Raw genomic sequence first — 140,764 nt, 5'->3', positions numbered from 1 at the left:
AGCAGGGGAGGGGCAGAGAGAGAAGGAGACACAGAACCAGAAGCAGGCTCCAGGCTCTGAGCTAGCTGTCAGCACAGAGCCTGACGCCAGGCTCGAACCCACAAACGTGAGATCTGACCTGAGCCGAAGTCGGAGGCTTAGCCGACAGAGCCACCCAGGCACCCCCCTTTTTGTTTTTTTAAGTTTATTTATTTATTTTGGGGGGCAGGGGAGGAGGCCAGGGTGGGGCAGAGAGAGAGGGAGAGAGAATACCAAGCAAGCTCCATGCTGTCAGCATAGAGCCTGATATAGGGCTCGATTCCATGAACCTCAAGATCATGACCTAAGCCGAAATCAAGAGTCAGATGCTTAACTGACTGAGCCACTCAGGTGCCCCTAGAAATGTTGAGAAACTTTCAAGTGTAGTGGTGGTAGCTTTGCCAGATCCCAAAAGCAGGATGATGTAATCCTATGGATTACAGGATTATCATTCAAAAATTTTAGTGAGGTGAATGAACAAACAAAATACAGTATGTATGAATATATGTGTATATACACACATATATACTATGGACTGTTATTTAAGTCTAAAAAGGAAATAAATTCAGGCATAGGCTATAACATGAATAAACCTTGAGGACATTATGGTAAGTGAAATAAACTGGTGAAAAATGAACAAATACTGTATGATTCCACTTTTGTGAAGTACCTAGAGAAACCAAATTCTTAGAGACAGAAAGTAAAATCATGTTTTCCAGGGCCTGGGAGTAGGGGAGAATGGAGAGTTATTGTTTGATGGATACAGGCTTTAGCTTGGGAAGACAAAATGGGTTCTCAGGATGGCTGGTGGTGATGGTTGCACAAGAATGAGAATGCACTTAATACCACTAAGCTGTACACTTAAACATGGTTCATGGTAAATTCTACTTGAGTATTTTACCACAATTAAAAATAAAAGTAAAAATTTTAGTCAATACCATTTGCATATGAGTCTTTGTATAACACTGTGGAATGACATAGGTGAAGTCAGTCACTGTTTTTTTGAAGATTTACTCTTTTCAGATTGATGGGCAAAGAGAAGACAGATTTGTTTGTCTCACATGGAACTTCCCCTCATTATTTGGGAAGTGAGCTCCAGTCATTTAATGTGGGAATTCAAGAAAGAGAAGACTCAGAAAGTTGAGAGAACTTGATCATTCTGTATAAAAGTAAAAAAAAGAGGAAGAGGAAAGAGAGAAGAGGAAGGAGGAAAAATAAGAGGAAGAGAAAATTCTTAACCTTGGCGCTCTTCTTTTATTCAGATCTGTTCTCACAAGTTTCTTCTGATACACACTTACATACCCAGCCTTGGATCCAAGATACAGATGCAACTGGATTGAGTCTGAATTTCCAATCTAATTTCCCACAGTTCCTTCAGTCCCTTCAGTCTACAAATTCCTGTCTTCTACCCTCAGTCACAGACTCTCAGAACTGGAGACTTCAGAGGACGTCTAGTCCAACCTCTGCCCAGATGCTTGAGTCCTCTCTAGGCGGTTGTCCCAAACGTTGGGCTTGCATCTGATTTAGTTGATTTTTCACTCATTTTTTTCCAGCTGGGCCCATAGAATTAAAAAAAAAAAAACTATTCTCAAGAAAAAGAGAAAAAAGAAAAAAATAAGCAGATTCTAATTTAAAATAAAAGTTATGGGGATACCTGGGATGGCTCAGTCAGTTAAGCATCTGACTCTTGGTTTCTGCTCAGACTGTGATCTCACAGTTTGTGGGTTCCAGTCCCTCAGTAGGCTCTGTGCTGACAACGCAGAGCCTGCTTAAGATTCCTCTTTTTTCTCTGTCTCTCTCTCTCTAAATAAATAAATAAACTTTAAAAAAAGATTAGTTTATAGAAGAAAAGTTAGGGGCTCCTGACTGAGCATACAACTCTTGGTTTTGGCTTAGGTCATGATCCCAGTGTTATGGGATCAGGCCCCACATCAGGCTCTGTGCGGAGTGTGAAACCTGCTTAGGATTCTCTTTCTTTCTCCCTCTGCTCTTCTCCCCCATTTAGACTCTCTTGCTCTCTCTAAAACAAAAAAATAAATTTAAAAAAATGTTAAAGTTATTCTGAATTATTGATTATATTTTAAAATAGTATTTAAATCATTGCAGAATATTAAGTCTGCAGGGATCCCATTTTGGTCCCCTCCTAAGTGCGCATGTGTGTGTTTGTGTGTGTGTGTGTGTGTGTGGGTGGGTGGGTGGCTGTGTACAAGAGAAAGAGCTCTACATAAATATAATAAAGTTCCTTTGCAAGTACAGTCATCTATTTTCTACCTTTGTTTATTTGTATTTTCTAATTTTTATTCAATTAAGGGTTATGATTTCTTCAATAAATGAAGAAAGTATAAAGTGTGTTTATTTACATATACAGACAGAATTGAGGTGGAGATTAGTCATCAAATAACACAAAGCTTGCAACAGAAGAAAAAACATGAATTAATTTTGAAATTAATTTCAAAGGAATTTGGGGAATTGTGTTTCATCAAACAAATGGAGTGAAGAAATTGATCCTGATCTCATGTTCCCAAGAAAAGAGAGATTATCATTAATAGGATCAAAGTGAAACCATAATACATAAACTTGATGTTGAAGATACAGAACACAAAAGGCTGGGTACAGTCCAAAACAATTGGCCCTTTTTCTCTCTGCTTGAGCCATTGATTCAACACATGCAGAACCCTAGGGTTTATTGTATGCCAAGGATAGTGCTAAACCTTAAGTAGGAATTCAAAGATGACTAAAACATGACCCTTGCCCTTAAGGCACTCATGCTTTTACTATTTGGCTAAAAACGTAATCTGGTAGACAACTTGATGCTTCCCTTAAAGGATAGTTTCAAAAATACTTTAATGGGATGGCTGGGTGGCCATCCCACCTCCTCTCCCGGACAACTGTAACAGCCTCCTTACATGACTCCCCACATCCTCTCTTAACCCACCATAACTTATTCTCTGAACAAACTCCACAGAGATCTTTTAAAAACATAACTTAAATCATGATAGCTCCTGCTTAAAAACCAATAGCTTCTAGATAAGCATCTGATTCTTGATCTCAGGTCAGGTCTTGATCTCAGGGTCGTGAGTTCAGGCCCAGCATTGGACTCCATGTTGGGTGTGAAGCTGACTTAAAAAAAAAAAAAAAAAAAGGAAAGGAAAGAGAAGAAAAACCAATAGTATCTTACCACTTGTAGACTAAACTCTGTACTCCTGAAATGGCTTACACACAATACTGGCCATGACCTGCTTTTCCTTCTCATTAGCTCCATCTCCTTCATCTGTTTCTGTTACTGAAGAACAGACCAAGTTCATTCTTGCTTCATAATTTTATTCCAGTCTTCTCATCTGTCTGATAAGCTTGGCCACTGATCTTTTCAGGGCTGTCTCCTTCACATTATTCTGATCTAAGCTTAAATATTGCCTTGTCAGAGAGATCTTTCCTGATCTTCTTTTCTAGTAGCTACCCAGTCTTTCTCGATCGTATCTTCCCACAGTGAGGCTCTGCAATGCATTTATCATTATCTGATAATATTTATTTGTTGCTTTATTATCTGTGACTGCCACTAGAAGATAATCCCATGAAATCATGAACTTTTTATGTCCTATTCAGGCTAAGTTGGGATTGATGGCTAAAGGCATGAAAAAAATAACTGATAAATAAATTTGCTATATGTGTAAAAGAAGATGGTTGTTACTCCAGAATTGGTGAACTTAATCTTGTGTTTATGACACAGGCTCGTTTTTGCAATCACTTGCTCAAAAATTTTTATTGAATTTCTATTATAGACCAGGTACTATTTTGGAAACAAACACTAATATAACTAAATCCTTACCCTCCTGATACATTGGTTTCCTCTGCTCCAGAGTGGGGAATACAGCCAACAGAAGATTTATAATATGATCCACTGAATGTTACATTAGAGATGTGCAGAGGATCTCCCAACAATAAATAGTCACTGAATCCCCATAAGGAAGGGAGAGAAAGAATAAGACAGAAGACATATGTGAGGAGTTAGTGGTCAAGAATTTTCAAAGGAGCTTCCAAGTTGGTGAATACACGGAGGTGCAGGGAGAGTACCTCACCTGAGGAGGGCACGGAAACTCCATGCAGCTTCCCGCACATTTGCCCTATGCGTCTCTTCCAGCTGGCTATTCCTGAGTTATCGTGCTATATAATAATCCACTAATCTAATTACACTGACAATAATTGGTTATGGAGACAAAACTCTAACTTGGTTGGAAAGATTGTTTTCTGAGGGCTTTGCACTCCTTGGCATTTCTTTTTTTGCAGTCTTGGCTCAGATTTTGCATTAAAGTGCAAGAATAGCACCTGGAGAAAAGCTGTCAGCCTCATTAAAAGCTATGTTTTCCAATCTGTGAATGCAGAAGTTATTCCTGTATTTCTTGTATCCATTTAGACACCAAGTCCTGTCTACATGTGGAACCAATAATACATCTTACACATATCTAGACCACTTGCTCTCAGGAGACTGTTGTCATGAATAAAGGTCAAATTTATTTAAAATCCTTTAAAATTTTTCTAATATTAATAAAAAAAACAGATCCAAGAAAGTCAATAAAACTTAACAGTATAAACACAAAACGACACCTAAGAACATTACAGTCCAATTGCTGAAAACTAAAAATAAGAAAATCGAAAAAACAAACTAAAAAAGACATATACACATGGAAATTAAAATGTGAATTATGAAGCTCAAGCTAAAAGCTAAGGAAAATGATATCAGATGAAGTCCTGGATCTCCAGGATAGAATATAGAGGACCAGAAACAGCAAATATTTAGATAACTATGAGATATCATTTTACATTAAACATATTGTTATCATGCTTGCTATAAATCATATCTATAAACCATCATACATTCTTATTCTTTTTTCTTTAAATATACTTCATGGGCATTTAAATAAATTTAAAACAAAAATGTAGCAGCATATTGTAGAAGTAACATGACAAGAGCACAAAAGGCAGGGAGAGTAAATAGAAGTACACAGTTGTAGAGTCTTACATTGTTAAATAGCATAATATTACTTGAAGTTAGTGATAAAGATGAATGTTGCAATTGCTAGAGCAAGTGCAAAAAATAACACTAAAGAGTGTAGCTAAAATGGTAATAGATGAGATAGAATGAAATTTTAACATATTTTCTTTGATCTATTTACTTTAAAAGAGAGTGTGTACATATACATGAGTTGGGGAGGTACGAGAGAGACAAGGGAGAGAATCTCCATGCTGTCATCACAGATCCTGAGATGGGGCTTGAACTCACCCAAGATGGTGACCTGAGCTGAAATCAAGAGTCAGGTGCTTAACCAAGTGAGCCACCCGGGAGGACTCGTAGAATAGAATTTTAAATAGTGAATGATCTTGCCCCCCTAAAACAATGCAGGAAAAAAGAAGCATAAAAGAACAAGTGCAACAACAACAACAACAACAACAACAACGAAAAACCATGGGGTGCCTGGGTGGCTCAGTCGGTTGAGCCTCCGACTTCGGCTCAGGTCAGATCTCACGTTCGTGGGTTCGAGCCCCGCATCAGGCTCTGTGCTGACAGCTAGCTCAGAGCCTGGAGCCTGCTTCAGATTCTGTGTCTCCTTCTCTCTCTGCCCCTCCCCATCTCATGCTCTGTCTCTCTCCGTATCAAAAATAAATAAAACATTAAAAAATTAAAAAAAAAACAGATGATGAAATGATAGAATTAAACCCAACCAACTAATAATTATAAGTTCAAATGGACTGAACACTCCAATTAAAAGGTAAAGATTGTCAGACTAGGCATGGTGGAGAGGAAAGACCAACTACATGTTATTTTCAGGAAACACATTTTAAATAAAACAGGTTCCAAAAAAAAGACCACATAAATGTTGATAGAAGTCTTATTTTTATAGTAGCCAAAAAATTGGAAGCAACCTAAAGGTCTATTTCAATAGTTATCTGCTGCTGCATTAAAAAAATACCCAAAACCTTAATGGATTAAAAACAACATTTATTATCTCATAGTATCTATGGGTCAAGAATCTCAGCAAAAAGAAGTAGTCTCATCTTTCACAAGGCTTCAGTGAAGCTGTTGATTGGGGCTGCAGGCATCTCAATGCTCAACTTGGGGGAGAGTCTATTTCTAAGCTTACACCCATGGTTGTTGGCAAGATTCAGTTCCTCACAGGATGCTGGAATGATGTCCTGAGTTACTCACTAGCTGTTGGTCTCCCCCAGATCTTTGTCATGTGGACCTCTCCATAGGGTGGTAGCTCCCAACATGGCAGCTTGCCTCATAAAAGCAAGCAAGCAAGAACCGGAAAGAAAGAAAAAGAGAGAAGAAGAGATGGAAGTCGGGTCTTCTATATCCAAACCTTGGAATCAACATTCCATCATATTTGCCATATTTTATTCATTAAAAGAAAGTCATGAGGTCCAACTCATGCTCAAAGGGAGGGGATTCCTTAAGGGTATGACTAGAAAGATGTGGTGAGGATCACTGGGAAGCATGACAGGAGCTGCCTACCATAATTATCTGCTGGAAAAATAGATTTTAAAAGTAGTATATTCAAACAATGGAATATTACTCAGTAATTCTAAAAAATATATAAACCATGAATACACAGAAAAACATAGATGAATCTCAGGTAGTTTTACTGAATTATAATGAGCTAAGGAAAGAAATATAATAACGACATTCTGAACTCTTTTAGTCAATGTTAAATAAAACATATTAGTCTAACATCATCTTCTTCCAACCCAAGAATCTAGACATCCTAAAGAAATAAATGAGAAAGATGTTGAATCACCAGAGAAAAGCTGTATTTTAAAATGCAACAATCTGCATGATATCATGTCTGACTAAAATGTAATGTAAGAAATCATTCCATTTTTCACTAGTAATAAAAAAATAAACCTAAGATTAGTCAACTACCAAGTGGAGCATAATATTATTTTTCATATTAAAAAATTAATATTATATGATACATAATGATACATAGAAGATCTTTTTTGAAAGGGTTCCAAAAGCAGAATAAGAATTTTTCCACTCTAAATCTTTAAAAAATGAATGCTTTGTTTTAATGAAATATAAAATTTCTCAAGGCACCTGGCTTGCTCAGTTGATAGAGCGTAACTCTTGATATTAGGGTTGTGAGTTCAAGTTTCCCATTGGGTATAGAGATTACATAAAAGTAAAAAAATCTGGTAGCACCCGGGCAGCTTAATTGGTTAAACATTTGAATCGGTTAAGTGTTTGACTCATGATTTCAGCTCAGCTCATAATCCTCGGGTCATGAGATGGAGTCCCACGTCAGGCTCCATGCTGGGCATGGATTCTGCTTAAGATTCTCTCTCTCCCTCTGCCCCTGTCCCCCATTCATGATCTCTCTCTCTTTCAAAAAAAAGTTAAAATTAAAATTAAGATTTAATTTAATTTAAAAATCTTTTAAAAAAGAAATATTAAATGACTCAAAGGAAAAGGTTATTCTTCATAAGTTCTTTTTCCCTTTTTCCTTTCTTTTTCACCCTTCCTCTTTATGACTATTCTCATATTCTTGACTTCCTTAAGAAAATATTGTTTATTATGTAAGATACAGGTTTAGTGGCAGTAACCCAATCAAACAAACACAAAGCAGTAAGAAAAATTTGTACAAAATAGACATTAAAGTTAATTTCTCTCCAACATCATTTTCCAAGCATAAGGATGTGACAGTACCACAGTGTCAAGGATTCGGATTTTCTATCTTGCTGCTCTGCCCTCTCTAGTGTTCATTTTTCATCCACATTGTCCATGACTATGGTCCAGGTAGCAGAATTAGCATTAATCAATTCTTTATGTTCCATTGGCCAGAAATTAGTGGAGAACAATTAGCAGACTGTGGCACAGATGTCTTCTAACCCCCTAAGAATATAGGTACTTGATTATTGGAAGCAATCAATCACCATTTATATTTACTATATTAGAATACAAAAATGTAAATATGAAAAAGTAAAACACCAGTATACCACTGGTGTTACCCAAAACTTCACTGAAATGACAGTAAGAAAAAATTATTTTTTTTTAAAAACCTTAAAAATCCACAGGCAAAGGAGAGTCAATAATATCAGGCAAGGGATGTCACCACAACAGACAGGACAACTTATTTAGCAGACTAGAGAAAAGTGAAATGAAATGTCTGCAGTAGGGGTGAGGAGGATGCCAAGAAGCAAGCTGATTAGGTTGCCAAACCCTGAAAAACCCAGAAATTAGAGTCACAAGCTGTCTCAGAATGCAGGAAGCAGATGAGACTGAAAACAAAAGGACTGATTGATGACTGGCATAGAGGCATTTCAAGCACCAGATCTCATGGCACCTGCACAGCCAGGTAACTGATGCTCCCTCCTTGGGGAGGGCTTGGGGAGGGATGTCTCCAAGCAAATTTGGATAGTTTAGTTAATATGCTTACCTATAGTGAAAGCAATTTTGGAATTCTGTGGGAAGTTTAGAGCTGAAATAGCAATGCATAGAGAAAACGAAGCAAATTTTTGAAAAGGCATTTACTATCTTCAGAGAAAAACAAAAAGACTTTACAAGAATGGATATTGGGGCACCTGGGTGGTTTAGTCAGTTACGTGTTCAACTTTTAATTTTGGCTAAGGTCCTGATCTCACAGTCATGGGATTGAGCCTCAAGTCAGGCTCTGTCCTGAGCACGGAGCCTGCTTCAGATTCTCTCTCCCTCTCCCTCTCTCTGCTCCTCTCCCTTGCTCATGTGCGCTCTCTCTCATAATGAATACATAAATATTTTTAAATGGATATTTAACCATAGCAAATTACCTGGTTCAACAAAGAAGAGTATTTACATAGTGGTAAGAATATAAGAACTCAAATATTTGTCTCCATTTCTGATATTACTGGCTTAAGAGGATGGAGATAGGGAAGTTTTAAGTGGTAGGAAGGAAATCGGAGAGCTAAATCCTTACCTTTCTTGGTAGAAAGTCAACCCATAATAACTAAATGTGAGCAAACTAAGAAATAGCAGTATAAGCCTATTATAATAGAAATACAGAGGCAAATACCTAAAGAAATTACTGAAAGAATCTAAAATCTTGACTCTGGAAGTAGGAATTGGAGAGGGCAACAGAGCATTTTTTTAAAAATATAGTTTATTGTCAAGTAGGTTTCCATACAACACCCAATGCTCATCCCAACAAGTGCCCTCCTCCATCACCCATTTTCCCCTCTCCCCCACTGCCCATCAACCCTCAGTATGTTCTCAGTATTTAAGAGTCTCTTATGGTTTACCTCCCTCCTTCTACTTAACTATTTTTTCCTCTTCTTTTCCCCCATGGTCCTCTGTTTAGTTTCTCCTGTTCCACATACGAGTGAAAACATACAGTATCTGTCCTTCTCTGCCTGACTTACTTCACTTAGCATCACACCCTCGAGGTCCATCCATGTTGCTACAAATGGCCATATTTCATTCTTTCTCATTGCCATGTAGTATTCCATTGTATGGATAAACCACATCTTCTTGATTCTTTCATCAATTGATGGACATTTAGTCTGTTTCCATGATTTGGCTACTGTTGACAGTGCTGCTATGAACATTGGGGTACATGTGCTCCTATGCATCAGCACTCTTGTATCAGGACTCAGGTAACCATTACTACAATTAATTTTAAAACACTTTCATCACCTCAAAAAAAATACCCCAAACCCCTGAGCTATTCCCTTATTTCCCCAACACTCCAATCCTAAACAAACAACCAGTAATGTAATTTCTGTCTTTATACATTTGCCCTTTCTGAACATTTCATATAAATGTAATCATATAGTATGTAGTTTCTGTGACTGGCTTCTTTCACTGAGCATGATGTTTTCAAGGTTCATTCATGTTCTAACATATATCAGTACTCTGTTTCTTTTTATGGCTGAAAAATATTCCATTATATAGATATACCACATTTTGTGATCCATTCATCAGTTGGTAGACATTTGGGTTGCTTCTACTTTTTGCCATTTTGCGTAATGCTGCTATGAATATTCATGTACAAGTTGTGTTTGGGCATCTTAGGAATATTTGAACTATAACTGCTGGGACATATGGTACCATATTTAAATTTTTGAGAAACTTCCAGACTATTTTCCAAAGTGGCTGTACCATTTGACATTCCTACCAGCTGTGTATGGAGGTTTTGATTTCTCCACATCCTTATCAACACTAGTTATTACTTGAATTTTTGTTTCTGGCCATTCTGGTGGATGTGAAGTGATATCTCATTGTAGTTTGGGTTTGTATTTCCCTGTTAACTAACGATACTGAGCATCTTTCCATGTGCTTATTGGCCACTTGTGTATCTTCTTTGGAAAAATGTCTATTTACATCCTTTTCTCAGTTTTTAAATTGGGGTGTCTTTTTATTGATGAGTTGTAGGAATTCTGTATATTTTTTGGACACTAGACCCTTAACAAATACATGATTTGCAAATATTTTCTCCTATTCTGAGGATTGTCTTTTGCATGTTTAGTTTTATAAGAAGCTATCATTCTGCGTACCATTTTATATGCCTACTATTAATGTATAAGTGTTCCAGTTTATCTGCATTCTCATGAGCATCTGGTGTTGTCTTATTTTTAATTGTAGACCCTCTGATAGTTGTACAGTGATATCTCATTGTATGGTTTTAATTTTGCATTCTCTAATGGCTAAGGATGCCTAGTATCTTTTTGATGTTCTTGTTTGCCAACTGTGTACTTTGTTCAGTGAGTTATGCATTCTGTTTATGTATTTTCCCCATGTTCTAGCTGGATTATTTGTTTTTTTACTGTTGAGTTTTGAGACTTTCTTATGTATTCTAGATATTAGTCCTTTGTCAGATCTATGGATTTCAAAGTTTTCTTCTAGTTTTTCATCCTATAAACAGAATCTTTTTTTAGAAAGAGTGGGTGAGAGAAGCAGAAGGAGAGAGAGAGAGAGAGAGAGAGAGAGAGGAAGAGAAAATCCCAAGCAGGTTCCACGTTCATCAGGGAGCCTGACACAGGGCCTGATCCCTGGGATCATGACCTAAGCTGGAATAGAGACCCAACTGAATGAGCCCAGGTGCCCCAAAACAGAATTTTTCAAAAAGCACAGGCTTTTGGTTTTTTTTCATTTTGGTGATGTCCAATTTATTAAACAGGCAATTTCACAACAAAGACATGAGGAAAGATGTTCAAATGCTCTCGTAAGCATAGAAGTACCAATTAAAGTCATAGGAAACTTCTGGGGGGCATGATCATTCATATCAAACATGTATAGTCATTAACCAACAATTCTACTTCTGGGAATTGTTTATCATACAGGATATTTAAATGCATATAGAAATATATAATATAGGATGTTCATATTAGCATTATTTAAAATAAAGAAAAATCCAACCTATTTTCATAAATGTGGGAAACACCAAGTTAATTGTGTTTAACACCATATTATATAATACCATGTAATCTTTAAAAAAGATGAAGGAGATCTATATGTGTTAACATGAAAAGATCTCTAATACTGGATAAACAAAAAAAAAGCTTGTCACAGAGGAAAATGTATAATGCTACAAATATATACAAATGCAGATCTATAAATGTGCATAGAGATATGTAGGAACAAAAAGTCATTGCTAGGTTGGGAAGAACACATACATCTGTTAACAGAGGTTATGTACAGGGAAGGAATGGCATGGGGGACAGATTGAGGAGGGTAAGGTGTAGGAAAGAAGCCTTATAGGCCTCAGTTTATATTTATTTATTTATTTACATTATTTTAGAGAAAGCACGAGTGGAGGAGTGGGAGAGAGAGAGAGAGAAAGAGAGAGAGAGAGAGAGAGAGAGAGAGAGAGAGAGAATATTAAGCAGGCTCCACTCAGTGCAGAGGCCAATGCAGCATTTGATCCCAAGACCTTGGGAGATCATGACCTGAGCAAAACCAAGATTTGGACACTCAACCCATTGAGCCACCCAAGCACCCTTCACTTTATATTTCTGCATTATTTGAAATTATTTTATAATAAGCATGTTTCAGACATCTTCTGTAGTATTTATGATATTTTAAGATATGTTTTGTGTGTGTGTTAGATCACTAAACCCATCACATAACTCCTACCATTAGTGAAATCAAACCTATAGATTTATCTGATTATATAGACATGATATAATATTGATGGCCTGAAAATCTACTTAATTTCCAACCTAATTTATTACTCTCTTTTAGATTTGTGGTGTTGTTTTCAGGGATTGCTCCCAAATATTACTAAACTACTTTCTTAGCATTTTAGACAAAGACAAATCTGGTGCTCATTAGTGAGTCATTCCCTTTGGCTCTGATTAAACAAACATGGGATTTAAGAGACACAGAAGTAAGCATTGACATACTCTTAAACTATAAGCAGCAGAGATTGTAAAATCTCCACCATTGTTTTCATTGAGAAAGGATACCGGTAATCCATTCCTAAAGGGGCAAGCATTTTAAATTTATTTTCTGAAGAACTGTTGAATTTGTATCTATACATTCTAGCTGCCCACCCTCCTGTTGCACTTGCAAATTGCCTTCCTATGTTTGCTGTGTTTATCAGTCAGGGCTTTTGTTTGCAAGCAGCTGAAACATCACTGGCTATCCTTAAGCAAAAAAGCAATTTATTAGAAGGACATCAGGGCTGGCTGAATTGATGAGAGGCCAGATGGCCAGGCTTGGGAAGTGGGAATAACCTCAGGGAGGACTGTATGACCAGGTTGAGCAACAGAACCCCAGCAACAGGCACCCAAGACAACAAGGCCTCTGCCTCTATGATAAATCTGGCTACATCTGTTCCTACAACTTTCATGACAAAGTACAGGACAGAGTGTCCAATAGGAGGGTCCAAAGTCATATGCTTTCTGAATCTGTCAAGGTCAAGTTGGCTACTACTTCCCACTGGAAATGAACGTATTAAGAGATTATTCAATGAGTAAATGAGAATGTTAAAACAAAATGCCAATTTCCTTGGTGGCCATGACCAAGGGCAAAATTATCTAGCCCAGCTATGGACCCATTATTAACTTGCTAATACGGTGCTTGAATAGCAGTATCATAGCACAATTTTTGAGTTACCTCTGATTTTTCACAATATTACTCATGTCCCTCGAAGAATAATATATCTTACCGATCTCAACAATTATGTAACGGTCTTGTTTCACTAGCAATCAACAAGAAGCCGAATATAGGGGAAGGGGGTGCTCTAGTGTATAGAGAAGTATATAAGAAATGAACAAACAAACAAAAATAAAAACAGATTCATAACAAAGAACAAGCTGGTGGTTGCTGTGAGGAGGAGGGGTTGGGCAAAATAGATGAAGGGAATTAAGAGATACAAATCACCAGTTTTAAAATAAGACAGTAAAGGGCATGTGAGTGGCTCAGTCCATTAAGTGTCCGAATTTGTCTCAGGTCATGATCTCACCATTCATGGGTTTGAGCCCTACATTGGGCTCTCTCCTGTCAGCGCAGATCCTGCTTTAGCTCCTCTGTCTGCCTCTCTCTCTCTCTCTCTGCCCCTCCCTTGCTCCTGCTCTCTCTCTCTCTTTCAAAAATAAACATCAAACTTTTAAAATTTAAAATAAGGCAGTTACACAAAAAAACATAAAACAAAATCAAATAACTCAGTCTTGAGGATGAAAAATACAGCATAGGGAATATTATCAATACTATTGTAATAACTTTGTATGGTGATAGATGGTAATTACACTTATCAAGGAGAGCATTTTGTAATGTATAGAACTGCCAAATCACTATGTTGTACACCTAAAACTAACAGAATACTGTATGTTAACTAAATTTCAATGAAAAATTTAAAAAAAATTTTGCAAATAAATAATGTATATAGAAGGCAAAGAACAGGCTATTTTAAGATCTCTTTTCTTCAGCCAGAAGAAGTTATAATTTAAGAATAGGTAAAGTTGGCAGATTTAACAAACACTTTAATATTATGTCTCTCCTAAAATTTCTCTAAAAGAACATTATATGATATATTTTAGAAGATCTTCAGTGAACCCTGGATGGCTCAGTCAGTTAAGCATCCAACTCCTGATTTCCACTCAGGTCATGATCTCAGGTTCATGAGACTGAGCCCCATGTTGGGCTCTACACTAACCATGCAGAACCCACTCAAGACTCTCTTTCCCTTTCTCTGCCCCTCCCAGGGTGCACAGACTCTCTCTCTCTCGCTCTCTCTCTCTGCCCTCCCCTCTCAAAATAAGTAAGCTTAAAAAGAAGATCTTTATCTAATATGAAAATTTTGGAAGCAAGAAAACAGATGTGAAAGTAGCAGCTCCCTTAGCAGCACAAAAAAGCTAAATCCGGGGCGCTCAGGTAGTTACGCGTTGGACTTTGGCTCAGGTCATGATCTCGGAGTTCACAAGTTTGAGTCCTGCGTTGGGCTCTGTCCTGACAGCTCAGAGCCTAGAGCCTGCTTCGAATTCTCTGTCTCCCTCTCTCTCTGTCCCGCCCTGCTCATGTTCTCTCTCTTTCTCAAAAATAAATAAAAATAATTAAGAAAGTAAGAAAGAAAGCTAAATCCCATCCTCGTAGTGAAGGAATCTGAGAAGTAAAATTACATTGTAGAGAAAAAAGAAAAAAACTCAGTAATTGATAGCACCATACGTATACTTGTAAAAGTGGTAAAAATGTGAGGATGGATGAAAGTGTGTTGAGGAATCATCATAACTCCCAGATCCACATCCTAATCCTGATCAATTTGGCTACTGCTCTTCCCCTCCCCGCTATAGAAGACTGGAATGTGTTTTTTATTTATTTGTCTGTTTGTTTTCTATCAAGGGGGCAGAATAGAGGATCACTGGACAGGACAAAATCAGTTATAATGGAGAGTGGAAGCAATGTACTGAAGACAGGGGATTAAGTGGATACTTCCATAATGAATGATGAGGCCTTGTCTTCTTTCCCCACGCAGCCTCCAGATATGGCAGCCAGGCTATTCCTTCCAGACAAGTCACTGGAAGATCCTTATAGGAAAACAGGACCAATCTAAGAGCTCAGGCCTAAAGACACTGACATTGATGGGTTTCCCAATAATATACCAAACCGGATCATGACCTACAAGACTCACACATGCACTGGGGCTTCCATTCATGTTTTTACTTCCAGTTTTTAAATAGAACAAACATTCAAGGGTTGCCAGAAACTGAGGAAGCATTTGCTATGAACAAGAATGATGAAAACAAATAACAAAAGGAACTTGGAAGAAATAGAGACCAAGCAGGGAAAAGAAAACTTCAAAATCAAACATAACTATGTACTATCCTCATACAGTTTAAAGGAGCTATTATATCCATGAAATATAAATACTAATTTTTAAAATGGTTTATTCCAGGAGAAAAAAAATGACCTTGGAAATTAAAAAAAAAAAAGATTGATGGTAGAAATGAAAAGCTCAGTAGAAGTGCCGAAAGGTAAAGTGAGGTAGATCTCTCAGAAAGTAAACAAAAAAGACAAAGAAATGTACGAGACAAGAAAAAAAAATCAGGAAATCTAGAGGTTAAAACAGGAAGTTCCAACATCTAATCCACAGTAATATCAATGCTAGAAAGAGAGAACTTGGGAAACACAGAGGAGAAAATCAGAAATAAAATAATCAAGAAAAATTCCCAGGGCACTTGGGTGACTCATCCAGTTGAGCATCTGACTCTTGGTTTCAGCTCAAGTCATGATCTCACAGCCCCCCATTGGGTTCTGCACTGATGGTGGCATGAAGCCTGCTTGGGATTCTCTCTCTCCCTCTCTCTCAGCCCCTTCCCCACTCATGCTTTCTCTTTCTCTCTCTCTCAAAATGAATAAACTTAAAAAAAAGAAAAAGAAAAATTCTGTACACAAGACCATAAACCTCCAGATTCTTAGAACCCCTTGTCCAATATCATGGTGGAAAAAGTTTCTCATGAAAGACACAGGTATGCCTGGCTGGTTCAGTTGGTAGAGTGTGTAACTCTTGATATTGGGGTCATGAGTTCAAGCCCCACATTGGGTGTGGAGACTACTTTAAAAAATAAATTAAATAAATTAAATAAAACAAAAAATGTTTAATAAATAATTTCTTTTTTTAATGTTTATTTTTCAGAGAGACAGAGTGTGTGTAAGCACATGCATATGTGCATGAGTGGGGGAGGCGCAAAGAGAGAGAGGGAGATAGAGGACTCAAGCAAGCTCCATGCTGTTAGCACAGAGCCTGATGTGGGCTCAAATTTGAGAACCATGAGATCATGACCTGAGCCTAAGTCAGACGCTTAACCAACTGAGCCATCCAGGTGCCCCAACAACAAAAAAATTTTTTTTCTAAATAAAAAAGAAAGACAACTTTGTATAATTTCTCAATACCAGGGACAAAGAGAAGATTTAATAAGATCCCGGGTTGGAAAGATAGAAATTCAGGGATCAAAATATTATCAGAGTTCTCAACAACACTAGAAGCTTGAAGCAATGAAGAGATGGCATTAAGATTCTGAGGAGGATTCTTTCTGAGAATTCTATAAATTATCAATCAAATGTATCAACCAGGATCCTGGCAGGAAAGAGATGGTGAACCCCAGGAGGATAATGGTGGAGGTTTAACAAAAGGACTGGCTATAAAGGTTTGGGGAGAGCACCAATATCACGAGAGACACACAGTGGGGAACAAGTTACCAACACCCAGAGCGTAGCTGCATGCAGAGCGCCACAGGACAAGGGCACATCCTTTAGTAGAGGAAACAGACAACTGCCCCAAACTGGCAGGAAGGCGGCCAGGAAATATATGCCCCAACCTCTCTCCTCCTGCCTCCCTCCAATCTCCTGCTCATTCTTCCCACTGGCCAGACACCCAGAAGGCCAGATGGCAAGTGACTGCAATAATGTTGTATATAAACCTCAGCCTTCCGGAAACTGAGTGGGGTGGAGACAAGTAGGGTAAGTAATAAAGACTAAATCTGTTAAAATGTGTAAAACCTGTAGAATAATGCTCATCACCTTTTAAACACTCAATATATCTTAGCTATACTGGTATTGTTAGTTTGATCATCATTATTGCCATTAAGAGGGCACTATTACAATTCACATGAAATCAAACATTGAAAAACTCCCTAACAAGCCATTTCTTAAATCCTTTTCCTCTTTCCTTGATAAGATTCTTCAACACAAATATACAAAATGTATTATAAAATTTTACTAGCATAAGAAAAACAATTTTCCACTGACTCCCAGGGACTTTTCAAATTTTCTCCAGATTTATTAGTGATAGGTCATCTGGAATAAATTTTTATTGGACTTACTGGTAGTGATGTGTAATTCAGAAGTAGTGTGACTGACTGGGCAGAGATAACTATGAAGAACTGATTCAGCGCTACCATTTTCCAGGGAAATGTTATGGCTTTAATAGTATCTTCCCATGAAGTAATTTCATCAGATTACCATAGTGCAATGTTTTGCGAAATAAGCATCATAATCCCCAGAAGTGCTGAAAAGGATGGGGTAGGAGGTTTGGGATGGGTGGTGCACATCATAATAAAATAACAGAATTGGATCAACTTTAAAATAGGATTAGTTCAAAACACAAACAGCCATTACTATATAAAACATATGACTCAATGTATCATCTCAAAAGTAATCAATGTGGTGTAAATTTAAATGATAAGGAGATGCCAATTCTGCTCTACTCAGTTAGCAAAAATTTAAAAAATTGTGCTATCCAGTGTTTGTTGGAATAGAGGTGACATGAAACTCATACTGAAGACGGTTTATACATTAGCGCAGACCTGCCTAGAGGACTAGCTGGTATTACATGTTAAAAGCCCTTAAATCATTCATACCCATCACGGTCTACATGGAGGAGAAAGATAAGCACAAGGATATCATAATGTGTCCCATGTGCTGTGGCAACAGAGAGGCAGAAATGATTCAAGTGATTAATTGTTCAAGAGAAGTAAAGATCACATCATAAAAGATAGCACTTTGAAGTCATAAAACTTCACATGACAATGTGTAATGCCAGGAATAGTCACTCATCTTCTGAATTATACATCACTACACAAACATAAAGAGACATGAAAAAGCAAGGCTTTTTCATTAACAGTGAAACTTCTGATGTACATGGGGAGGGAAGACAAACTCTCATCGTTTGAAAACCAATGGACAACACGAAGAGAAAATCATCTGCTTTTTAGTTAGATGAATATTGCTTTTAAAGCCATAATGTAGAGAGAGGGTAAGCAATTGCCTCTCACCAGCCACCGAAAAACCCTAGTCCGGCACAAAAAAAAAAAAAAGGTAAAACAACAAGACTGACATAGAGACAAATAATTATGAAAATAAAGTGGAACTCATCCCATGCAAAAGGACAACCAAGGTAGCAAGGAGTGGAAGGATGGGCCTGAGGTGTTCATTATATTTCCTTTATAGTAACTACATTGACTATTTTGAGAAAAGTTCAATTTTAATAAAGGAGTAATGTTTGCCACTTTTACAAATGAACTTCTATAACCATTCATTCACAAGCACACCAGGAAGAGGACAGAAATGAGAATTTGGCATTTTAAAAAATGGCAAGATGTGAATGCAGCAGGCAGCAGCTGGCAGTAAGCGGTGTTCACTAAGGAAAAGGAACAGCCATGTCTGCAGGCTTTCTGAGCCTCCTCGCCTCCTCTCCCAGGTCACACGGGTTTTCTCTCTCCTCCTTCAAAAGCTTCTTCTTCGATCCGCCCATCTCTTCTTATTTGGAGAATCTCTGACAAAGAAGGGGACCAGCCAGTGGTCCGAGTAGAGTGCCCTTCAGGACACCCCCACCGCTCACATCCTGCCATGCACATTTCTGACTTGCTAGGAAGGATAAAAACTGAGAAGGGAAAGAGAGGAAAGTCCACTTGGAGAGTCCCTAAACGTATTACTGTCTCTTGGAATAGCTTCCCTCTCTATTTCCTCAAGCAGTGTGTGTGTGTGTGTGTGTGTGTGTGTGTGTGTGCATGTCTGTGTCTGTGTGTGTGTCTATGTGTGTGTATCTGTGTGTGAATATATGAGGAGACAGAGAGAGAAAGAGAACAAGCAGAAGAGAAGAAGGGGAGGCCAAGGAAGAGGGGAAAGGGGGAAGCAGGGAGAGTAGGAGAGCAGGACGTGGGAACAAGGGAGGGAGAAGGAATTTGAAGTTACTCAGTTGCCAAGTTTGCAATCTTGCTGCCACCTTCTCCCTGCTCTTTTGGGGAGGGGGAGAGATGTAAGCATAATGACAACTTAAATGGAAGACCTTTTAAACTATGGATTCACGTTTTATTCTAATTCACAAATAAAATCTTCAGGGGCTAGTTGTTGTAGACCCTAACTAATTTCCCAAAATTAAGAATGTTATCTGGATTGTGATACCCCAGTGTAATCCTTGATGATAACTTCTTTGAAAAATGTGCCATTAAGCGTCAAGGGAATTAGCATCACGGGGTATGGGTTGTGTACCTGATACTGGAAGGCATTCTTATATGTCAGCACACTCACAAGAATCCTTCAAAGAGCATATGTACCCACATTTTCAGACAAGAGGACTGAAGTTTGGTGAGAGAAGGCAACATGCTCAGGGTCACTAAGCTAATTTATCTGACTTGGAATCGGTTTTCTCCCCAGTACCATACTTTCTCTCACACAAATTATCATTATTATGATCATTGTTATGCTTCGCAGGTTAAAGGTTCTCTTTTTCAAGCCACACCTATGAATTTAATGGAATCGCAATTATGTTTGTGGCAGAACTTTTGCAGAACAGGGTTGTTTTCAAACAAGACTTAACATGTGTCAATGATATGCTGTGAATTCATTTTTGATTCAGAAAATGTTGTTATCAAAAGGATGAACTCTTGAAAAAAAAAGTCTAAGAGAAAGAAAGAGTTTTTTTAAGTTCGTTCGTTCGTTAATTTTGAGAGAGAGCATGAACTTGAGCAGGGGAGAGAAAGAATCCCAAGCAGGCTCTGCAGTTTCAGCACAGAGCGTGGTGTAGGGCTTGAACTTACGAACCCTGTGAAACATACATCATTGTGATACTTGAAATCTCTTGTATGATCATGAGATGAATTCCTGAGTGTTGATATTTCTGACCTTAATTTCCTTCTCCCCAAGCCAAAAAGGGATAAAAGGCTCATGAACTGGGATATCCTATTCTGAGGAATTCCACATTCTTACAGGTAGCCCAGATTGTTAAATCTTGGGCATGCTTCCATAGCCATAAGGAGCACCAGAAAGAAGCAAGTCTGCAACGCTGTGTCCTTAACCTTGGGGAGAGGTAACCTCAACCAAGTCTCAGTTACCCTTCTTGTCAATCCTTAAAACTTGACCAGCTCTAGTGGGTCAGCCTAGCATAAAGAAAGGAGTTCCAGAACTAGAAACACAAATGACCAATAAGCACACGAGAACATATTCAACTTCATTGTTTTAGGATCTACCTAGGTAAGTGTGGAAGCTATAGAGCTATATATAAATCATGCCTCAATGTTTCTCATACTTTTCATATTTCTGTCCTTTTGCATTGGGCTCTGAGATAATTTCTCTTTTCAACTCTCTAACGTTTATTCTGTCAATTCTTCTATTCAGCTCACCTATTGAGTTTTCATTTCAATGATCATTCTTATTACCGTCATCATTCACTGGTTCTCTTCCATAATATTCTGTTCTTGTTTGATGGTTGTTAAACAAGTCTGTACCAGTTATTGCTGGGAAGGGGTAGAATCCAATATCTATTGAGATGTTACATAGCTTATCTTCTGTAAATACCAGTTCCTCTTCCCTTCTGAGGGTAAAAAGTTACCCAGGGCCCAAGTGCCAGCCTCCACTGCTCTAGGGAGGCAGGAATAGTCCTGCTGCCTTCCTCTGGTCAGAACAGAGTTGGCTTAGTTGAGAATTCTGGATGCTTCCCCAGTCACACTAATGATTGCTGGAGGGACCTTTTCTATTTGTTACAGACATTGCTATGCATTCAGAGCAATCCTGGAACTAATCCCACCTTTGTAGAAATACTTTCCTTTTAATGCATTTTCCTCTACTTAGCTAACCACATCTGTTTCTATTCAGAATTTTTTTAAATTTCTGCTTGATGATGGCTTTTTTTCCTGGTTTTAGTCCTTCTATGAATATACTATTTTTGAATTTTTTGTTTTGTAGCAGCTGTGGAATTTCTATATAAGAGAGATTTAAGGACTATAATCTATTTCTAGGAGGAGACTTAAAATTAATGGTATGCATTGGATACCCATGTGCTTTTAAAGCATGGGTAAACAATTATTTTTATTTTTTAATTTTTTTTAATGTTTTATTTATTTTTGATACAGAGAGAGACAGAGCATGAGAGGGGGAGGGGCAGAGAGAGAAGGAGACACAGAACTGGAAGCAGGCCCCAGGCTCTGCGCTAGCTGTCAGCACAGAGCCTGACGTGGGGCTTGAACCCGCGACCGTGAGATCTGACCTGAGCCAAAGTTGGAGGCTTAACCGACTGAGCCACCCAGGCGCCCCTATTTTTTAATTTTTAAAGATATTTATTTTGAGAGGGATAGAGAGAGAACAAGAAGGGGAGGGGCAGAGGAGAGAGAGACAGAAAGAATTCCAAGCATGGGGCTCGATCTCAGAAACCATGAGATCATAACCTGAGTCAAAATGAAGTGTCTGACACTTAACCAACTGAGCCACCCAGGTGTCCCATCAATTATTCTTAAAATATGTACTTGGGGATGCCTGGGTGGCTTAGTCGGTTAAGCACCAGGCTCTTGATTTTGGCTCAGGTCATGATCTCACATTTCTTGAGACTGAGCAAGCTCTGTGCTGATGTCACAAAGCCTGCTTGGAATTCTCTCTCTACCTCTCTCTCTCTGCCCCTCCTCCGCTCATGTTCTCTCTCTCTCTCTCTCTCTCTCTCTCTCTCTCTCTCTCTCTCTCTCACCCTCACTCTCTCTCTCTGTCTCCTCTCAAAATAAACATTATAAACAAATAAAAATATGTATAAGTTTCTGTGTATGTGTGTATTTATTTTAATTTATCTATTCTCCCAATAACACCTGATGGCAAGGTACAGCAAATATATGGTAATACAGACACACACACACTTTGCCATTAGATTAAAAGGTCCCTTTCTTTAAAACAAATTGTTGTCCTTAAATCTCTCAGATAAATGCACTTAACTGGTCTGGGAAGCCATAGAAGTTTATAAACAAGGGGTCTCCTGAAAAGATTCTTGCAGGTTGAAGTAATTACAGAAAGAAACATGTTGTAGGCAGTTTCCTGGCCCTTAACAACTGTCCTCTACTTCCTGAAGAGCATTCAAACTCTTCAGGATTGCAGAGACTTGGCTTGTTCTCCCCCTCTGGCCTCCTCTTGACCACTTCCCTGTCCTCCTACGCTCCCTTCCCCAGCTATGCTAAAGAACTTGCTGTTCTCCAGAGGAATTGGCTGTTTCAGTTTCTGAACTTCCATGTGTATGCTTCTCTTTGCTTGGAACATTTTGGCCCTAGGAACATTCTCTCATCCAAATACTAACAGTGTTTAAAGATAGTTCTTTATTTAAAGAATCCAACTGGTAGTGAGTTTATTGTGATTAGCTACCATGTTTCAGCCCCATTATAGGTAATATTATCTTCCTTTTCAAGCATGATATATGTGCCAGACTCCCCTTGATCCTAAGGCCATCAATATCTCAGAGCAGTGACAGCATATTAGATCGGTATAAAGAAAGGGAAAAAAATTCCCACACATCAACTTTATTAACAATGTGTGAACAAGAATCAACAGACTTGGGTCTTAGTCCAGATTCTGATAAATATGACCTTGATAAGCCAAGTCAGTTTAATGTCCCTGGGCCTGTGTTTCTGCATTGAGGATGTACCCTGTACCTAAGAGTGTTAGAAAGAGTTTCCCCGAGCTCTCTGCCAGGTATCAAACTAGATAACAGATCCAATAAATTTTGTTTTTTTTAACATTTCTATATTAATTTAATTTTAATTACTCAATGACTACATTATCATGTAAGTACTCCAATAGTACTGATTTTTTTTAAAATGTCCCTCTTGAATCTTGGAGTTCTTCCTTCTCATCCTTTGCACTGCTTCCCAGTATCCCATGATATGGCCACACCGCTAGTTATTTAATCATTTCTTTGTCTATTGACATGATGCTTGTTGCTAATTTGTCTCCTTACATACAGTGTTAGAAGGAACATCCTGGTAAAGTGTTGCACATTTTCTAAGATATCTCTACTTTACATACAGCAAAACATCTGTGCTTTGGACTTTGTCCCCATCACAAATTGGCTAAGAATTAAAACAAAGTCTCCAGTGTATGCAGAAAAAGTCCCCTTGAGATGGGACCTAGAGAGTAGTGACAGTGTTTTCAGTTGAATGTCATAAAAAACCTGACAGCTACAATCTAAAAGTAAATGAGCATCACTGTGGACAGTGGTCCATCATTAAAGGATGTCCTGATTGGTAGGGGCCTGACTCCCTTGAGGTCTGGGCTATGGTGAAGCACTAACTGGGGCTTGGAGAGGGGAGCCAATCCTCATGAGAACCCCAGAACCTCACAGCAAGGTGAGCTGCTCACTTTGCTGGGTCACTGGAGCCATAGACACAGGAGACAAAAGACAATTCCTTATTTTGCTCCGTATATAGTACAGGTCCTGTGAAAGACACATGTGCAATCACTGGCAAGAATTAAAAGAAACCTGGAAGTTTCTCTCTCCTGATAGTATGGAGGCTGCTGAGGGAGGTCAGTGACCACCCTGACCTGAAGACTTTACAGTAGTGACCGGGAGGCCCTGCACCAGTGGAGGGTGACACTTTGAAGAAAATAGCAAAAGGAAAAATAAAACCAGTCCTATTGAAAAGGCTAACGAAGACTGGTGAACTGACTTCAAATGTAACAGGAAATCTATACACTGAACACTACGGGATGCCAGCATGGAGCTATGGGCTTTCAGAGTCCACACCATCTGTGGTCCTCACCACTAATCTCAGAGGGGGTATTACATACCCTAGGGGACAAATAAACACATAGAGACTCTAAGAGCGTCTTCCTTCTCTCCTGCTTCTTCCCTCCCTTCCTTCCTTCCTTCCACAAATATTTAATTTTTTTTCAGAGTCTACGACATCTCGGTGACTATTGTTGGCACTGTAGATACAAAGGTAAACCAGGAGGTAAGGCCCCTGCTTTCATGGACCTATATTCTGGCAGAACATAACAAATAACAGAACAAATGAGTGAAATTATAAATTAATATATAAACAAGAAAGAATATTAGATTGCAATACATTTAATGCAGAGACTTAAAATAGGATTATATGGAGGGAAATTTTGGGCGTGAAGAAAGTGCTCTACATCTTAATTATGGTGGTTATACAGTTGTACGCATTTGTCAGAATCCATAGAGTATATATCTTATATAAAGTGACTTTCCACATGTAAATTATATCTCAATAAACCTGGCCGTTAAAAAATAGGATCCTACCCCAAAAAAGTGACAAGAGACTACTGTAGATTGAGAAACAAAGACCTCATTAAGACACTAGTAATGAAGTTGAGATTTGAGGGGTGCCTGAGTGGCTCAGTCAGTTATGCATCCAACTTCTTCTCAGGTCATGATCTCACAGTTCGTGGGTTCAAGCCCCGAGTCGGGCTCTGTGCTTATGGCTAGCTCAGAGCCTGGAGACTGTCTTCAGATTCTGTGTCTCCCTCTCTCTCTGACTCTCCCCTGCTCACGCTGTCTCTCTCTCCTTCTCTCTCTCAAAAAAAAAAAAAACGTTAAAAAAAATAAGTTAGATTTGAGTATAAGAAAGAAGATGAAGTGAAAGAACATTTCAGAGAAAGGGTAACTGAAAAATCCCTATGCTGGGAATGAGCTTGACTTGGTCAAGTTACAGCAGGGTGGGGGAGGTTGCAGATATGAAAGAGAACCAGAGAGGGATCGGGTTAGAAACCAACATCAGCAGACTGATATTATTTGCAGTGCCACTGGAAATAGGTTTTTAAGCAGAGAGGTTACAAGTTCGGATTGATATATGGTTTCAAAAGATCACTCAGACTGCTTCACAGAGAATGACCTGTAGGGAGCAAGAGTAGAAGGACAGAACTAGGACAGCAGTAGTCCCTGAAAAAGATTACAGGGTCACGGACCAGGGTGGAAGCATGCAGATAGAAGGAGGCAGATCTCGGGGCACCTGAGTGGCTCAGTCAGTTGAGGGTCAGACTCTTGATTTCGGTCCAGGTTATGATCTCCACAGCTTCATGAGATTGAGTCCTGTCCTTGGGCTCTAACAATGCAGAGCCTGATTGGGATTCTTTCTCTCCCTCTCTCTCTCTCTCTGCCCCTCTCACCATCTCTATATCTCAACATAAGTAAATAAACATAAAAAACAATTTTTAAAAAAAGCAGGCAGATCTAATACAATTTGATGGTAGTGTATTAGTTAGGATAACAAGTAAATCCTGATCTCTGTGGCTTAACACAGTAGAACTTTGGTAGGTATTCCTGACTGGTATCTGGTCACACAGAGAATGAGTCTCCTTCCACCTTTTGACTATAATTTCCTCTAGGGCCACAAAAGTTCCCATTTAGTCATCAGATGAAAAAGAGTGACTACTAGTTGGAGATTTCTATGGCTCTATTCCGAAAGTGGGTAAATTAACCCACACTCTGTTAACTAGAACCTAGCAACATACTGCCTGCACCTGTCAAAGGGGCGGAGAAATGTAGTCTATGATTGTGTCCAGATAGAAAAGGAACCCAGTTTAGTATTCATCTAACAACCTCTGCCACCATTTTGTTTTGGAAGTAGAGACCACAGGGCATGGAAACGGATTCGGTGAAATTGGTGAGAGAAAGAGAAGACTTCTCTCACTAGTGATGCTTGGTAACCGTGGAGAATAAAGATCTGGGAGATATGCTTGATTCCTCTCTTTCAGACAGCCCTACCTGTTGTACTAGAAGAAGGGATGCTGAGTGGAAGGAGACACAAAGATCTTGCTCATAGCAACTGAGCAAAACATAAGGCAGAGAAGGAGGAAATTATTTCCTCTTACAAAAGTGAAGCTGTTTCTGATGGTATAGAGCATTTTTTAAAGAAGGATGTACTCACCTAACTAATTATCCCTAATACTTCATGAGCAAAGTTATCCGCTCTTGGTGGCAAGAGGCAGAAGCTGCCTTTGTCAGTGTTACCAGTGCTAAAGATGCTAAGACCAGTTGTCTTCCTGGTACATTCTCCCTTCACCTTGTCAGAGGGCATGGAAACACAATGGGCGTAGTGTACTCGTAACTGAAGTCTTTTCAAAAAGTTCCAGGTAAAGAATCAAACCCACTTGATAATTGTCCAAGTAGGAAATTACGAACTCTTTGAGATCATGTTTTATATACCCACCTAGTATACAGCATAAAACTTAACATAAAGTATATCCTCTGTAAACATTTGTGAAGAATTTAATATTTACGTGGAGGTTAAGGTCAAGATTGATAATATACAGCAAGTGCCCTGGAGAATTATCCAAAAGCAACCATGTATGCCAGGCAACTTCAGCATAAATTTATGAACTATGGTTTGGCTTTGACTTTGATCACATTATGACTAATTTCATTTTCCTTAGAAAGACTGTTAATCTTATGTCTCATTTTCCTAGTAAGATAAACAATACTCAACTTTCTTAGGTACATGTAAAATCCTGTTTTACTATTCTGTTCTAGTTATGAATTGTTCTGGTATTTAACAGTCTCATTGTCCTGTCAATCAAATTAATGTCTTTAAACATGTGTTTATGAATCATAACTTTTTTCATTCATTCCACAAACAATATGTATTTATTGGGGAAAATGTATAAGATACAAAACAAAAAACTAAAAGAAGAAATTAGGAAGTACCCATAATTCCACCATGCCCAGATATTTGACATCCTTCTGGACTTTTCATTCATGTATATTTATAACATATACTTCCTTTATCAAGTTAGGATCACTCTGAACTTAATATTTTGAACCTATTTGAAAAAAATATTTAAAAAGCAAATTTTAAGTGAGGATATTTCAAAGTTGTTTTCAAATATGTGTACTCGTTTCTTTGTTCCAGCTTTACAGATCATGGTCCTTTTCCTGAAAGCAGGTGTAGTTAAGGCCTATTCTGTGGGCCTCAATAACAAAAATGAGTCAAAGTTTAACTCAAGGTTTTTGGGTCAACAGAAGAAGGGCAGCATAGCAGGGATTCACAACACAAGTAAAATTCAAAGCAGGTGATCTCTAAGTTTCCAACTTAGAGAATCGCAACTTTGCAATCCCAAAATCACAACTTTCTGTGATTGTCTCACTAAGAGTCAGGGGAGAGAAATAGGTAGGGAAGGAGGCAGAGTTTCCAAGACTTACCTGACGTGTGGGAACAGTTTGATTGGAATAAATGCATATGCGGGAGTACCAGTAAATAAACTTGGAAGGCAGAGCAGAGGCAGGTTTGGGGAACTGTGTTTTGTAAGGAGGAGGGATGGGAGAGAAGGAGGATATTAAGTACATTAACCATTACCTCCATCTCCTGTTCTCTATTCCTCTTCCTCTTTCTCCTTCTTGCCTTAACTTTTGCATCTGAATGTCCTTATGTCCCCAACCTTCTGAAGTCATCCTTTGCTTTAATACCCATATAAGACCGCTTCTTCTTTCTATAAATCAGGAAAGATCAAGTTACACTAACAGTAATGAATAACCTTGAAATCTCAATGACTTAAAACAAGAAAGGTTGATATTTTTTTTAATTTTTGTTAACATTTATTTTTTTAACGTCTTTTATTTATTTTTGAGAGACAGAGAGAGCGCAAGCAGGGGAGAATCAGAGAGAGAGGGGGAGACACAGAACCTGAAGCAGGCTCCAGGCTCTGAACTAGCTGTCAGCACAGAGCCCTATGCGGGGCTCGAACCCACAAACCGTGAGATCATGACCTGAGCCAAAACCGGCCACTCAACCAACTGAGCCACCCAGGCGCCCCAACATTTATTTATTTTTTAGAGATAGAGAGATAGAGCTTGAATAGGAGAGAAGCAGAGAGAGAGGGAGACACAGAATCCAAAGCAGGATCCAGGCTCTGAGCTGTCAGCACAGAGCCAATAAGGGGCTTGAACTCATGAACTGTGAGATCATGATCTGAGCCGAAGTCGGCCACATAACCAGTTGAGCCACCCAAGTGCCCCAAAATCTCAAAGACTTAAAACAATAAAGGTTTATATTTTGTTTGTGCTACATAACATCAGGAATCAATCAAAAATCCAGGTGATGGAGCAGCCACCATCTCAAACATTTTCCTTCGTCCAGAGGGAAAGAGTTCCGGAGCATCAGCAATCAAATACTTGGCTCTGAGATTACAGATAATTTCTGTTCACACCGTATTGGCTGAAAATAATCACATGACCCCACCAAACCCCAGAAAACCATAGAATGCAATGCTACCATGCTGCCAGAAGGTGGAGAACCAGAAATACTTAGTAGGCAGTAGTAATGACTATCACCGCCGCCGTGTACCTATGGGAAATCCTATGTCAGTTTCAGGTCTCTTTCAGTGCCACATTCAGTTTCTAAAAGCTTTTTGATACAAAACAATTACATCTTTCATTTTTCCATATATTTCCCATAGTTCCACAATGGCCCCAACCTGCTCATTGGCCCTGTAAAAGTTGGCAGCACTCCACTGGAAGATTCGTAAGCATTTATTGAATGAATGAGTAGAATGTCACGTATTTTATTTCTTTAACTTTGGTCTATGGCATGCCTCAGAATTTCTCTCCAATTGTTTTAAATTACGCCAAAGAGATTGACCTCAGGTTCCGTTATTGCCTTTATTTCCATGCAAGTCCATATGGAGATCTTAGGGTGGGTGAGGACTTCCTGTAGTATAATTTCATGGTCTTACTGGAAGTGTTCCTAAAGATGTCTTCTATTGGCATATTTTGTAATTCACTGAACTCCACCCTTTTCTTTTCCTCTTGCTTTTTCCTTCTCTTTCCTAAATTGCAAAATATAATCAATAAATGATATAATTTATGTTTTAGTTTTTATACTGTGGCCAAAGAATCGCGTTTTCCTACAATGCCTTGCTATTCAAATCCAGTCTTTTTAAAGTATAATCAGATATGTATGTGATGTCTTAGCATTTGGTTCTCTTCCCTCCTAAACTTTTCTCCCCTCTGTCTATATTCACCTGACATTTCTCCATACTTTTTCCTCTCAGCCGAGACTGAGCCTATTAAAAAAAATTTAATATGCCTCCTCTCATCCTCTGACAGATATTTGAAATTCTACTTCAGAGTCTTTTTCTTTTAATTTCTGTAATAGTGACCTCACTGAACGACTGTGCCAGCTCAGGAGGGCTCAAGCTTGGTCAGTGCAGTCTCAGCCCAGAGCAGGTGTGGAGTTCTCTCCACCACGTTTTTAGGGTATCGAGTAACTACTCAGGTATATGAGCAGTGGGACATTGTCAAAACGCCCCAAAACAGGGGCTGCTGCTACCAAGAAAGAAAGTGTCACTGGATTTTCAGCCAGTAACTGACAGGAGCAAAAGGAGCCACTGCACACCTTTATGGACAGATCGAGAGATTGGGGGCAGAAAGGTGCAGCCTGGCATCCATCCAAGAAGATACAGCAATTTGACTGGCAGTCTATGGAGCCCTTGAAAGGAACTTTTCTAAGTGTGCCTTCTCTCAGCTCCCCACACACATCCGGGGTAGTATGCACTGAGACTTGGGCAGGGGATGTCTCCTTACCTGAGGCACCAAGGTGAATTCATAGGCTACACTCCCTTTGCTACTCCTCGTCTCCCACTTGTCTTCCCCTTGATCCTCACCCATACCCACTGCATCTTTTCCATATAAAAACTTCATCTTCCTCTTTTCTCCCACAATAAAACTGAACACCCTCTCAAAACCAGACACCATATCCATCTAGGCACTGTTTTCTATTTGCTTGATGAAAGGGAGGACAGAATTTCCAAACACTGTACAGAGGTGAGGGGAAATATTTATACTTTGCGGAGTTGGGAGAGAGGAAAAGAAATCCTCTACCCAGGATTGGGTTAATCCCTCAAAGCCATCATTGCATTTTTATGTTAAAACAAACTGAACAATTCATACCTTTCCATACTTGGAGTTTCATTAAAAGGCAAATAAACAAAGATGGGTATCTGTTGTTAGTTATTTGACCTAAGTAAAGACTCATTTCCAACCCTTTCCTGAGAGTAATGTTTGATAAATGAGAGCCAGGAGAAATTGGGTGTTTCAAAGAAATACAGAAAGGGCACAGCCAAAGAAATATACCCAGACAAAGAATGGGGAAGGCCAGGATGGTTTTGCTGTAGCCTTGCACAAGTTAAGTTATATTTACTTCCTAAACCACAAACTTAAAATACTCATATAATTCTACTTTCCAGAGCAATATCATGGTTTGTTCCCTCTAACTCTCTATTCATCCTGTTCTCTCTGACCATGGCTGTGGTCTTCCCAGTTACACCCACCTGGTCTAGACTGTATCCTCTTTTCCGTCAACTGAAACTCTCTAACCCTAACAGTGAGCTGTGATACAATTCCCTTACTTTTCATTTGCTGCAGGCCCAAAATAGAGATTTGGAACCCTAATAACTTTATGCCTATCTCAGTGAGCATCCAGTAAATTCTGTACCCTCAGCCTGTATCCCCACAACTGCTCTTTCAGAAAGAGATAAGAGGGGACCAAGCCTTCAGTGTTCAGTGCAGAGATGCCTAAAGGAGTCCAGGCTCACTTCAGACCAGTCGTGTCCAGAAAGTTGGCATTTCCTAAGGATTCCAATATCATTGGAGGACCTAAGGAAGCATAAGAGAAATGAGTATGAAATCAAACAGAAAGCAATTTGTCAGCAAGAGTAGAAACACTAAATAGCAAAGAATAATGTATACAAAAGAGAGGCAAACACTGCCCAAAAATGGCTCTCTATCAATAGGAAATGCCCCTAGTATTAGGGCAGTGGGGATATTACTAGACCCATGGACTCTACACAAAAGGAGTGGAAAGCTTGGATTATATTAAAGCATGGTGACTTTACTACTAATAATTATTACCTATCATTTAGATCATCATCACAGAGTGCTTTGGGGAAGCTAGGGCCATATTTTTATTAACTTTGACTATATACCCACCCACCTTCCTCCCACAACTTCAAGGATTTGTGGCCTGGGGAAATTTGTGTTATTAAATAATAAGATACCCCAAAGCTGCTGGAATGTCCTAAAGCTCTGAAACAGTTACTTTTCTGGAAGTTGATGTTATTTACCTACTGACCACACTAAGCCAAGGACTGCAATCCACCCCAGATCCACCCCAGGACAAATACAGAGGGTAAAGAAATCCCACATCACTGGAGATGGTTTAGGGTTTACCAAACTATGCCCACCTTTGTTTTAAATTTCTATACAAGCTTGGCAATGTTTAGAAAAGATTACGGTAAACTTACTATCCTCAAGTTCAAGGTTAGCGTTTAACCCCCAAACCCACCCTCCATAATTGACTTACTGCAATTAAGACATTCAAGGCTTCTCTTAAAATTCCTACTGAAGTTTTTTGGTTTTGTTTTAATCACTAATGAATCTGCACCAAGTTACACAAACTTCCTAATAGAAAAGCATTTGTGACAGGCAGAATAAATGAACCACTTACTGGGTAAATGAATTTTAAAATGTCGATGATCATTCATTCTATATCCTTTGGTTGCCAATGCAAATGAGTCAGAGGATTTGCTCCAGACACTGAGTTAATTGTGTAACTCTACAGCAAAAAACGCCATTGGAGAGTACTTGCTGACCTCACCGTTGAAAAAAACATTTAAAAGATGTGGAAACCAGATGTTTCAGTCACATTTCAGCCTCTGCCCTGAGAACTTATCCTGAGCAGCCCCAAACAGGCTATAACTTCCCTACAACTGAGATATGATCATCTTAATTTACTTATTTGTCTTGCTGTGGGAAGAGGCTCACGGATGGGGATTCAAGAACGGAATTTTTCATAACTCCATATGGCTTGGTAAGAAACTTCACTCATGAGCTCCTTATTGGGGGTGTTACTTCTTTGAATTCATGGAGAAATGAATCAAAGCAGTAAATTTTTTTGTTCTGTTCAAGGCTGATGTTTTCAAAGAAAATGCTGAGCAAAAACAGCTATTGGAATGCATATGCCTCTTTTTAAAAAAAAAAAAAGCTGTTCTTGCCTTCTAAATTAAAAATAGTTTTTTTATAAAGTGAACTATTATGTAGAATATAGAGGTTAATATTTATATTCCATGTGAAAATTTTAACATTTTCAAAGCAGATGTGATGGTAATAGTAGGGAAAATTTAGCAAAATAAAAACACTGTATTTTTTTTAATTTCAATTCATTTGCATTCAGATTTCATAACAGGTAATTATATCAGAAGCATTACAGGTAAATTGAATATACAATAATTTTATAAACCTTTGCCCATGTACTCTGATCTGTAAGGTATACCTTGCTATTTCCAAACATCTTTTGACTAGTTGGATGCAAAGCCAGCTTTAATACAAAAAAATTGAAAAAGGCTTGTATTTCTGAATGTAGTCTCATCACTCTGATTTTTGTGCGAACTATCCATGTAAGTACTTTTCTACCCTTTTGTTAGACAAGGAAAGCTTCTTTTGTTGTGTTGTTTTGTTAAATGTAAGGAATGGCATGGGCCTAACTGTGCATATAAATAGACAAAAAAAGACCAGATAGAGAAAACTTAAAATACTCTGTATAGTAGTCTAAACAATGCTTTCTCATGACACAAATTAATATGGCTTTATGTTCATCACGGTGTTTCATAGTGAAAAAATTTTGAATTACTTGAGAAGAAAATTGACAAATTCTTATATAAAAAAAGAGAAATAAAGAGAAAGTAAAATTAACCTAGATCTTGTCTTTATGCTTGCTAAGCGGCACATGGACATGGAATATTCTCCCTTTCAGCATGTTTCTCTGTGGTAATAACTGCAGCCATGCGGATTTCATTAAAAAGCTCAATTTGCAATGCACAGCCTTGCCCCCTCTTTCTTCAGCTTGAGCCGGTGAACTAGTTTCATGCTGAACGGTGCAATCCATTTGGCCAAAATGGTGTTTGGGACTTTCTCGATGAGTGAGCAAGTCTCTTTGTTTATTTTCCTTGCACATCATCAAACTCAGGAAATATACACGCATTTGTTAGAAATGGAAAAAACTGCCATAAAGCTAGTAAGAATTAAATTCATATGCAAAAATCTTCAAACACTGTCAAATTCTCTAATGATCAAGTAATTTGGAGCTGTTGTTTTTTTAAGTGATGCTGTATATTACAAAAATGTGAACCTGGACAATAGAAGTTCTGTCCTAGAGGTAGAGAGGAGTATACCCAAATGTTAATAGTATGCTGCAAATCTGAGGCTTGGGGTAATTGGAGATTGCTTCAATCTGGGACAAATTATTGACCAGTCAGCCTAACACAAATTGTTTACAGTTGGTTAGGTCAGTATGGTATTAGAAACTATTTAGAGAGGAAAGAGAGTTGGGCAGGAAGGCAGGAATCTGCTAGCAACTAACGCGAACAAGGCATTTTAAACTCTTGGTCTCAGTTTCACACTAGTCAAACGAGAAGGTTGAAGTAGGGGATCCCTAAGATTCGTTTGTAACTCTGATATCTTCCAGTTCCTTAAAGAATAATTAATATTCCTTAAATAGTATATTTTTAATAGTAAGGACAAGACATTTCAACTAGTTTACATAGATTATGAAAGTCAAAATTGCGCAGATGAGCGATTCTTTTCAGCCATTGTATTGAATGTGAAAAAGAATAAGTAACATTATCATGAACTCCTACTAGGATGCAGAAGTTATGTTTGTGGGTTTTAATGGTCTATTCCAAAATTAGCTATAAATGTTCCCATTTGATAGATGGGGAAACTGAGGCTTAGGCAGTCATACACCACTTGTCCACTGAAGAATCAGTAGGAGAAACCAAAGCCAACAGGCTACTGTTGCTCCTTTGTAACCAAAAAACATATTGGTTTAAATAGATATTCAATTTTAATGAATGACTATGGATGATAAAAATTAATAAATTATTATTTCTTCTGAAAAGTAAAACTGTTAAAATTAGGTCTCGGGGTGACTCAGTTGGTTGAGCGTCTGACTTCAGCTCAAGTCATGATCTCACAGTTTGTGATTTCGAGCCCCACGTCATTAGGCTCACTACCCTCAGCATGGAGCTCGCTTCAGATCCTCTGTCCCCTTCTCTTTGTGCCCTTCCCCTGCTAGTGCACGCAGGTTCTCTCTCAAACATGAATAAAAACATATACAAAGAAAAGAAAATTAGGACTCATTGTACAAAGAACCATCTTAGTAGTTTAAAATTCTGAATTGAGGAATACTTCCAAATGTCTGCTTAAAATTGTCAAATATTACAAGAGTTCTCAACCTGTTTATAAAGCAAAATAATAAAAGTTTGTTTCTCTTTCAGGAAAAATATATGATACTAATATTATTTAATGAATTTAAAATGATAGCATATCTAAGTTATTATTACTAATAAGTTTCAGTACCAAAAAAATTTTTTTAATTACTGGGAGGAAAACTTTAAATTATTTTTCAAAAACCTCTGTTCATTAATTTTTTTCCCTACAAACATAGTCTTTTGATTAAGGAGTAAAATACCAAGGAAATCTTAGTTTGAGAAATGTTTGCATGCATTTAAATAATTCCTACTAATAAAGATCTCATAGTCTATATTCTCAAAGAATAGATAAAATTTTGACATTTTTGATAACCTCTGTTATGATATAGAAGTAAATTCAAAATGTCCCCCTTCTCTACTAAAAGCCCTAGTACTTTTGTACTTCAAAATAAAGGTACTTCCATTACCCACTAGTGTCCAAGTAGCCTGAGAACAGGACTTGATCCACAGCACTTAGCAAAACTCACAGTATGTTCTCAAACTGGAAACTAGAGAAAGTGTAGTTAATTAGGCTTTGCCATATGAAGGACACTTGGGCAGCAGGTGACTTTCAAGCAGAAAGACAACTTTGTTGTTTCTTGTGTTCACTGCCCTAAGATCCTCACATTGACTAAGTGTAAGTGATGGGAATTTACCATAAAATATGTAAGAGCAGGATTCCCCTGTAGTCCAGGGAAAACAGGACAAGTGCCAAGCCGCATCTCCTATTGAACTATGGGAGTGTCAGCTTCAGCTTGGGGAAGAGAGCAAGCAATGACATTTCTAACACTAGGTTAGTGTTCATTTGTGTCTTGCTGCCTGCCAAGCAATATGTGTTTTCACTGGACATGACCCTTACTTTTTTTTAAGTTTTTTTTTTTTTTAATTTTTATGTTTGAAAGAGAGAGAAAACATGCATCGGTGAGGGGCAGGGAGAGTGGGAGGTTCCCAAGCAGGCTCTGCGCTGTCAGTGCAGAGGCTGATGCTGGGCTCAATCTCACAAACTGTAAGATCATGACCTCAGCCTAAGTCAAGAGTCAGACACTTAACGGATTGAGCCACCCAGTGCCCCCCTCCATGGAAATGATCTTAATGGTGGCTGATTATACATTTCAAGGTACAAAGACTTAACTATAATTTGATAGTCTACACAGAACTATTAGAGCTAATGTTATGATTATTGTCCTGGAAATATTTTCACATTGTTTCTATGGCAAAATGCACTCCAAACTCAAAACAATTTAAACAGTGATCTACTGGAAGACAATTCATTTATGACTTACTCCCTAAAATATGTTGGGAACAACATGTGAACTAAAAAAGACAAACCGGATAAAAGAACATACCAACTGGTTGTTTGGTGTGCCCAGTTTTTCCTCTGCTGTGTTTGAATCTATTTTTTTCCTTAATGCAATATTTATTTCCTTTGGACTCCTTCAAACCTCTCCTCAGTTTTTGATTTGTTTACTAAATTCTCAATTATATTGCATTAGTCATTTCTCTCAAATAGATATTTTGGATTATTCTCCTCCATCATTGTGACCCTACATAATGAATCAATTTTTTTTTTTTGCCTTCATCTCCTTTCCCCTATATTGTTTGCCTTTACGGCTTTTTATTTGACTTAAAACAAAGCTTGAAAAAGTCAAACCTTCGTCACCTTTTGCTAGTATAGAAATACAATGTTGCATTACAGTTTTCTTTCAGGCTATCAGTTCAGAAACATAATTTTGCCTCAAGTTTCTGTTTCTGTCCCCAAATTTCCCTAAAATTCCCCTCATTCAAATATTTTTTCCCCAAAGCTTTCTAACAATGAAAACTTAGCCACCCAAGTCCACTGACCCAGGAAACTCTTTGGCAGGAACAATAGCTGATGTAATCTTCCAGATGAGACCACAAAGTTTCCTTTGTTTCACAAGAATGGATCATAGCACATTCACGGCCTTTTGTGAATTCACAGAGCAAGCAGCAGGTGTGTACCACAGAGAAGCGAGGTCCGGCAAATATAAGCTCACCTACGCAGAAGCCAAGGCGGTGTGTGAATATGAAGGTGGCCGTCTCGCAACCTACAAGCAGCTGGAGGCAGCCAGGAAAATTGGTAAATGATCTGACAACGATTTTTCTTCTTTTTCACCTTTGGGGGAGAAATCCCACTTTACTGGAACTCTTTCATCAGATTGCTCTCTCCAGTCCTTCCTTCCAAAGGTTTCTCTAGGGCCCTATGACATCTCTGCTGTCTGGCTTCTCCAGCTTGTCTCCCTAGAGCCAGTGGAAAGTTAGTTACTAGCAGCTTATTTGGGGTCACAAGCCATCGAGAACTAATATAATAAAAGTCAAAGGAAAACAAAGATATCATTATGTCAACATCATTTCAATTCCTCATTAATTTTAATGCCACTTCTATTTGTTTTTAATACTATCTCTCTCATCTTAAAGTCCAAGTATGGGTTTCCTCAGCTATTAAACGTTATCATGTTGAGTTTCACAAAGAAATTTGCTTGGTAGAGGAAATATTGAATTTAGTGGCTTTTTGCTTAATTTTTAAAAGTTAAGTGGGAGAATACATTTGTACTTTAGGATCAAAAGGAAGAGAAGGAGATTATAAGATGGCAGGAAAAAGAAACTGAGAAGATGATGTCAGGACTCGGTGTAAACCTAGTGATTAACTAATGCTAGTTGCTTCTTTAAAAAGAATGCACTATGGCCATCTCTCCTGGACTTATAGGAAAATCCAAAAGGCCACCCGCATTCTGAGCTTTCTTCTCCATTGAAGAAATCCCTTTGCTGGAAGAAAAATACCTGGCAAGGCTTATGCTATTATTACATACTACTGAGGATAAAAATAAAGGTGTTCTCTAAAGCCCCCAAAGTCTTGCCAGCAGATTGCTCAGTCTAGACCCATAGGGCTGTGTGTGACGCAGCAACAGAAAAATAGATACAAAGAGGGAGACTTTACTGGCCCTGCACCTGTAGTAAAACTGCTCTTGGATGGCAGTGGCAAATATTTAAACAGCCTCCAAAGCTAGTCAAGGAAAACAGGGCTGTGGCTTTGTTCGAAACTTATGAGCATTTTTTCCCTATACGGATTTGTAAAAATATTAGCAAATGTTAATTGATCCTAAAATAGAAATTAATTAAATCAGGGGCACCTGGGCGGCTTATTTGGTTGAGCGTCCAACTTTGGCTCAGGTCATGATCTCATGGTTCACGGGTTCAAGCCCCACCTGGGGCTCTGTGCTGCCAGCTCAGTCTGGAGCCTGCTTCGAATTCTGTGCCTCCCTCTCTCTCTGCCCCTCCTCTGCTCATGCTCTGTTTCTCTCTGTCTCAATGACAAATAAACATTAAAAAATTAAAAAATATATATTGATTAAATCATTATTTGAAAAAAAAAAATGTTTTCCAGGATTGATGGGTAATTTCAGAAATGACTTCATGCCACTAGATAGGTTATTATGAAAAGAAGCCAGCTCTGAATGTGGATTGTTTTCATAGTCATGGTATTATGATTTCCAGTCCACCTGCATCTTTTTTCCTTTAATTTTTGTAAAGTTTATTTATTTTGAGAGAGAGACAGAGAGCAATCAGGCAAGGAGCAGAAAGAGAGGAAGAAACAGAATCCCAAGCAGGCTCTGCCTTGTAAGCGTGAAGCCCAATGTGGGGCTCAAATTCACGAACCATGAGATCATGACCTGAGCTGAAACCAAGAGTTAGACACTTAACCAACTGAGCCACCCAGTCTCATTTTTTCAAATAAGATGTCATTTTCTACTACATGTCAGATATTATATTTTATATGTATTTAAACTATATTTTACTTTTTAAGAAAACAGAAAGAAAGGAAGGAAGGGAGGGAGGAAGGAAGGCAGAGAGGAAGGAAGGAAACAGTTTTTCTCCTTTTCCATAACTAGATTTAGGCCGTTCAAAAAGGGCCATTTTTGTTAAGCTGACCTTCACTCAGCTGAGGGACTTTACTATTTAGGCCTATAACCTTTTCCTTCTCTTCCAGGATTTCATGTCTGTGCTGCTGGGTGGATGGCCAAGGGCAGAGTTGGATACCCCATTGTGAAACCAGGGCCCAACTGTGGATTTGGAAAAACTGGTATAATCGATTATGGAGTCCGTCTTAATAGGAGTGAAAGATGGGATGCCTATTGCTACAACCCACATGGTATGTTAAAAATAATAATTTCATACTTTGCCAAACCAGTTGACATGTTAACAACAAGAGAGATTATTTTTTTAAAAATCGCTCCTTCTCCCAGAGATAAATCAACTTAGTGGTGATAATTATTAATAATAACCACCATTCAGGGAGCCTGGGTGGCTTGTCGGCTATGCTCCACCCTCAGCTCAGGTCATGATCCACATTGGGCTGTCTGCCGGCAGTGCAGAGTCTGCTTAGGGTCCTGTCTCCCCTCTCTCTGCCCCTCCCCCATTTGCACTCTCTCTTTCTCAAAAATAAACATTTAAGAAAATAATAATAACAACAAGCATTCACAGAATGATTATGCCATGCCAGACACCGACTCGTGCTCCTTCCTCATAAATGTCACAGAACGCAACAGTTCTGCAGGAAGCTACTGTTATACCCATTTTAGAAATCAGGAAATTGAAAGTCTAATAACTTACCCTGATTCAGACATCTAATAATTAACAGGCGGGTAGGATCACAGATTCAGGCCTTTTCTATGCTACATGTTTTTCTATTCTCAACCACAAAGAGGGGGAAGGGCAAATCATATTAATTGGCTAACACAACAAAGTGATACTACAAATGTTACCTGTTCAAAATTAACTCTTGGATAGAATGGGAAGAAAAAGGCAAAATAAACTCTACCCATAATTTCTTCTTGTGCATAGATTCTTAAACTACCAAACTAAGCAACTCTCTCTGTTTTTACAATTATGTTCTGGATATACTAGTTGTTATTATATAGTAATTTTTATTCATATTTTTTCCCATGGTTGACTGTGGCTAGGAAAATTTTAAAGAGAAAATTAATTCAACATAATTACTCTAAAGAGCTATTCTTTATTCATGTTCTTGGAGAAAAAAGTAGATTATTCTTTTTGGATATATTTTCCCCAGGATGATACAACAAAGAATTATAATGTTACCAAGTCTTTCTCACATTTATGATCAAAAACACCCTCAGGTGTTGCCTTATTTGATCTGCCTTATAAGAAAGTCCCTATAGTGAAGTTATAGCGAGTTATAGTGAAGTTCTAACATATTATTATAGAATTTATTATTTGATGATATTACCCATTGGAAAACAGTTTCTCATATTTTTAAGTAATCTTTATCTCAAAATAATGTGTATTCTAAGTAGAAAAGAATTTTGCCTAGAGCCATCATCCATTCCCACTCAAGACAAAATATGAATAAAGACTTATAGTGCATTTCTGTAGGACTATAATTTTTAAATAGCTTTTTCATACATTAAACCTATGTAATATTTAGTTCAATATTTAGACATTATTCATAGTTCATATATTTTCTTTTCCTCCCTGTTCCTCTCTTCCGTTTTCTTTAATATATTTACATAAGCAACTTTATGCTTACTTGTAAGAGTGACTTCTATTTCCAAGTATATTCCCTGATTTCTCCTTTGCTTGATAAACTTTAGGATATCTGAGCATCTATTCAATCATTTCCATAGGTCAAGATCTATGGGAGATAAAGAAGTGCTAATGGGAAGGTTCTTATAGTTTTCCTTTGCCTTTTATAAGAAGGCCACCTTAACTTACAAATTTTTAAATTGTTTTTGTTTCTTTTAGACTCTGGGAATATTTGTACAGAATCCTGAGAGACTTGTTTTTATTCAGTTCTCAACTTATTTTTTTTTATTTTTCATGTTTTTATTTATTTTTGAGAGAGAGATTGTGAGTGGGAGAAGGGCAAAGAGAGAGAGAGAGGGAGACACAGAATTGGAAGGAGGCTCCAGGTTCAGAGCTGTCAGCACAGAGCCCAGTGCTGGCCTTGAACTCACGCGCTGTGAAATCATGACCTGAGCCAAAGCCGGATGCTTAACTGACTGAGCCAGCAAGGTGGCCCTCTCAGCTTATTTTTGGATTCAGTGACTTGCTGGTTTTTTAGGATGCGGTGAGCCTGAAGGGAACTGGGGACCACCTGAACTAACACTGGGAGAAGTACGGTTCACTGAAAAAATCATAACAGAGTCATAAAAATAAGGCAATGATTATCAATTAATCAATATAGAGCTGAATAGAGCTAAATAGACAAATTGTTCAATATTTGAACTGTTTCCTAATCTAATGGTAGAGACAACAAAATAGGATGATATGGGACAGAGTAAATCACTCTAAAAGCTGGCATGGTACATGCTTATGTACACATATGAACTACGTATTATATAATATTTAATAATACAATAGGAACAGCTTACATTTTACATATACCCTTAAGTTACCCTCCATGTTACTATCCTAAGAATAATCCTGGGAGGTAGGTAATAGGAGAGGCATGATTATATTTACTTTACCATTGAAGAAACTAAAGTATCCAGTGGTAACAGAGCTCAGACTGGATCTCTGACCTTTCTTTTGTTATTCTGTCTTTCTAAGATTCTATTGGGCCCTTGGGGAAATAAGCTTCCTTAACTTTTATAGTATTAAGAATTCTAACCCAATTTTTTTTTAAATAATTGTTTTAAAGGATAACATTCTTGGAAAAAGCCTCTAAGTGACATAATGAAAGGTGTCTTCGAAATACCACCACTCCTGGTATTTTTGAGTTTCCAGATTGTGCTTTTTTCAGGACACAAAACACTTATTGGATCTGAAATTAAAATTAACCAGGGTCTTTCCATACTATAAAATCACTGGTCACACTATAAAATCACTGGCAGAGGTTGTTGGTTTGTTTGTTTGTTCTCATACCAAGTTATAAGGCATGACAGAAATCTAGAAAATGATAAATGACTTGAAAAAAACCCAAACATGAATATCTCCATCAAATCCTCAAATATTAGGATTGAGGTGTTAGTTTAAAACCAGTTAAAGGAGTATAGAATGATTATAAATGATTCTTTTTAACTGAATTGCAGTGACCCTCAAGGTCCCTTGTGATCCTGAAATTCTATAATGATTTTCCAGACAGAATTTATTAGACCTATTATTCTAAATGTTCAAGAGCCTTGAAGACACAGTGTTGACACCATAAGACAAATCCCGGCCATCTTGATTTGGCTGTTGGTAAAATGGAGATATGTATTCATCAAAATACATACACATGAGACTTGTACACTCTAAGCTGTAAAGGTAAAAAGGGAAAAAAGTAAACAGGAGCACAATCAATTAAATTGCTGTTTTTTCTTGTTGTTTTACTTTTTTAAGAAAATTCAGTGTATATTCATTTGAGAAAATTTAGCAATGAATATAGAAAAAATTCAGTTATTCTTTAGTTACAAGTATATATATTTAATATTTAATTAAAGTGATAAATAGGCACCAAGAAATAAGTACATATCAGTTTAAAATAGGGATATTTTTTCTAATGCTAACTTTCTTTTCTTTCTTTTTTTTATCCATTTCAGCAAAAGAGTGTGGTGGTGTCTTTACAGATCCAAAGCGAATTTTTAAATCTCCAGGCTTCCCAAATGAGTACGATGATAACCAGGTCTGCTACTGGCACATCAGACTCAAGTATGGTCAGCGTATTCACCTGAGCTTTTTGGATTTTGACCTTGAAGATGACACAGCTTGCTTGGCTGACTATGTTGAAATATATGACAGTTATGATGATGTCCATGGCTTTGTGGGAAGGTACGTGTTTCCCCATACAAAAAGTTAAAAATGCATCCAATATTTTGTTTGAAGGTTCTTTAATTTTCTTTACCTGTCCCCACAGTTATTGATTCGCCAGTATTTATACTCTTCTGCAATACCATATCCTTTAAAAAAAATTGAGCTTAATTTTTTTTAAGTTTATATGTCTTGAGAGAGAGACACAGAGAGAGAGAGAGAGAGGGAGAGAATGGGAAACACACATGTGGGCTTGGAAGAGCCAGGGAGGGGGAGAGAGAGAGAGAGAGAGAGAGAGAGAGAGAGAGAGAATCCCAAGCAGGCTCCACAGAGCCAGATGAGGGGCTCGAACTCACAAATCATGAGACCATGACCTGAGCCAAAATCCAGAGTCAAACGCTTAACTGACTGAGCCACCCAGGCACCTCAACATCATAACCTTTTTTAGCAAAGATTTTTCTTAGCATGTTATGCCAGTCAGCTGCTACATGTTCATATTTTTAAAATAGGAATAGCTGCCTTTTGATTACTGTTGGATAAGAATTAAATAGTCTATCTAAAAAGACCTCAAGATTTAATTAACAACAGGTGGAAGAAGACACATGTGAATTGAAAACGTTTTGAAGTATTCTAATTTCTATCAACCTCCTAAAAATAATGACAAATTCAGTAATTATTGCCTTTCATTTGTGTACAGAGCAGTGTGCTAAGCATTATGAATGTAAGAATAAGCAAAGTATAGCCCCTTCTCTCATAAAATTCACCTAAATGTACAATGGAGATCTTTAAAATATCTTTCTTTGCCATAAAACTCATGCCCCTTTCCTCAGTATTTCTCCCGTGGTTTTTCACGGGAAACTATTTGCTGGGACACAGTATTTCTGTGTGCCTATCCTAAATCTTCAATATAGTTTAAACTTTGAACGTCCTTCAAAATATTACAAATCAAGAAGTGTGTAAGTATGTGTTTTATAGCCCCCTACTTAATAATGTGTATCTTACTATCCATTATCAATAGACTATCCATTATCAATTTTCTATTATCCATGACAGTAATTTAATGAAAGAAAATGGTAGCAAGGACAATTAAAAATGACAGACTCAGTAATTTGCTGTGACTATGAAATGTGTAACGTAAAGGTAAAGAAAAACCAAGCATTTCTTGCATAAATGAACAACAATTTTTGGAGGAAATTATTTTTTGTTTTGTTTTGTTCTGTTCTGTTCTTTGGCTGACAGAGTACTGTAATAGAAAAAAATACAAATAGTTTTTAAAAAATAGGTTGGAGAAGATATGAAGCAGGATTGGAGAAATTAAGAGCTAAGTATTTATTGAAAGAATGGACATCCTATCTTGGGAATCAAGATGATATTTTTATTGTAAACCTAGTTTCAGAAACCAATGACAGCTCTAGATGCAATCACATACTATTTTTAAAGGGTTTTCAATAAACTAATTTGTTACTTATTGATTTGTATTATGCAATAAATCCTTCCCTTTTATATAATGTGCAAAGGAGTTCCTTTCAAGTCATGATTCAGATAAAAATCAATCCCTCTTACAAGGTCCAACATAATTTTCCACATTTAAATCAGTCTACTCTAGAATTCAGAATACTAATACTATCAGCCATCTACCTACTCCTCTTGAACTGAGAAGAAAGCTTTATGGGATTAATCAGAAACAAATTAAGCATTTTTCCAAATACGTTCAAGTTGTCGACTATACAAATAGTTTCACAAGTACACAGAGTAGAAATGCCACATGTTCTTTTTTAAGAATCTTATTAACGCTGTGAGGTTATTTCAAACATCAAACTTTGTTTTTACGCTTCTTCTCTCTTATAAATTCAAGTTAAAAAAAAAACAAAACAATAAAAATCATAAAATAATAGGAAAATGAGCCATTATTTAGGGAAATAAAGCACTCTAATTATAGGTGAGAGCCACTTGCAATAGCTGTGTAAGATTGTTTCGTGTGACTTCTCTTTCTTAAAAATTCCCTTTCAGATATTGTGGAGATGAGCTTCCAGAAGACATCATTAGTACAGGTAATGGCTCTAACCTGAGGTGTAGGACTGTTTTCCCACAGTGTCATAGATTGTGAAGAATTCCATAGTTACTACTATTTTCTTTTTAAAGTTGAAAGAACGATTGGGGCAGAAGGAGCCTGCTAGCTTGTAAAATGCAGAATTTATTTCTTCTTAAAGATGTATGCCATCTCCTTACACTAAAAATATGTAGACTCGTCCTGTGCAGAAACACAGTCTGAGATAGTCTTGGATTTGCAAATCCCTGAATACTGCTGTAGGTTATGACTTCCATAAAATGTGGTAATAAAAGACCAAAATTTTTCATCAATAAAGGACGGAAAATTATTCTCAAAAGCATTAAAGCTGTTAAAAATGCCTTCTGTCAGTGAAAAAAATTTTGTCACACTTACTGCATTTTTATCTTAGTACAGCATTCTCCAGAATGTTGTAAAGAACACAGTTGTAGTAAACATTTTTAATAGGTGTCGCATGAGAAAAGAACTCTAACGTCAAGTAAATTTGGGAAACATTGGGTTAAACAATGTTAAACAAGTCTCTTTAATGGAAGACTTCAGAGAGCTTTTAATATGCTAATTATGCAAAGTAAATGTCAAAAGGCGAGCTCTGGTAGACAATGTGTTCCACATCTTTTTAACTCCTGCAAGTGATTTTGTGACTTTGTTCCAAGCAATGTACCTGAAGCAATGAGCTTGTAGTCTTATATATTTAGTTCAATAAGCAAATTCCACTGCCATTGCCCCAAACTGCTATTTTCTAACTAAGAACTTTTACGTTCTTATGTTTATTTTCTTATTTCCATCCCCAGCACTAGTAGTTGGCATTTTTATTGCTTTATTTTTCCTCCAAGTTATAAAATTATCTCAATGTTTCCACAACTAAAAACAACAAAATACACTGAATTACAATTTCTAAGTAGTCCTTAAGCTCAGACACCACTAGCTAAATTACTCCCAGACCCTAGCCTTGAGGTGCATGAAATTCTCACTTTTGCGTCATTATTACAAAAGATGGAACTTCTTATTCAATTCCTGAATGATTAATGCTTAAATGTTATTCATTCATTGTCGGCATTACAATTTCCCTAATAAGGGCAACCTGTTAAATTATGTATCTCATTCTTTTCTTGAGATAGTATTTTATGTTAACAGAAAGTTAAAAGAAGACATGATCTGTAGAAGGAAATTGGGGGATAAGAATCCTATTGAAGATGAAAAAAAAAAGAAACAGGGAGAGTCAAATGCTTGAAACTTGACATTGTTCTTGTTTTGTCTAAAACAGGCTAAATTTACTGCAAATGTAAACAAATCAGTGTTGTTCTAGCATAACTGTAAGAAACTGAAAAACAACAACACACAATTTATGATTCAAAGAGAAACAAATGAACACAGAGAAGAGAACAGTGTTTTATTTAACAGCCGAAGATTTAGCAAAACAGCAAGAGGAGGGAAATTGATATCAAGTAATAGGAAAAAATTTAAAATACATTTGAAGTATAATCCTATATCAGTCAAGTATAATGCTGTTAACATTTGATCTAGTTTTCTTTTATTTAAAAAAAATTTTTTTAATCTTTATTTATTTTTGAGAGAGACAGAGTGCAAGCAGGGGAGGGGCAGAGAGAGGAGGAGACAAAGAATCTGAAGCAGGCTCCTGGCTCAGAGCCCAATGGAGGGTTTGAACTCACAAACCGTGAGATCATGGCCTGAGCTGAAGTCGAACACTTAACTGATTGAGCCACCCAGGCACCTCTGATCTAGTTTCCTTCTCAAATATGTCCTCATTCACTCCAGAATATTTATATTTTAAAAATAAGAGCTAGGAACTAGCCATAAACTATATTCCTTTAATAAGAGGTATATAAAGAATACACCCACTCTTCTCATCTGTCCCCACCCAAGAAAGGCATTGGATAACTGTGTGGTGGCCATTCTTCCAAGTGTTTTCCTGTATCATATAAACACATACACACACACCACCGAAGTATTTCCAAGTCAGCATATAACATGTAGATCGTTCAAATTCATTTTAATGACGGCCTAGAAGGTCACTGTATGGATGTATCATATACCATTTGTCATGTGCCAATATTTAACATCCTACAGATGGTTTTCTTTTTTTTTTCTTACACTATTTAGCATTTCACTGGATATTTTTAAACCTCTACTTTGTGGTGCTTTTTTTTTTTTTTAAAGAGAGAGTCCTAGAAGTGAAAATTTGGGGTCACAAGTGATTTCGTTTAAACTGGCAGTAGTTGCCAGTTTGTATATCAACTAGTTGAGTAACTTGTAAAATGTGTTTTGTTTGTTTGTTTTTAATTTAGGCAATTCTTCCAAGTCTGAGAAAAGTGTAGTGGATCAGAGCATGAACTGACAAAAGCAGAGACCGCCTGGCTTCAAACCGGGCTCTGCCACGTTAGCTTTGTAGCTTTGGGCAACACGGGCTCTCTCTGCCTTGATTTCACCTGTAACATAAGAATTTTAATATCCACCTTATAATGTGGTGGGGAATAAATGAGTTAATAGGTGAAAGGCCCTTAAAGCTGTTCTTGGCAAACATTAGAATTCAATTTAGGTGGGTATTTTTGGAATGAATTCTGGATTTGTGATGTGGATGAAGAAGGCCTTTACCTCCCGAAAAAGGAAAATATACCTATGTTTTATTTTAAGTAATAAATTTTCCCTTTTAACACATTTTGATCTTTAATACAGGCAAAATGTATTTAGGTACTCTATGTAAAGTAGGGAGTTAGCATTGTGGCTTTGTTTCTTACAATGGAAAGCTTGTTGCCCTAACATCATTTATAAATAATCCATCCACTGGTTTAAACGGTCTGCCATTCTCCCGTGATTCAGGTGATGTTCCTTCTAAACAGAATACTTTTTAAAACAGAATAAACAAAACTTCCTGTAGGACAGATTGAAGGGCCAGAGGCGCCAGTAGGGAAGTCACCCACCCTGCTATCCTTGACAATGGAAGGAAGCACAGATTCCATGGCTTCAGAATCCAGCTCTGAATCCTGGGAGTCTGGTTCATGAATTTTTATATTCTCCTATAAGAATGATGAGTCCTTGGACTGTCAGCCAAATCAGAGTAACATCTTTGTTCTTCTGCACTCCCCCACCTCTCTAGGAAATGTCATGACCTTGAAGTTTCTAAGTGACGCTTCAGTGACAGCAGGAGGTTTCCAAATCAAGTACGTTGCTGTCGATCCTTTATCCAAATCCAGTCAAGGAAAAAACACAAGTACTACTTCTACTGGAAATAAAAACCTTTTAGCTGGAAGATTTAGCCATTTATAAAACCAATAAGGACACTCAAGTGTTGATGTTAGTATCTTTTGGAACCCCTTTGATCTCACTTTTACATTATTAGTAGTAGCATTTATTTATTATTTTTCTAAATGTGAAAGGCAATACCTGCTAATTTGGGGGAAAATTGGAAAACAGACAACTTTAAATGAAAAAATAAAATATCTTATAATCCCACTGCATAAAAATACAAGTATTAACATTTGCATATTTTAATTTTAGTTATTTTTCAATTTGTGGTATATGTATATATGTATCTATATGTATTTGTAATTGAAATTTTGGAATCCTGCTCAATGTACAGTTTTTATATCTTAGTTTTTTTTAACCTTGAACTTTATAGCTTAGGCATTTTCTCATATCATTGATTATTCTGCAATAACATAATTTTGAACAGCTGTAAAATAATCCATAGTATGATTATTTCATACTTTAAGCATGTCTCCTTTGTGAGAATTTTAAGTTGCTTTCATAAATATTGCTGCAATAAATTTCCTTGAACATGTTTATTTATACAGCTCTCTAATTATTGGGGATAGGGTACTAGAAGTAGAATTACGGGCTCAGATATTAATTAAAATATAATTTTCTTCAGGTTCCTCAGTTGGTAAAGCTTATGACTCATGCTCTCGGGGTTGTGAGTTTGAGCCCCATGCTGAGGGTGGAGTTTACTTTAAAAAAACAAATTAAATCAATGTACAGGTTTTAAAAAATAGAATTTTCTTTTTTATGGGCAAAAGTGACATAACATTAAGGTTTGAATTTGCAGTGAGACTGATAGTTGGTTTATATATTTTTTGATCAATTTTATTTCTTTTTTGAATTTTTCATATCTTTCCTCCATTGTTTTATTTACACAATCTTTTATTGATTTATAAGAAATCATTATATATCATATATAATTCCATGTCTCTCCTATATGTTGCAATTTAATTTTGTGTGAAGTTTGGTTTATATAATATGTTTTAATGTATTAAAGTTTAAATTTTATTTGTTACCATACTGATCTTGCTGTAGTCTCTTGTCTTTATGTTTAGAATGAATATTCCTACTACAAGTTTATATATTTACTCATTAATATTATATTCCTATTGCTTTATGGCTTTGCTGTTTTAGAAGGAAAAATCATAGCTGTTACCCTTTATACAAGAGATAACGGTTACCATCCAATTAAACTCAACAGAAATATATGTACCTGGCATTGTTCTGGACACTTGCAAAATACTCAAGAACCAAATGAACAAAAAATCCCCAGGTTTGGGGAGCTTATGGTCTAGTGGGAGGAGAGAGACAATAATTAAATGTGATAAATTAGTAGGAGTGTTACAGCAAATACTCGGTGCCCAAAAAGAACCGAGCCACATGCACACAGGGAGTCAAGAAAAAACTATTTGTTGCCCACTGATGCTGGCCCAGCAGAGTCCCACCAAAGGCGGAGACCCAAACTTTGGTATTGGCCTTCTTTTATGTTTGGGAGGGTAGGGGGTTGAGAGACAAAAGAAACAGGGGAGGGGACACTTATCAGCGGTGATATCCAGGCAGTTGGTGGACACAGGAGGAAAGCAAGATTACAGAAGCCAAAAGCATGCAAGGTGAGTATCCAGCCTCAGACATCTGGCTGGCCCTTTTTATCTTGTTTTTACTAGCTTTTCTTCGCAGGGGTACCTGGGTGGCTCAGTTGTTTGGGTGTCTTACTCCTGATTTTTGGCTCAGTTCATGATCTCGAGGTTCATGAGTTTGAGCCCTGGGTTGGGCTCCATGCTAACTGTGTTGGGCCTGCTTGGTATTCTCTCACTCCCCCTCTCTCTGCCCCTCCCCTGCTCTCTCATGTGAGTGCACTCACATGTGCATGCTCTCTCTCTCAAAATAAATAAACTTAAAAAACAAACAAAGAACGTAATAAATTAGTAAACTACATGTTAGAAAAAAGAGAGTGTTGGTGCACCTGGATGGCTCAGTCAGTTAACTGACTTGATTTCAGCTCAGGTCATGATCTTGTGGTTCATAGGCTCGAGACCCATATCCGGGGCTCAGCATCTCTCTCTCCCTTTCTCTCTGTTCCTCTCCCAATCTCTCTCTCTCTCTCTCTCTCTCTCTCTCTCTCTCTCTCTCTCTCTCTCTCCAAATAAACAAATAAGAAACTTAAAAAAATTAGAGAATGTTGCTTATGAAATTACTAATGTAATGAGTATCGATTTTAAAAAAAGGCTTGAGCCCTGTAAGAGGAAGATCAGCAGAAAAGACTGAGAAGGAGAGAAGGGTGAATTAGAAGGAAAATCCCTTGGGGTCCTAGAAACATAGTGAAAAACACATCAAGGAGGAGGCAGTGAGCATCTGTGTTAAATGCTACCAGCAGATTTACAAAGATGAGTGCTGAGAATAACCATTGGGTTTAGCAACCTGAAGACTGTTGGTGACCTTGAGGAGCAGTCTCAGCAGGATGGAGGCAAAGCCCCCTGGAGTGTCCTGTTGAGTGATGTACAGAAGACCACTGGAGACAATGAGTCTGGCTATCAAGGAAATGATGGAGTCAGGGTTGAACTAGTTTGAAAGAAGGCTTTCTTGATGATAATAAACTTAAGAGAATGGAGAGATGCTGGGGGCATTTTTCTGAGTCTGGGAGCAGTCGGGGTCCTTGTCCTGGGAAACTGAAGAGATTATCACAGGGGTGTGGGCTGATTGCAGGAAATTCTCAGGGGATTGTGGATCATTAGATGCCCACCACAGAAGAAGGACACCCTTGCCCTCCCCCCAAGAGAAAAATCAGGGGCAGTTATATGAATCCAGAGAGAGAGCTTCCTTGATAGGAAATGATTGCCCAAACAAAGCTGAAACAGAGCTTTTGCCAACCCAAGACTCTGGGAAGGGATTGCAGTAAATACCCCAACTTCCTCCTCTCAGCTCAGGTCATGCTCTCACAGTTGGTGACTTTGAGCCCCACAAGGGGCTTGCTGCTATCAGCCTGTCAGTGCAGAGCCTGCTTTGGATCCTGGGTCCCCCTCATGTTTTCCTCTAGACATTTTCAGCTACACAAAGACAAAGACAGATTGAGGGAGAGCTGGCAGACTCGATGAAGGGAGGGTCCCATAAAGACTCAAAGGACTGTAGAGTCAGAGGATTAGAGGGGATGTAGCGGAGAGACAGGAGGTAGTGGTCAGAGAATAGGACTTTAAATATAAACTTTTGTGGTAGCCAGAATAGCCCCTCTTCCCCAAGATGTTCTGTCCTAATCCCCAGGATTTACGAGTATGTTTCCTTATGTGGTAAAGGGGACTTTGCCCATAGGATTAAGTTAATGTCCTTAAAATGGGAAATTATACTAGATTATCCAGGTTGGCCAGAGGTAATCACAAAGATTTTTAAAAGTGGATGACAGAGGCATAAGAAAAAGAGAATCAGAGAAAGAGATATGACAAGAGAGAGGTACAATACTGCTGGTCTTAAAGATGGAAGAAAGGAGCCATAGACCAAGGAATGTGAATGGATTCTGGAAGCTGGAAAAAGCAAGGAGATTCTTCCCTGGAGCTTCCAGAATAAATGCATCCCTGCTGACACCTTGATTTTGACCCCAAAAACCCATGTTGAACTTCTGAACTACAGATCTGTAAAACAGTACATTTGTGTTGTTTTAAGTCACTAAGTGTGTTATAATTTTTTTATGGCAGTGATAGAAAGTTAATACACCTCCTAATCAGTTTCACGCAGGCTTAGACTTTGAGAAATTAAAGTATAATTCAAGATGACAAAGCATAAACAAGAAGAAGCAGTAAACAGAAGATAGCTATTTTTCTAGAGAAATTAACTTAGTTAAATACTATTTAAGACCAATATAACACTTATGTTTGTATGTTTTCCTGCCTATTTCTTTACTTCCTTGCTCATGAAATTTCTTTCACTCTCCTCTTTCATCCTTTCCTTATTACTCTTTCTTTCTCTCATTCTCTTTTTCTTTCTTTCCTTCTTCTTTCTTTCTTTTCTTTCTTTCTTTCTTTCTTTCTTTCTTTCTTTCTTTCTCTTTCTTTTCCTCACCTCCATAAGTTTATTGGTCTTTATATGAATCCCCATTTTTTAAGTTTATTTGTTTCCTTTGGAAGTCTCAATAAATGAAATTTAATAGGAAATTGAAGACTATGAGTAAATTTGAAAAGTATAATGTACTCTAGTATACATTATTATTTATGATGATGATAATGATGACTAATGGGAATTCTCTAAGACTTATCCTGAAATTAATATTCAGATGTTGAAATACTTAGAATGCTATTAAATGCCACCTATTACCACTGACCTAGATTCACCTGTATCTCAATAGTTCAGTGAAAGGATACACAAGGTCAGAGAGGTTATAATGACTTCTGGAGATCTGGCTGAATCATTTATAAACCTTTCTGAGGTAGGATACATTAGAGTTATATTCTGAGATCTACAAAAATAATTGGACAGGAAGAGCTACAGCATGTATACATGATTTTTTCTTTTTTCTTTTTTTTTTTTTTTTTAGTAAATTGCTGAGTGACTTTGTAAAACATTTTTTAAAACTTAATTTTCTTGGGACACCTGGGTGGCTCAGTCAGTTAAGTTTCAACTTCGACTCAGGTCATGATCTCATGGTTTGTAAGTTTGAGCCCCATGCTGGGCTCCGTGCAGATAGCTCAGAGCCCGGAGTCTGCTTTGGATTCAGTGTCTCCCTCTTTTTCTGCCCTTCCCCTGCTAACACTGTGTCTTTCTCTCAAACATAAATAAATATTAAAAGAAAAAAAAACAATTTGATTTTCTTTAATCAATTTTGCACCTTTTGCATGTCTAATTCAGTATTTTTTATGTTTTAGTAATCCTATTTTATGAGAACATTTTCAATTTAATACCTGCTTAGGTGTATTTGCAGTCTCCAGGCTCTGAGCTGTCAGCACAGAGCCCACCTTGGTTGGGTTTTGAGCCCCACAGATGGAGAGATCACAACTGAGCCGGAAGTTAGACATCAACCAACTGGGCCACCCAGGTGCCCCTATTTATTTGCTTATTTATTTAAATGTTTATTTATTTTTGAGAAAGGGAGAGCACAAGCAGGGGAGGGACAGAGAGAGCTGGAGACAGAGGATCCAAAGCAGGTGCTGTGCTGATAGCAGCAAGCCAGACATGGGGCCCAAACTCACAAACAGCAAGATCATGACCTGAGCCGAAGTTGGACGCTTAACTGACTGAGCCACCCAGGCGCCCCAAATACCAAGTATTTTGTAATCAATATTCTGCAAGCACAAACAAGAACTCTTAAAATAATGGTATATTGATGGATGTTGAGAGCCTCCCATCTCAGAAGAAAAGTCCTATGACCTAGGAGACCCATCATGATCTGGCCCCCTCTTCTAACTTCTAACTTCTAACTTCTCCTGAAAGGACACAGGTCTGAACCAAACTGACTCCATGACAGGCTTTAAGTTTCCCCTCTGTCCTTGAAGGCCTAAGTTTTGGTTTCCCAGAATCATTGGACAATAACAGGGAAGGGCACATATCGTTCAACAAGCGACCACCTTCGTGGAACCCAATCAGAAGCAGCCAGCTAAAATGCTTAACATTCCTAAGGACAGGCCTATAGATGGAAACCATAGATAGTTACCTGTTGTTTAATACTAGATTAGCCAGTTACTCACCCCACGTGGGGGTCCTTAGCCCACCCTATAATTGGTTATTTTCAAAAAAGCACTAAAGGTCATGATTGGGTCCCGCCAAAAGTAACGAACGCTCTAAACAAAACGTATGGTAAAGTTGTTGCCAATGCTGTTATACAATAATGATTGGATCCCTGTACCTGTGTCACCATTTCTTGTAACTCCCCCTTCCCTAATCCCATAAAAACCCTGCTCAGCCGTTGTTCGGGACTCTTCAGCACGGATGCACTGCGTTGGTGAAATCTCGGAGCCCAACCTTAAGCCCGAATAAAGCGCCCTTTGCTTTTGCATGCGTGACTCAGTCTCCTTGGTGGTCTCTGGTCTTTGGGGATATTGCGATCTGGGCATAACACTCCCAGCTCACCTCTTATTTCTCCCCCCTCACTCCCTCCTCCACCATTTTCTGTACCCTAGCCACACTGGTGTCCTAATTATACTTTGCCACTTTAGGCTACACCTGCCTCAGGAGTATATTTCCATGGGTTGGTTGTTGTTGCTTCTTCTTTAAGAGCAAAGACTTAGCTTCCTTTCATCCTCCTGGCCATCCCGTGAGCCCAGTGACTTTTAAAGTTCCAGGCTTTAAGCCCTGCTGATTGCAAGAACTTGCAAAATTCAGTCCTTCTGTTTTTCAAAGCCAAATGCTGTTCCCTCTGCCTGGAATACTCTTCCCAGAGAGCCACATGGCTCACTCAATCACTGCCTCCAGATCTTCACCCAAAAATCACAATTTCAATAAAGTCTTCCTGGGCCTTTCAGTTAACTTTTCCCTAAAATTTCATATCCCCATCTTTACTTTATTTTTATCCTTAGAACTTATCACTATTTAGCATACTACATAGTTTGTTTACTTGGATTTGATCGCCTACTAGAATGTAAGCTCCATGAGAACAGTGATTTTTGCTGGATTTTTGTTTTCCACTATTGTATCTATAAGCCTTTGTAACAGAGACTGACATGGAAGATCCTTAATTAAGTGAAGGAATGAATTAGTATTAGTCTTTCATTTAGAATGAAATATGATATATGAAATATAATTAGCTTAAAAATCCAAAGCCAGGGAGAGAACATTAATATGAGGGCTATCATATACAACCTTACTATACGCCAAGAGTTAAGTGATAGAAAATGTATGTTTTATATTTATATCAGTTAGAGTTCAGTCAGGAGACAGAAAACATAAAGAAGTCTGAACGGGGAAACTGTAATACAAAGAATTATAGGGATGTCTGGGTGGCTCAGTAGGCTGAGCGTCTGACTTAATTTTGGCTCAGGTCATGATCCCAGGGTCGTGGGATGGAGCCCTGTGTTGGCTTGGTGCTGAGTGTGGAGCCTGCTTGAGACTCTTTCTAGGGGCACCTGGGTGGCTCAATTGTTATGTATCCTACTCTTGATTTTACCTCAGGTCATGATCTCAGGGTTCCTGAGTTCGTGTCTCACATTGGGTTCTGCACTGATAGCGTGGAGCCCTCTTGGGATTCTAGTCCTTCTCCCTCTTTCTCTGTCCCTACCTGCTTATGCTTTCTCTCTTTCATATAAATAAAAATAAATTTCTCTCTCTAAAAAATAAAAACAAAGCAAAACAAAAAAAAGCTTCTCTCTCTCTCTCTGTCTCTCTCTGCTCTCTCTCTCACTTATGAGTGCACACATACTCTCTCTAAAATAAATTAATAAGTATATACATATATAAAGACCCATAACAAAGAATTATTAACTATAACACAGGAGTAGAGCAACAAGGGATTGACCAGTGGAAAGTAAATACACGAGGAGATATAAGCAGATAACATGAAGCTGCCACAATCCTTATGGCTGAGATAGAGGACCTAAGGAAAAGCCCCCGGAAACCAGACCTTGCTGGAGAGAAAGATTCCTATGTTGCTGGGTGTCAGAGAAGTCACTGTGGTGCAATGCTGGTGGAATTTTCTAGAAAGCACCCTGCTTAGGGAACCTGTTCAAAAAGCGGTGTCTCATGGAAGACCCTCCATTGCAAAATCGTCCGTAGTTGTCAGGAAAAGCCGGAGCTGCTGACCCATTGCACAAGCTGGATGCTGCAAAGCCTTGTGCAATGCAGGAACCTGCTGAGCACGCACACTGCAACCAGAATGGAAAGCTCCTTCCTCCCATCTCTCCAGTGCCCTCTGCTGACAAAGCTTAACAATCAGTAACTATGCATAAAGGACACATTTTAAAGAACTAATTTTCAGAGACAAATAAGGCAATATTTGGAGCTGAGAAGCAATAAACAGAACACTGGCCCATTTTCTATCTTCAAGAGTTATCATGGGGAACTCGCCTGGCTGGCTCAGTTGGTTGAGCATCTAATTCTTGATTTTGGCTCAGGTCATGATCCCAGGGTCATGGGATAATAGAACCCTGTGTTGGGCTCTGTGCTGAGTGTGGAGGGTGCTTAAAATTCTCTCTCTCAAAAAGAAAAAAGTTATTATGGGGACTTCTGGGAATATGGAGGAGTAGCAGGACCCTAAGCTCAATTCATGCTATGGATACAACTAGATAACACATTAGTGAAAATAACCTAGAAAACAACCCAAAGACTAGTAGAATAGACAATTCACAGTTAAATATAGAGAAGAAGCCACATTGAAGAGAGCAGGAAGGGCAAAGATGGGGTGGGGAGCTAAATGGACCTGTGGGACTGTCTTTGGGGAAGAGTGAGCAGTGGTGCAAAGAGGGAAGGAAACAGACTCTCACACTGGGGGCCCCACACAGAGAACTCCATAATATGAGCTATGAATCCCCATAACATTTGGCTTTGAAAACCAGAGGGGTTGAATTTCATAAGTTCTTACTGTCTAGAGGGCTAAAAAGCTGGAAGTTTAAAAATCACCGTGAGAGCACCTGCATGGCTTAGTCAGTTAAGTGTCCGGCTCAAGTTATGATCTCACTCACACAGTTGTGGATCAAGTCTGCATCAGGCTCAGCGCTGACAACATGGAGCTTGCTTAGGATCCTCTCTCTCCCTCTCTCTCTGCCCCTGCCCCATTCATGCTGTCTCAAATAAATAAATAAACATTAAATTTTTTTTTAATTACTGGGCACATGGGAGAGCCAGCAGTATGAAAGGAAGCTGAGTCTTTGTCTTAAAGAGAGAGCACAACAACCAGCCCATGGAGACACAGCATAGAAACAGCACTTTGAAAAACTGCCTGGATATACAGGAAGAAGATGTATTTACTAATCTTAGAACCTGTGCTGGATGGGCAGGAATCATTGGAAAACTTCTCCAGAAACAAAAGAGCCAGCAGGTGCCATTTGCCTTCCCTCCCTACCTCCCTGCCTCTCCCCCCACCCCATAAACACATGGATACCTGCAGGAACCAGTGTGATTCCAGCACTCCCTACCAAACTTGCTAACAGTGAGCCCTACACTCTGCATTTTACTATGGACCCTCCAAACTGGTCTACCTCTATCCCTGGCAGCTGCAGGTTCCCTCCCACTGGAACCTATGGTGCTGAAACCACACACCCTGCGCTTATATTCAACTGTAGTCCAGGGCTACTATATCTATGGCAAATGCCTAGTCTGACTCAACTTAAGTCCAAGGTGACCCCAGAATGGCCCACTAAAAACACAGGCAAAGAGAGCCACTACAGGACCTCTTCTTCATAAGTCCGGTGCTTTCAAGAGCAGGAGATGTAGCTGAGTTTCCTAACACATAGAAACAGACTCATGGAATTAGATAAAATGAGGAGACAGAGGACTATGTCCCAAATGAAAGAGCATACACAAAAATAAACTCAAAATGGCTGAAGGACCTGAATGTGAGACAGGAAACCATCAAAGTTTTGTTTTATGGTTTTTCAGGCCATATCTGAAAAACCCACAGCATACATCATACTCAATGGGGAAAAACTGAGAGCTTTTCCCCTAATGTCAGGAACAAGACAAGAATTTGGAAGATTTTGTTTGTTGGGAGTTTTTAAATTACTGATTGAATTTCATTACTTGTAGTTGGTCAGTTCAAATTTTCTATTTCTTCCTGATTTAGTTCTGGGAGATTATGTTTCTAGGAATGTATTCATTTCTTCTAGATTATCCAATTTGTGGCATATAACTTTTAATAAGATTCTCTTATAACCCTTGGTATTTATGTAGTATTAGTTGTTATTTCTCCTCCTTCATATCTGATTTTGTTTTTTTGGGTCCTCTCTCTCACTCTCTCTTTTTTATTTTTTTTAATGAGCATGGCTAAAGTTCTATCAGTTTTGTTGACCTTTTCTTTGCTTTTTTTTTTTACATACAGTATAAACACTTTATTAACAATTGTAGATCATCCCTGTGAGCCAAGTGGTCAACCCAGACATCCAGGATCTAGCCACAGGTTTAGCACAACATGGGAGCTTCTTGCTTTGACTCCAAAAGGGTGAGCATGTTGCCCTCATGCTTGGGGCCTTTCAAGTTGTAGAAGATGGAGTGATTTGTGTAGTCCATGAACTCCACATGCACCTGTGTGCTCTTCTATGAAGCTTCCTCAAAAAATTAGTCACTCAGAGAAAGACAAATATGTGACTTCACTCATATGAGAACTTTAAGATACAAAACAGATGAACATAGGGAAGGGATGCAAAAAATTAAAAATAGAATTACCATAGGATCCAGTAATTCCACTACTGGGTATTTACCCAAAGAATACAAAAACACTAATTCAAAAAGATATATGCAAACCTATGTTTATTGCAGCATTATTTATAATAATCAAATTATGGAAGCAATCCAAGTATCCATCAATAGATGAATGGATAAAGAAGTGGTATATATCTGTATAGATATATATGAATATTACTCAGCCATATAAAAGAATGAAATCTTGCCATTTACAACATGGATGGAGAGTGTAATGCCAAATGAGTTAAGTCTGAGAAAGACCAACATCATGTAATTTTGCTCATATGTGAAAGTTAAAAACAAAGCAAAAAAAAAGAAGAGAGAGAGAGAGAAACCAAATAACAGACTCTGAACTATAGAGAAAAAACTGTTGATTATGGGGAGACAGGAATGGGTGAAATAGGTGAAGGGCACCGAGTAACGTACAGAATTATTGAAACACTATATTGTACATCTGAAACTAATGTAACGCTGTATATTAACTATTCTAGAGTTAATTTTTTTAAAAAGTTATCATAATATCATACCTATAAATTCAGAGAATAATCTGTTGGTTGCCAGAGAGTGGGGGGTTGGGAAATAGGCAAAATGCATGAAGGGGAGTAGGAGATACAGGCTTTCAGTTATGGATGAATAAGTCATGGGAATAAAAGGCACAGCATGGGGACTACAGTCAAGGACATTATAATAGCATTGTATGGTGACAGATGGTAGGTAGCTATACTTGTCATAGACATAGCATAACATAGAGATGTCGAATCACTATGTTGTACACTTGAAACTAATGTAACATTGTGTGTCAACTATGCTCAAAAATTTTTCTAAATAAACATTACAGTAAAGAGAACTTAAAAAATCACAATAAATACTGCATTATGTTATATGCCCTTGAATATTTGGAAAAATGTATAATTCCTAATCTACACCTGTATTCTTAGAGGACTCTATGGCATATGTCAATACTTTATTCCATATGGGTATGATCTGAAACATGTAGGCATGCAGCATATTGGACTTCCTAAAATGAAAATGCTATTTTTGCTCAGAGTCCACTGGACAAATTCATTCAATGTTATAAGTGGTAGCTACATTAATAAATTAATGAGCCGTTTAGGAATGGTAAGTCAAGGGTAAAAGAAAATAAAAGCATAAAAGGAAGACTGTTTAAAGCCAGAAACATTTACTGTTAATTGCAGTAATTCCAAGCATGTCTTGGGGCGCCTGGGTAGCTCAGTCAGTTAAGCATCTGACTACAGGTCAGGTCATGATCTCATGGTCAGTGAGTTCAAGCACTGCATCTGGTTCTGTGCTGACAGCTGAAGGTCTGGAGCCTGCTTTGGATTCTGTGTCTCCCTCTCTCTGCTTCTCCCCTGTTTGTGCTCTGTCTCTCAAGAGTAAACAAATGTTTAAAAACACTTTAAGTATGTCTTATGTTGTCATTTTAATGGGAAGTATCTATATTTGAATTATAGTAATATAGATTTGTTTAAAATATTAAATGGTACACTATGTTTTTATTTTTATTTATTTTTTATTTTTAAAAAGCGAGCATGAAAGGGGAAACGGGGCAATTCTAAGAAATCTTGGGTCCATTAAAATAATGTTAGCATAAAAAATCCACGCCTTCTCCTAACTTAAATTTTTGTTTGCTTTGTTTTTTTTTGTTTTTTAAACTTTTTTTTTAATGTTTTATTTATTTTGATACAACGAGAGACAGAGCATGAGAGGGAGAGGGGCAGAGAGAGAGAAGGAAACACAGAACCAGAAGCAAGCTCCAGGCTCTGAGCTAGCTGTCAGCACAGAGCCTGATGCGGGGCTCTAACCCACAAATGTGAGATCTGACCTGAGCCGAAGTCGGAGGCTTAATCGACTGAGCCACCCAGGCGCCCCTGCTTTGTTTTTTTTTAATCCAAAGTGAAAAGAATGTTCTTGGACAAAGCTGATAATCATTCTCTTTCAAGGACTGGCAATCAAAGCATACTTAACTTACATTTCCCAATAGAATCCCACAGTTTTGCCTTTATAAGAGTTTATTCAAGATATATAAGACAGAGGTCCTGCCCCAAGGTCAGTCTGTAAACAGAGACAGAGCAAGGATTTTAAAAGTTACAGAGAATCAGATGCTAGGTGCACAGGCAAGAGTGCTTGAGAAAACCTAGAAGGCTGGGTTTATAGAGTTGGTTGTATTTGACGTCAACATTTTCCACATTACTAATGTATTTATATACTAGATAGGCATATCTCATGGGCAATTCATTCACATGTTGCAAGCATATGTAGGGAAAGTTGCTCCAGTACATGAATCCTTTCTTACAAAACCAGAAAGAACAAGGTTAGAAGGGAAAATTGATTAGCATTGTGGTAAGTTTTTTTTTAATGTCAAAGTTATAGATGGTCAAGTGTAAAAGTGCTGTATTAAAATAATGCAGTGCTAGACAAATACCAGCACTCCAGCTCAAGTTTTTAATTTTTTTAATGTTTTTTATTTATTTTTGAGAGACAGAGAGAGGCAGTTCGAGCAGGGGAGGGTCAGAGAGAGAGGGAGACACAGAATCCGAAGCAGGCTCCAGGCTCTGAGCTGTCAGCACAGAGCCCAACGCAGGGCTCAAACCCACGGACCGTGAGATCATGACCTGAGCCGAAGCCAGACGCTTAACCAACTGAGCCACTCAGGTGCTCCTCTAGCTCAAGTTTTAATCCTATGGGGGAAAGACTACATGTATAGCAGCATCTTTTAGCATAGCTGAGCATCTACCTATATAGCCCTTCATCTAATCAACTAAGATTTTGCTTTTTATTTTTTCGCTTTCAATTTAATTAATTGTTGGCTAGTTTATTTGCTTATCTTTATAAAACTTAGAATGTACAGATGATATATTATGAATATTCTTCCTCTTATCCCAATTGTCCATCTATCCATTTCTACTACTCAGGAGCTATTATTTCAAATGTCTTATACATCCTTCTAACAACAGTCTACATAAATGCATATACATGTATTCTGTTTCTCTTTTCCCCAATCCACTTCTTTTGTAGCAGACTATACACACTTCTCTCTATATTAATTAATGTTATTTATGCTTATTAGCTGTATTATGACCTATTGTACATCAAATACAAGTCATCAAGTTTATGTGTATAATTCAACAAGCTTTGATAAGTGTATATATTCATATAACCACCAACATAAACATGATTATAAGATATTTGTATCTCCTGGGGTACCTGGGTGGCTCAGTTGGTTAAACATCTGTCTTCAGCTCAGGTCATGATCTCATGGTTCATGGGCTCAAGTCCCACATCAGGCTCTGTGTGCACAGAGCCTGGAGCCTGCTTCAGATTCTGTATCTCCCTCTCCCTCTGACCCTCTACTGCTCACACTTCTCTCTCTCTCCCTCTCTCTCTCTTTCTCTCTCTCTCTCACTCTCTCTCAAAAAATGAATAAACGTGGAAAAAAATACTTACATCTCCTCCCATTGTGACATTGTACCTCTCTGCAGTCAATTTTCTCCAACTATCCCTTGGCCACTGACAATAACTGAGCTTTTTCTTTTTATCACTATAGTTTGTTCTTTTCTAGAATTTCATAAGTAGACTATGCAGTCTTTTGTATCTGTTTTTTTCATTTAACACAATTCTTTGGAAATTTGTTATTTGTATCATTCCTTTTTATCAGTGAGTAGTAATCCATTGCATACCACAATTTGTTAGTATTCTTTGGTTATTGGATATGTGCTTTTTTCCAGTTTTTTACTATTATGGATAAACCTGTTATGAGCACTCATGTACAAGTCTTTGTGTGGACATTTTCATTTCTCTTAAGTAAATAATACTGAAATGACAAGATTTTATGGCAAATTTATATTTAACTTTTTGAGAATCTAACCTGCCTACTGTTTTCTAAAATGTTTACTATTCTGCGTTCCAACCAGTAATGAATAAAAATCTAACTGGTCACATCCTCATCAAAACTTGGTGTGGTAATGCTCACTTTGGCAGCACATATACTAAAATTGGAACAATACAGGGAAGATTAGCATGGCTTCTATGTGAGGATGATACATAAGTTTGTGATGTATTCCATATTAAAAAAAAGAACAGGGGCACCAGAGTGCTTCAGTTGGTTAAGCATCTGACTCTCAGGTTTGGCTTAGGTCATGATCTCACAGTTGCATGAGTTTGAGCCCCACCCTGGACTCTGCACTGATGGTGAGGAGCCTGCTTAAGATTCTCTCTCCCTATCTCTCTGCCTCTCCCTTGCTCTCACTGTCTCTGTCTTCCTCAAAATAAATAAATAAACAAACTTTAGGGAAAAAAACTTGGTGTGGTAGGTTGTTTTTTAATTTTAACCATTCTAGATAATATCTAGTGGTATTAATTTGTATTTCCCTAATGGCTAATGATGTTGAACATCTTTTCATATGCTTATTTGCCATCTATATATCTTTTTGCTCATTAAAATGTTATTGTTGGGGCATCTGGGTGGCTCAGGCTGTTGAGCATCCAATTCTTGATTTCAGCTCACATCATGATTCAAGGATTGTGGAATTGAGACCTATACTCAGTTTAGTGCAGAGTGTGGAGCCTGCTTAAGATTCTTTCACTCCCTCTGCCCCTCTCCCCTGCTTGCTCTCTGTTTCTCTCAAAAGAAAAAATTATTATTTGTCTATTTATTATTGAATTGTAAGAGTTTTTTATTATGGATACAATTATTTGGTGGACCTATGTTTTGCAAATATTTCCACCAGTCTGTTTTTTGTTCTTTTTTTTTTTAAGTTTTTATTTATTCAATCTCTACTTTCAACATGGGACTCGAACTTACAACCCTGAGATCAAGAGTCATATATTCTTATTGAGCCAGCCAGGGGCCTGTATTCATTCATTAATTTAACAGTTTTTTGAAGAGCAGAATCTTTAAATTTTGGTGAAGGATAATTTATCATTTTTGTTTTAAAGTCCAAGTATCATTTTGTTTTAAAGTTTTATAAAGTCCTATTTAAGAAATATTTACCAAAGTTACTAAGATTTTCTTCGATGTTTTCCTCCAGCCATTTCAGAGGTTTTATTTTGACTTTTAGGCCTGTTAATGTGAATTAATATTCTATATGGTGTTAGGTAACAGGCAAGTTTCTCTCTTTCTTTGTTCCTTCTTTTCTTTTTCTTTTTTTTTCCATATAGGAATCTAACTCTTCTAGCACCACTTTTTTAAAAAAGTATTCTTTTCCCAGTTTAGACTGGAATCTAAAACACCAAGCAAAAAACAAACAAAAAGAATAAACAGACCCATGAATGCAAAGAACTGATGGCTGCCAGAGGGAAGGGGTGGGGGATGGACAAAATGGGGAAAGGGAAGTGGGAGATACAGGCTGTCAGTTATGGAATGAATAAGTCATGGGATAAAAGGTACAGCATAAGGAATATAGTGAATGGTATTATTGTAGAGTTGTAGGGTGACAGATGACAGCTACACTTATGGTGAGCATAGTATAATGTATAGACTTATGGAATCACTGTGTTGTACAGCTGAAACAGATGTAACATTGTGTGTCAACTATATTTAAATAAATACATAAATAAATAAATAAAACAAAAGAAAAAGAAAAAAGTATCCTTTCCCCCACTGAATTAGGTATCTTTGTGGAGATTCAGTTGACCGCACGTATGTGAGTCTATTTCTGGACTGTATTTTGCCCCGTTGATCTACAGATCTCTCATTATACCAATAACACATTTCTCTTAATTCCTGGAGCTTTATTATAAGTTTTGAAATCAGAAAGTTGTGGGGCACCTGGCTGGCTTAGTCATTGTAGCATGTGATTCTTGATCTCGGGTTGCAAATTCAAGTCCTACGGTTGGCATAGATATTACTTAAAAATAAAATTAAAAATATCTGGGGGTGCCTGGGGTGGTTTAGTTGGTGAAGTGTCCACCTCTTGATTTTGGCTCAGGTCATGATCTCACGATTTGTGAGATCTAGCCCTGAACTGACAGCATGGAGCCTGCTTGGGATTCTCTCTCTTTCCCTCTCTCTCTCTCTCTGACCCTCCCCTGGTCTCTCACAAGCACACTCTCAAAATTAATAAACTTTATTTAAAAATAAAAATCTTAAAAAGTAAAATCAGACAGTCTTGCAAGATTGATTTCCAGTATCTTTGGGGCACCTGAGTGGTGCAGTCGGTTAATCATTCAACTCTTGATCTAGGCTCAGGTCATGATCTCACAGTTTGTAAGTTTAAGCCCCACAACAGGCTCTGCAATGATGGCACAGAGTCTGCTTGGGATTCTGTTTCTCCTTCTCTCTGTCCCTCCCCCACTTGTGCATGCTCTCTCGCTCTCTCGCTCTCTCTCTCTCTCTCTCTCAAGATGAATAATAAAAATAAACTTAAAATTTTGTTTTGAAAAGATTGTTTTGTCTATTCTCTGGTTTTTACTGTTGTTCCTTTGATTTGGCCATGTTTCTCTATTTCTTTGTATGCCTTGTTCTCATTTGTTGAGATTTGGGCATTTGAGAAACCAATTACTTGGCTAGAGATCCTAGGGAGTACTTAAACCTTTTTGGGGGGATGTGTGTTCTCTGGGCTGGTGCATGTAATATTTCTCAATTAAAGAAGTTTGCCCCTATTTCTTCTCAGTAACCCACAATCTCCTTCTCCCCCTAGTGTCTGTCTGCAGTACTACAGTCTCTTTGGTGCTATAAAAGCTGTGGTGCTGACCATTGTTCTCTGCCTTTCCCCAACCCGCCATCCAAAGTGTACCTCTGTTTCTTTCCCATCATCATCTGAGTCAGGCAAGATGAAACTGAACCCCTCGTTCTGAAAAGCCAGAACGCTGGATGCACATTCTTCTCTTTTCCTCCCAAGGAGTTGTCTTCCAACAGTGATAGCATGCTGGGGGGGAAATGGTAATAGGACAGGCACAAGGGAAGAACTTTTCTACTTGCTTCTATGTGTTTCTTTTTGGCTTTACACTCATCTGACCTGCTGCAACCTCTTAAAAAAGTATTTAAGATAAAAGTACTTAAGAAACAGCGTGATATAGGGGCATCTGGGTGGCTCAGTTGATTAAGTGTCCGACTTTGGCCCAGGTCATGGTCTCATGGTTCACGTGTTCAAGCCCTGCATCTGATTATGTGCTCAGACTCAGAGCATAGAGTCTGCTTCTGATTCTGTGTCTCCCTCTCTGTCTGCCTCTTCCCTGTTCATTGTCTGTCTCTGTCTCTGTCTCTGACTCTGTCTCTCTCTCTCTCTCTCAAAAATAAACATTAAAAAAAAATAGTGTGATATATAGAAGAACATTGTTCCAGTGGTCTTGGACAGACATGTTCTACAGTGTGTAGTTATCAGCTTGTTCTAAAGATCTTGAATCAGCAGTTCACGTTCAGGAACTATCAATTTCTGGAGGTTCTTAGAGTATCTCAGCTTAGGATCTCTAATAGATATAACTTTTTGGTTATATTGAGGTCCTTTATATTTTTCTAGATGATTGGCAGTGTCATAGACAATAAGGTTTTAGAGTGAAGAGCAAAAACAATGTGTAACTAAAATTCACAAAAAAACTTCCAGTTAGATGTGTCCCTACGTTATTGGAGAAAGAAGACAAAATATTCTACATAGGAAACTCAATATCTAATAGTCTTCTACTCTGTGAGTGTCATGGTTTTCAACAGGAAAATGTTTTAGCCTATCCAGAAAATGAAGGTACTGTTACTAGTATTTATTCATAAACCATAGAGGGAAGCAGTTAAAAACATTTACTTGGGGATGCTCAAAGCATCTTTTTGGGCATGATCCTAGTCTATACCCTTCCTTTACAATTTTTCCAGGTTAATTTTGTTCCAAGTGGGGCGCAGACTGGTCAAGTCCTCTATTCCTAGAAGCTTTCCTAGAAGAGTTTGATTTTGGTTCCAGTTTATCACTATTGTGGATGGACTGTTTCATTAAAGATTTTCACAAGTATTCATTTAGGGTTTTACAGAGTGCTACCTGGTGGCCATTCTGAATTTGCCCAATTTTGTCCTTATGAATCTTTTTTTTTTAATGTCTTATTTATTTTTGATACAGAGAGAGGGGGAGGGGCAGAGAGAGAAGGAGACACAGAACCGGAAGCAGGCTCCGGGCTCTGAGCTAGCTGTCAGCACAGAGCCTGACGCGGGGCTCGAACCAACAAACTGAGATCATCATGACCTGAGTTGAAGTCGGATGCTTAACTGACTGAGCCACCCAGGCACCCCTTTTTTTATGTTTATTTATTTGTTTTTGAGAGAAAGAGAGAACTAAAGTGACCCAGGGCTTGATCCCAGGAACTATGAGATCATGACCTGAACTGAAATCAAAAGTTGGGACGCTCAACCGACTGAGCCACCCAGGTCCCTCCAGCTTGTTTTTAAAGCTATCTCAAAATATTGAGCCACAGATTATTTTCTAACCTGGCAATCTCATACATTCAAAATAACTTATTTTTTATTAAGTCCTCTAAATTAGGTGTGAGCCTGTTTATAAAAATAGAAGACAAGCCTCCTTTCACTTCAGATACTGAATCTAATCCAGAGTACTGTTTGAAGGTTTCTTGAAGTCTATTTTGTATTTTTACTTAACTTACAATTTTGAATCTTTGTCTAGTCTACCCTTACAAGAAAGGCTTCTATAATTGCTTTATGTAGTGTATTTTTTAAAGTTTATTTATTTTGAAAGAGAAAAAGAGAAAGTGTATACATGAGCATAAGTTGGGGAAGGGCAGAGAGAGAGGAGAAAGAGAATTCCAAGCAGGCTCCACATGCTGTCAGTGCAAAGCCTGACATGAGGCTTGAACCCATGAACCTGGAGACCACATCCTGAGCCAAAATCAAGAGTTGGGTGCTCAACCAATTTAGCCACCCAGACACTTCATATTTTTTGGTATTATTTTTATTTTATTTTATTTTTAATTTTTTTGAGAGAAAGTGTACATGTGCATGTAGTGTATTTTTTTTTTGTTATATTTGAAAGTTTTTCACAGCTACATTTTTAAAATCAACTCTTTCATGCCTTGCTGATGTTAGACATTTTCCCCTTTAAATTAGTTGGGACAGACCTATATTCCCAAATAATAAGTATCTATAAAGTGTCCTAGATTCTAGGACACTTTTGTATATCTCTGAAGAATAGGGAGTTCTTTAATTATAACTTTTAATTTGGCTTTGGACCAGGATTTTAATTTAATTTCAAATATCCACCAACTTATAAATAGATAAACAAAAAGTGGTATATCCATTCAATGGAATATTATTTAGCAATGAGAAGGAATGAAGTACTGATACATACTCTAACATGGGTAAACTTAGAAAACAAATTGCTAAGTACCGGAAGCCAGTCACAAGAGGTCACACATGATGATTCCATTTATATAAAATGTCCAGAACAGGCAAATCTATAGAGACAGAAAGTAGATTAGTGGTTACTTGGGGATGGGATGGGGTAGTACTAGGTAGAGAAGGAGGTGACAGTTACAAAGTAAAAAGATTTTTTTTTGAAGTGATGAAAATGATCTAAAATGTATTTTAGTGATGGTTGTACAACTCATGTGAATATACTGAAAACCACTTAAATGTACACTTCAAATGGGTAAATTGTATAGAATGTGAATTACCTCAATAGAACTGTTAGAAAAAAGAAAAAAGAAAATGCATACCATCTACTTCACATAAGAGACTAAATATAAAGGGTTGCTCAAATTCATTATCAGAAAAGTATAGATCAAGGCCACAGTGAGATATTAGTATTAGAAAAAATGTGGATCAATGAAATCTTTTATAAAATTGCTTTGTGGGATTATAAATTGAGAACACCACTTTAGAAAACAAGTTGCCATAGCCTTATAAAGTTAAATGTTCTCATATACAGAAATTCGACTACTAAATATGTACTAATACAAAGACCTTTCTGATGATACTGGAAGTGGTATTAACAAATGTGATATTTGGTAATATATAATGAAATTGATCAAGATTTGGAAGAGCCATAGAACTCAATGACTTAATACTTTTCAAATGACCAATGCATACTTGATACAAAGTCATGCATGAGCAACAGGCTGGTTCAAAACTCAAGAGAGACCAATGTATTTTAATGTAATAGCATATACACAGTTCATTGATATGATTTCAGATTCCATATCGCAATTAATCTTTTTTAAAATTTAGGTTTCACACCCAATGTGGTACCCAATGCAGGGTCCAATGTGGGGCCCAACATGGAGCCTGAACTCACAACCTGAATTAAGATCTGGAGTCAGATACTTAACTGATTGAGCCACCCAGAAGCCCTAATGCAATTAATCTTTAAGAACCTATAGCTTGTGGGGGTGCCTGGGTGGCTCAGTCAGTTAAGCGTCCAACTTCGGCTCAGGTCATGATCTCACGGTTCATGGGTTTGAGCCCCATGTTAGGCTCTGTGCTGACAGCTAGCTCAGAGCCTGGAGCCTGTCTTCAGATTCTGTGTCTCCCTCTCTCTCTGATCCTCCCTTGTTCATGCTGTCTCTCTCTCTCTCTAAAATAAATAAAAATAGTAAAAAAAAAAAAAAAAAAAGAAAGAAAGAAAAAGAAAAAAGAAACTATCGCTTGTCAAGTTCCAGTGTTACATCAAAGAATATCCACAATTGTCTGTGAAAGATATTAAAATCCTGCTCCCTCTTCTAACTGCAAACTAGTGACAAGATGAGATTTCTTCTTATTCTTCAAAAAAGCAACATAGCACAATAAATTAAAGGCAGAAACCTTTATGAGAACTCAGCTGTCTTCTATTTAGTCCTACAAAAAAGTAAAACATGCCATTTCTATTTTTTCCATAAAATATTATTTATCATTATATATGTTTATGTTAACATACAATGATTCACCATTGCATGTATACATATGTGTGCATGTGTATATACATATATGTATTTGTTATTAAATATATTTTTATTATTTATGCCTTCTCTATTATTTATTACTATTTATTATTTATTCCTTCTCTAATATATTTATTTATTTATTTATTTATTTATGCCTTTATTTCTTTATCTATTTTAGCATCACTAGGGGCTCATAGATCCTTTTTTATCTAATGGTTTACAACCTATTGTTCCAGATTCAGTCATGGGAAGCCCTTCAAGTTGTCTCTGGAGTCTTTTAACATGTTTTTTAAGCATTTGTTTACTTCTGACACAGAAAGATGTTCCAGGCTCTGATACATTTTTCAGCCCCAGACCTAGAATTAGCCATTTATCTATGAAGGTCTGGTTCCTTTTAGTGAAACTTTTTTTCCATTAAATATATTTTGGAAAGCACTATATATTAGTACATAGAGAGTTGCATAGTATTTTACAGTATAGATGTATCATATATTTAGCATGCCCTCATTGGTAGTTTCTAATTTTTTTTTAAAAACAATTCTGCAATGAACAAAAGCCTCCAGAGTTTATTTTACACATGAGTGAGTACACTTGTAGGATAATCATTTAGAAGTGGAATTTCTGCATCAAAACTTTGAGAACTTAAATTTTTGATTAATACCACAAATTGTCCTTTCTAGAGGTTGTATCCAATTTGTATTTCCACTAGTGTCATATAAGAGCAGATAGCCAAGCTTACAAATTTAGGTCAAAATTCTGTTTTATCCATACTATACTTAGGGAATTTTAAATTGTCAATTATATTAGTTTAATAGACTAGACAGTTTAAGAAAAACTTCCTTAACCCAGTGATCAAGAAATATAGATCCTTTAATCCTGCATTGAGTGTTTCTAGTGATGAATTGAAAATGGATTAATTTTCTAAATTTGTGATTATGTTCTTTGTCCAGAAAGGCCTGAAGCATAACAATGAGTCATTTTCCCTTTTGGCTCCTCAAAGCCATCAGTTTCAATTATTTTTATAGTTCTTGAGCTTATAAAAGACTTTTGTTTTTTCTCCATGAATGTTTTCAGGTATAGGCAAAGGATTTCTGCTATAAAAGTTAAAGAGAATTTGTGCCTTTTACCCAGTATGAATCTCAGATTTGGTGCGAAAAAGAATCATTTGGGGTACATATTAAAAATGCAGATTATAGGGCTTCTCCTGGAACTTCTGGCTCAGTAGGTCTCAGAGGGATGGTCCAGCTTATTTGCATTTAAAGAAGCTTCCCAGGGGATTCTGATGCACTGACTTTGGAATCACACTTTAAGATATACAACATTAAGCTATTGCTGATACTGTAGTCTCATATTTTAATGTGGACTAGGAAACCAATTTAAATGAAAATAGTGTTTGGGTTTTGGGGTTTTCTTTTTGGAAGCATTTGTGGTGTTATAAATGTTGTCTTACTTGAACCTGAGAAACTAATGACTTTCTGGCTAACATTTTCTGAATACTTATAACATGTACACAGTCATTGTTTAGGCAATTTCCGTCTATGAACTCAGAAACCTATAAGGTTAAGTGCAATCAGTCCCATTTTACAGATAATGAACTTGAGGCACAAGAGGTTGAGTAACTTGCCAATGCCACATAGCTAAGAAAGATTCAAACCTTAACAATAGGACTCCAGGTTTAGCCCTTATACCATGTTGCCTCCCTTCATTGGAACTCAAAGGGGGTCCATTTTTCCAGCTAAAAAAATAGTTGGAGGGCACCTGGGTGGCTCAGTCAGTTAAGTGTCCAGCTTTGGCTCAGGTCATGATCTCACAGTTTGTGGGTTCAAGCCCCACGTTGGGCTCTGTGCTGACAGCTCAGAGCCTGGAGCCTGCTTTGTATTCTGTGTCTCCCTCTCTCTCTGACCCTCCCCTGTTTGCACTGTCTCTCTCTGTCCATCAAAAATAAATAAAAAACAAAAAAAATTTTTAAATATACTTGGTTTGGTCACAAATGGTAGAAAGTCTTTGCCCAGTTCAGTGGAAAGATTACCACTAAGTATCTTTTGGTTATTACGATTTGATAACATTGTGGGATAGGTTGGAATGTAAGGGGAATAGATTCATGCTAGCCACTGGTCACTGGGCATTATTAGATATGTATGAACTAGTATATGAGATAAAATAATCTTTAAAAAGCTTTTGTTTTCATGCATTACATGTTGCAAAGTCCATCAGGAGACTGTTTAACAACATGGAACTTATAAAAACCTCAAAGTGGAGCTTTCTTTAAATAAATCCTATAAAATAGTTACCATGTTGGGTAACATTTCAAATGTCTCCCAGAACCCTTATATTCCACAATTTTTATTTGTATTTATTTTTTTAAGTTTATTTATTTCATTTATTTTGAAAGAGAGAGCACAAGCAGGGAAGTGGCAGAGAGAGAGAAAGAGAGAATCCCAAGTAGGCTCCACGTTGTCAGCACAGAGCCCAATGTGTGGCTTGAACTCATAATCATGACTTGAGCCTAAATCAAGAGTTGGATACTCAACTGATGGAACCATCCAGGTGCCTCAAGTCCACAATTTTTAGATGATGAAAATTAGACTAATTAATACATTTCAGAAAAAATATTTGCAAAAATATCAATGAATATAATTTATTCATGTAATAAGTACTTACTAAACACTATGTGCTAACATTTAGTATGGTAACTGGGCAATAATAGTTACCATTTGCTGAACTTTGATGTTGGTATTTTTCTTCTCATTTTGTTGAAGACATGGTGAAGTTAAGTGCTGATTGAGATTAGGCTAGACCACGTTACACAGTGGCAGTGTCAATATTTGAATCTTCATCTATTTGGTTCCAAAGCTGGCCCATTGCATTAACCCTAGTAATTTGGATTACAGTTGGATACTTTACTAAATGAATTACTGTAGGGGTCCTGTAAATAGTGAGCATCCATAGGACTCTTTACTTTGAATTCTTACCATGTTCAAGAATAAATCTACTATGAAAACCATACCACCACAGTGGTTTATGCAGGGAAGATCTCATCAAATGTTGGTGAATGAATGTAACTTAAATAGGTTAGCTCTAGAGTTACTACGACTACACTACTACACTAAAGTTCTCTATTTTACTCTGTAAGCGTCACATTTCTTATTTGTAAATACAGGCAAAGTACTTTGACTTAAAACCACTGTGAAGAATAAAGGAAATACTGTACATGTAACACCTAGCATTCAATAAAAAACAGTTAAAAAGCATGCTATAATCTTGAAATGATTATGTTAAGACCATGAATTGAGACTCTAGGTAGATATTAGGGGAACAGGTCTAACAATTAGTAGATAGAAAAAATCATGAGGACTACCGGGAGCAAGTAGGATAAAGGAGTCACTGAGATTATAAGGTTGATATCTGCTGCTTAATGGTGTGGTTAAAGACAGAAATTGTGAAGTCAGAAGCAATACTGGATTGTGCAAGGTGCAAAGTACCAGGTTTTTCATGATCTTCTGAGGAGAAGAGATGCAGGATTTGAATAGGCAAAGAAGATAGAATTGTATATTAGTTGACTGATTAGATGAAAAGATGGATGAATTAGCACATAAAAAATTAATTCAAAATGTACTTATTGGGTGCCACGTACTAGCAAGAGAAGATCCATGGTGGTAGTTTCAGAATTTCTATAAAAGAGAAGCTTGGGAATAGTAATCTCAGTTGGAAGGGTGTGGAGAGGGGTATGGGTGGGGAAGGAGATTTGCCTTAATGACTGTAATCTCTTAGCACTTTAGCTGGCCTCTGAGAAAATACCAAAAAAGAGGGAGGGGCACTGATTGAGATTAGGCTAGACCAAATTGTCCTCAGGCTAACCCTCAACTCTGTCACTGCAGACATAGAAGGTAGACATGTATAACTAAACAATAATAAGTTACCAAGATACTTATCTTAACAAGTCTCCAAACAAAGAGCTGTGTGGGCATGGAGGTGCAAGCATTTACTTTTCCTTGGGGGAAGAGTAGATAAGAGAAGGATTTAATAAAAAGTTGTTATTTTAATATACCATTATTTCTCAGACTTGAAAAGGGGAATTAAGGTTCTAAACACAAGGAACAACACAGATCTTCAAAGACAGAACAGAGACCCTGCAGACTGTTTCGAACTTGGCTGAAGTGGAGGTAAGGCTGGAGATGAAGTGTTAGCAGTAGCCCAATCATCATAGGTCTACATGTTTTGAAAGTTCTGAAATTCATCCTATTGTTTAAAAAAAACTTTTAATGTTTATTTATTTTTAAGAGAGAGAGAGAGAGGGAGGGAGAGGGAGAGGGTGTGCACGCAAGAGCAAGGGAGGGGCAGAGAGGGAAGACACAAAATCTGAAGCCAGCTCCAGGCTCTGAGCTGTCAGCACAGAGACCAACTACGGACTCAAACTTACAAACTGAGATCATGACCTGAGCTAAAGTCAGATACTTAACTGAATGAGCCACCCAGGTGCCCCTGAAATTTATCCTATGATTGATGGGAATCAATGAAGGATTTTGGTCAAGGGCAGCGAAGATGTTAGAATGCTACCAAACATTTTAGGAAGATCAAAGGACTATGCATTTGAAAGAGATACAAGCAACATGACCACCCCCAACCTCTTCTTTGTGGTCCCTATACTCGAGGAATTTACATACTCATGGGGAGAGATAGACAATAAAAAATACACTTATGATACTGTATCAGGTAGTGAAGAATAAAACAGAAGAAGGCATAGAAGGATTGGGCAGAGGTACTTGTCTTAAGGCAAACTCAATGTTCTTTTCACTAATCTCATCTCAAAGCCGCCATTAAAAATTGATTTCAAGATCCTCTTTCACTTTCCAACACATCTCTATTATTCTGAAATCTTAATGATGTGAACCTATGCATATATTTCATTTCTTGTCTAATAACCCCTTTATTTTCTTCAATATCCATGTTGTCTTGCCAAAGCCCAGAAAATGAGGAGCAAATTTCCCTCTGAAGTTTATAGAACTCATTAGCAGGCTGCACTGAAAACATTTCTCTACCATATCTTCTACAGTGTCTCTGCATTTCATCCAGACACAAGTCTTCACGATTTTTAAGTCCTCAATTTCTGTAGTTTGGCTCATAAGATCTGTATACCTCCTTCCTTTTTGTCTTCTTTTTCTAATTCTTCTTCTTCTTTTTTTTTTTTTTTTTTTTTTTTTTTTTTTTTTTTTTTTTTTTTTTTTTTTTTTTTTTTTTTTTTTGCTTAAGAAACATGTTCTGTAGTGAGTGCTTAGTTTGGCAGACACTTGGCTAGGAGCAGAGAAGGGCAAAAGGCAGTCCTGACCTCTGGAGCTGATAGCTGTGCTCAGTGTTAAGTGGAGGCTTGGGGGGTAGGGGTTCTGAAACCTGTAAGGCTAAATGAATGAACCACTTGCTGCTGGGCCTTAGATGGCTGGCTTGAAGTTAATAGGATGCTGCGTGATGTCAACAGTGCTCAGAGGCCTATGAGAAGGGGAGCAGCCTATTAATTGTTCTTGAAGGGTTTCCAGTCCTTTCTCCGAGTGTAAAGTCCCGGCCAACCTCCCCACCCTTCAACACCTGGGGCCTAAATAAAGGAATGCAGATTTTCAGGAGCTACCTAAATTTACTGAATCACAAGGTCTTAAGGGCGGGGCCCAGAAATCTGCACTTTAATCAAGAATAACCCCAGGCCATTGTTATGTATACTTAAAATTTGAAAACCCTAGGCTTCTCCTACCTTTTATCACTTCACGTTCACCTCGAGTAGTTACTAGTATCATCGCTATTTTCCGGAGAAGGAAATTGAGGCGAGGCAAGGTCGCTTAATTTGCTAACGATACACAGAGCTAGGGTTTGAAGCTACAATATCTAGATGCAGCTTCTAGTCTTAAACATTATAATATGGTCATCTCCTCTCACTAAATGATTTGTTGCTAGTATTTCAAGAAGCACAGGGACTGAGTTTGAAGAGTCTGAAGGCCCACTAAATTTAGTCTGGTGAACTCGGCGATTCACTCACATTTTTAATTTCAAGTGCCTCGCGGGTTAAATTTAGGCCCAAACACCCCCACCTGCAAGATGCCCTGAAGGGAAAGGCGAAGCAGCCAACAGGGCCGGGAGGCGATCGATGATTTAGGCGCGCCGCTACCTGTTGGATTGGCTCGACGCTCTCCCGCCAGGCCTGCCCTGCTCCCGCGCGCTCCTGGGCCCGCCTCCGCCGCCATCTTGGCCTAGGAGGGAGCGGGCCGCACGCGAGAGTAAACAGTCCCAGCCGGGAAAGTCCGGTTCTGGCTGCGTCGGGGTGCAGCGGGGCAGCGGCGGAGAGGTAGCAGACCTGATCTTCCAACGCGGGGTAAATATCTGGGCTCGCGGTGGTAGGCCGCAGGGAACCCTTAACGAGGCTCACCCTCCGCCCCCTCGCGGCCAGATGCCTAGCTCCCCGGGCTTCTCCCGCCCCCGCGCGTCTCCTCCCACTGTTGAAAGCTGCCCGGGAAAGTGGTGGCGGGAGCGGGCACGGGCCCGAGCGCAGCGTGGACCCGGCTGCGTGTTGCGAGGCGCAGGAGGAGTTTAGGGCCTTGGATCTGGGGGCCAGGGGCCAGGCATGTAGACGCGGTGCGGCGGTGCAGCCGAGGGCGGGCGCTTGGGTCTGGGGCCCGGACTCGGACCGAGCCACTGCGGGGCTGTTTTTGTTGGTCACTGGGTTTTCTCCTTTTCCGATTCGTGCCTCAGGGTGGCCGACATGACGGCCCCGGGTGAGAGCCCCCTGGTGCCGCTGTTGGAGACTTTGGAAGACCCTTCCGCCCCCCTGGGGGAGCAGACTGACGCTTACCTGACTCTGACCAGGTAAAGCCTGCTGGGGTTGGGGGGGGAGGGGGGAGATTGCTGCGGTGGGGCACGCGAAACGAGGTTGTGAATTCTGGAGCTCCGGCGGCTGTGAGGACGCCGGGGTCGCGGGCAAGATGGGGGTGGCTGTGCGTGCTGAGTGACGTTCCCCCGGGTTGCCGCAGCGCTCGGGGCGTGTGTTTGGAATGAGGAAGCCGGCACGTGTGTCTCACAGGCGAAGTATTTTTTTTAAGTTTGGTTAGAAGGGGGTGTGCTGGCGGGATGGTTTTAAGTGTAAGCTGCCCATGTATTGGGACAACATGGCACCCCAGAATTGTTTTTTTGATAGGGAGCAATAACCCGGGTTTCATCTTTATTTTTATTTTATTTTATTTTTTAATAGCTTATTGTCAAATTGGTTTGCATACAACACCCAGTGTGCTCTTCCCCACAAGTGCCCTCCTCCATCACCACCACCTCTTTTTTCCCCCTCCTCCTTCAACCCTCAGTTCGTTTTCAGTATTCAGTAGTCTCTCAGGTTTTGCATCCCTCTCTCTCCCCAACTCTCTTTCCCTCTTCCCCTCCCCCTGGTCCTCCATTAGGTCTCTCTTGTTTTCCTGCTAGACCTATGAGTGCAAACATATGGTTTCTGTCCTTCTCTGCCTGACTTAGTTCGCCTAGCATGACACCCTCAAGTTCCATCCACTTTCCTACAAATGGCCAGATTTCATTCTTTCTCATTGCCATGTAGTACTCCATCGTGTATATATACCACACCTTCTTGATCCACTCATCAGGTGATGGGCATTTAGGCAGGTTTCGTTTTTAAAACTGTAAATGCCTCACAGTATTTTCGCCTTTGCAAGTCATATTTTGCTGAATTATCTGTAGATATTTGGAAATGCTAGGGAAGGTTAACAATTGGTACAAAACTATAGAGATTTAGTAAGTTCTAGTAAATTGGTAATTTGGGCTAGGTTTTCATGTTTCCTTTTCACATAGTGATAATGTCCATATGTGTACACTTTGGATGCAAAAGTTACTCTTAGGAGTTCTTTTTGAGTTAATTTCGGATATATATTGCATGATAAATTGTGTATATAGGTACTAAGTATTTTAAGCACTGGACCAATCAAATTGGTAGAGTTATAACAAATTTTAAAAGTATAGAAGCGGGTATTTTAGGGAACAATTTTAATTTCTTTTGTGTGCAATTTGCAAAACCTTGTGTTCTTTTTGCTTTTAAGTCGCATGACTGGAGAAGATGGAAAAGAAGTCATTATGGAAATTGAGAGAAAACTTTCTCGGCTATTCAGAGTTTTAAAAGTATGTATGTGTTTATTGAATAGTTAAAACTTTGTGGGGGGGGGAATTTTACCAGCTAACACATAAGAACATTTTTTTTTAATATTTATTTTTTTAGTGCAAGATCACAACAGCACGAGTGGGGAAGGGGCAGAGAGAGAGACAGACAGAGACAGAGACAGAATCCTAAGTCGGCTCTCGGCTCTGAGCACAGTATAGATCCTGTGTGGAACCCACCAACGGCAAGATCATGACCTGAGCGAAGTCAGATGCTCAACTGACTGAGTCACCCAGGCGCCCCACTCAGAAGAACTTTGAAATTAGGGGCACCTGGGTAGGTCAGTTGGTGAAGCCTTTGATTTCTTGATTTTTGCCCAGGTCATGATCTCATAGTTCCTGAGTTCAAGTGGGCTCAAAGCTAACAGCTCAGAGCCTGCTATCTTTTTTGCTTATTTGTAGGGAGGTGTTTAACATCAGACTAAGGATTTCTGTTCTTATCCTCACTTGAGTACACAGTGGCTTTGTGACTGCCCCTAACACCCAACTTCTAAATTCCTTGTTCTTTAGAATGAGAAGGTTGGACTAAATCTCCAGAGTTCTTATTTTTATGACTCTGTTTTTGTGCTTTTATTTTTTTTATTTTGCTTTATTTAAAAATTTTTTTATGTCTTTATTTTGAGACACAGAGTGAGCGAAGGAAGGACAGAGAGAGGGAAACCCAGAATCTGAAGCAGGCTCCAGGTTCTGAGCTAGCTGTCAGAACAGAGCCCAACATGGGGCTGAGATCATGACCTGAGCCAAAGTCGGATGCCTAACCGACTGAGCCACCCAGGCGCCCCTGTTTTTGTGCTTTTAAAAAGGTATTCTAGGAGCGCCTGGGTGGCTCAGCCGGTTAAGCATCGGCTTCAGCTCAGGTCATGATCTAACGGTTTGTGGGTTCGAGCCCCATGTCGGGCTGTGTGCTGACAGCTAGCTCAGAGCCTGGAGCCTGTTTTCAGATTCTGTATCTCCCTCTCTCTCTGACCCTCCCCTTCTTGCGTTGTCTCTGTCTCTCAAAAATAAATTTTTAAAAAAGGTGCCTAAATGTTGAGGCATTTAAGGTACTGCTTACCCTTAAGTTTATCTCTTAAAATCCTCAGTGCTTTTTGTTCATGTAGGCAGGAGCTTTTTTATGTAGTGGTTCAAGACTTACTAATAATAATATTGTTAAACAATGTTAATCATATTTTCTCATTTTTTTCTTCATTATCATTTAACACATTCCAGCAGTATTTTGAATGTAATGAAAACATCCAGTTTTATAAATTTGGTATTTGAGAACATGTAAGAGCAGGAACTCAATGGCATGCACTGTTTGTTAATAGAATTTGTAACTTAAAGGCCTGATGAATAATTATTTGGAAGCTTGGTGGTGGTTAATGATAGGAAAATCAACAGAAGCTTGACAATCAACAAAAGCTTTCTGGGTGAATTATTAAGCATGGCAAAGATAATTAAAATCCTTTAGAACAAGAACCAGACTAGTTGAAATACAACGTGTTTCTGTATTGTTTAGAATTCTCTTAGTATTGAATCGAGTAACCCATTTTTTTTTTTTAATGTTTGTTTATTTTTGAGAGAGAAAGAGAGAGCGTGAATGGGGGAAACGCAGAGACAGGCAGACACACAGATACAGAGTCCAAAGCAGGCTCCAGGCTCCGAGCTGTCAGTACAGACAGAGCCTGACACAGGGTTTGAGCTTACAAACCTGGAGAACATGACCTGAGCTGAAAATCAGAGTCTTTTTTTTTTTTTTTAAAGCTTTAATGTTTGTTTACTTTTTAGAGAGAAGGAGAAAAGACAGAGTGCAAGTGGGGGAGGGGCAGAGGTAGATGGAGACCCAGAATTGGAAGTAGGCTCCAGGCTCTGAGCTGTCAACACAGAGCCAGATGAGGGCTTGACCCCAAGACCCATGAGATCATGACCTGACCTGAAGTCAGGCACTCAACTGACTGAGTCACCCAGGCGTCTCTGAAGTCAGAGTCTTAACCCACTGAGCCACCTAGACACCCCCCACCACACACCGTTCTTGACCACACTGTTAAGGAATACTTCCAGGCAATAATATATTTACTAAAAGTTGACCATAGATATTCTTCTGGAGATATAGTAGCAGCTCTTAAAATCTTAGGTGTTTAAGACTGTCTTTTTGTGGTTCTGTGAACTGGTTCTATTATCTCTTATGCTCCAGGCTTTGGTCTTTTTGAATTGTTTGATTAATTATAAAAGGCAGGTTTGTCCCATGGAAGTGTCTGTTCATATACTTGACTATTTTTCCTGCTCAAGAGCAGCAAAGAGCTAAGAATTCCTTGGATATATGATTGAGTAGTGGGAGTATTTTGAAGATAAATCCCTTCGGAATAGGAAATGGTACCAAGAAAAACAGAGGGTTACAAATAATTGTAGGTTTGGGGAATATAGCATGGTTGCCTTTGACAGGTTTGGGATTTTAGAGCTTCCACATACATAATATGGATTGCGTTTTGAATTCCAGATGGACCTTCAAATTCTCCAGTCTGCAAAGTAGGGATTTCTTTTAAAAGATTGAGATAATGCTTAAAGCTTCTGTCACTTTAGAAACTCAGTAAATGCTACATTCCAACCCCTTACTGTCTTAGGGGTGTCACTCCACTCTGAAGTTAGGATATCAGCTTTGAGTCTTTGCCTACCTTTTGTGGAAGTGTCTTCAGCATTTGCCATTTGTTGGCTTTTTTACTGCCTTCAGGCCTGTGGAGATGGAGATGTTTTTTGTCTCTTTTAAGAGAACCCTTTTTTTAGGTGATGTCTAACTAGTGCCATTCTTCCTTTCTTGGCCAAGCTATGTACATGACCTCCTGGTCTTATTCCTTTTTCATTCACTCAAACATTTGATTTGATTAAAATAATTTTGTTTTCAGATCCACTTTTGTTCCCGAAGAATTTATTTATAATTGTAATTGTTTGTAACAAAGGTGCTTTTTGTTTTTATAGATTCACATTACCAGTCAAAACTCAGACCTCAGTAGTGCTGCTCTGCAGGCCTTGGGGTTTTGCTTGTATAATCCCAAAATTACCTCAGGATTATCAGGTAGTTAAATTTATTATGACTTAAGATTTTTTAGACCTTATAAATATAGTTTGATATGTTAAAAATACTGTTACCTCTCTATTAGTTTTGTGACTTGTAGTCTAGGTTTTGCTTTTGACGAAGAAATGATGTTTTATTATCATCAGAGAAGATCTCGCCTATTTAAAAATGATTGCAATGAAAATTGAACCTTCTCCCGTATAAAGAATATGTGCTTTGGAAGTTAATAATTTAGATGTTTATTGTATAAGACAAGCATATGCACTAAGGAACACGCTGAATTGAAAATTTTTTATGTAGTGATAATGGGATAATTTGGAACTAAAAGTAGCTACATTTTCAGGTAATCTTATTTATTGCTCTGTAGTTTGCCATTTTATTGCTTTTTTAAAGTTTTACTTGAGAGAGCAAGGGAGAGCCAGGTAGAGGAAGAGAGAGTCCCAAACAGGCTCTGTGCGGCCAGGCCCACAAACCATGAGATCCTAACCTGAGCCAAAACCGAGTCTGACTCTCAACCTACCTTGCCACCCAGGCGCTTCTGTAGTTTGCCATTTTAATGCAAACCTGGGTGGTGATGTTTACAGAGGGGGAAATCAGGGATAGGAAATAAGGATGCCTTAAAGTTACTACCATCTTTCTTAAGGTAAAGTTTCTGCCCTTTCATTTTTTATATGTGGAAATGTTCCCAATCTAAAGTAGAAGTTGTTCATTTTAGAGCATACATAGGATTTATAACATCTTGCCAAAAATTCTTATATGTTCAAGGCTATTAATGATACCTATACAGTTTTTTCAGTTGCAGAGAATTAAGTCTACTGCTTGTTTTCTCTGATCAAAGTTTTGTGTTTTGGGAAGAAGTTTGATATCGGCATCGGTTCACTGATTCTTCTCTCTGGATTTGCATTTAATTTTTTGACAATGTAGAATATGTTTTTCTCTATTTCTGTATTTGAGATTTTAAAGGATATAAACTGTTCTACATAATTAGAGCTGCTTGTTTTTCAGACACAGATATTGAAGAACTGCTTTTAAAATTGAATGATAGTGTTAAGAATTCAGACAAAAATGTACGTACTAGGGCACTTTGGGTGATATCCAAGCAGACATTTCCCACTGAAGTCATTGGCAAAGTAGTGAGTATGGTTTTTGTATATGTTTTCTTAACTACATGCCACTTAAAAAAATTCAGGTTTACTTGATTTGTATTTATTTGGTTCTGTCTTTTAGGTATCCAGTTTAATTGATTCATTAGAAATAGTATTTAATAGAGGAGAGATGCATTCTGCTGTTGTTGATTATGAAGCATTAAATGTCATCATAAGGTATGAGTTTCCTGTTTTGGAAGAATAATTGCAGTAAATTTATAATTTACTTCAAAGAGTAGACTTTGGGAACTTAAATATGAGTTAGACATTGAAAGAACAAAAATGTCTTCTAAAAGTCTCGAGGAGAAAAGGAAACAGGAAAAAGAAGGAATTAGATGAGTTTATTTTATTTTATTTTAATTAAAAATTTTTTTTTAATGTTTTATTTTTGATACAGAGAGAGACAGAGCATGAGATGGGGAGGGGCAGAGAGAGAAGGAGACACAGAACTGGAAGCAGGCTCCAGGCTCTGAGCTAGCTGTCGGCACAGAGCTTGACGCGGGGCTCGAACCCACGAAACGTGAGATCTGACCTGAGCCGAAGTCGGAGGCTTAACCGACTGAGCCACCCAGGCGCCCCTAGATGAGTTTAAATTAGTAGGTTTCCTTGTTTATTTTTACTGAGTCATAAAAATTCTTGGTTGAGGTGCTTGGCTGGTTCATTTGGTAACGCATGCAACTCATCTTGGGATCATGAGTTGAAGCCCCATGTTGGGCATAGAGCATACATAAAAAATTGAAAAAAAGTCTTGGTTATGCTGATGCTGGTAAATGGTAATTTCCATTAAAACTTTTGCAAGGGTTTAAAGAATAATAGGCTTTCAAGTAAACTCGGGATATGTCGAAGGCATTAACAATGACTACAGGAAAATCCTCTAACTTCTTCCTATCCATCCCTGCTCTTTAAAGGACATACTAAAAGCACATAAACTTTATTGGTATGACTTGTCTTACCTTGTTTTTCCATTCTTTAAAGTTTTCTTTAATCGAGCTATTTGCCTTAACTACTTAGTGTTCTGATGCCCTGAGTGATGCTCACATGTTACCATTTTCTGGCTGTCTTCTAAAAGAATGTTGAGAGGCGCCTGGGTGGCTCAGTCGGTCAAGCCTCCGGCTTCGGCTCAGGTCAGATCTCACGTTAATGAGTTCAAGCCCCGAGTCGGGCTCTGCTGACAGCTCAGAGCCTGGAGCCTGCTTCCGGTTCTGTGTCTCCTTCTCTCTCTGCCCCTCCCCCTCTCATGTTCTGTCTCTATATCAATAATACATAATCAAACAAAACATTAAAAAAACTTAAAAAATAAATAAAAGAATGTTGAATTTAATTGTATAAAAACATTGATACTATGGGTGGCTCAGTCATTTAAGTACCCGACTCTTGATTTTGGCTCAGGTTGTGATCTCACAGTTTGTGAGATTGAGCCCCCGGTTGGGCTCTGCACTGACAGTGAGAAACCTGCTTACAGTTCTTCCACTCCTTCCCCTCCCCACCCCATCCCCCTTTACCCACTTGCATGGGTGTGCTCTCTTGCTAAATAACTAAACATTAAAAAAATATAATGGAAATCTACAAATTAGCAAGTAAAAATTCACTCTGTGTTTGTGTGTGTGCATATATGTATATATTCTAAAACAAATGGATCATACTATATGTATTTCTTTGTGCTGCTTATTTTCCTAGTAGTTTAGGCATAAAAGGTGAGGTCAAGCTCATTTATTCATTGCTTTTTCTATTATAGGCTAATTGAACAAGCCCCAATTCAAATGGGGGAAGAGTCAATTAGGTGGGCAAAACTGGTCATACCTTTAGTGGTTCATTCGGCCCAAAAGGTACATTTGCGGGGAGCAACTGCTCTAGAGATGGGAATGCCGTTGTTGCTTCAAAAACAGCAAGAAATAGCAATTATCACAGAGCAGCTTATGACTACTGTAAGTATTACCTTATGTGAGGATTTTTTGGATACTGTGTTTTAAGTTTCTGGCTGAAACTTAGAGCTCATAGTTGTATAATTTCATTATGATATAGGAAGTTCCTCTTCGAATAAAACAGGTAATCGCTTAAGGTAGTGTAGGCGCACCGCTCCTAGATTAACTTTTCAGTGTTTGTACAATCTAGGCATTTTACTTCATCACCAATGAATAGTGATTGAAAAGGATTGCATTTCTTTTCTTTTTAAAAAAATTTTTTTAAATGTTTGTTTATGCTCAGACAGAGCATGAGCAGGGGAGGGGCAGAGAGAGAGATACACAGCCTGCTTAGAAGCAGGCTCCAGGCTGTCAGCAGAGAGCCCAACGCAGGGCTCGAACTCACAAACTGAGATCATGACCTGAGCCAAAGTCAGACACTCAACTGACAGAATTACCCAGGTGCCCCAAAAGAGATTGCATTTCTTGAAAAGGGAGAGCATTAACTCATTTGAATGCTTTTTGGATTGTTTTAACACAATCCCAATAGGTATAAATTTAAAGCAAGAAAGTGCATGTAATGTATACAGTTTCCTAATAACTTTTTCTAGTAAACTTTTCTGCCTTTATTCTTGTAACATATTTATTTGGCACCTGTTATATGCTGGGCATTGTTTTAGACATTGAATAGAGCAGGGAACAAAGGGGGCTTGTGGAACCTATTGTCTAGTGGAAGAGGCAATAAAAAATACAGTATATTCAGTAAAGAATATGATGGAGGACAGACTAGATAAAGAGTGCCATTGTAGAGGAAGGGTGAGGCAGTCAGGGAAGGAAAAGGAATAGGATATTTGGACAGTGATTTGAAAGTAGTACAGGAATTCGCTACTTAGGTAATACAGAGTAAGTTCATTCCAGGCAGGAGAAACTGAGAGAGCAAAGGGCCCTGTTCTGAGGGTTGTGTGTTGGTTGGTGTTCAGTGAACACTGGGCGACATCAGTATGATAGAGTGAATGAAGGTGAGAGGATAGGAGATGATGTCAGAGGAACAGAGGGCCAAATCACATAGGACCTTGGGGATAGTGTAAGGAATTTTTTGCTTTCTTCTATGGGAAGTCTTATTTGAAGGTTTTGAGTATTGAGCGATATGTACTAACTTGGGCATTAAAGGGATTGCTGTGCTTGTGTTGAGAAGAGACTCTAGAGAGGTTGAGTAGAGGAAGGGAAGGTATAGTACAGAGGTAACTTCAATAATCCAGATGTAGTGAGGGGCCTTTCCAGATTTTAAAATCTGAAATTTTGTTTACTTTTTAAAATTCATTAGGCCCCATGGTAATGTTTGGAGCCTAATAAAGTACCTCCAATGTCTTTGCCAAGTTTTTTAATTTTGATAAATTTATTTCCTAAGAGTATATTTAAAATTCTTCATAAATTTGAACTAAAATGTTCTCAGGTACCTGTCACCCATGAAGCTATGAATGTAGTTTTAAAAGTGAAAAGTCAAAACATTATCATTTGAACTCTTATGATATACATGCTGAAGTTTTCAGGGAAACGTATATTGGTAGAAAAATATTAAGCTCAATTGATAGATGGAAGAATGGCCAGATTTGTGATAAGACAGTTATCGTAAGATATTAGTGGTATGTATTTATATTTATAAATTCACTGTAAAACTCCAGGTTTGCTATATACATGGAAATTTTTCTCATAAAACATTGGGAAAAGCTGTTCAACTGAGATAGTCTGATACTGCATTTTGTGTTTTCACAAGAGTCTTTTGGTAAATATTTTTGCATTTGTTTGCAGAAATTACTTTCAGAACTCCAGAAGCTGTTTATGAGTAAGAATGAGACTTACGTGTTAAAATTGTGGCCTTTGTTTGTCAAACTTCTTGGAAAGGTAAGTCCACAGATCATGAATATAGTTCACAGTTTATACATGTGAGTCCCTTTCATTTCTTAACTTTGCATAGTGGAGTTGATTCTCATTTCATTTATGCCATAGATGTAAATTCGGCTGCTTAATAAAATTTGTTTGCAAACCCACTGTAAGTACTTCTGCTTTTCCAGTCAATTGCAAATCTGTAAAGTGGCAAACATTTGAAGTCTCACCCCCCACCCCAGCGTGTAGGTTCCCAGCTGAGGTAGAGCAAGGTAATGCTGTTCCTATTTATTTGACCTCTCAGTATTTGTTTTTAAACAGATGTCCTTTTAATAATCCACTTAGTGACATATTTTCCACATTTTGTTCTTTTTCTTGGTGAATTTAGTTTTAAATGACCCTTAGGCTTAGTGCCAAAGTGTTGTCCATGGTTCCTAAGCACAGGAAGATTGTGTGATGTGCCCTGGGGAGAAATTACATATATTATTAAAAAAATTTTTTTTTAATGTTTTTATTTATTTTTGAGAAAGAGCATGAGTGGGGAATGAGCAGAGAGAGAGAGGGACCCAGAATCTGAAGTAGGCTGCAGGCTCTGAGCTGCCAGCACAGAGCTTGACCTGGGGCTTGAACCCACCGACCACAGATCATGACCTGAGATGAAGTTGGATGCTTAACCAACAGAGCCACCCAGGCTCTGGGTGAGATTACATGTATTAGATAAGCTCTGTTTGGGCATGAGTTACAGTGCTGTTGTCTGTGAATGCAGTGTTCTTGAAACAAGGATACATATGGTATCTTTTAAACAGAAATAAATTGTTTTGATGTTGATTGGTTGACAGAAAAGGTTCTCATAGGAACCTAACCCTGCATCTTTTCTAGGAACAATAACTCAGTACTGCTAACACAGGTTTGCAATGGACGTTATAGAACTTTGGTGAATAATGAGGATCGACTGCATGTTCTGTTTTCTTTAAGCCAGGTTTTGTGTGTGTGTGTGTGTGTGTGTGTGTGTGTGTGTGTGTGTGTGTATGTGTGTTTTGAGGGGAGGGAGAGGTGTTTTTCTTTTTGTGATGAATAAATATAACCTTCGTAAGTACATTTCAGTGTCGTTAAGTATATACTCAAGTTTTGTAAACATCACTGCTATCTATACCCAAGAGTTTTTAATCTCCAGCAACTTTGTGTTAAGCAAGCAATCTGCTCTCTCAGCTCCTGGTAACTGCTGTTCTACTTCGCTAATTCTAGGCATCCCACATAAATGGAATCCTGCACTATTTGTCTTTCTATATATGGCTTATTACACTAGACATAATTTTTTTCAAGTTTTATTCATGTTGTAGCACCTCACTAAATTCTTACGGCTGAATATTTCATGGTGTATAACTCCGTTTGTTTGCTCATTTGACAGTTGTTTTCACCTTTCATCTATTGTGAATAATTGCCATAAACATAAGTGTACAAATATCTGTTGTATTCTCTACTTTTCAGTCCCTTGGATATATGTTTAAGAGTGGAATTGCTGGTTCCAAACTGTTTTCCACAGTGGCTGCACTGTTTTACATTCCTACCAGTAATGCACCAGGGCTCCAATTTTCCCACATTCTTGCCAAACTTGTTATTTTTTTTTTAGGTGCTAGCCATTCCAGAACATTTTGTTTTGTAAAACTGGGCCATTTTAATGTTTTTGACAATACAGTAAATATTTCTTTTGATGATTGCAGACATACAAGGCTGTTGACATACAGGAAACAATCATAGTAATGGTGGGTTTTCCTGATTGGTATGCAGTCTTCAGTAATTGTAAGGAGTTACTTGTATGTAACTGCTGTCAAGCCAGTAAGACTGCATCTCTGCGTCCATCATTTTCAGGATTGTTAGTAATTTGGGTATGTTTCTCCCAAATAACCTTACCTGTTTGTGTCACAAGACCCAGCTTGCTCTGACAGCTTTGTCCATGAAAGTACCCATGGACCACTGTCAATACCCGTGTAGTAATACCTGAAGTTGTATATAGTGGGGCTAAAGGGTTTTTCTTCACACTACAGATTGAGGTAAAAGGTGACTTTCAGGCAGAGATGTATTGTGTCAGCTTTCTTGAAACAAAAGTCCATTGGCCTAATTAATCTTTCACATTTAGGTGATTTTCATAGAAAGCCATTTTCAGTGGAGCAGACTGTAGTTAAAGCAACCAGCCTCTTCTTTCCCTTTCTCTTCTAATAACTTAAGAATTGTTTCTTCCTGGGCATTAACCTTGGACAGAGGGCCTTCCCATTTTCCCGTTTTCCCATTTTGGTTTTAACCATATTTGAAAGTACTGTAGCTTAGGGCTGTCCCTCTGTGTCGAATAGGTAGCAGGTACTGTTCCCTGTGAATCTTTTAATCACTTTTACGTTTGGTGTTTTCCTTTTCTTTCATGCATTTTTTTAATCATTTTTAATTTGTATTTTCTTAGCATGGTACTGTTTATGATAGTGCTTAGCCTTCACACCAGTTTGAAATTTCGAGAGCTTCTTTCCTTCTTTTGTTTTTTCTCTCATGGTAATTCAAGCGATATCCATGGTAGTTACAGTGTAACTCAGTAAGTTTTGTTGCTGGTGGTTTTTTATTTTATAGAGAGCAAAAGCACTGTGGGGAGGGGTTGGGCCAGAGGGAGAGAGAATCTTCAGCACCCTGAACACACAGCACGGAGCCCAATATGGGGCTTGATCCCACAGCTCCACCATGAGATTATGCATGACCTGATCTGAAATTAAGACTTCGATATTTAACCGACTTAGCCATTCAGGCACTCCTGCCCACATTTTATTTGGGTGGTTTGTATTTATTGTTTTTGTTTCTTTTTTTGGTTTATTTTTGAGACAGAGAGACAGCACAAGCAGGGGAGGGGCAGAGAGAGGGAGACACAGAATCTGAAATAGGCCCTAGGCTCTGAGATGTCAGTACAGAACCCGACGTGGGGCTTAAACCCATGGACCATGAGATTATGACCTGAGCCAGTCAGACACTTAGCCGACTGAGCTTCCCAGGTGCCCCTTGTATTTATTCTTGATTTGTAGGAGTTCTTTACTTTATAGAGTTGTTAATCCCTTATCAGATACAGGATTTTTGAATATTTTCCCCCATTTTATATATTGTCTTTTCAATTGATAATATCCTTTGCTACACAGGAGTTTTTAGTTTGTTAGTTCGTTTTAAGATTATTTTGAGAGAGAGAGAATGAGTAAGGGGAAGGGCAGCGGGTGGGGAGAGAGGATCCCAAGATGTGGGCTTGAACTCACGAACAGAGACATCATGACCCAAGCTGAATCCAAGCATTGGATGCTAAACCAGCTGAGTCACCCAGGTGCCCAGGAGTTTTAGTTTCAGCGAAGTCCCTTAAAAATTAGATTTTCTTTATTGCCTGTGCTTTTGGTGTCATAGACATGAAATTGTTGCCAAGTCCAGTGTCATGAGTCTGCATGCATTTTTGTAGGATTTTTATAGTTTTAGTTCTCATATATTTGATTGATTTTGAGTTTATTTTTATATATAGTATAAGGCAGGGATCCACTTTTAATTCTTTTGCATGTGGATATTCAATTTTGCAGCACCATTTGTTGAAAAGACTGATCTTTGTATATAGAATGGTCTGTTGGCACCCTTGTTGAAGTCAGTTGACAGCGTATGTGAGGCTTTATCTCGGGGCTCTCTATTTCATTGGTCTGTATGTTTGTACTTATGCCATTACTGTAGGTCTTAATTACTTCAGTTGTGTAGAAAGTTTGGAAGGCAGGAAGTGTGAGTTCTCCAACTTCATTCTTTTTCAAACTTGGTTTGGCTGTTTGGGGCTCTTTGCAATTCCATATTGAACTTGAAGATTGGCTGTGAAAAAGCTGCTGGACTTTCAATAAAGATTGTGTTGATTCTGTAGATTGCTTTGTGTAATAACTGACATTTTAATGGTATTTAAAAAATCTTTGTATACATGAACATGGGATAGTTTTCCATTTAGGTCTTTTTAAATGTTTTTCAGTAATACTTGGTAGCTTTTAGTGTATAGGTCATTCATCTCCTTGGTTAGATTTATTTATACATTTTAATTCTTTTGGCTGCTATTGTAAATGGAAATACCTGATTTTCTTTTCAGATTGATTGTGTCTGTTGTGTAGAAATGTAGCTGATTTCTATGTGTCGATCTTGTATACTGAATTTATTAGCTCTGGCAGCTTTTTTTTTTAATGCATTTGCTAAGCAAGTTATTTTTTGTTATGTATGTTCTGTTCAGTTTATATGTGATCTACAGCTGGTTGAGATTGTTGTTTCATTTATCATGCATTTATCCTTGTTACTCATTATTTACTTATCTGTCCATTTTCCCCTTAACTTTTTGTCTTTTTCAGTATATTTGAAAAAGCTTTTTTTATTAGTTTCAGGGTTCAACATTTCTAAATTTTTTAAATTACTGATATTTTTTCTTATGCATACTGTTGGTAAAATTTGGGATTTATCTTACACCTTCCTCATTTTCCCTAATATTTTAGAAATGCTCTGTGTTATGCATTATGTGCTTTATGGAGCCTTATATTTTGTGATCTTGAGTTTTGAATGTACATACAGAATTCAGTACATTTTAAACTTTTAAGTTTTTAAGACTTTTCCAGAGTAAACATTGAATGAATTTTAGATAAATGGATAATAATATTGTTTTATGTAAGTAAATAACTTTGAAATGATTTTTCATTTTTAGACCTTGCATCGAAGTGGGAGTTTCATTAATTCTCTATTACAGCTGGAAGAATTAGGATTTCGTAGTGGAGCACCCATGATTAAAAAAATAGCATTTATTGCTTGGAAGAGTTTAATAGATAATTTTGCTTTGAATCCAGGTAAGTCATATTTAAAAATTTTGTTTCACTCAAGCAAGATGAAGAGAACAAAGCTTTTCTGATTTATTGGGCATTATATTGAAATAACCTATTAAATATATTTTAAGGGAATAAACTCATGGCTAAAAATAGAATTTAAAAGGCTAGGCATTTTTGAAATTTACGGATAAAATGTTTGTTTCAACTTTATTTAAAAAATTTTTTTTTTAAGTTTTTTATTTTATTTTTGAGAGAGAGAGACAGAATGAGCAGGGGAGGTTAGAGGGAGACACAGAATCAGAAGCAGGCTCCAGGCTATGAGCTTTCAGCACAGAGCCCAACGTGGGGCTCAAACTCATGAACTGTGAGATCATGACCTGAGCCAAAGTTGGACACTTAACTGACTGAGCCACCCAAGCGCTCCTGTTTTAAACTATTTCAAACGCTCAACAAAATTGACAGCTACCGCTTCTGGCTTTATTGGTATGTTCCAACATTTAGTTGAGCACTTTGGGAACCTCTCTCTACTCATCACAACAGACCTGAGATACTAAGTTTTTTCACTATATAGAGAGATTAAGTAATTTACCTAATGTCACAGAGCCAGCAGATGGTAGGAAATATTATGATTGCCATGAAACAAAAGTATCAGTGACTTTTTTCTTTCAGGACCTTTAGAACAGCACCTAATAGTGGGTTATTACCATTAATATTAGAGAGTAGAGTCCTTTTGACTTAACTTTATCTTCCTGTTGCCTAGCAGAAGTGATGGATCCATAGTTGACTCTTGAACAGGGTGGTAGTTAGGGGTACCAACACCCCACCACAATTGAAAATCTGTGTATAACTTTTGACTCACCTGAAATTTAACTCCAACTAGCCGCCTGTTGACCAGAAACCTTACCAACAACATAAATAGTTGATCAACCTGTATTTTGTATGTGTATTATAAACTTTAGTCTTACAATAAAGTAAGCTAGAAAAAAGAATTGTTACGAAAATCAGAAGAGAAAATACATTTATAGCAATATACTGTAAAAAAGATCTGTGTATAGTGGGCCTATGCAATTCAAACCTATGTTGTTCATGGGTCAGCTGTAAATAGAAGAAGGTACATAGGCCAAAAGTAGGTCAGTATGAGTACTTACTTAACTGGATAGTTAATCTTAAATAACCAATATTGGATGTTTACAAGATCTAAGTAATTTTTATTTCATGCTATAGTTTTCTCTGGCAAAGATCATTAATAATCCCTTTTTTCCCTTTTAAGTGTGTTTTATAAAGTGATTATTTTTATTACCTGTAGCTTATTGAAAATATTGGTAAAAGTGCATTGCCAGGCACAAATTGTAATTGTAAATGTTACCTTTTTATTAATGAACTGGTAATGTAAGTTAATGTTCTGGACCCAATCTGTTGGATTGTGTAAAAGGTTGAATGTTAAAGCATAAAATAGACATAACTTAAAGAAGGTAAACAAAATGCTATCTCGATTTGAAATCAAGTCCAGAGTTAAAAAGTCTGTCCCTGGTATAATGGATCCAAGAAGTCTTAAGGAATCAGATGCCTGTCTTTCTCTTCGGTCATCTTTAGTATGTCTTTTTATAGACTGTAGGAAGAGGGAAAGGCAGAAGATCAAAAATGAATTTCTTCCTAGCTGAGCCATCTATCTCTAGAGCTTTCCAGAGATTCTACATACACTTCCCTTTAGGTCTCACTGGGTAGAATGGCTAAATGGGAGACTGAGTAAAGAAATAAAATATTGGGTATCCATCACTGTCCTGAGTGAAAGAGGTCCTTTGACTAAAAAGGTGATTCCTGTTGGAGGGATAGTATTGTGGCATTCCTCTCATCAGTGTAGTAGGAGTTCAGAAAGGATTAGAGTATTTGTTCCCACAGTGGTTTGACTTTATTTTCTTTATAGAAATGTTAATTGTGAAAGCTGAATGGCAAAATAGCTGTCAGAAATATTAATACCATTCCACCAAATAACACAGCTGGGCAGATGTTTCAAAATCCTTGTTAAGTCTTTGATAATTTACCTGAGCACAGAGGTCTTTTTGTGTATCCCCAGTGCTTAACACTCACATGAAATATTAGACTGGATAATGTGTTGGGGAGAACTGTCCCACGTGTTGAGTGACGTTTAGCAGTACCCCTGGGGGCATCCCACTAGATGCCAGTAGCATTCTTGGTACCTCCTGCCTCTTAGATCTAAAAACCAGAGACAGCATAGACAATGCCAAATGTCTCTTGGTGGGGAAAATTGTCCCTGGCACACCAACAATATGTAATAAACATTATTATGTTTATTTTATTTTTTGCCATATTAAGTATAGTCTAGTACTGGTGTTTGTCAGAGGGAAAATTTGAGGTGTAACAATAGTTGGTGGTTTAAAAAATTTTTTTTAAGTATTTTTTTATTTTTGAGAGAGAGAGAGAGAGAGAGAGAGGCAAAGCATAAGCAGGGGAGGGGCAGAGAGAGAGAGAGGTAGACACAGAATCTGAAGCAGGATCCAGGCTCTGAACTGTGAGCCCAGAGCCTCACGTGGGGCTTGAGCCCATGAACTGTGACACTATGTATGGCCTGAGCGAAGTTGGACATTTAACAGACTGAACCACCCAGGCACCCCTAAAAAAAATTATTTTTCATCTATTCTCTTGTGGTAATAAAAGGAGACCTACATACTTAGCCTTAAAATTTAGTTTTTAGGAAAACCACAAAGTTTAATTTTAACCTCCTACATGTTTTTACCCACATGCTTATTTTCTTTTAAGAAATACTTTGCAGTGCAAAAAGACTGAAGTTGTTAATGCAGCCTTTGAGTTCCATCCATGTGAGAACAGAAACTCTAGCATTAACAAAACTAGAAGTCTGGTGGTATTTACTAATGAGACTTGGACCTCATCTTCCTGCTAATTTTGAACAGGTAATACAAGTTTTGGCTATAACTGGAGTTTTTTTAATGTGTTCTTAACATGTTAATTTTTTTTAACATGATTTTCTGTCAGATTGTCAAATTGGTTTCCAAACAACACCCAGTGTTCATCCCAACGCATTCTTAAATTCTTAATAGTCTACTCTTTTCAATGTTACATTTGCTGTTAGGAGACCACAATATATAAAAAATCCTTTTTTACTAACGCAGAATTTTTTTATTTCCCTTAAAAGATTCTCCACTTGTGTGAAATGGAGCCTCTAAAGCTTTCTCAACCAGCACTCCTCAATTCTCTTTTTTACTCTCAAGTTAAAAGGAAATTTGATAACATTTAGAATGTAATGGAGAGTAAAATCAACCCTACTGAAATAGAAATCAAGTGCTATACTGGGTTGATAAAAAGTTGGATCAGTTCTTATTTTTTGTAACTTTCTAGGCCACATAATGGTAACAAATCATCTATTTTATCCGAGGACCATAGGCTCTGGCCCTCTTCCTCCTTGCTGGTCAGCTCCCTGGTGGCCGCTGGGGCAGACCCGCTGGGGCCTAGCAGCAGCTGCCTCACCCCTACCGGCGCCATCTGCCCTTGCTGGCGTTTAGACATAAGGTGTAATCTCTTTTATACATTATTTTTGCAGTGAATCCCATCTTTGGTTTCTGAATATTTGTGCCATAAGTAAAAATGGATAGCTCTGATAATTTCTTTTATGTTTTTCATTTCTTTATTTGGGTTTTTGAGTACATTTTACTTTTAAACCTGCAGTCTTATTGTCTGTATACATAATTGCACAGCAGTGAGTATATTCTGTATAATATACTGGAATTTTTAGCAAGCTCATAAAATTTTAATTAATGTATTAAAGATTTTAAACTTAGTAGCATGAATCAATTAGAATTGGGCATTAAAGGCAATATGTAACTGAGGTCATCACTTTTCCAGATTCTACCATTCTGAGGTCCGAGTAGATTTGTCTTACCCAGTTGTCCCACTCGTTCATTGGTTGAACTTAGGCATTGACTAGATTTGATTGGTACTGGAATGATCTTAGAAATAAGCTTGAGGTTGTCTTGGTTCATATTTCCTTAGGGGGCATTTTTTAAAAGCCTCAAGTCTATACCAATAGCACTGAAACTCAGGCAGTATTTATGGGTATAATTTCCTATTTGGAATTTAGTAGTGAAACTTACAGGTAGTACATGTTTACAGCAAATATAGTTGTAATAAAAATTTTTACTTTTCCAATTTTAGTATTTAGCCAGTGCATCCAAACAGCCAGTAGGATTCAACATACCAAAAGAATTTAGATTGCTTCTTTTAAATTTAACTGTATTATGTAAGACTTTAAAAAAATTATGGCATTGAGGTAGTTTAGCAATGGTTTCCCTTTCTTTTTGTTTTTAACCCCAATAGGTGTGTGTGCCTCTGATTCAAAGTACAATAAGCATCGATTCTAATGCTTCACCTCAAGGCAGTTCATCTCGGGTAGCTGCTTCTCCAGGTTTAAATCCTATGACTCCTATACACAAAGGTAAAGTAGACCCAGCTTGGTTCTTCTTCTGTTTTTAAGAAGGACTTGGATGAAGCCTTTGCTCAGTGTTATTCATATAAAATGAAGCACTTCATAATTTTGGCTCTCTTGTCACAAAATCAATTCTATACTCTTGATTTCCGTATGTGTTACTATTGTAATTGCATTTGCATTGTTGGAGTTGGAAGAAGATCCCCGTTTTTCTGCTGTATCTGTGAGATGTATTACAAATGACTCTTGAGTTTGTTTCAGAATCAGAGCCGTAGTTAAAAACGACAGATAGATGATTTTTAAAAAGTGGCTTAATATATATACTAAAAGTGGCTTAGTATATATACTGAAAGAAAATGATTTGCTGAAGAAAAAAAAAAAGAAAGTGATTTGCTGTATGTTATGTTATTGTCAGATTTTTGTGTTTAAATGTTAGAAATGTCTGCATATTCGTATTTCAAAGTTTGGCTTGATAATTATCTTCATTTAAATAGTCTTTGACATGGGTGCCTGGTTGGCTCAGTCGATTAAGCATCCCAACTTCGGCTCAGGTCATGATCTCACGGTTTGTGAGTTTGAGGCCCACATTGGACTCTGATAGCTCCGACCCTGGAGCCTGCTTCAGATTTTGTGTCTCCCTCTCTTTCTGCCCCTCCCCTGCTCATGCTCCATCTGTCTCTTTCTCTCAAAAATAAATAATAAAACATTTTAAAAAATGGAATGTGACCGCAATCTTGTTCTTAACCTATTAATTAATTAGGAACTCTTGTGGGTTTTAGACAAAAACTCAACCTTTATTTGAGAAACAAAGTATTTACTTTTAAAAATAAATTTCATTGAAATGAAGTAAACAAAGTATGTTCATTTGGTTAGTTAATTTAGCTTAGGTACTTACCTTTTTTTTTTTTTTCTCTACAGGCACTTCCCCATATGGAACTCCTGTAACTCCCCGGATCAACCTAAGTTCAAATTTTGGTGGAATGGCCACAATCCCCTCTATTCAACTTTTGGGACTTGAAATGCTGCTTCATTTTTTGTTAGGTCCAGAAGTCGTGAGTTTTGCTAAGCAAAACAAACTCATACTGAGCTTAGGTATTTACCTTTTAAAAATTATTCAGAGCACAGTGCATTGGGGTGAGAAGACATGGTTTTTTCCCACGGCCAGAATATTCTGTAATTATGTATGATATAAGCATAAATCTTTTTAATAGAAAACACATGTCAGGCCACCTAAAACTTTACATTGATATATTTACTTCATAAAGCTATTGTTTGGCATAATTGTCTTTTTTTCCCTCTTTTTTAGAGCCTCTCGAACATCCATTAATCAGCAGCTCTTCTTTTTTTTCCAAACATGCAAGTACACTTATCACTGCTGTTCATGATAGCTTTGTTGCAGTTGGAAAAGATGCTTCTGGTAAATATTTAAGAGAAGTTTTTTAACTTTTAAACCTGTGTTTAAAAGAATAAAGTAAGGTAATATTTATATGTTGCCATGTTTTGGCCAAGATTGTGCTGCAGGAGCTTTACATACAATCATTTAATCCTCGGAGTAACCTTCTTTGTTAGTCCATATTTCAGATGAGGAAATTACATTGTACAGAGAGGTAAATAACCTGTGCAAAGTCACATAAGTAAGTGGTGGAGCTGTGGCTCTGTGGCTCCAGCATCTACACTCAAAACTGCTGTGTTTCATAGCCTATAAGATATTGTGAAGAAATTTCAAAAATGAAATCATTAGCTATTTAACTGGCTGGGAACATTTTTTTAGTGGTTTTCAGGTGTCCTTTTGAACCTTTTTTCCTTCTGTCAGAAGCAAAAGGTGTTCAGTAAAGAATACAGGTACTAGAAAAGAGAAAATAATTACTCTTAAGTTACTGACCCAGTGTTAAAGTTTGAAAAAACATTTCTTTAAACAGTGTTGTGATAGTGTATCATAAACTGATGACAAGGTTGAGTATTACAAGAATTCTGTTTTAAACTAAGAATTGCTTAACTTTTTAGCATCATGATAAAAGGGTGAGCCTTTATAGTGTTATCTGCTTCATTCTCAAGTTTTGTTTTGTTCGGCAGAGGCAGTTGTCAATGCTATTTGGAAGGAACTAATTAGCTTGATGAAAACAGTCATTGAATCAGGTAACTACTGTAACACTGATCAAATAATTTTTATAGACCTCAGTGAATTGTTTGGCTTTATAAATAAAATTAATTTAGAGTCAATGTTTGACATATATACAGACTTTAATTTTCTTTTACACAAGGCAGTTTATTGATTTATTTTAGAAATTAGTTTTTCTTAGCTAAGTATATGTTTTATCCCTAAAAATACTATATTTTCACCCCTAAAAATACTTGAGTGTTTAGAACAAAATTCTTCCTTTTGCTTTTTGATAGGTAACAAAAAAGAGAGACCAGGTTCTGAAGTTTTGACCCTCTTACTAAAATCTTTAGAAAGCATAGTAAAGTCAGAAGTATTTCCTGTATCAAAAACACTGGTAAGTAAAATAATACTGTGCTGGAATTTAAAAATCATATTCTGAAATTGAGGTATTTTTTTTTAATTTAACATTTATTTATTTTTGAGAGACAGAGACAGATCATGACCAGGGGAGGGGCAGAGAGAGAGGTACACACAGAATCGGAAGCAGGCTCCAGGCTCTGAGCTAGCTGTCAGCACAGACCCCAACTTGGGGCTCAAACCCATCAACTGTGAGATGACCTGGGCTGAAGTCGGACACTCAACTGACTGAGCCATCCAGGTGCCCCCGAAGTTGAAGTTTTTATTGGAGATATACAGACAATGTTTTGATAAGACATTTTATATCATGTTCTTATCAGCAGTTAAGCTCTGTAATAAATGTTATTCCATTGATTCAGTCATTTGAAACCTCAATAAAGTGAATGACTATACCAGCAATACAGAAATATTCCACTGTCATAGGAATGAGCCATACAGAGAAAATTGGGATAAAGAGCATGAAACATGAACTGAAGAAACTCAGCTAAATGTTAATTTTATAAGATTGCCAAGCTCCACTAATTGTTAGTTTGTACATTTAAGGAATATCTGGTGGTGATCTTGTGGAATTTTTGCAGTTTAAATTAATTCTCTTTAACCAGGATAATGATTTTGCTATTAAACACCCTTTTTATCCAATTACATAGTAGAGAAGGAAAAAACCAGTTAGATATACTTTTTTTTTTAATGTTTTATTTATTTTTGATACAGAGAGAGACAGAGCATGAGAGGGGGAGGGGCAGAGAGAGGAGGAGACACAGAATCTGAAGCAGGCTCCAGACTCTGAGCTGGCTGTCAGCTCAGAGCCCGATGCGGGGCTTGAACCCATGAACGTGAGATCTGACCTGAGCCGAAGTCGGAGGCTCAACCGACTGAGCCACCCAGACGCCCCAGATATACTTTTTATAATAGTGCGTCTCCCAAAATAAACTGCAGATGAAGTCTGTGTGCTGGGACAGTGATACCTACTACGGCAGTAGATCATGGTGGTTAATATAATAGCAAGGGCTCTGGAGCAGACTAGGTTGAATTGCAGCCCAATTATATATTAGCTGAGTGAACATGGGCAGCTTACTCCCTAACTTTTGGAAGGGGAATATAGTAGTAGTATAACTAATAATCTAAAGAGCATGGTGAGTCAGAAAATAAATGAGTCCACAAATGCTATTTATCATCATCATTATTATTGTCTGATTCAAATGAGAATGTAAAAGCATATTTTCACTAATACAACCTTTTGTAGATTTCTTTTTAAAGTATTTTTGTTGAGAAAGGGAGGAAGAGAGCAGATTGCACACAGGAGGGGCAAAGAGAAAGATAGAAAGAGAATCCCAAGCAGGCCCCACACTGTCAGCACACAGCCCAATTTGGGGCTTGACTCTTAAACCCCAAGATCATGACTTGCACTGAAACTAAGAGTCGTATGCTTATCCATCAGCACCCAAGTCCCCTAAATTTTTGTGTTATATCATTATATCACTTAAGTTATGTTGTTCAAGTTAATAACAGTATAATATTTTTGGATGGCAGTTTGATAGGCTCTGTCACATTTGAGAGAATTTATTTTTTAATTTACATACAAGTTAGTTAGCATATAGTGCTATAATTTCAGGAGTAGATTCCAGAGATTCATCCCCTATGTATAATACCCATTGCTCATCCCAACAAGTGTCTTCCCCCAATGCACCTTTAGCCTATTCCCACCCCCCACCTACAGCCCCTCCAGCAACCCTCAGTTCTGTATATATATTTAAGAGTCTGTTATGTTTTGTCCTTTTCCTTGTTTTTATATTATTTTTGCTTCCCTTCCCTTATGTTCATCTGTTCTGTATCCTAAAGTCCTCATATGAGTGAAATCATATGAGATTTGTTTTTCTCTGACTGGCTGATTTTGGTTAAACGTAATATGTTCCAGTTCCATCCATGTATTTGGAAATGGCAAAGTTTCATTCTTTTTGTGTGCTAAGTAATACTCTGTTTTGTGTGTGTGTGTGTGTGTGTGTGTTTGTATTTTCATTATCCATTCATCTGTCAGTGGACATTTGGGCTCTTTCTGTACTTTGGCTGTTATCGATAGCACTGCTGTAAACATTCGGGTGCATGTGCCCCTTTGAAACAGCATGCGTGTACCCTTGTTTAAATACCTAGTAGAGCAATTGCTGGGATGTAGGGTAGTTCTATTTTTAATATTTTGAGGAACCTCCATACTGTTTGCAGAGTGGTTGCACCAGTTTGCATTCCTCTTTTCTGCATCCTCACCAACATCTATTGTTGCCTGAGTTGTTTTTTTAGCCATTCTAACTGGTGTGAGGTGGTATCTCATTGTGGTTTTACTTTGTATTTCCCTGATGATGAGTAGTGTTGAGCATTTTTTCATGTATCTGTTACCCCATCTGGATGTCTTCTTTGGAGGAGTGTCTGTTCATGTCTTGCCTGTTTCTTCACTGGATTATTTGTGGATGTTGAGTTTGATAAATTCTTTATAGATTTTAGATACTAACCCTTTATCTGATTTGTCACTTGTAAATATCTTCTCTCATTCCATCAGTTGCCTTTTAGTTTAGCTGATTGTTTCCTTTGCAGTGGAGAACCTTTTTATTTTGATGAGGTCCCAGTAGTTCATTTTTGCTTTTGTTTCCCTTGCCTCCGGAGTAAGAAGTTGCTGTGGCTAAGGTCAAAGAGTTTTTGCCTCCTTTCTTGTGTAAGTTTTTTTGTTTGGTTGTTTTTTTTGTGTGTTTTGTTTTGTTTGTTTGTTTTTGGTCAAATTGGCTAAGATACAGGTTGTAAAGTGTGCTCTTGGTTTTTGGGGTAGATTCCTGTGATTCATTGATTACATACAACGCCTAGTGCTCATCCCAACAAGTGCCCTGTGCCCATTAACCATTTTGCCCTCCCCCATCCCCAATCAACCCTCAGTTTTTTCTCTGTGTTTAAGAGTCTCTTATAGTTTGCCTCCCTGCCTCTCTGTAACTTTTTCCCCCCTTCCCTTTCCCCATGGTCTTCTGTTAAGTTTCTCAAGATCCACATATGAGTGAAAACATAGATCTGTCTTTCTCAGGCTGACTTATTTCACTCAGCATACTACCTTCCAGTTTTATCCATGTTGCTGCACATGGCCAGATCTCATTCTTCCTCATTGCCATGTAGTATTCCATTGTATATATAAAACACATCTTTACTCACCAGTTGATGGACATTTAGGCTCTTTCCATAATTTGGCTATGGTTGAAAGCGCTGCTATAAATATTGGGGTACCTGTGCCCTATGAATCAGCACTCATGTATCCTTTGGATAAATTCCCAGTAGTGTTATTGCTGGGTCATAGGGTAGTTCTATTTTTTATTTTTTGAGGAACCTCCACACTGTTTTCCAGAGCAGCTGCACCAGTTTGAAATCCCACCAGCAGCGCAAGAGGGTTCCCATTTCTCCACATCCTCACTAGCATCTGTTGTTTCCCAAGTTGTTAATTTTAGCCACTCTGACCAGTGTAAGGTGGTATCTCAGTGTGGTTTTGATTTGTATTTCCCTGATGATGAGTGATGTTGAACATGTTTTCATGTGTCTGTTGGCCATGTCTGTTCATGTCTTCCTGTTTCTTCGCTGGATTATTTGTTTTTTTCACTGGGTTATTTGTTCTTTATAGATTTTGGATACTAGCCCTTTATCCAATAGGTCCTTTTCCCATTCTGTCAGTTGCCTTTTAGTTTTGTTGATTGCTTCCTTTGCAGTGCAGAAGCTTTTTATCTTGATGAGATAGATCTGCTGTTACCCTTATGTCTACCTTTGTAGGGTAAGGCCTGTTTGTTCCTAGCTGCTTTCAGAATTCTCTATCTTTGTATTTTGCCAGTTTCACTATCACTGTGATATGTCCTACACATGGTGATTCAAATTAAGTCTGAAGGGAGTTCTTTGTGCCTCCTAAATTTCAATGTCTGTCTCATTCCCCAGTTTGGGGAAGTTCTCAGCTATGATTTATCCAAGTGTACGTTCTGCCCTTTTTCTTCTGGAACTCCTATGATACAGATATTATTATGTTTCATTGAATCACTTATTTCTCTAATTCTCCCCTCGTGGTCCAGAATTTTTTTTTTTATCTCTTTCTCCTCTTCATCTTTTCCCTAATTTTATCTTCTATTTCACTTATTCTCACCTCTGTCTCTTCAATCCTTGCTGCCACCACCTCTAGTTTATTTTGCACCTTATTTACAGCATTTTTAAATTCATCATAACTATTTTTTAGTTCCTTGATCAGCAGTAGATTCTCTGCTGTCTTCTATGCTTTATTCAAGCCCAGCAATTAATCTTATGACTGTTATTCTGAATACTTGTTCAATTATATTGCTCACATCTATTTTGATCAATTCCTTTGCTGTCATTTCTTCCTGGAATTTCTCTTGTGGAGAATTCTTCTGTTTTGGCTAGTTTTGTGTCCTTTATGTGTTTTAAAAGCTTGTTATGTTTCTTGCACCTGTAAGCACTATTATATTAAAGAGGAGTCATACACTGTCCAGGACATGGCCCTTCAGGAGGTTTTTTTGGAGTTTGTTATTTGCTCTTGTTGTCGTGACTCTGGTTGCTTTTTCTCCCTACTCATAGTGATGTTTTGGACGGTCCACCAGGTGTGCTTTAATTTGTTCATTGAAGTAGCTTTTAGAGACTGAGGAGAAGGAAGAGAAGTATCAGTTCATGTATAGAATATCCCACAGATGACAGTAATGACTTAGCTGCCCAGCCATGGAACCTGCTGCTTTCCTGCTGCCTCTCCAGGTGGGGAGTCCCTCTCAGGATCTTAGCCTTGCAGTTCCCTTCATGAGCTTTCCCACTTCACATGAGCATTTCTGTTTCCAGGCTGGTTCTGGTAACTGCTGGGGTTAGTCATGGTTCAGTCTGACTTTCTCCTGTAGTATTTTGATGTCTTCTGTCTTATGTTTAGGTCTTTTCTCCATTTTGAGTTTATTTTTGTGTATGGTGTAAGAAACTGGTCCAGGTTCATTTTTCTGCATGTTGCTGTCCAGTTTTCTTAGCATCATTTGCTGAAGAGACTGTCTTTGTCAAAGATTAGTTGGCCATACGTTTGGATTGATTTCTGGATTATGGATTCCTTTCCATTGTTCTATGTGTCTGTTTTTGTGACAGTACCATATGGTCTTCATGATTATTGCTTTGTAATACATCTTGAAGTCTGGGATTGTGATGCCTCCAGCTTTGGTTTTCTTTTTCAGGATTGTTTTGGCTATTCAGAGTCTTTTGTGGTTCCATACAAATTTCAGGATGGGTTGTTCTAAACTCTCTATTTTTTTTTAATGTTTTTATTTATTTTTGAGACAGAGAGATAGTGTGAGGAGGGGAGGGTCAGAGAGAGAGGGAGTCACAGAATCTGAAGACAGGCTCCAGGCTCTTAGCTAGCTGTCAGCACAGAGCCAGGTGCGGGGCTCAAACCCACCGCGAAATCATGACCTGAGTTAAAGTCGGACCCTTGACCGACTGAGCCACCCAGGCACCCCTAGAATGGATTGTTCTAACTCTGTGAAGCTCTCGTGTTGTTTTAGTAGAGATTGTGAGAGGTGTGTCTTCAGACCCTGTTTTTAGTTAGTCCTTTGAAATACTTTTTGGCACTAGCCAATACATAACTGATTACAGAATATTTTTTTGTGGTATGAAAAAATATCCTCAAGGGCCATTAATAGAAAAATGTTTGAATAAACTATACGTGTTCCTATCTTAATTAAGAATGTCTACATAGGGGGCGTCTGGATTATTTAGTCAGAAGAGCATACAACTCTTTTTTTTTTTCTTTAAGACTGTGAGAGGCTGTCAGTCGGGGAGGATAGAGTGGGGGAAAAAGAATTCCAAGCATGTTCTATACTGTGACGTGGAGTTTGATGTGGCACTAAGCTCAACCGTGAGAACAAGATCATGACCTGAGTTGAAATCAAGAGTTGGACACTTAGTAATTCAGCCACTCAGATGCCCCAGAAGAGCAGACGACTTTTGATCTCAGAGTTTGAGCCCCACATTGAGGATAGAGGTTACTTAAATGAATAAACTTAAAGTGTCTACATATATTGATCTGAAAACTCCATAACATAATCAGATGAAGGTCAGTTTCAGAATGTCTCATGGTATAATCATTAATGGTATAAAGTATATATATATTTGACAGCTAGCCCAGGAAGTTAGTTTCTCTGTGTACTAAAATACATGGGAATTTAGAAGGTCTAGAAAAATAAACTCCAAACTGATACTGTTGAGTTTTTGCTGGAGATAAAAAGACTGTATTGTTTTATATTTCTGTGTTTGAACTTTTAAAAATAACAAATATATTCACATTTAATATGTAAACTTTAGTGTATTTGAATCTTGAACTAGGAATGTATTTACATTAATGAATGAGCATTACTTAACAATAAATTGTGAAATTAAAAATATGGACTACCTAACGCCACTAGATTTTTACTAAGTAGCTTAGCTTGTTATTGCTAATTTACAGCAAAACTTTTTATCTTTCTTAGGTCCTCATGGAAATTACAATTAAAGGACTTCCCCAGAAAGTATTAGGTTCACCAGCATATCAGGTTGCTAATATGGATATTCTTAATGCAAGTATCTTAAATGTAATGATATGATTAAAATTTGCTGAAAAAAAAAAAAAGTTCCATGACAGTTGTTTTCCTTAATATAGTGAAACATAGATTGTGAAATTTTGAGAGAATTAAGATTTGGATATGCTGATTATGTGGAAGGGAAAAATTGCTATAAATAATAGGTTAATGTGGAGAAATATGGCACAACTAATGGAACTATTTTTCTGAATTACATAAGTTCTATAAGGAAAGTTTTCTATTTGCTTATACATAGTAATAGTGGTGGTTACTTTTTAAAAACTTGGAAGCATAGTAACAGTTGCTTGATTAGGGTGAAATAAATTTAACTGCAAGATGTAGGTATTTGATAGTCCAGGAAGTTTTAACTTAATGTTCTTTTTATGTTTGGAATATTCCATTCCTCAGTTGCTCATGTGGATGGAATAGCTGTCATTAAAATATAAAGAGCTTGATTTTTGTGTGTGACTTATAGAAATATATTTGCTGATACTGTGTCATATCCTAAGTAATACTTAAAGTTAATTTATTTTAGCTTAAAAGGATCCTATTTTACATAATTGTAGAAAACATGTGTAACAAGAAGATTATACTCCTTGTAACAAGAAGATTGACTGCAATCTCCCATCTTTCTTCAGGGGACTCCTGCTTTGTTCTTAATTCAGTTAATTTTCAACAATAATCTCTTGGAATATGGTGTAGAAGAGGAAAGGTAATTTAAACTGAAACTAGTCTTTTTTATTTTCTGAGAGACAGAGCACTAGTTGGGGAGGGGCAGAGAGAGGGAGACAGAGAATCTGAAGCAGGCTTCAGGATCTGAGCTGTCAGCACAGAGTTTGATGTGGGGCTCAAACCCAAGAATCATGAGATCATGACCTGAGCTGAAGTGGGACACTCAGTCAATGGAGCCACCAAGGCGTCCCTGAAACTAGTGTTTTTATAAACTTGGAAAGGTGCTTATTTGATGAATGAGTCATAAGTTATATATACTGTATCACTTTTTAAAATTAAAAATATCAAAATAAGACTTGGGATTTACCATTCCTTGTTTCTTTGTCAGTTTTTAGAATTTTATTATAGTGTAACTATTATATTTTGGTTAAATGTGCTCTGTTTAATGCACGGCTCAAATTTTTTTTTTCCTTCAGGTTTTTTCTTAATCTGGAAACACTTGTAGGCTGTGTCCTTTCAGGTCCAACTTCACCACTAGCTTTCAGTGACTCTGTTTTAAATGTTATTAATCAAAATGCAAAGCTGTTGGAAAACAAGGAGCATCTCTGGAGACTATGGAGTATTATAGTCACCCCATTAACTGAATTGATTAATCAGGTATGACATATATGCTGCATATTTCCCGTAAAACTTAAAAAGTTTGAATAGAAGATGTTAAAAATTTTCTCCTATGGGATCAATTTCCTGTTCTTTATATTAGTTGATTTCTTTTCATTACATTTCTGCCTTTTTCAATAAGCCCCATTGATTCCAGTGGTGATTATAAAACCAGGAGGCTCAGGTCTGTCACATAAACTTTCCAGATTTATATTCCAGCTTCTTTCATTATTTGTACTAGAAGGAATAATGGCCATCTTACTAGATGTCCAAGATTACCGTGGACAAGCCATGTAGTAGTAGTTCCTGAACCAGTAATCTGCTGAGACAGATTCTGAAATAAAATGAAGACTCAACATTCATTAATAATACAATAGCCATTATTTTTACTACCCAATTCCACGCATCATTTAACATTCTTCTGGAAGAAAAAAGTTTACATTCCTAAATAGTTTTCTATTATTTGAAAATAATACGTTCTTGCTTGAATCCTATCTTCTATGTATAGTAAAAGATTTTGGACTTAACACTGGAAGGTTTTTTTTTGTTTGTTTGTTGGTTTGTTTTTTAGGACTTACACAGGGCATGTTTCTCAGGATTGCTGTAACACATTACCACAAGCTGGTGGCTTAAAACGACAGAGGTTTAGTCTTGTAACTCTGGAACCCAGAAGTCCAAAATCAGTGTGTTAGCAGCCTTGGTTTCTTCTGGAGCTCTGTGGAGACTTGTTCTATTGTTAGTTAGCTACCTTTGGTTACTAGCAATTCTTGATCGTTCTAGTGTTATAGACACATCACTCTAATCTCTCCCTCCATCTTCACATGGCATTCTTACTTCAGTCTTTTTTGTCTGTCCAAATTCCTCTTATCTTATAAAATACCAAATATTGGATTAGGACACATCCTAATCAAGCATGCATTCATTTTAACTTGATTACACCTGCAAAGTCTTTATTTCCAAATGAGGTCATATTTGCTATTAGAGGGCATAAGAGTTTACCACCCAGGAATATGTCTCGGCACTGGGGGACATATTCTTACCTCGCTACAAATAATAAGATGATCCTACATAGACTAGAAGTAGATGGTAATTTGTCTAACTTCTTCATTATTTTTCTTGTTACAGACCAATGAAGTGAATCAAGGTGATGCCTTAGAACATAATTTTAGTGCCATATATGGTGCTTTGACTTTACCAATAAACCATATTTTCTCAGTCCAGACATTTCCAATGGTAAGACAATGTCAAATTTCTTACTTGAAGAATTTACATTTTCCCTCAAATGTTATTTCACCCTTTATAGAATTCCTTTAGTAATTTTTCCTGAAATGAGATTTCCTTATGATTTTTAATTAGCTTAGAGTAAAAGGAAAATGGTGAAGGAAGAGAGACATTTCTCTTGATCTCTGATAATTGCTGCATTATCACAGTTCTTCGAATAGAATTCTGTGGGGGTGGCAAACTTAACTCCTGTAAGCTCCTGTCTTCTATGACACCTTAAATGTGAACAGTGGTGTTTTAAGATCTATTAGGTGTTTTATACGTAGATAGACATTTAAATTTTTTCTTTCTTATGTTAATTTTAGGGCATCATGAAGACCTTGCTTAGAACGTGGTCAGAATTATATAGAGCCTTTGCCCGCTGTGCTGCTTTGGTGGCAACTGCAGAAGAGAACTTGTGCTGTGAGGAACTTTCTTCCAAGATCATGTCCAGTTTAGAAGATGCAGGCTTTTCAGTGAGTTTATCCTATACTGATCTTGGTTGTATTTAAAGACTACTTTTCAAATAAATTGAGATGATATGTGGAAACTTATCATCTATTAATGCTTTTAGTTGATAAGTGACTAATATATAAAATAAGTAACAGCATGCAAAACAATTTTGTGTCTTTAGTCTACAAGACTCAAAGGTCTGTGTTTCAAGACCATTAACATAAATGCACTTTTAGGACTTTATTATATAGGCCTGTGCCATTCTAGAATAACAACACAAGGACCTTGTCCTGGAGCTAACTTTCTCATATTTATCTGTTCGGTCTTTAAAGACAATACCTTAGAAGTTTCTAGATTTAAAAATGTAGGACTGAATTTATATCTTTCCTTTATTTAATAAAAGAGACAGATACTTGCAGTTGGTTTTTTGTACTTACATAAATAATTTACATATTGATACATATGTACATGAATACAGTGTTCTTGCCACTTGAATTCTGTTGTATAACTGAAGCATGCTCTTTTCATCTGCAACTTCTGTCATTTTATAGTGGTTATTACTGTTTAGAAAAGTAGAGATACTGGGGCACATTGGTGGTTCATTTGGTTAAGCTTCTGACTTTTGGTTTCTGCTCAGGTCATGATCTCACAGTTGGGGACGTTCAAACCCTGCATCGGGCTCTGCACTGACCTTGTGAAAGCCTGCTTGGGATTCTGTTTCCTTCTCTTTCTGCCCCTCACTCGCTCTTCCTCAAAATAAATAAAAATAAACTTTAATAAAAAACAGTAGAGGTACAAGAGCTAGAAATTCGTCCTTTCAGAATTTTTATTGTACTTAATAGAATTTTTTTTAAATATTGGTACAATTTTGATCTAACTTGATAGAATTTGTCAGGATGACTTTAAAAATGTCATCTTATCACTGAAAAAAAACTTCTGTAGAACCTAGAGTAAAAATCCAAACTACTTACAACTGCCCATGAGGCTTATACTTCATTCTCCAAGCAGTCTTGCTTAATTAAGTTTGCCAGTATCTATTGTATCACCTTATTATTTCCTTTTTGGCATTTATGTCAGGATCATTTGTGTAATTCATTATGTTACTTAACCAACACCCCATAAAGTTAGGGACATTCTGTCTTCATATGTATCTTTGGCATTTATCTGGCACATAGTGAATGTTTTTTTAAAATCTAGGTTAGTTAACATATAATAGTGATTTCAGGAATAGACTTTAGTGATTCATCACTTACATATAACACCCAGTGTTCATCCCAACTACTGTCCTCCTTATTGCCCATCACCCATTTAGCCCACCACCCGTCCCAACACCCACCAGCAACCTTCAGTTTGTTCTCTGTATTTAAGAGTTTCTTATGGTTTGTCTCCCTCTCTGTTTTTATCTTAACATTTCTTCCCTTTCCCTGTATTCATCTGTTTTGTGTCTTAAATTCCACATGTAAATGAGATAATGTGGTGTTTGTCTTTCTCTGACTTACTTTCTCTTAGCATAGTGCACTCTAGTTCCATTCATGTTGCAGATAGCAAGATTTCATTGTTTTTGGTTGCCAAACATCATTCCATCATATATACTACATACACCTTCTTTATTCATTAATCAGTTGATAGACATTCGGGCTCTTTCCATACTTTGGCTATTGTGGATAGCGCTGCCATAAACATTGGGGTACATGTGCCCCTTCAAATCAGCATTTTTGTATCCTTTGAATAAATGGCACATAGTGAATTTGTTGAATGATTTTATAACTGTTAGGAAGAATAATGTCAACCCACAGTTTTCATCTTTTAAAATATTATCTTGGTTATACTTTCATGTTTGTTCTTCTGATATAAATTTAGAACTGTCAAGTTTTTATGAAACACTTTAAAAACAATTTTTTTAACATTCATTTTTGAGGGACAGAGAGACAGATCATGAGCAGGGAAGGGGCAGAGAGAGGGGGACACACGGAATCAGAAGCAGGCCCCAGGCTCTGAGCTGTCAGCACAGAGCCCAATGCAGGTCTTGAACCCATGAACTATGAGATTATGATCTGAGCTGAATTTGTACGCTCAACTGACTGAGCCACCCAGGCGCCCCTATGAAATACTCTTTAGATTTTGGCCGGCATTAGTTGGTTACAATGAGTTCCTAGAGAAATTTGAGAAGTACTTTTCATTATGTTGAATCTTTCATCCAGTAGTAATTGTGTTCATTTATTTAGCTCTCTTAAAGTTAACCTATCTTGTTTTTTAAAGCTGCTTTCCAGCCATTACAAAGGCCCATCTTTTCCTACCTGCTACACAAACATCTGTACATGGTTGCTTTTATAGTATTTATAAAAGCTGTTGCTGATGTGCATTTCCTTATATTCAACCACTCTTGTGTTCTTGGGATCCTCTTAGTCACAGTGAAATTCTTTTCAAACATTGCTGATAGTGTTTTAAGATTTTTGCATGTATCTCCATTAGTGAGATGGGAATTCCTCATTGTCTAATCTTTGTCTAGTGTAAGAATGTCATATCTATAGTTGTGTTGTTTGTTGATTTTCACCATTTTTAAAGTCACTGATAAATTCTATTGTATGAAAATACAATAATCAGAATTACCCCAGTATTATGGAAAAGAATGTTATATCTGATACTAACATTGTATGGAAATTATTCTCAAATTTTAAAAATTGGAAAAAAAACATTAAAATGTTAAATGCATTAAAAATTCTGAAAAGCTGGATTTCTAATTTTTGAATTTTCTATGTTATTACCATATACACTGAATGGTTTTGTTTCCATTTTCTGGGTAATTTTTTAGCTTGTATCTGAAGGTTTAACTTTTTTCATCTTTTCTAATAGATGCATCTAAGGTTACTCTTATTACTGCTATTAATGATCATAGAAAATTAATTTTTTCTTTAGTTTTTATTTTGGTTCAAGTATAGTTAACATACAATGTTATTGTTTCAGGTGTAAAATACAGTGATTCAATAATTCTCTACATTACACAGTGTTCACCATAAGTGTACTGTTAATCTATTTCATCTGTTTTGCCCATCACCACTGCCCTCTAGTAACCGTCATTTTCTATAGTCCCATTTTTTGGTTTGCCTCGTTGTTGTTGTTTTTGTTGAAGTTTATTTTGGGAGAGAAAGTACATGTCAGGGAGAGGCATAGAGAGAGAATCCCAAGCAGGGCCTTCACTGTCAGCCTGGAGCCTGATGCAGGGCTTGAACCGACGAACTGTGAGATCATGAGCCAAGTCGTCACCCTTAATTGACTGAGGCACCCAGGCGCCTCTGCTGTTGTTTCTTTTGTCTAAAATCCCACATATAAGTGAAATGATATGATCCTTGTTTTTCTTTGACTTACTTCATTTAGCATTCTACCCTTTAGGTCCATCCACCTTATTGACCGTGGCAAGATTTCATTCTTTTTTTTATGGCTAAGTAATCTCCAATTTTATATATACTGCATCTTTATCCATTCATCTGTTAATGGACGCTTGGGCTCCTTCCATAATTCGGCTATTGTAGGTAATGCTGCAGTAAACCTAGGAGTGTATATATCTTTTAGATTAACATTTTTGTATTCTTTGGGTAAATACCTGTGGAGGAGTTCTTGGATCATACGGTAATTCTATTTTAAGTTTTTTGAGGAATCTCTACTGTTTTTCAGAGTGACTGCACCAGTTTGTATTCCCACTAGTGCATGAAGGTTCCTTTTTCTCCATATCATTGTCACCACTTGTTTTTTGTTTTTTATTTTAGTTATTCTGACAGATGTGAGGTGATACCTCATGTGGTTTTGGTTTTTCCTGATGATCTGTGCTGTTGAGCATCTTTTCATGTGTCTGTTTGACCATGTGGCATGTCTTGGAATAAATGTTCATATCTTGCCTTTTTAAATTGGATTATTTGTTGTTTTGATATAATTGGGTTGTAGAAGTTCTAAGTGGATACTGACCTATCAGATGTCATTTGCAAATCGCTTCTCCCATTCCATAGGTTGGTTGCCTTTTATTTTTACTGATTGTTTACTTTGTTCTGCAAAGCTTTTTATTGGAATGTAGTCTCAATCATTTATTTTTGCTTTTGTTTTCCTTGCCTCATGAGACATACCTAGAAAAATGCTGCTATGGACAATATCAAATATAATTACCATGTGTGCTCTCTTCTAGGATTTTTATGGTTACATTTAGGCCCTTAATCCATTTTGGGTTTGTTATTTTCATCTGGTGTAAGAAAGTGATCTGCTTTTATTCCTTGGCATGTAAATGTCTAGTTTTCTCAGCATCGTTTGTTGAAGAGACCATCTTTTTCTCATTGCATAGTTTTGCCTCTTTTGTCAAAGATTAATTGACTATATCATTATGAGTTTGTTTATGAGCTTTCTGTCCTGTTCCATTGATCTATGTGTCTGTTTTTGTGCCAGTGCTATATACTATTTTGATTACTACAGTTTTGGTAGTATGTCTTGATATCTGGGATTGTGATAGCTTTACTACTGTTCTTTTTTAAGATTACATTGGCCATTTGGAGCCTTTGTGTTTCCATACAAATTCTAAGATTATTCTCTTCTGTGAAAAATGCTGTTGAGGTTTTTATAAGGATTGCATTAAATTTGTCAATAGCTTTAGATAGTATGGGCATTTAAACAATATTTGTTCTTCCAGCCCATGTGCATGGAATATTTTTCCATTTGTGTCATTTTCAGTTTCTTTCATCAGTGTTTTATATGTTTTAGGTTGCAGGTCTTTGACCATTTTGGTGATGTTTATTCTTAGGTATTTTATTATTTTTGTGTAATTGTAAATGGGATTGTTTCCTTAATTTCTTCTCTTTGTGCTGCTTCGCAAGTAGTATTACATAGAAATGAAACGGATTTCTGTATATTGGTACTGTATCCTGCGCCTTCTTCATTTATCAATTTGCGTAGTTTTTTGGTGGCATCTTTTTAAGATTTTCTCTATGTATACTATTATGTCATCTGCAAATAGTTTTACTTCTTCCTTACCAGTTTGGATGCCCTTAATTTATTGTTGATTTATGATTGCTATAGCTTAGGACTTCTAGTACTATGTTCAGCGAAGGTGGTGGGAGTGGACATCTTTGTCTTGTTCTTGACCGTAGGGGAAAAGCTCTCCATTTTCACCATTGAGTATGATGTACACTTAGTTTTTCAGATATGGCCTTTATTATGTTGAGGTATGTTTCCTTTAAACCTACTTTGTTGAGGGTTTTTTTTTATCATAAATGGTTATTGTACTTGTCAGATGCTTTTCCTGCATCTATTGAAATGAGCATTGGTTCTTACCCTTTCTCTTGTTGCTGTGATATATCATGTTGATTTGTGAATATTAAACTGCCACTGCATCCCAGGAATAAATCCCACTTGATCATGGTGGATTATTCTTTAATGCATCTTTGAATTCCATTTGGTAATACTTTGTTAAGAATTTTTGCATCTGTGTTCATCAGAGATACTGGACTGTAGTTCTCTTTTTTGTAGTATGTTTATCTGGTTTTGGAATCAGGATAATGCTGGCCTCATAGAATGAGTTTGAAGCTTTTCTTTCTCTTCTATTTTTGGAATATTTTGAGAAGAATGGGTATTAACTCTTCTTGGAATGTTTGGTAGAATTAACGTGTGAAGCCACCTGATCCCAAACTTTTGTTTGTTGGGAGTTTTTTGATTACTGATTCAGTTTCATTGCTGGTAGTTGGTCTATTCAAATTTTCTATTTCTTCCTTATGCAGTTCTAGGTAGTAGTTGATATTTTTTTAGGATATTTAATTTGTTGACATACAATTTTCATAATATTCTCTTACAATATTTTAATTTCTGTGGTGTCAGTTAGTATTTCTCTCTTGAAGATTTATTTATTTTTAAATAATTTTTTCACCCAAGGTGGGGCTCAGACAGAAAACCCTAAGGTCTTAGCAGCATGCTTTTCTGACTAAGCCAGCCATGCAGCTCATTTCTGATTTTGAGTCCTCTTTTTTTTTTATTGATAAGACTGGCTAAAGATTTATCAGTTTTGTTGAGTTTTTCAAAGAAGCAGCTTTGGTTCCTTCATCTGTTCTACTGCTTTATTTAGTTTCTAATTATTTTATTTCCTTCTGTAGTTTTAGGTTCTGTTTGTTCTTTTTACTGTCCCTGTAGATGTAAGATCAGATTGTTTATTTGATATTTTTTACTTGCATCTTGAAATAGGCCTGTAATGTTACAAACTTTCCTCTTAGAACCACTTTTGCTGCATCCCAAATGTTTTGGACCATCATTTTCATTTGTTTCCATGATTTGTTGCTTGATCCATTCATCATTTAGTGAAATGTTATTTAATCTTCTTGTATTTGTGTTTTCTAGATTTCTCATTTCATAAGATTGTGGTTGGAAAAGATTGATGGGATGAGTTTGATTTTTGAATTTGTTGAAAGTTGTTTTGGGTTCATTTGGGAGAACGCTCCACGTTCACTTGAAAAGAACATGTGTTCTGCTGTTTTAGATCAGAATGTTCTGAATATATGTTAGATCCATCTGGTCCATTGTACTGTTCAAGAGTATTTCCTTCTTGATTTTCTATTTGGATATCTATCCATTGATGTAAATGGGGTGTTAAAATTCTCTATTATTATTGTATTACTATGAGTTACTTTATCTTATTAGCTGCTGTCATATTAGGTGCATAAATATTTATAATTGTTTAAGTCTTGTTGGATTATTCCCTTTATGATTATATAGTATCTTTTTCTGTTACGTCTTTGTTTTAGTCTATTTTGTCCAATATAAGTGTTTCTACCCAGCTCTTTTTCCACTTCCATTTGCCTGATTAATTCTTCTGTGTCTTTTGACTTTCAGTCTGCTTGTGTCTTTAGGTCTGACATGAGTCTCTTAGGCAACATATAGATAGATCTTGTTTTTTTATTCATTCTATTACTGTTTGTCTTTTGATTGGAGCATTTACTCCATTTGCCTTCAAGATAATTTTTGAAAGTTTTGTACTTAATTGTCATTTTGTTTGTTTCATGGTTGTTTTTGTAGTTCTTCTCTGTTCCTTCCTTGTTCTCACAGAGTTTGCTGGCTTTCTTTAGTGATCTGTTTGGGTTCCTTTTTCTTTATTTTTGCATGTCTATTACTGGTTTTTGATTTGTGGTTACTGTTAGATTTATATATTAACCTATTTTGCATGTAGATCGGAATCTATATTAAGTTGATCACTACTTAAGTTTGAACTCATTCTTTACTCCTGTCTCTACCTACCCTGTATTTTAGGTATATGATGTCATATTTTACATTCTTTTGTGTATCCCCTTACTGATATTTATAGATCTACTTCATTTTACTGCTTTTTGTGCTTCCAACTTTTCTTCTACTTAAGGTCTTTTCCACCCAGAGTGGAAACATTTCTTACAGGGCTAGTTTTTCGGTCATGAATTCCTTCAGGTTTTGTTTGGGAAATTCTTTATCTCATCTTCTATTCTGAATGATGGCCTTGCTGGATAGAGCATTCTTGGCTGCAGGTGTCTTTCTTTCAGCACTTTGAATATTTAATGGCCCTCCCTTGTGGCCTCCGAGGTTTCTGTTGAAAAATCTTCTTATAGGCTTATGGGTTTCCGCTTGTATATAACTGTTTTCTCTTTTGTTGCTGTTGAAACTCTCTTTTTATCACTACTTTTTGCCACTTTTATTACTATGTATCTTGATGTGGACCTTCTAGAGTTGATTTTTTTGGGGATTCTCATGTGCCTCCAGAATCTGGATTTGCTGACTCTCTCAGGTTTGGGAAGTTTTCAGTTATTTAAATTTTCTGCATCCTTTTTCTCTCCTCCTGAGATCTTTATAATGTGGATATTATACTCCATGGTGTCACTGAATTTCTTTAACCTTTCATTTTTTATTATTCTCATATTCAGTATGATTTCTTTTCATTACTCTGTCTTCCAGCTCACAGATCCATCCTTCTGTTTCATCTAGTGTGTTTTTAGTTTCACTTATTGAATTCTTTGTCTCTGACTGGTTCTTTATGTTTTCTGTCTCTTTTCAGGGTCTTACTGAGGTCCTCCAGTCTTTTTTCAAGTCCAGTAGGCATCTTTATGACTGTTACTTTAAATTCCCTTTCAAAGATATTATTTATTTCCATTTGTTTATTAATCTCTTGCAATGATTTGTCCTGTTCTTTCATTTGGTGCATAGTTTCTCTGTCTCCTCATTTTGTCTTTGTTTCCGTGTGTTAGGGAAGTCAGCTACATCTCCTGCTCTTGCAGGTGGTGGCCTTATAAAGAAGAGGTCCTGTAATGCCCTGCATTGCAGTGTCCCATGTTCACCAGAAACTGGCTCTTGAGGGTGTCTAATACATGTGTTGTATGTGCCCTGCTGTTGTGTCTGAGTCGCTTTTGCCTTTGGCCCAGTTGTCTGCAGTGGTTCTCCCTGTTGGCTGGATTTGTCCCTGTGTTGTTAGGCCAATCTGGTGCCACATTGGGCTTGAGTTGAGTCAAACCAGTTGTTTGCCAATAGCAAGGAACTCCGTGTTACTTTATGTTGTTCCCTGAGAAGCTTTCATTGGTGGGAGGTGCCTGTAGGCAGACCTGCTGTCTGTTCCAAGTCCATTGTTGGTTCCACATTTGGAATGGTTATGTTCCCCTCTCTCGGGGCAGGAGTTACTTTGGAGTTCTGGTACCTCCTGTTGGGGCTGCTTGCACAGGCCAGGCCAGTGGCAGGTTGGAGGGGCAAATCCACAGAAAAGACACAGGGGCAGGACAAGCCTTTAGCATGTTAATTGGAGAATGTTCATGCTGCACACGCTCCTTTATATGCCCATGTGTCTAGCCTGGGCATTGGGAGAGAAGAAGTTGGACCTGCCAGCTCTTTTGTTCTTAGAGAAGTCTCCTAAGGATCTCTGCCCCTCTAGCACTTGTTCAGAGTTTACTTATAAATGTCTTTCCTGTGTGTTCCAGGTGGTTTTCAAACTGCTGCATCTGTGCTATATCTCAGTAAATTTGTTATGCTATCTCTTTAAGGGTGGGGACTCAGTTTACCTTGGCAGTTCTGGCCCAACCAGCTGATTTTTGAAGTTCCAAGTATTGAGCTTTACTGATTGTAAGAACTCCCAGAGTAGTCCTTCTGGTTTTGAAAGCCAAATGTTAATGGGAATTCATCTCCCTGATGCCTGGCATGGGGTGTGCTTCTTACCTTTCTCTGTGCCTGCAGTCACCCTCCTTACTGAGGACCATTTTGTCAGTCGACTTGGCTCTCAAACGCAACTCCCACCCTTCCTACTGTTTGCCATATGGCTCTTCCTCTACATTTAGCGATGGGGAGAGTATGTTTTGCCAGTCTTTGTGATGTTTTCTGGGTGATTTGCACTGGTGTGAGTGTTATCTAGGTGTATTTTGGAGACAGGGTGAATTTAGGCTCCTCCTACTCTATCATCTTCCCTCTCTCACCTGTTCTCTTCTTTTTTAATGTTTGTTTATTTGGTGTGGGGCGGGGGCGGGGGGGGGGAGGTTCAGACAGGGAGACACAGAATCTGAAGCAGGCTCTAAGCACTGAGCTGTCAGCACAGAACCTGACATGGGGCTTGAACCCACAAACTGTGAGATAGTGACCTGAAGTCAGAGGCTTAACCACCAGGTGCCCCCTACCACCTGTTTTGAAGAGGCTTGATAAAATATCTCCCTGATTGTGTTTTTGATGTGTTTGAACATGTTTATTACATATTTTGATGCTATGTCAATAATGCTTATAGGTTTGTGACTTTAGGTCTTCAAGGTAATTAGTTCCTCTTTTTTGAATTTTACTACCTTGATATTAACTGATATGAATATGCTCATACCTTTTTTAGAATTTGTGTAATCTTTTTTATTTTATTTTTATTTTGAGAAAGAGGTACAAGTGAGTAAAAGAGAGAGAGAAGCAGAAGTGGGGCACAAGCTCACCCCCAGTGGGACTCAAGAACTGTGAGATCATGTCCTAAGTCAAAGTCAGATGCTTAACTGACTGAGCCACCCAGGCACCCTGTGTAATCTGTTTTTAAAAAAAAAAAAAGAAGAAGAAGAAAGAAAAAAAAAAGAAACTTACCGTGGGGGTGCCTGCGTGGCTCAGTTGGTTAGGTGTCTGACTCTTGATTTTAGCTCAGGTCATGATCTCGCACAGTTCCTGAGACAGAGCCCAGCATCAGGTTTAAACATTTTAATAAATAACAAATGGGAAAAAAGCTTACTCAGAAATGCAAAGAAAGGGTCAATTACAGAGCATTCTTAGCCCCTCAGGTGCTCCTCCTGTGTGTCTTCTGCAGCATATAAGTAAATATGAGAGTCTTTATAATAAGCATATTTCATCTCCTATGTAATAATAGGAAATGGAGTATGTGTTTTAATCTTTAGCTTCTTTCAGATATACTTTCAAAACTTTACTCATCTTTCATATTTGAAGAGTTCATAATCCTTAACATTCTACCCCAGCAAGTTAAGACATTGATACCACTATCCCACAAATTTTTATACTTAGAATCTTTCAGGTTTTGTAGAAAAATCTAAATCTTACTGTTATTATAGAGGGTACTATAACACTTGGAAAATAAATAAGTTGGGAAAATAAATAAGTTGACAAAATTTGAGGATATTTTGTTGCTTAGCTTAGTTTCCTGTATCCTGTTGTTTTCCTTTGTTTTTATTCACTATATTTTATTCTTTAAAAAAAAAAAAAAGAACCTCCTTGTTCAGTGCATAATCAATTGATCAGTTATGATTTTTGGTTCCAGAAAATTTATATCACTGAATTTTGACTAAAGTTATTTATTATAGCTTGTATTGTTGGAAATATATAGTTTGATACTTATTTTTTCCTTAATAGGTTTGTTCTCTAAAGTTGTAGGATTTTTCTGTAGTTTTTGGAATTTAGACATTTCACCAGGGTCTCTTGGGGCATCTCTTTATTAACTTTTAAATATGCATTTTTAAGAGGCGGCAGAGGGAGGCAGAGACAGGATTGAAAGCAGGCTCTGTGCTGAAAGCAGAGAGTCCAGTGGGGGGCTTGAATTCAAACTGAGATCATGACCTGAGCTGAAGTGGAATGCTTACTTGACTGAGCCACCCAAGCACCCTTGGGGCATCTTTTTAAATTATTCTTTAAAGTACTTGAGGTAGACCCTTTCAATCTAAAGAGCTGTGCCTTTATCTTAGAAAAATTGCCTTGCTTTAATCGTGCTTTGTCCCTTCCTTTTTTTGAGTACTGTTTTAGATGGTTTTTAGACCTTCTGAATTTATCTTCTGTGTCCTTTCTTTCTCTACACGTGTTTGTGGTTTGTTTGGTGCTGCTTTCTAGGAACTTGGTTATCTCTGACTTAATTTGAGGTTTAAATGCTAAAGTGTTTTATAATGGTTAACTAATTGTTATAAGTGTTTTTAGTTATCATTACTTTTTCTTTTTCTTTCCTTCTTTTTTTTTAAGTTTATTTTGAGAGGGTGAGAGTAGGGGAGGGGCAGAGAGAGAATCCCCAGCAGTCTTTGCACCGTCAGCATAGAGCTTGATATGGGCTCGATCCCATGACCCTGGGATCATGACCAGAGGCAAAATCAAGAATTGAATGCCACTCAGGTGTCCCTATAATTTATTATTGCTAAGTCAATAATATTTTCACTTCTCTTCTGAGCATACTAATTTTATTCTGTTATTAGATTTTTCCTCATGGTTTAGTACTCTTGGTATTTAGCACACCTTTTTCATGGGACTGGTTCTCCTTGTGAATGTACATGTTAATTGATCATGGTTGATATTGAGCAGTACTGGTATCTAGAATGTATCTCCTAACTGAAGAGAAAGCCCCTCTTTTTCCAGCCTTAATAGCAAGTTGAAGTTAGAGGCATCTTTTACTTGATCTTTGGATCAAGAAGGAAGCACCTGTAGATTTAACATCTGTTCTGTATGAAAATATGGATTGTCATCTGGACTGACTTTCTCTGTAATTTTTGTTGGTTCATTGAGGTCACTCCTGCTTTCTTCCTCTGGCTCTTAATACTCATTGAGGGAGTGTCTTTGGGGGCAGCCATGTGAATTATCCCAGTGAAGTGGAAAAGTGGGTAGTCTGTTTTCTAGATCTTTAATTTCAGTAGTGTTGTAACCTCCCCCCCCCCCCCAAGAACTCTGTGTCTTCTGTTACTTAGTTTTGCTAGGAGGGGTGCCTGGGTGGCTCAGTCAGTTGAGCATCCCACTTTGGCTCAGGTCATGATCTCACAGTTCATGAATTTGAGCCCTGCTTTGAGTTCTGTGCTGACAACTCAGAGCCTGGAGTCTGCTTCGGATCCTGTGTCTGCCCCTCCCCTGCTTGTGCACATTCTCTCTCTTTCAAAAATAAACAATCATTTAAAAAAAGTTTTCCTAGGAAGCTCACTAATTTGGAGATCTGTTTGTTTGCTTTTTGACTCGTGCTGCTGGGATTTCCTGGGTTCTGTTTAGTTAGTCTCCCTACCCCCTGCGTTTAAAAAGATGTTTCCAGAAAATCTCTGATGCATGTGTGAATTTTGTTTTGGTTTAAGTTGGGTTATATAGGAGGTAAGGGTATGAGGGAGCTTAGCCACTTTTTCATTTTCTTGTTTTGTCATGGAGTTCAATGAACATTTATAATTTTCGCAAAGAATTTGATATAGAATCTAATTAAGAACCTTGTTCTTGGGTCCCCTGGGTGGGTCAGTAGTTGGAAGTTTCTAATATAATATTTAATTTTTCTTTTCCAGAATGTGTTGCTCTTAGAAAGGATCATTTATATTATTACTGTAATGGTTGATTGCATTGACTTCTCACCATATAATATTAAATATCAACCAACAGTTAAATGTAAGTACTTTTTTTAGTTTGTTCCCCCAGTATTTGATAAACATGACTGTCTAAACTATTAAGACAAATCCTAATGTTTTTTCTGTCCTCATTTTACCTACTTTTAATGTTGTAAAGCCGTGTCCTACAACTTTGTTACATAATTGTGATACGCTCTTGCCCATGCTCACAGCGTCTCACACTCTCTCACACATGCTCGCGTACACACACGTCTTTTCCTTTTTATAACACAGAAAGATCAATATTATCCTATTTAAGAGCTCATGTAGTAGGAGTGATTTTACTTGCTATCTTACACAAGGGATTATCTGGGCAGGAAAATTTGATGTTTGTTAAAATGTTATTATAAATCCCATTGCTTGTATGTTAACATTTACTAGTAAAGACCATATCTGCCACGTTTTCCACTATAAATTAGAGTGCCTGTGATTAACAAATTAATGCTTTGTGGCAGATTATTTGAGACTGTATAAATACTCTTTTTGACAGCCAGCTTTCACTCATGGTTATATCATCCACTAATGCTGTTTGCCTGAAGCACTAAGGTTACTAGAGGAAGGGTTTGTTGTTTCATTTAATTATGTTAAATTGTCAAGATGCTTAGCTCCTGTGTCTTTAATTCTAAAAGCTGTCCCTATTATTTATCTCATATTCATAATAAATAATTTTGCAGTTACTGAGCATTATTAGACACTAGTCCCTTCCAGTTGCATATCGCATCCTAATGTAAGATAGAACTTCCTTTGTCCCATTTATTTTTTACCACTGAGCTTCTGTTATTCAGTGGTTTATAATTCATTGCTATTAATATTTATGCTCATGTTGACCTCTTTGTTACATGTGTTTCCATTTATTTTGAGAACTTTGGCATAAGATAATCAGGCTCATTCTGTACTTGTCCCTCCTTGAGCCTGGAACCAGACATATTTCGAAGAAACACAGTTCCTTTTGCCGAAGATGGCATTCAGAAACCGAGAGCTAGTCATTGTGACTAAGTTTTCACTGCTTTTGGGTCGTCTTGCATAGACAGGTGCAGAATAGGTGTCACCTGATTCATGGGCTATCTTCTCAGCCTTAACATCCTGGTCTGGAATTTCTGGGAGGCCATTCTAATTTATATGCATCTGGAAAACAGATTTCAGAGAAGGAGATTTTCTCATAAATCTGAGCTATTTTACTTTTAGAGACTGTATTCTTTTAGGGAAATACTAAATTTTGGACTGTGTCTTGTTTTGTGTGTGTGTGTGTGTTTTGACAAAAGAGGATTCATCCCTATAGAGAGGTATCTGAAGAGAGACAATCTAGGAATGGTAGACAGGAAGTCGGACAGTGCTTAAAGATACATCTTTTTCTTTACATCTAGCTTTTTTTCCTGTATTCTTGCTGAGGATTTGGATGTATAATTTGTTTAATGTTGTTTGTAGGGTTCAATGTATTATAGATGAGCCAGGAAGCAATAATTTCTAAGGGAATTTTTGTTTTGAAAACTGAATTTTAAAATTTAATTTTGGAACTTACATAATTTAGCACTTTGCTACAAATCAGTTTTGAAATTCAGAGGGTATAAAAACTTGAAACGCATTTTATAATGCCTTAGAGAAAAGACACCTACTTTTCTGGAATTCTTCTAGATCTGCCAAATAGTTTTCCTTTGTCTTTGCTTCTGTTCTAAAGATGCTATTGTAGTAGTGTTGATCCACTAATGGCATATCATTTTAAGATTTGTGAGTATCATTCTACAGAAACATGTATATAACAGTATCTATCATTTAAATGAGATAAATATAAGGATGTACAATGACACTTTTCAAAGTACTTGAATTCTAATTAATTCAATTTTATCTTAGCACCGCAGAGACCTTCAGATTGGTCCAAAAAGAAGAAAGAACCTTTAGGGAAATTGGCTTCTTTATTTAAACTTATTGTGAAAGTGATCTACTCTTTCCACACTCTGAGCTTCAAGGAAGTACATTCTGACACTCTCCTGACTATTGGGAACTCAATCACCAGTATTCTTTCCAATGTACTTGGACATATTTCTTTGCCTTCTATGATCCGAAAAATATTTGCAACTTTATCAAGACCTCTGGCATTATTTTATGAAAACTCAAAGTAAGTATTTTTTGACTTAATAGCTTTGAATTAAATGTCTTAGATCTAGGCAGCAAACTTTGGCCATTATCACCGTGTGGTTACAAATGGTAATCTTTACGGTTTAGTGAAAAGGATAATATACTGTGTTGTGTTAAAAAGGTAGTTCAAATCATACATAAATGAAGGTAGAAATTCTTAAGTTTTTACTTTGGTGTGGTAGTTAACCCTTTTCAAAAAAAATTGTTTTTCATGAGAGAGAGCAAGTGGGTGAGGGACAGAGAGAGGGGGAGATACAAAATCTGAAGCAGACTCCAGGCTCTGAACTGTCAGCACAGAGCCTGATGTGGGGCTTGAATTCATGAGCTGGGAGATCATGACCTGAGCCAAAGCCAGACACTTAACTTACTGAGCCACCTAGGCACCCCTCAACCCCCCTTTTCAATTTAGTGCATATCTTTTTAGATTTCTTAATACAAACAAATTACACCTATTAAATGTATGACGTATATGTAGAGTATTTGACATGCTACTTTGAGATTAAGTATGTGGTATGCCCTTAATATATTATATCCATCTTGCACGATACATCTAACAATCTCATTCTCTGTAATGTCTCCATAGGGGTCCATGAAACTTTGTGTCCAGTTTTCTGTTAGTGGACATACGTGTTTTTCTAGCCTATTCACTCATAACAGTTTTATAGTTGAACATACTTGTGCATACACCAGTGTCCTCATTTTCTACTACTTATGCAGAACAAGGCCCTAGAAGTCAAATTGTTGGTATAATGATATACACATTTAAATTTCTGAATTATCCTACAAAAATGTTTTAATTTACATTATCCTTTACATTAGAATTGAAGCAAACATTGCCTTAAAACAAACCCTAAAATATCCCAAATAGCATACTTTTTTAAAAAGGAATTTGAAAAGATTCCTTGATGTCTTTTTTAATCAAGCATATGTAGTCCAATCATAACTGTCCATCTTTTTTTAAAAATTACATTCATAGAGAAAGTTTTAGGAACAAATTTTATAAAGTACAAAGTAGAACCTCAAATACACTAACTTTTTATACATCTTTTAGTCCTTAATTAGCAGAAATAATGTATGCTTTTTAAAAAAGGTACAGAAACAAACTAGTATTTTGAGGTCTATTCCAGATGTTTTTCTGTGATCCATTTTTTAAAGATAGGTTTGTTTTATGCTTAATGTTTGATAATTTGACCTTTTTTAAAGTTAAGGTTTGGGGTACCTTATTATAACATTGCACATGTCTCATTTTTATGGCTGCATTATGTATTTTTAGACTTTCTAAAATATAAGTGGTACTCTTGTGTTTTTCTTCCCAGGCTTGATGAAGTTCCTAAAGTGTATAGTTGTATGAGCAACAAGGTAAAAATAGACAATTGTCTATAAAACATAGTTTCATGAGGAAATGTTAGATTCAGATAGTTGTCTTCCTTACATATAGTTCTGATTTTTAAAAGGGTCATACTTTCAATTTTAAAGGACATTTAGTAACATAACATGGACACATTCACAAGATAGTTTTTTTTTAAGAAGGATAATGTGTCAAATTCATAGACCTTATTAACTCTTATCCCTTTACATAGGAGAGCATTTTTAGGTAAAACTTGTGTAGCCAGCTATTAATCTCTGTTCAGGAGAAAACAGTTTTTCTGTTAATGGAAAATAAGCTTGATATAAGATCTTGTATCAATAATTAATTTCATCTGACAGTTTGTCAGTTTATAATAAACATATTTAATTAAGGAAACAGGTGCTTTAAAAACCAGTTGAACTTTAAAAATTGAGTTAGTAATGTTGTGAGTTAATTTATAATTCTTTGTGCTTTTATTTTTCCTTTTTTAAAAGCACATTTCCAAATGTTCTCCTAACAAAATTTTCCTTTTCCCTAGTTAGAAAAGCTACTAGGAGAGATAATTGCTTGTCTACATGTCAGCTACACGGGAGCTTACGACAGCGAACTTCTTGAACAGATCTCTCCGTTATTATGCATCATATTTTTGCACAAGAATAAACAGATTCGAAAACAGAGTGCTCAGTTCTGGAATGCCACATTTGCTAAAGTGACAATGTTGACTTATCCTGAAGAGTTAAAGTATGCTAAAAACCTATTTCATACAATTAACTGTTATATGTAAATTAACATTTTTTGTTTTAAAATAAATTTTCCTTAGAGGAACCATTGCAGAGGATTCCTCAGTTGAAATGTTATTTTTGAGTATATGGTAATTATTAAGGCTTGTTTGGTTTACTTTGATCCTTAGAGTAACCTTAGTTTTAGGAACAGAAAAAGCAATTTAAAATTTTCCTTAATAAAGAAATGCAAGTGGCAGGAAATTGATGGTTATTAAATCTGGGTGATATGTACATTGGAATTTAATGTAAAAGTCTACTTTTGCTTGAAAATTTTGTATGATAAAAATTTGGAAACTTTTTAAATAAGGAAATTTGGAAACTGAAGAATTTAACAAAGAAACTAAATACTGTCTACATTTCTCCCAGTTTTTTGTATATAGAGTGAGAAAGTCTTTAAATTGGATGTATTTTGTCACTTTAAAATTATAACTAAAGTGTTCTTGTTAACATATCATTGGTATTCACCAGTATTACTTGACTCAAGCTATATATGTTTATGTACTTTTTTAAAGACCGATATTAAGACAAGCCAAACAGAAATTTCTGCTTCTCTTGCCTGGTTTGGAAAACGTTGAAATTATGGAGGAATCCAGTGGTCCATACTCAGATGGAGTAAGTTAAAGTTTTTTTCTTTTACTTTTCAGTGGTGTTGGTGTAGTTCATTTATTGGATTTTGGTGTAACATAGAAAACATAGAATATTTTACTAACTTAAGTAAAATTTGAACATAAATGCATCATAATATAGGATTTTTGTATTACCTTTGTTGTCTGGATTGAATACTTTTTTTTTATAACGGAAAATTTGTACCTCTTGATCCCTTTTACCAGTTTTCCTTTGCGTCCACCTGATCCCACTTTGGTAACCAGCAGTGTCCTTTCTTTGAGTCTTTTTGTGGTGTTTGTTCATGTTACATTTTAGATTCTGTTAGTGAAATCATAGTATTTGTCTTTGTCTGAGGCTTTACTTAACATAATATCCTCTAGGGCAAGATTTCATTCCTTTTTATGAGTGGTATTTCATTGTGTGTATGTATCTTCTTTATCCATTTATTTTTCATTGATCACTTAGGTTATTTCCATATCTTGGTTATTGTAAATTATGCTTCAGTGAGCATGAGGGTGCACATCTCTTTGAATTGGTGGGCTTTGGGGGGGGCGGGGGGCTTGTTGGATAAATACCCAGAAGTAAAATTGCTGGATTGTATGGGAGTTCTATTTTTAATTTTTGAGGAACCGCCATACTGTTTTAGAGTGCCTGTGCTAATTTACATTTCACCAACAATGCAAGAGTTCTTCCCCTTTGTCCATCTCCGTCAACACTTGTTAGTTTTTGTCATTCCCATTAATAGTCACTCTTAATTGGTATGAGGTGATATCTGATGTTAGTTTTGGTTTTCATTTCCTTGATAATTAGTGATATTGAGCATTTTCTCATGTGCCTGTTGGCTATCTGTATATCTTTGGAAAAGTACCTATTCAAGTCCTCTACCCATTTTTTATTAGGGATTTTTAAAAATATTAAGTTGTATACCAACCCCATATCATTAGTATGATTTACAAATATCTTCTCCCATGAGATAGGTTGCTTTTTCCTTTTGTTGATGCTTTCCTTCATTGTGCAAAAACTTTTTCATTTGATGGAATTAAATTTATTTTAGCTTTTGTTGCCTGTTGACCTGAAATACTTTTATGATTTAAAGTATTAAATTTCACCATAGATTCTCATGTAAATAGTCATTTTTGTTCATTAATCTTTTTTGAACTATGGCATTTCATATGTATTCTTTTGCAAATGTTGTAACTATTATAATACATGGCTAAGTGTTGCTTTAGATAAACCATGAATAATAATTACTGGTCCATGTCTTGGACAAGAGCTACCCTTGGGGCACCTTAGTGGCTCCATTGGTTAAGCGTCCGACTTCGGCTCAGGTCATGATCTCATGGTCCGTGAGTTTGAGCCCTGCATTGGACTCTGCGCTCACGGCTCAGAGCCTGGAGCCTGCTTGGGATTCTGTGTCTCCCTCTCTCTGCCCCTTCCCAGCTTATGCTCTCTGTCTCTCTCTCACACAAAAATAAACATTAAAAAACAAAACAAAACAAAAAAACAAAAACAACTACCCTTAATTTTCTCAATTTTTTCCATCAAATCCCTCATTCCTTCTGTCAGAAAAACATGTATTTGCTGTCACATACCGACTTGAAACAAAGTTACTTTGGCTAATAATACTTAAATACTGTCTGAGGACAAAGAGTAAGGGCATGGGTACTGCATATCCATGGAGCACTACATTCTTAGATAACTTTGTTTCTATCCAACAACAAATGGAGTCTAGTGTTCTTTGTTTAGAACCTGTAAGAGAGAAAAGTTAACTAATTAAGTATTCTAGTTTTAGTTCTTGGCCTACCATGCATGCTTTATTGGTTGTATGATGTTTAAAGTTTCATGGCTGTGATTTGTTTTTCTTAGAAATATTTTCAGTGATTGGAAGGGTCTTTGAGTCCAGTAATTTGATTCACTTTTAGTATTTATATGATGTATCTTAATCATAGAATTTGTAAAATTCTCAAAATAGTCAGATTTTGTAAAATTCATAAAACATGTAGAACTGTGTAGGTTAGGAATGTCAAATCTCTTTGCTGTTGAATTACACAATGGCTCTTTTCTTTGATATGATTTTAATAAGTTTGAATAATGAGAAAGAATTTTAGTATTTGAAACGAGTACTTACTGTACTGGAATTTTCAAAGCATGTAAAGAAGAAATAGAACATTTGGCTTAAAAATTGTTTTAACTTGGAGGAGCTTAGGTGACTCGGTCTGTTGAGCATCCAGTTTCAGCCCAAATCATGATCACAAGGTTTGCAGGTTTAAGTTCCGTGTCAGGCTCTACTCAGAGCCTGGAGTCTGCTTCAGATTCTTTGTCTCCCTCTCTCTCTGCCTTTCTGCTTGTGTGCGCATGCTCAATCTCTCAAAAATAAAAGCATTAAGAAATTTTTAATTGTTTTATTTTTAATAAAACAGACAGAAAATTCACAGTTTAATTTGAAGATAAGTGGCATGGAAAGAAAATCAAGTGGAAAAAGAGATTCTTTTTTGGCACAAACAAAGGATGCAAAAGAAAATATGAAACCAACTGGCAAAGTATGTTTTTCCAAAATTTATTTAGTAGAAGTTTTAAATTATATGGTACCTTGAGAATGTATAACTTGTAATTAGAAGAGAAAGCTATTAAAGTCTAAACAAAAGGATTAAAGAAGAATAGTAGATTTTGCTCTAGAATGACTTAGAATAGCCTGGGAATCTAGAAACTTTAGGAGATGATTCATTCTTACTAAAGCTTAAGTCTGTTTAATATGTAGCATCTATTAATTATGGTTAATTCAGGCAGCAGCTTCCTTGAAGTGGAATCAACTATAGGTATGAATAATTACAGAATAGATAGCATCAGAGACTATTTTAGAACATCTGTTAAAAACTCTGTTAAAAGAGTACACGTAGGTAAGACATTTAAATCTAAAACTCCTAATCTTACTAGTTGCCAGTCAACTAATCTTCAGATAATATACATCTTTTCCGTGACTTCCAATAAGGGTATTTTAGAATCTTGAAACCATGACCTTTGACAAAATGAAAGAATGTTTATGCTTTAAAGATTCCAACACAGCCTCATAGCAACTATGATGTAGAATAAAAACAATTGCACTGAAAATTGTAAAAATAACAGTACCAGTGTTCTTGGTCTGTAGCGCATTATTATTTTGGCAACTTTTCCTTGACTAGTTTATACTTCAGCTAGATAGCTGCTGAGACACTCTCTTCTTGCCAAACAACTTGGTTTTAATATGTTGTCCTAAAAACCATATTTGCCTGTGTTTTGTTGGTAAGTTGCCTACTTTTTAAAGAGGTGTAATAATTTTTGCTTTCTGAAATTTTTTTTAGTGGTAGAATGAAAATGAGCAACTGTACTAATTATTAACCAGCAATATCATATAGATTTGAATTTCAAACTCTTCGTCTAGTGAAAATGTTTTCTAGAGTGCCAGAAGAGAGATTGGTACATTTGCCTTTTTAAATTTTGCAGTTGAAATTAGAGTCATCTTCTCCAAAAACAAAGAGTGAAATGCCTTTGGAAGAAGAAATGTCTATTGACTTTGTGTTTATACCTTCTGAAGGAAAAGAAACAAAGGAAAGAATACTAACTGAACATCAGAAAGAAGTACTCAAAACAAAGAGGTTTGTAGTCCTTTTATCTTGACTTGAGTATTCTGTATTCACATTTACATTTCGTGCAGCAATTAAAACTTTGTGTTTAGAACTACGATACTGTATGTATATGAATACCAGAAAATTGTGCCAAATAAGGCTGTATTTCATAATGTATATGGTCACTTAGTTATGGACCAAATATTTCTGAATTCAGAGGTAAGTAATTAATGGAGGTAGAAGACAGAGAAGATGATTTCATTGAAAAGAAGCATCTAAGCCTTGATTTTATATTGAGCTTAAAAGATAAATAGATGTACAGTTTTAGGTTTAATTTCTAATTGTAGGAATATTGCATTTTGAAGTTACTTATGTAAGATCTTTTTCAGGTGCGATATTCCTGCCATGTATAATAATTTGGACGTCTCACAAGATACTTTTTCTCAGTATACTCATGAAGAGTCTGTGTAAGTATGGAAGATGTTGAAGTAACTATTTTTAAAATTTTTAATTAAAAGTAGTGTTTTACTGGTGGCTCAGTCAGTTACATGTCTGACTGATTTTAGCTCAGGTCATGATCTCAGTTTGTTGGTTTGAGCCCCACATCAGGCTTTGAGCTCAGGGCTCCTGCTTGGGATTCTCTTCTCTCCCCTGCTCTGTCTCTCTCAAAAATAAATAAGCTTTTGAAAAATAGTATTTTAATTTACACATTTTTATTTTAGGGACGTTCCTACTTTAACTGAAAAATCAAAGGAAGATTCCAAGGTGATATTTAAGGTATATTTGATATTTTCATATTTTGGGGTTTTTAGAATCATCATTCTATTATGAAGTCTCATGTATTAATTTTAAGATGTATTACATAATCTCTTAACTCTTATTGACAGACTTTAACAGAATTGTAGTCATTCTGTTTGTGGGTATGTGTTTAAACAGTTTTGGCTTTATTATTTATAATTGGGAACACAAATTAATGAGCATCTACCACCACCTTTGGAATATTTGCAAAATATTGAAAGTCAGGTGTTTTGTTGTTGTTGTTTGTTTGTTTAATTATTATTTAAGTTTTACAATAAGTTATCCCCAGAAAGTCAGACTTAACTTGTTGGTTAATCTGTATATGTGTGTGCATTTCTGTGCAGGAGGAACAAATGGAGAGTGACATTGTCACTCCTCAAGATGTCACAGAAAACTGTGGTATGGATGAGCATCCTGAAAAGGCTTCCCTTTCAAATAATGAATGTGGTTCTATTGAAGAAACCCGCTCAGATATATTGAGCAGTAATAATGATGACAAGAAGAAAGCTTTAATTTCATCAAAGAAAACGCCAACTGAATGTACCTCTAGGGCAGAAAATACTTCTGGTGTCAACAGTAGCTCAGTTTCTAATGCCATCATTTCTGGAACTCCCCCACAGCCTACAAGTCGGAGGCAAACCTTTATTACTTTGGAGAAGTATGATGGTTCAGAAAATAGACCTTTTAGTCCATCCCCCTTAAATAATATGTCATCACCTGTTACAGTGAAAAGTAACCAGGAAAGCATGAGTAAAGCAGATATTTCATCAAAAGCAAAGAAAAGAGAAATAGCTCTTGCAAAATCAGACTCTGAAAAAATAGTGCCTGAAATTAAGAGATCAAGTCGAAAGTCAAGTAAAGCTGACCAAACAGGGAATAAAAGGTCTAAGCTTTTAATGAGATCTGATCAGGAGAAAAATACTCAGGAATCTGTCGATGGCATGGTAGCCTTAGAAAATAACCCACCTGGTTTGCTTCACCAAACAGAATTTATGTTAGATAATAACCATGCTCATCTCTCTGAATCTGCTATGGAGTATGAGGATACAGTGCCTAAACCAACAGTAGAAAATGCAGTGTTACTAGAAAACAGTACTGTAGAAGACAAAACATTAGGAATTAATTTGGAATCCAAAGAAAATACACCCCCAGTTATAACACCAGCAGATCAAATAGTAGATGAAGATAATACTGTTCAGATAACTCCAAGCCAAAAAACCCTTAGACGATCCTCAAGGCGACGTTCAGAAATAGCAGAGCCCACTGCTGACAGCCAGGAGAAAGAAAATCATCAAAAAAAGGAAAGACGTAAGGAAGAAGAAAAGCCTCTTCAAAAGAGTCCATTGCAGGTAAAAGATGACTTGTTACTTAAGCAAAAGCTTATTTCTGAACAAACGCTCCAGGAAAATGTAGAGAAAGGAACTAATTTACATGAGAAGACTTTTGGGGAAACCAGCACTAATGCTGAAATTGATGAAAATAAAAGAAAGCTAGACCTTGAAAATATTAAATCTGAGAGCGGTGGTGCTCGGGACATTGGAGATAAGTCCTCTGAAAAACCAGTAAGTGGACGAACACGTTATCAAACAAGAAGAGCATCCCAGGGCTTACTTTCCAGCATTGAAAACTCAGAATCTGATAGTTCTGAGGCAAAAGAAGAAGGTTCTAAAAAGAAGAGATCCGGAAAATGGAAAAACAAAAGCAGTGATAGTATTGATGTTGAAGATCAAGAAGAGAAAGTGGTAAAACAGGAATGTATAAAGATTGAAAACCAGACACTTGATTGTAAAGCAAATTCAGAGGTGGAAAGAGACCTAAAATCTCATATTTGTGAACAAAAAGATGAGAGTAATATAACTCTTGAAGCTTCTACAGTATCTTCAGATTTATTGCAGGTCTGTGATGATGTATCAAACACTTCTGAGGGAAAAATCAAAACCAACAAATGTGCAGAATATTCTTTTTCAAGCCCATCAGTGCCAGAATCAAATCTAAGGACTAGAAATGCCAGTAAGAGATTACAAAAACGAGATTCTGTAGAAAATAACAGTGTGGGAGAATCCTCAAAAATAGGAACATCAGACATTTCTTTGCTTTCTGAAAAAGCTTTTCAAACAGTTGAATGCCACCATAAGAGAAGTAGGAGGGTAAGGCGATCTAAAAGTTGTGATTGCTGTGGAGAAAAATCACAACCTCAGGAAAAGTCACTCACTGGATTAAAGACTATGGAAAATTATGACGTGCAGGTGAGTGAAACAAAGACAGATGTGCAGACAGCTGTACCTGTATCAGAAACTTCTAAAGCTAGTCTGTACTCAGAGGTAAAACTTTCAGATGAGAATCATGCTGTGAATTTTCATTTGGGTCTCAAGGAGGAGAATGATACTGTGAGTGATTCATTAATTATGTCTGAAACTGAGTTGAAAGAAGATCCTGTCCAAAACCCTCTTCCTTCTGAAGTATTGAATTTTGAAGAAGAAATTTGTGATGCAGATTCTGCAGAAGCATCATCTCTTGAAAGCCAAGAGCCCTCCAGTAAAAAACGTAAAATTGTTAGCCCATGTTTAGGTGATTCCAGAGATAATCCACTGGAATATTCTACTTTGGAGATTAACAACGAAAAGCCAGAGGCTGTCCTGGAAAAGGAACTAACAATAGAGGACATTGCCAGTGTTGAAACAAATGCGTGTGAGGCTGAAGCAAAATTTAATCCAGAGGTAGTAGAAGCTGTTGAATTAGATATAGAAAGTGATCAATCTGAAGCTGGCTTTTCTGAGCGAAAGGATGCCAAAACTGTTATTTTTGAAGAAGAGGTAATGGAGAAAAACAATGAAAGACATGAATCTGAAGCAGAGACTGCTGAAGAACTGAATGCCGAAGAAATAAAAACTAAAGAATTTAATTCTGATATCAGTCATTCTGATGATACCACACCTATAAAAGAGAGTGTTCAGGCAGAGATACCTGAACAAACAGCAGTTGGGGAAGTAGATGAAGGAAGTGATGAATCTAGTTCAAACTCATCTGAACAAATGAATGCTAAAATGGGAAATTATGAAGAGACAGTGATTGGTGAGGTAAATGCTAAAGCTGATCACATCAGTGAAACAGAGGATGGAGACTTGACTACCAAAATCTCCACTAAGCTTGTACAGGCCAATACAAAGACATTGAATATGGAAATCGACAACTTTGTTTTCAACATGGTTGAGATGAGCACTGAAGGAGGAAAGGTGGACTCTAATAAAACTGAAACAAATATTGAACTTAGTAAGTCTGAAGAAACACTATTAGATGACAATCAAATGGTAGCAGGAAATGATGAAATTTTACAAGAGGTTCACCATACTTCAGAGAAAGTGGAGGAAACTTCACAGCCTCTGACATCTGAAACAGCCATCTCTGAACTAATAATAGAAGACAGTAATGCATCTCCTCAAAAGTTAAGGGAACTTGATCCTTTATGCATACCAGCAAATGGCAGTCCTAGTGGCATGCAGACACGCTGTGTCTGGTCTCCTTTGGCGTCTCCATCCACCAGCATTTTAAAGAGAGGACTAAAAAGACCACAAGAGGATGAGATATCATCACCTGTTCACAAGGTAGGGGAATTGAGGCTGAATATTAGTTAGCCCATATTAAGTATTTGGGCCATACACTGACACCTATTGAACGACAGAATATTAGGCCACTCCTTTTGAGTATTTACCAAGGTAACTAGGGAAGAGGGCAGGCAGAAGGAAAAGTGTTGATAAAAGGGGACTGAAGCCCTTAGAGATGTCTTTATTTCAGGACACTGAAGATTTTTAGCCATGTACGTTATTAATCTTTTGCAGAATTGATGAGGATTTCTCATGATGGTTTTTGTTGTGTTTTGTTTTGCTCATAACATATGAGGAAACCTTTAGAAACTGTGATAAAGCAGCTTTAGTTAGCATTTACTATGTAGTAAGATATTATGTGGTCTGTTCCACATTGAGGTGTTTATATGAACTCTTATTTCCAGACCTTATAATGAAAAAGAAATCTCAGGCTATGCCTTCATCAATTTCTGAATGTGATTTAATTTCTAATTTTTATTTCCCCATCTTCACTAAAATAACTCCTTTAGTTTGTGAACATGGATTATCTATGTATCTGATTTAGCTCCTAACTCTATAACTTACACATCGTTTGTTGAATGAATAAGTTAAAAAAGGAAAAGTTACACAGCTTACATAGCCCAACTTGTCCTCTACTTAGCAGAGGAGTTGTTCTGAAAAGGTATGATGTGAGCATTCTTTAACTTTGAAATTGATTCTGCCATTTACTGTAGAATACATGTGTTTATATATACAGACATGCATTATAGACCTAAGATATACTTAATTTTTCCTTTAGCAAGGACATTTAGCAAGACATGATTTCTCAATGCACCAAAAATTCTTTTACTGAGAATTCTGTTTTTTAAAGGTTTTGTTTTGCTTTGCTTTTATTTTGAGGCTGTGTGTAAGTATTTTAAGCTTAAATAGTCCATAGAAGTCTTTGAAAAGTATGAAGATAGAATGAATTGGGATTAATGATGTTCTTCAGTATAATTTATTTTTCTTCAGTATATATATTTTAGATTGGTAATAAAAGTTAACGAGTCATGTTTTGCTTGATAGTACCTTATATAAAATTTTTCTGTAGGCAACAGTAAGACATTGTAGTTTCCTATAGCAAATACATACAGAATCTACCCATTCTTGGGAATCAAGACCAGGAGACATTTATAAATATGGTTAATGGTATAAGTGCTCTATTGTGTATTTATATCAAATAGCTGAATGAATGAACACATCATAAGAGTTTGGTAGAAGCTAAAACGACTTCATGCTGGGACTAAGAAAGATAAAAATTGCCACTCAGTTGCTGTGATTCTGGTATCCTATCCTCGAAGAGTTTAGAACAGAGGTTAGTAAGATTCACCAGAGCCCAGTTAGTACTATTTCTGCCTCTTTACCTTGTTTTTTAAAGTTAGTGTAGTAAGCCTACAAGGCGAGTAGAATTTGATGATAGAATTTCAACTGCTGCATACAATTTCATCAAGTCTTCAGTCTTTGATGGTATATTACATAGCGACCATTTAGAACATGGATAATTGTAATGACCTGTGGTATTATGTAATATCTATGAAAGCAGCCATTGGGAAGAAATATAGCTATGTGCAGTTGGCTTCTACTGAAGTAAATTAAGCTTCTAAACCCACATTCTATTTCAGAGAGACCTTATACTGACAACTGATGGTGTGAATTTTTTTTGTGTGAATTTTTTTTAACTTGAATTATGTTAAATTAAAAACATGACCTGTGTTTTCAGGTTCGCCGTGTCTCCTTTGCAGATCCAATATACCAAACAGGATTGGCAGATGACATTGATAGGCGATGCTCTGTCGTTAGGTCCCATTCTTCAAATAATTCTCCCATAGTAAAAAATATTAAAACTTCACCTACCTCACAATCTAAGGTAAGCCGTAGCCTTTGAAATACGCATATATGTATGAGGCATAGAATAGAGTAAGTGTAATTTGTCTTAAAATTAATGAAGAACAGCACTTCTTTGGGATATAGTCTTTTGTCCGTGACATGGTAAGCAAACATGAAGAAAGAATGGGAAGAGACCGTAATAATCCAGCACGCAATTGATTAGGTAACAGTTGATTACATTTTACATTTATTCAAAATTTTAAGAAATTACTACAATCTAACCAATGAAAGTAAAATTGTAAAATGAGAATTTTTTAGGGTTCTGAGTTTTTTTTCTCTTCTTTCTTCTACCTAGCATAATGCCACTTCAACCAAAGGATTTCTATCCCCAGGATCACGTAGCCCTAAATTTAAGAGCTCAAAGAAGTGTTTAGTAAGAAGTGCTTTAGTTTTCATGCAACTTTATATTTTCATGTTCAGCCAGGTGACCTCTGTTTAACAACATTTGAAATTTATTCTAAGATTACAGAAATGGCTAAAGAACCTGTCCCAAGTCCAGCAGAAAGTGTTTACCCAGCTTTGGTGAACTGTATGGCTCCAGTTGATCTCATTTTACCTCAGATTACATCAAATATATGGTAAGGAGTTATTTATACTGGTCTATGCATCAAAATGCCACTTGTTTAAGAGGAATATTTAAATGATTGAGGTTCTCTTATTCAGAGTTGATTTATATGCACTTTCACACATTTTATTTTAAGAAATAAAAATTCATCTGGGAAGATGAGGCAGTTATGGCAATAAGAGAAGCATCTATCACAGTTCAGTAATGGCTGAGATAATCGTGCTCAATGTTCGCCAGGTGCTATGCTGAACTCTTTGCATATGTTCTTATTTAATCCTAATTATAAATCCCATAAGAAGTATAATTATTATTTCTACTTTACAAAGTCATGTAGCCATTAGGTCATAATGTAGGTGAAATCTGAGGCACATGTTGGGCTTAGTCTCTTTCCAGTGCTATTGCTTAAGCCAGGCAAACACATCAAATTCAAATTTTGTTTTAAATTAAATATACATGTGGTTATCGTCAGAGTGGGCTAAGTGTGCCTATATAAACTCAGTTATGATTGAACATAAATCAGGAAATTCATCCAGATAGGCCATCACAAATAGAGTAACTATAGAGGTAACTGGGTGGCTCACTCACTTAAGTGTCTGACTTCGGCTCATGTCATGATCTTGAGGTTCTTGGGTTTGAGCCCCATGTCATGCTCTGTGCTGACAACTCAGAGCTTGGAGCCTGCTTCATATTCTGTGTCTGTGTGTATGTGTGTCTCTTGCCCTTTCCCACTCATGCTCTGTCTCTCTCAGAAATAAACATTGAGACACCTGGATGGTTCAGTCAGTTAAGCATCCGACTTCAGCTCAGGTCATCTCATGGTTTGTGAGGTCAAGCTTCACATTGAGCTCTGTGGTAACAATGTGGAACCTGCTTGGGATTCTCTTTCTCTCCCCCTGTCTCTGCCCCTTCCCCCACTCATGCTCTTTCAAAATAAATAAGCTTTAAAAAATAAGTAAACATGAAAAAGCAAATGGAATAACTATAAAACTATATGATGACATATTTCTCCCTTTTCTCTTACCTTTCAGGGCAAGAGGACTGGGACAGCTCATTAGAGCTAAGAATATAAAAACAATTGGTGATTTGAGTAATCTTACAGTGTCTGAAATAAAAACTCTTCCAATCCGTTCTCCAAAAGTGTCCAATGTAAGGAAGGCTCTCAGAGTTTATCATGAGCAACAGGTAAACTTCAATGTTAATAAATCATGTATAGATAAATGATCTAGCAGTACACTTAAAAAAGTAATTGCTTAAAAACTCATTTTATGCCACCTTATCTTCCATTTCCCCCCAGGTAAGAGTAACTAAAATGATCACTTTATAATTTTACAGACAAGTTGGCTTTTTGAGTTTGTATACTATTTTTGTGTAATGCATCTCTTTGTTCTTTGAGTTCTACCCCCTTGTCTCATTCATTTCCACCAAATTGGTGATTGGTTCCATGGCTGCTATTCCTAAAACCTGGATGTTCAAATCTAAACATTATAATAAAAATCTTGCAAATTTGTATTCAATAGTAGTTTGGTTTTGATGTTCAGGACAACGGTGACTAATTTTTCTTACCAACTTTTTGCACGTATTTTGGGTTTTAGACATTTTTCAAGATTCTCCACCCCATAGATATATATGCAGAAGATTCTGTATGGTATTTCAGAAGGATTTAGATTATACTGAAACCTATTAAGAGACCGTTTATGTGTTCATTGAGATTATGCAAAATTGTGAATAAAGGGGGAAAAAAAACAGAGTATCTTAAGGTTGAAAAACCAGTGTTTACATTATAATTTCTGAGACTGGATCTTACTACTCAAGACTTCTGTTTTCTTGAAAGTCTTTGATAGATTATTTATTTGTGATCTTTAAAAACCCTTAAAAAATGCCAAAGACTGTATTAGTAATTTTAAAGTCTCATAGATCAGGAGTTCAGTGTCTCAAGTATACTCAGTGGTCTGTGGGCCTTGGGAATTGTCTCTGAAAATTACATTTTGAAAAGCTGTTTTATTGAATTACATTCATAGACGGTAAAACTCACCTGTCTAGAGCACACAATTAAGTGATTTTTAGTATATTCACAAAATTACCCAGCTGTCACCATGATCTAATTTTAGAACATTTATTATCACCCCAGAATGAAATCCTGTGGAGCCCATCAGCAATCACTCCTCATTTCCATCCCACTCTGCAGCTACTAATTTTTTTCCCTATAGATTTGCCTGTTGTGGACATTTCACAAAAGTGGGTTCATGTAACCCATGGCCTTTTGTGACTGGTTTCCTTGCAGGTAATGTTTTCAGTGTTCACATGTATCAGCACTTCATTCTTCATTATGGCTAAATATTATCCTATTGTATGAATATGTAAAATATTTATACAAAGTCTGTATGTTATTTAAATCTTGAAAATCTCTGCCTTGGGTTTTTTTTCCCCATGCTTCTCTTAAACTTTGGAAATACAATGTAATTTTCTTGGCTATCATAGATTTCTCTTAAGTAATTTAGAAAATATTATGAATTCCTAACCAGCTCTTTGAGAAAACATTTTGTGATCCTGTTTTTTGTGTTGTTATTAGCACACAATTTCTTAGCAGTATTAGCTAAGTTAATGGGCTGGGAAGTATATTAATGTCGGATTCTGTTCCAGTGTTAGTGTTTTTTAGTTGTTTTAAAAGTAATTTTCCAATTTGTTGGTTTCATTTTTGTTTTTACTGTCCTGAATGTATAATCAAGGTAAAGTCTCGTGGACTAGAAGAGATTCCAGTTTTTGATATTTCTGAAAAAACAGTAAATGGAATACAAACTAAATCTTTCCCTTCTGATGAAGAAAGACTTGCCTCAGGTATATTTTAGATAAGTGGGACAATTTATTTATAGGATCAGCTAACTTGAAGAAATACTGTTAATGGTTCCAGTTTTAATTTGACCGGTTTCTGGGGGCTTTTTGGGGTTTTTCTGGTGGGTTTTTTTGGTTTGTTTTGTTTTTGTGCTAGTGGCCATGAGAAAGTAACTGATTCGAATTCAAGCATGCCTAGTTGTTTTTATCTAATTGTTAACTGCTACTCCATCAATGTCTTGAATAGAGATATAAACTCAACATTGTCTTCCAGTTATGCTGTTAATAAAATAAAATAGCCTGGCTATCTCTTTAATGGCTCGGAACTATCATCTAATGGTAGAGCTTTCTGTTGGTCTTTTCCTCTTGAGCTGAGATACAGCCACACTCTCAACTTAAATCCTAGGCACTTAAGCTTTTTATTAACATTAAAGGAGATAGATACAACTTAATTTTTATCTAGAACAGATTTAATTGTGCTTTTTTTTCTTTTTCTTTTTAGATTTAATTGATCCTGTTACTTTAGAAACTCCATTACCTAAAAATCTTGTGACACAGATTAGTGCACTTGCTGTTCAACTGGATTCAGAAGATCTCCATAATTATTCAGGAAGCCAGCTGTTTGAAATGCATGAGAAACTTGGTAGTATGGCAAACTCAATAATAAAAAATTTGCAGTCACGTTGGAGCTCACCAACACATGAAAATTCCATTTAGTATTTTAAGAGGAAATTGAAGGTTTTTTTGTTTTGTGTGTGTGTGTGTTTAACATCACTGGATATTTTGATTCATAAAATAAGTTCTGAAATATAGCACAATTTCAGTCTGAATGTTTGCAGAGTTGAAAATATTTCAAACCTTGAAGGGCTGTGACTTATTATGTAAGTTCATATGTAAAAATTTTGTTCATACAACATTTTCTTGGCTGCCATGCAAAGTTTTTCCAAAAATTTAAACACCTTGTGACATGAAAGCAAAACTAGAAACAAAAGCATTATATTTCATGCATCTTAAACTCCTGCATATTCCGATGAAATATTCATGTAAAATACATTATTTTAAGTAAAACATTTTTATTTGAAGTTTTTGCTGAACTGATAAAAGATGTTTACACTGATTTTTTTTTTTTATTTATATTTGTTGTGTCTGAGGTTTAAGAAATTTGTTCTCTGTAGAACACCTCAAAGGAGATACAGAAGAGTTGGAATGTTTTTTCACAAATGTCAGTTTTGGACAAAAGAATTTCAAAAGTTGCAACCATTTGGGTTAAAACATTAAAGCCAAATTTACTAAAATTCCATTCATTTGCATTAGCAAATATGTGTGCAGCGGCATTTGTGAAAATTTAGTCGTATGAGACATACCCCATTTATTTTAAAATGCATGACTTTGTACATTATGTATAGATTAAAATGTTTTTAATTTATAAATTTCAGCCTTTGTTAATGGCATTGGTTTTTCTGCAGCTACCTGTGAATACTTTGTTTAATAGAAACCTATTTTGTATATACTAAATACTGAGATATCAGTATGGACAGTTAGTGCTTTGTGGGCTTGCTGCAGACGTTTGTAGGATTCTGTATCTACAAATACAAATAGTTTTGTATTAAGTAGATTTAGTAGAAATATGAGTTTATTTTCTAAAGTAACCAGATGTAACAGTTAAAGTTATAGAAATGAGAGAGTGTTACATACGAACTTTGCTATTCATATCCATATTCTTAATCTTTTTTTTGTTTTTTTTTTTTTTTTTGTTTTGGAAGGAGGGTGTCCACCACTAGAAAATGTGCTTCATTAAATTTTTTTAATGGAGAGTTAGTATGAGTATTTTTGTTACAGCTTGGACTATAAGAAATCTAGAATTTATCTGCTCTTTTCACCTACACCTAAAGCAAACTTGGAAGAAATTTGAAACTTTGTTATTTTGAAATATGTATGTTTTGCCTAGTTTAAGAGAAAGGGTGTATATATTAAAACATTTGTAAATTTTACCAACTAGTATTAGTGCCTGACTTCCCATGTTTGTTTCGTCTCTTCACAATGAGAATATCTCATTTGCTCTCTGAATAGAATGAGTGACCTCAGTTTCATATTTCATTCAGAACTTAATCAGATTGAAAAGGCACACATTATTTGGCAAGTTACAGAAAGTTTAATCCTTGTGTTTAGTTAGTTTTTATAATACTCAGAAGGGGACCATCAGTCAGCCAGAAAAGTTGGTGTCAATTTCATAATTATAAGGTAGTGGTTTATATCCTCTCTCTTTCCCCAGATTCTTTTTCATAGTATAGAGGCACATAAGTTTTTTTAGTTAAGAGATGTGAGTAAGAAGGGGTGTGTATATGTGTGTGTTTGGAGAATTAAAATTGGCTTATTTCATACTGAACCTTAATGTTTCTGTGAACTGGCTGGTGAAATGAAGTTCTAGGAAACATGAATAGTATAACAGAAAATGTGACTAAAATGATTATCATGTAGTTAAATCACTGAATTTGATGCAAGCACAGCTATTAATTTTCAGATGTTTTAGTTGCACAAGGATATGTTTTAAAATGTTATTTGTAGGCAGAAACCAGTTTGCTAAATCTTCATTGCTGATAGAATTGTAGGTGTATATTTGAGGCACCTTAATTTTAATAGTCTTGCCCTGAATTTTTCAGCATATTTCCCCCTGAATGATTCCTGAATAGCAAAAGGTATTAATATTGTTTCACTATTAAAATGACATCAGTTTTCCAACTTTTTTCTAAGGTTAATAAAATAAATGGCAAATATTAAGAGCACCTAAATGTGATTTCTTATGCATTTATAAAAAGAATCTGGTTGGTTACAGAAGCATAGTACAATTTCTCATGTTCCAAATGGACTTCATGTAGTGGATTTAAATTTTCAGCATTGCAGCCCATTCTCAAAATGCTATGATATTTTAAGAAGTTTGAAAGCCATTGTTAAATAGTATGGAGCTTTTGTTCTAATTCCATACTGTCTAGGATGAATCAGGTTTAATAAATATTGTTATCAAAAAATATAGTCAAAAATAAGATTTAAATCTGAACAATTAAAAGCCTGATAGTTCCTGACATTGCCCATGGATTCTATTCCTTATAGCTTTGAAAGTAGTCAGGAGTTCTGTTATATATTTACGGATCTTGTCAAGCAATTTGGATTATATTTTGCCTAAAATCCAAGTGGCAAAGCAGGAAACAAAATTAGGGGGATATGGGAGATGTGTGTGTGTGTGTACAATTTACAATTTTAAATTTTTCTTCAAAAAAATTAAAAATCTTTTTAATTAAAATAATTAAAAATAAATGAGTGCCATTTAAAAAACCTTTCTTGGAATTTAACAGGAAATG

At 37.0% G+C, this 140,764-nt stretch overlaps 2 protein-coding genes and 1 non-coding gene across 6 annotated transcripts; all 3 read left to right on the top strand.

Annotated features, from left to right (window-relative positions):
- Positions 1 to 31,892: 31,892 nt before the first annotated feature.
- On the top strand, positions 31,893 to 48,623 carry TNFAIP6 (TNF alpha induced protein 6). Its single transcript, XM_029934599.1, has 6 exons — positions 31,893 to 32,055; positions 36,453 to 36,590; positions 38,499 to 38,660; positions 42,052 to 42,280; positions 44,270 to 44,310; positions 47,443 to 48,623. The coding sequence occupies exons 1-6, from the start codon at positions 31,962 to 31,964 to the stop codon at positions 47,610 to 47,612; spliced, it is 834 nt and encodes a 277-aa protein (XP_029790459.1). The 5' UTR covers positions 31,893 to 31,961; the 3' UTR covers positions 47,613 to 48,623.
- Positions 48,624 to 61,894: 13,271 nt separating this feature from the next.
- LOC115288773 lies at positions 61,895 to 62,001 on the top strand. The gene has a single exon (XR_003907177.1). It is a non-coding gene; the product is annotated as a U6 spliceosomal RNA (small nuclear RNA).
- A 12,995-nt stretch (positions 62,002 to 74,996) lies between these two features.
- On the top strand, positions 74,997 to 139,407 carry RIF1 (replication timing regulatory factor 1). Of its 4 annotated transcripts, none has more exons than XM_029934596.1 (36): positions 74,997 to 75,135; positions 75,513 to 75,626; positions 76,853 to 76,931; positions 79,920 to 80,016; positions 81,022 to 81,149; positions 81,244 to 81,338; positions 82,897 to 83,086; positions 84,872 to 84,964; positions 89,673 to 89,811; positions 92,569 to 92,720; positions 94,141 to 94,258; positions 95,168 to 95,341; positions 95,556 to 95,666; positions 96,323 to 96,385; positions 96,644 to 96,744; positions 103,280 to 103,342; positions 104,008 to 104,081; positions 104,518 to 104,698; positions 105,824 to 105,931; positions 106,285 to 106,434; positions 119,140 to 119,239; positions 121,087 to 121,351; positions 122,688 to 122,730; positions 123,258 to 123,460; positions 124,014 to 124,113; positions 126,528 to 126,647; positions 127,588 to 127,739; positions 128,099 to 128,176; positions 128,432 to 128,486; positions 128,852 to 132,109; positions 133,848 to 133,994; positions 134,310 to 134,387; positions 134,477 to 134,592; positions 135,608 to 135,761; positions 137,306 to 137,414; positions 137,911 to 139,407. In XM_029934596.1, exons 2-36 carry the CDS (start codon positions 75,523 to 75,525, stop codon positions 138,123 to 138,125), a joined length of 7,413 nt encoding a protein of 2,470 aa, XP_029790456.1. In that variant the 5' UTR covers positions 74,997 to 75,135; positions 75,513 to 75,522; the 3' UTR covers positions 138,126 to 139,407. The 4 variants fall into 4 exon arrangements, with proteins under 4 accessions (XP_029790456.1, XP_029790455.1, XP_029790457.1 ...); XM_029934595.1 differs by having other exon boundaries at positions 103,280 to 103,366; XM_029934597.1 differs by lacking the exon at positions 134,310 to 134,387 and having other exon boundaries at positions 103,280 to 103,366.
- Positions 139,408 to 140,764: the final 1,357 nt, after the last annotated feature.

The sequence above is a fragment of the Suricata suricatta genome, chromosome 3 (genome assembly GCF_006229205.1).
Source record: "Suricata suricatta isolate VVHF042 chromosome 3, meerkat_22Aug2017_6uvM2_HiC, whole genome shotgun sequence".
Classification (NCBI taxonomy): domain Eukaryota; kingdom Metazoa; phylum Chordata; class Mammalia; order Carnivora; family Herpestidae; genus Suricata; species Suricata suricatta.
This window is presented reverse-complemented; position numbering and strand designations above follow the sequence as displayed.

What these genes read in the sequence shown, in the direction of transcription:
- RIF1 (XM_029934595.1), top strand. Translation starts at nt 75,523, where the DNA reads ATGACGGCCCCGGGTGAGAGCCCCCTGGTGCCGCTGTTGGAGACTTTG. An exon ending in CAAACTCATACTGAGCTTAG is followed by an intron (nt 95,342 to 95,555) that starts GTATTTACCTTT and finishes CCTCTTTTTTAG; the next exon opens with AGCCTCTCGAACATCCATTA. An exon ending in TATCATCACCTGTTCACAAG is followed by an intron (nt 132,110 to 133,847) that starts GTAGGGGAATTG and finishes CTGTGTTTTCAG; the next exon opens with GTTCGCCGTGTCTCCTTTGC.
- TNFAIP6 (XM_029934599.1), top strand. Translation starts at nt 31,962, where the DNA reads ATGATCATCTTAATTTACTTATTTGTCTTGCTGTGGGAAGAGGCTCAC. An exon ending in TCATAACTCCATATGGCTTG is followed by an intron (nt 32,056 to 36,452) that starts GTAAGAAACTTC and finishes GTGAATTCACAG; the next exon opens with AGCAAGCAGCAGGTGTGTAC. An exon ending in GTCCATGGCTTTGTGGGAAG is followed by an intron (nt 42,281 to 44,269) that starts GTACGTGTTTCC and finishes ATTCCCTTTCAG; the next exon opens with ATATTGTGGAGATGAGCTTC.